Source organism: Euprymna scolopes, chromosome 23, assembly GCF_053919585.1.
Source record: "Euprymna scolopes isolate OS-2025 chromosome 23, ASM5391958v1, whole genome shotgun sequence".
NCBI classification, from domain to species: Eukaryota; Metazoa; Mollusca; class Cephalopoda; order Sepiida; family Sepiolidae; genus Euprymna; species Euprymna scolopes.
Window position 1 is genome coordinate 10,781,238 of NC_136504.1, and position 144,179 is coordinate 10,925,416.

The following is a 144,179-nucleotide window of genomic DNA, read 5'->3' on the forward strand; positions in this document are numbered from 1 at the left end:
ATGATTCTCTCTAATTTTCTCTTCATGTATTATTTAAGCACATCATTCTGTAATGTTGTTCGGTAACCGACACATGTTGTATGCAGGTTCAGTTGCAAAGGAGACCAAGACAAAGAATAGGAAATAACTCCAACTCGCTTCTTCTTTGTAGCAACATTTATTTCCTCATTGTTACAACCATGACATCATCCACATGATCTAAAACATTTTCCATGTCTCTTATTAGAACTTGAACGTTACCTTATCTCTCACATAATCGTTCTCTTTTTCTTATAGTCCTGTTTTGTTCCCACCATCACTTCGCATGCATTAACATACGTGCATCCATGCTATGTTACAATTACCAGGAAATGGCATACTAGAAAGCCTGTGCTCGGTTGTTGCACATTTTTCTGTTAGGATGACCGTGACATTCACTTCAGAATCTAAATTTTTCAACAAACTGTACTCCAGTCACAGACCAATACACCTTTATATAGTTTCCCACATTCACATGGGATCTCATACATACAGTTCTTAGTCATGACTTTTATCTGTATGGGGCTTAACGCACACAAGAGAGTTGAATCGCTTCTGAAAATTGTCCTGATATCATATGGATTACATATTCTTTGAAGTTTTTCCGATAAGATACACCTGAAGAAGGTCGAAGGTTACATTGGCTGAAATGCTGTGAAAATAACGTACAAGATGAGGACAGTAATCCAAAGAATCCAAATAATACAAAAATTTATCAAGTTCGACAAAACATACATGAATAATACAAGCATACATGTTTTATTTTAAATGATACAAGCATACATGTTTTTTTTAAATGATACAAGCATACATGTTTTATTTTAAATGATACAAGCATATATGTTTTATTTTAAATAATACAAGCATACATGTTTTATTTTAAATAATACAAACATACATGTTTTATTTTAAATAATACAAGCATACATGTTTTATTTTAAATGATACAAGCATACATGTTTTATTTTAAATGATACAAGCATACATGTTTTATTTTAAATGATACAAGCATACATGTTTTATTTTAAATGATACAAGCATACATGTCTTATTTTAAATGATACAAGCATACATGTTTTATTTTAAGTAATACATACATGTTTTATTTTAAATAATACAAGCATACATGTTTTATTTTAAATAATATAAGCATACATGTTTTATTTTAAATAATACAAGCATACATGTTTTATTTTAAATGATACAAACATGTTTTATTTTAAATAATACAAACATACATGTTTTATTTTAAATAATACAAACATGTTTTATTTTAAATAATATAAGCATACATGTTTTATTTTAAAAGATACAAGCATACATGTCTTATTTTAAATAATATAAGCATACATGTTTTATTTTAAATGATACAAGCATACATGTTTTATTTTAAAAGATACAAACATACATGTCTTATTTTAAATGATACAAGCATACATGTTTTATTTTAAAAGATACAAACATACATGTCTTATTTTAAATAATATAAGCATACATGTTTTATTTTAAATGATACAAGCATACATGTTTTATTTTAAATAATATAAGCATACATGTCTTATTTTAAATGATACTAGCATACATGTTTTATTTTAAATAATACAAGCATACATGTTTTATTTTAAATGATACAAGCATACATGTTTTTTTTAAATGATACAAGCATACATGTTTTATTTTAAATAATACAAGCATATATGTTTTATTTTAAATAATACAAGCATACATGTTTTATTTTAAATAATACAAACATACATGTCTTATTTTAAATAATATAAGCATACATGTTTTATTTTAAAAGATACAAGCATACATGTTTTATTTTAAATAATACAAGCATACATGTCTTATTTTAAATAATACAAGCATACATGTCTTATTTTAAATGATACAAGCATACATGTCTTATTTTAAATAATATAAGCATACATGTTTTATTTTAAATGATACAAGCATACATGTTTTATTTTAAATGATACAAGCATACATGTCTTATTTTAAATGATACAAGCATACATGTTTTATTTTAAGTAATACATACATGTTTTATTTTAAATAATACAAGCATACATGTTTTATTTTAAATAATATAAGCATGCATGTTTTATTTTAAATAATACAAGCATACATGTTTTATTTTAAATGATACAAACATACATGTTTTATTTTAAATAATACAAACATACATGTTTTATTTTAAATAATACAAATATACATGTTTTATTTTAAATAATATAAGCATACATGTTTTATTTTAAAAGATACAAGCATACATGTCTTATTTTAAATAATATAAGCATACATGTTTTATTTTAAATGATACAAGCATACATGTTTTATTTTAAAAGATACAAACATACATGTCTTATTTTAAATGATACAAGCATACATGTTTTATTTTAAAAGATACAAACATACATGTCTTATTTTAAATAATATAAGCATACATGTTTTATTTTAAATGATACAAGCATACATGTTTTATTTTAAATAATATAAGCATACATGTCTTATTTTAAATGATACTAGCATACATGTTTTATTTTAAATGATACAAGCATACATGTTTTATTTTAAATGATACAAGCATACATGTCTTATTTTAAATAATACAAACATGTGTTTTATTTTAAACAAGCAGTAGTGACCGGTGTTGCTCAGGTATTTAGGTAGTGTAATAAGGAACTCTCAGGGACGGGGGGGTCAAAACAACAGTAGGCAGAGGTGTAAAAAAAAAAAATGGTAATAAGCATTCAGGCTCGAACCTGTAACGCAAAGTAGAAAAAAAGGTTAAAAATTATGTGACGTCTTAGCCAATTTCTTCATCACCCGACTGGAAGTTCCGAATGTTGAAATTAAGCGTAGTCAATCTAACTAATATGATGACTTGCAAAAATGGCAAAAACCAACCCCTTTTGGTAGAAAACTGGCGAGTTGAGGGTGAAGGAATTAATATTTTTGGCCAATTTTTCAATATATTTCGTCTAGGACGTCAAGCTTCTAAACGATACCAATTTCGTCAGAATCCGTTGCGTCTGTCGAAAGTTTTAGCAGACATACATACATGCATACATTCACACAAATTGACGATTGAGATTTATATTATAGACTAGCGGTAGTACCCAGCGTTGCCTGGGTGTTTGTAGGTGTGCGTGGTGTCAAGTAAAAAAGAACCGAGGGGGGGGGGTCGAACTCGAAGCCCTGAGGCGAAGTTTGAAAATAAAATCGGCCAGCCAGAATGAGTTAGTGAAAGATGTTTGTAATTTATTTAAGAACCAAATTGGCAGGTGCGCGGCCGTCGCCGCAGGTTAGTTTGTTATAAGCAAAGTAAAAAAAGAAAACAACATTAACACTTAAACGGGGAAAAAAAACACAAAAAACTAACGTAAGGCAAACGAACGATGAAAACAGAAAAACGAACACATGAAAAATGGCTTAAATAAGCCTGTTTCGATATTAAAATTTAAAAAATCAGTGGGTACCCAGGTGTTTTTGAGTGTCACTAAGAATAAGCGAAGTAAAAAAAAAATCAGAAAAACGAACATTACGTGAAAAATAGCTTAAATAACACTGATTCAATATCTAAATTTAAAAAATCGAAAAAAAAAAAAATCTCACACCACGATTCAAACCCAAAACGTTTAGATAATGAACCAAGGCCTTAACCAACTGAGCTAAAGCGACGTACATTAAGTTTGTTCAGTTTTTCAACTATTTAAAGTAAATCAGGTCACGACGTCATCTGACACATGCGTAGAATCGGTCGTCGTCACGAGAGGACCGTTTTTGTTGACCTCACCCCACTGTCGAAAATTGCCGATTTTGGGGTGAAAAAGTTAACGCTTTTGGCCAATTTTACGATATTTTTCGAGCAAAGGATGGAGCTTCGATGTGATACCGAGTTTGTGAATTTTTGTCGTGTCTGTCGGAAGTTTTTAGCAGACATCCAAACATACACACAAACATACATACATACATACATACATACATTTTCGCTTTTATATATATAGATAATACAAGCATACATGTTTTATTTTCACGTTTTTATTGCTTTTTAATCATTGTATCTTTTTTTCTTTTTCAGGCACAGATTTTATCAACGGTAGAATGACACCAAACCAATCTCTGTGGTCTTAAATTTTCTGAAAATCTTTCAAGTCTCAATTCTGTGACTGATCCCCAATCATCTTCATATCTGAAGACTCCATGGGAAATTTTATCTAAAAAAAAAAAAAAAAATTAAAAAAACACAATATAAAAAATAAACATTTCTAAAATGTCTAAACGCGAAGGAAAGAAAAATGCAAAGAATTTTTGTCATCTATATATAAAATTCCTCATTTGTCAAATATTTGAGTGGTTATGATTAAGTGTGCTTCCTCTTGCATGGAAGAGGGGGGGGGCGTTGATAAAACATAGAAGAGTTAAAAAAAACTTGCATGTAACATTTTTCTTCCTCATGCGTTACTTTTTTTTAACACACCCCTCCCTCCTCCTCTCTACACCATATCCATCCATATATTTCTCTCCCTACCTCTCTCTCTCTCTGAATATATATATATGTATGTATATAATGAATATATTGTTGTGGTTTCTTAATCCAATAAAACGCCAGTGTTTATAAAATAGTGCTCAGTAGCAAGTAGAGCTGCAGATTATTGCATAACTACATGATATCCCTCCATATATCTTTCTCCCTCACCTCTTCCTCTGGTATATTTAAGCAGCATTTTTTCATTCAAGCAGACATTAAATATAACGTAGATACTTTGCTTTGTGATCCTCCATTTTTTTTTTTTTTCGATTTTCTGTATAATCTTTTTTATATCAAAATCGAAAATATTACTGAAAGTTCCATAGTTATCATGAGCACTTTCGATCTGACTGCGAATCATCTTCAAATGGAATTCATGGAGTTGATGAGGTGTAAAAGAAGAGGAGCAAAAATGGAAAATAGAAAAGTGTAAAGTAAAAGACACAATAAATTGCATCGAGTGATGGGAGGTTAACAGTATATTGAAAGTCTATTAAAAATCCAAGTTTAAAAATCAACGATTTTATATATATATATATATATATATATATATATATATTATTATTATTATTTTTAAAATCAAGGATTATATATATTATTATTATTTTTAAAATCAAGGATTATATATATTATTATTATTTTTAAAATCAACGATTATATATATTATTATTATTTTTAAAATCAACGATTATATACATATATATATATTATTATTATTTTTAAAATCAACGAGTATATATATATATAATATTATTATTTTTAAAATCAACGAGTATATATATATAATATTATTATTTTTAAAATCAACGAGTATATATATATATATATTATTATTATTATTTTTAAAATCAACGAGTATATATATATATATATATATATACATATATATATATATATATATATATATAATCGTTAGTTATTATTCCAAAGCCAAAAGATGTATTTAATCTGCACTCATAGTATTTTATTCATATGTTTATGTATAAATTTCTTCTGTCAAAAGCTGATTTTGTGAACCATGCGGTCACACAATGCTAGACCAAACCTACAAATTTATGAGGAGGTGCTGCCACCCAGACCACCCAAGTCTTGTAATATCTGTGATCTATAAATCAGCAAACGGCCTGATATGACATTCAAAGGTGCATAGAACTTGAATGTCTACTAAATAATATCCTCGAGTGTCTAAGGTTTCTCTGTACAGGGTTTGTCAGAATAATCTGGCATGAGGATACTTCCTCTACAAGTAAACCCTGACTAAATTTTTAAAATAACATAGTGTTTGCAGCACAAATAAAATCTCTTCAGTATGGCCAACGATTTACAACGAATGGTGCACTTTCTCCGAATGAGGTTACCTCACCTCAAGTAACAGCACAAAGCTGTACACTCCACCAGACCAGATGAATTCTCGTCCTGAAATCCAGTGAGACCAAAAAACTACAAAAGACAGGTATACTTTATATATTTAAATGGTCAGTTGGGAAGAGGAAAATTATGTTCTCAACTTCTTTACAAACTCATTGTTTGAGAGGTAAAGGAGAACTTTTAATGGAACATTCGAATATCTACGGCTTTCATGTAGAGATTAAGTACCACCAAATACTGGCAAGTTCTCCTCCCACATCTGTGAATGATTATGCGAGAGTGAAGCTGGCTTGAACAGTTTGCTATGTGTACATGTTTGCTCAACATCAGCCTGGAGAGATAAAAGCTTCTATCAAAAAGTGACAATCATTTTATATATATATATATATATATATATATATATATATATATTTTATATATATATATATATATATATATAGATGACTTGTTTTTAATATTCCGAATTTTACTAGGTTTGTATAATTTAGTAAATTTTTATACACCAATGAATTTTAAGCCAAAGAGAGATGACTTAAATTGTAAGCTACTAAATTATCATATTTCATAATTGAGCATTCATATACTGTATTAACAAAAACGAAGACTTCAAAAAAAGAAATGATAGCAACAAAAAGTGTATTTCATTGTTACAATTTTTTCAATCTTTGAATTTGCCTAATTATTCTTGAAACAATTGTAACAATGAAATACACTTTTTGTTGCTATCATTTCTTTTTTTGAAGTCTTCGTTTTTGTTAATACATATATATATATATATATATATATATATATATACCTTTAACCTGGTATGTATATATAATAATTGTCACTTATATATATATATAATGATTATATTGCTGTGTTATTCTAGAGGTTGAATGAAAATCCAGTATTTATAAAACAGTATAAAACAGTGCTCAATAATAAGTAAAGCCGTATTATTGTATAACTTTCTTTATTTATACAAATATTATTGGCTACAGATGTGCATAAATATTTCAGCTGTGATTTATTTCAAAATCCAGCATCGTCGGGTCACTAGTTTCAACTGGTTTCAAATACGAATGTTCAAAAGAAATAACAGCTGAAACATGTATGCACATGTGCAGCCAATAATGCTTGTACAAATAAAGAAAATTATACTAATATATATAGTTCTACTTATGTATTTACTGTTGAAGTAAATACTGAAAACCGATACATAAACTTATAAAAATTTATGCAGTTATATGAAATAATATATATCCCTCAACCAGCAGTAATTATCACTTCCTGTACTGATGATTGTGAAAGCATGAAACACTAGTGTCTGTAGATATAAGCATAATTTAATTATAATTATTAATATTTACACACACACACACACATATATATATATATATATATATATATATATATATATATATATATATATATCCGTGTGTGTCCCTCTAATTCATCTACAAACTTTTGTAACTGCTTCAATATAATAGAACAAAAGAAAGAATGGAAGAAAGAAAATGTAATAAGCAGCTAACCTTGTTTCGGTATTGTTTTTCGAACATTTATCAGGAAGAATAAGAGCCAGTATTTTTACTTTTTCCTTCTCCATCCCCAAGTACTCATTCATCCCCTAGTGATCCAAAGTGAATAAATATTAGTGTTTTATTCCCATAACCATTTTGGGGTCATACTGAATCGAATTATCTAACGCTTGTTAATGTATTTTTAGTAATTTCTGAGTTTTGCCCCCCCACACACACACACACATACACAATGACTTTTCTTTATTTCATAGGTCAATTTAAGAATGTTATTAGCTCTTTCATATTTTTCTTTTAAATTTATAGCAAAGAAAATTTTTTAAAAATCCAATTTTAAATAAATTAGATTAAAATAAAACATTTCTAGTTATTGCAGACCCTGTCACACTTCTACTTTCTTCATATTCGACAACAGTTACTGTAAATGATGCTTAGTCATATTCCTTCATTATCGTCACAACCTTCCTATCCTCCAAAATTACAGATGATCCCTTCACTCTTCAATAGGAATTGGAGATACAAAAATGTATGCACGCGTTATTATCAGTGTATTTTTATAAAAGACTTATTTTGTTTTCTTGTTTTTTTTTTTACCTGAAATTCCAAGCATAATAAAACACACCATTTTTTGTTTATCAAAATACACTGATTTTCAACTCAACATAAACACCTTTTCCATTGTAGAAAGAAATATTCCTTCCCACAAAAAGACGCATTATTTATGTTCTTTTTGGTAACAGGATATTAATTTTAAATCTGCATAAACACGTTCTATTTACTCCTGAATTAAAACCATAAAGTCTAAAAAAAGAAAATATTTTGTTTCGAAAATACACCAATATTATTTAGTAAAGTAGACATTATTTGTTTCTTGTCCAGAATTCTGTTTATTTTAAAAATTAAAAATAAAGCAAAATCTGTATAATGCTCATATCTTTGTTGAAATGAAAATTTCATATTCCCAAAAGCACATAACTTGATCAAGTAGTTACATTTGTTTTCAAGATGGTCGCACTTTGGTTACTAATAAACTTTGAATTTCTTATTTAAAATAAAACTACTTGATCAATTTACGTGGTTTTTGGAATATGATATTTCCAGTTTGCCACAGGTATGTACATTAATACAGACTTTTTCTTTATTTTTGTTTTTTAATATAGGGGACTTATATTTCCCTGAAAATTAAACAAGAAAACAAGCCATTTCTTTTTTTTATCAAAATACACGAACGTATTGCTTGTGCAAATATGTGCAACAATTTTCAAAGTTTCAAATATAAACTTTTTGTTTCTACATAAGTTTCGATCTGAATTACTTATGAAAAAAAAGTAATTACAGCAAAAAAAAAATTCTCTCTGAAAATTTGAAAAAGAATGTGTTCTTTAGTTTGAGTTTTTAATGTGTTAAGAAAAGTAGAAAGTGGGCATTGAGTTCACATTTGGCAACCTTGTAATTATCGCTTCCCTTATTTTGCCCTTTAGTCCTCAAATTCCATGAGCGATGTTTCTGACAAAGAGGGGAAAATTGCTGTTTTCTGGGTCAGAATCTATCAAACAATTATCATTGGCTGTTTTTTAATGGAAATCGTATTTCGACGAAATAAAGAGATAAAAAAGGGAAAAACCGAGTTATATGTTTCTCAACGTTTCGTCTTTATTGTGAGACTTCCTCTGGATGAATGAAATTAAGAAAACAAAACACCAGTACAAATATTTTCAAATATTTTTTTGACGTAATGAAATGTATGACCTTATTCTATTCCAGAAACGAAAAAAAAAAAAAATGCCGTTGGAAAAAAAGAGTCTTACTCTCTTTCACAATGCTTGCTCTCTTTTGATTGAGCACTATCACCTTTTTTGAATTTCCAACGACATTTTTCGTTTCTGAAATGGAACAAGGTCATACATTTTATTACATCAAAAATATATTTTCCAATATTTGTACTAGTGCTTTTGTTTTCTTAATTTCATTCATCCAGAGGAAGTGTCGAAATGAAACACATTACTTGGTGTGTTCCTTTTGGCGTGTTCCTTTTATATATATATATATTATTTTTATGTAAATACGGTCATATCTTGCTACGATGTGCAGACCGTTTCAATCATATTGGATATTATTAGGCAAGAAAAATTAAGGTACAAAAACTGAAAAGGTTTAACACCTTTTCAAATTTTGAAAAGGGAAAGTTTGCCATGTGTGGTGATGGGCGAAATTTAAGTTCTAGAACTTAAATTTCGCCCATCGCCACACATGATATCCAATATGATTGAAACAGTCTGCACATCGTAGCAAGATATGGCTGTATTTATATAAAAATAAAAACAAATATAACTTGCTCTCTTTTGATTGAGCACTATCAACGACCCTTGTTGAAATTAAATTATTTTCAATTTTTGGATACCTTTCCACTGAAAAACTATATATATATATATATATATTGATATCTTAAACACATTTGTACACAAAATATATATATATATATATATATATATATATATATATATATATATATATATATATATATATATATATATATATATATGCCTTAGATCAAGGGACTTCATGCTTTGTCTGGCATGATTTCCATAAAAAATAAATAAAATATAATTGTATTTAAAAATTCATTTAATAGTAATAAAGAATGAATAAATATGATTTGCTATTATTAGTGAAATTTGCTGCTGATGACAAGAATGGCTTTCATTTCTAATTTACAATTGTTGCTGAAAAGAAAAATGGCTTCCCTGTAAAATATACAAAAAAGAGAGAGGAAGTGGGTATAAAATATTTTAAAAACTTTTTAGAATGATTTTGTGTCATTTACTTAAATTATTTCTGAACATCATAAGTAAAAATTGCTGGAACTAAATAATAAAAAAAATAATTAAATGGAATTAAAATTTATTTATTCTTAACAATATGCACCAACAAAAGAAAATTATTAATCAGAATCAAATATCGAGAATGTGACCGTTTTAATTTATATATAGAAAGAGAGAGAGAGAAAGATGGGGACGAGAAATAAAACAATGAAAATGATTTTAGTGATTTTTGTATCATTTACTTAAATTATTTAAACCCTACATGTTAGGTAAAAAAACAAAAAAAAAATCAGTGAAAAGGATGAGGGAGAGTCAGTCTCCATCAGGGTGGTCCCTTTAAGTGCAAAATACTTCAAAGCAACTATAAAATATACTGCTGTGGTTAAAACTGCTTGATAACTGAAGTTATGGGAATTAAGTTTTAATTTTTTTCTAGTTTATGTTAAACATAACATAAACAAAAGAAAATTATTAATCAGAATCAAATATCGAGAATGTGACTTTTAATTTCTAATTGAAATCAGAAAACCAAAAAAATTAGAATGAGGATTATAAGAATTGTGCCATTTGTACAAAATTCAACATTACTATATTCAATAGCCTAAAAATTGTTGACACACACAAACAGAAGTTTTTCATAATAGATATAGATGTACAAACTCAAAGCCTGGCAAAAAAAACAACAAAAAAAACTAAATTTAGTGATTTTATTTTTTGTACACTTCTTGTGCAGAATTCTCCCTACATAAAATAAAAATAAAGAAAAATCTGTATGATGTACGTACATATCTGTGACGAAATGAAAATATCATGTTCCAAAAATCATAAATTAATCAAGTAGTTTTATTTTTAAATAAGAAAATCCAAATGTGAAAATTTTCCAGAAACAAGGAAGATAACTCAAATAATTCATACTAGATTTTTGCTGTAATGCCTACGAATTCCCGTTAATCACTTAAAAATAATTTTCTTGTTAAAACTAAAACTATTTGATTAAGTTATATAATTTTTGGAATATAATATTTTCGTTTCGTCACGGGTGCATACAAACACATTTTTCTTTATTTTGGAGGAGATGTTTTTGTATTTGTTTGCTTTCAATTTTTGGTTGATTAGTGTTTATTTGATAAGAAAGGATTCTGTTGTCATTTTGATTGGAGATCATTCAACATTCATTTTACAGTTTGAAAATTTTAATGTCACTTATTCGCCATATATCGATCTTGTAGTATTTAAGCACATTTTTTCCTCTCACGCAAAAAGCTTCTTTAAAGCTGTGAAGCTGCTAAACTTTTTTTTTTCTTACAAATTCAAATCCATATCTTAAATATTAATTATATATTTTTTTTTAAATACATCAAAATTTTAGCACCAATATTAAAAAAAAAAAAAAAAGTATTCACATTATATCATTGACCAGTAAATTAAAAATTACTCTTTTAAGGAGGGATGGGGCAGTTGAAGCATGCCACTTTCAAGAGGCCAGTTGAAACATTACTTTTTAAGGAAGCCACTTCAAATATGACATTCTTAAGGGTCCAATGCAAGCATTACAGTTGAGATTTTTTTTTCAACTAATTCCTATTTTATTTTTCATTTTATTATTATTATTGTGTTTATGTCGTGTACAATTTATCCCAAATCAAATATAGCACAAAAGCTAAAATATATTCAATTGCACCTGATCCAAATCTTAGTCCACTTATGACACCAGTTAAACAATCTACACAAGAGTTATTTCCCTTGCATTCGTGAGTTAATGCTCATAATTTCTCGGGCTGGTCCCAACCGTTCGATAATCTGTTAACTGTGTCATTATATTTTCATCCATATCCTTCTGTGGTGTAATTATTATTATTATTATTATTATTATTATTATTATTATTATTATTATTATTATTATTATTAATATTATTATTTGGGGGGTTGGGTGGGGATCATTTAATATATAATTCTTTAAGACTTTGGCTTACCATTTTATGCGATTGTATCATGTTCTGGATTTATAAAAGCACAAAGAATTTACTGTACATAACAGCACAACTTATCCTTTATGCATTGAAATGGATTGGATGTTATACCATATTTGGTGTTTATTTAGAATAAAACCTATTTTCAAAACAAAAATACAGAAAAATCTTTAAAAATTTTTTTAAAAATATGGTGTACGTGCCCGCCATGGAATGAAGGCATCATATTCCAAAAATCACATAAATGGATCAAGTAATTTTTTTTTTTTTTAATCAAGAAAATCAAATTTTACGACAAAGCGAGACATTGTTTTGATCTACCATGTTTAATAAATGAGGGAGGCACAACTCAATTGGAACCATCAAGATCAAAATCAGCCTTTTAATAGCTATGGTTCCTTATTATGATTGCTAAAAATCATACAAAAATGATTTCCTATATATAAAAATACTAATTTACATGATTTTTGGAATATCGCATTTTCGTTTCATAGTGGGTTTGTATTAAAATTGCTAAAAATCATAAAGAAATGATTTTCTATATATAAAAATATTAATTTATGAGATTTTTGGAATATGACATTTTCGTTCTGTGGCAGGTTTATACATAATAAAGATTTCTCTGCAATTTATTTTCTTGAAATTGGTTTAATTTCAAATAAGCACCCGATATTTTCAGTGGACTAAGAAACTTAAGAATGGGGAAATAACAAAAAAGCGGATGGAAATGTTGATAAGTAATTATGAAGGATATTTTATATTTTAAAAACATTAAAAAAAAATATTTACTTGTTCAAATGTTATTGTTAAAAAAAACTTTAACAAAATGTGTTGTATAAGTTTGTCTTATGTGGAATTGACATTTATAAAAATGACAAAAGAAGAAAAAAAATAAGCCCCAAAAAATCGCAATCACATCTGTTTTGGTTTTTTTGTCTTTAAATGAAAATACACTTGAACATGCATTGACTGTAAGATAAACATACATAGTATAAGGACCATGCTATCGCCAGAAAATGCTGGAAGTTGCTGAAACGTTGCGCGCCTTAATTCTAATACAAAAAAATCATAAAGAAAACATTTGCTTTCATTTTATTATTTTTAAAAAAATCTAAATATTTATCTTAATTTTAACAAAAAGAAAAAAAATTTTAAATTTGTTATTTGAAAAATAATTATTTATTCATGAAACTTACTTTGCAATGAATGTTTTTTTTTCTTGATTTGAATTTTAATTTTCTAAAAGTTTCATAAAATTTGTCCAATAATTATTCAGGAATATACTTTAATTTTTTAATTAATTTTTCATTGAATTAACTTCGTACTGAGAAATAATATATTTTTCATTGAAAAATTTGACCAGCATTTGCAAAAAAAAAAAAAGTCACAAAACTTTCATTTGGCACTTTACAACATTTTCTGTAAATCGCCCGGATGATGGTAGTACGGTCCTTATTCTGCATAAATACCGATAAAAAAAAAAAATTGAAAAAAGTCACAGTACTCTAATTCAATAAATGACTGATTTAAATGTTTGTTTGCTTTGAGTAAATTTTGTTTAAAAGCTATATTTGACATTAAATAAAGCCATGACATGTAAATTGTTATTATCTGTGTACGCATCATTTATTGATCATAAATGATTTGAAGATATTTAAATAAAATGTCACTCCATGCCAAATAAATTGACTTTTTTTTTCTGTGGCTTATTTTTGTGTTTTTTTTCTGTGTCATTTTTCCGTTCAGCTAAAGCCACGCCGAAGCAGCACCTGATGCCTAGCAGTAGTTTTCTAAATCTGCAGAATTTGAAAAAGAATTAGTTTTTGTTGGTTGTCCAGCATTCTCTCAAAAGAAAACAAAAATAAAGAAAAATCTGTACGATTACATAAAATCATGTAAATTGATCAAATGTTTTTTTTTTTTTTTTTTTTTTTTTTTAGAAATTCAAATTTTATGGCTGAATGATGAGTGACAATCTCTCGATGCCAACTTGATAACAGTCTGAAAGAATAAGTGAAATAACTCCAAATAATTAAAACTTGCAAGATTTTGGAAAGCCATTTTTAACATGGGGAGGAGGGCATTGGAAAAACTCATATATACTTAAAAATTATTTAAAACTACTTGATCAATTTGTGTGATTTTTGGAATATTATATTTTTTTCAGTCACGCATTTGTATATCAAAGATTTGTTTTAATTTAATTACTTTTTTTTTTCATATGGGAGGGTGGATTTCTGGACAAACGCATATATTTTATGTTTTGATTTTCAATATTTGTTGCGAAGTAATTACGTCCATCTTTAAATATGCAATATATGAACAATTGCAAACAGATTCATGAAAATAAAAAATGCATTACAGATTTCTTACAGTTTGGTATTTTTTGTACTATTACACTTGTCTCCTTTGATGATTTGACTGAAGTTTTTTTTTTTTTTTTTTGGAGGGGGCTCTTGAATTGGAAGCCATGTTTAATTTCAGAAGAGTTTCCAATGGGCTGCTGTACAAGTCCTGGAGATGAAGATTTTTCAGTGGGTAGCTATTCTGTACAAGTCCTCGACTTTATAATTTTGCAGTCAAAAAGCAAAAGATCTTTCTCGTGTTGGGCATTATCTGCTGGAATGCTAAAGATCCAATATTTTATGGAGCAATTCTAGTTTCTGATTGGTTGTTAGCAGAATGTGGCTCCATTTAATTCATCAGTTCCTATCGCCATTGCTTACAAATAGAACCTTCCGATTTTTGGTGATCATACCTATCTCACTATATAAAAGATATTGCAATAGAGGGTCAGTGAAATTAACTAATTGTACCTTCATATCTATTGAAATTACTTGAAAAAAAAAGGGTTGTTCTTTGTTATAGAGCGAAAATCGAAATATTGAATTTCAAGTAAAACCAATGGTATCTACTTACTTGTCATGTCGCAAAAATGAACATATCCAAAAATTATGAAAAACGATATGGTAGAAAATTAATTATTAATGAAAACAATCTTCAAAGACAATTAGTGAAAATTGAGTTTTGCTAAATTGCCCTAAGATTTTATTTTCAGAAAAGTATTACCTCCCTTGTTCCGATTGGATCAGTCCAATTTATTTTTTAGCAAAGCTAATTTTTTTTTTGAAAACTGTTTTCATTAACAATTCACTTTCTACCTTATTGTCTTTGTAATTTGTGGATATTTTCATTATTGCGACATAACAATTAAGTAGATACAATTGTTTTACTCGAAATTCAATATTTCGATTTTCAAATTTCGCTCCAATTGTAACAGAGCACTATGGACAGGTATGAGAAAATCAGCAGCAGCTGAAGGATAGCTGGCTAGCGAAAATATTAACAGCAGCAGCCGTTAAAATACATGTATAAAAAGGGGAAAGTGTGTGTGTGTGTGTCGCAAAAACTTCCGACAGACACGTCGGAATATGACAAAATTGGTATCGTTTTAAAGGTCAATTTCTTGGACGACAAATATAAAAAAATTGGACAAAAAAATTAATTCTTTCACTGTCAACTGGACCGTTTTTTTACAAGGAGACGTCACTTTTTCGTCAACATTTCTGCAAGTCATTCAAACCCTGCGTCAACGACATTGCATAAAACACGTTATTTCGACCGCCCGTGACGTCATAATCGCAGTGGGCGTATCAATAAGACCATTTGCTTTTTTTCACCTGCTTTTACTCCTGAGCGTTACGGGTTTGAACCTGCCGACTACTTCTAATTTTTTTTGCTTTTTGCTCAACTAGCACTCTTCAGCACACCTCCAAACACCCAGGCTAAAACGAAGCAAGTAAAGAATAGACCCTGTAGCAGAAAATGACGACTGCTGCACATTTCAAGTGACACCGGTGGTTCAACCTTGACATCGGCGTTGGTTGGTTGTAAACACGTCAAATAGCAGACAAGGTCGAATGTTTGCGAGCAAGACTTTTTAAAATATATTTATAAAACTTTTTAAGATTTAAAAGAAAAAATATATATTTACAAAACATTTTTTGAATATTAAATATTTACAAAATTTTTAAGGATTAAAAAAAACAAAACTTTTTTCTATTTACGCAAAACTTTTTAATGTAAGTATTAGGTTGGTGCAAAAATAATATTTTTTGATGTTCAACTAACTATTTATATATATATATACATATATATATATATATATATATATATATATATATATATATAAGCAATTATTTTTGCATCAACCTACTTACGAAACGAACATATTTAAATGAAATATAGTTAAATGGGTGGCTTTCTGAGAGCGTTTTTTTTTTTTTTTTAATGAAACTAATAATAATTATAATTATAATAGAAATAAATAAATAAAAAGAATGAGCAATATTAATTACGAAACATTAAAAACCGATATTATAACTGAGAATTTCGGATGCTGATCTTTCCTGTCTGTACATAATTTTAAAACCGTTTAAATAATATTATTTAAACCAAACTTTTTAATGGCAGAAATAAATATAAAATAACTAACTTGCTCAGATTTTTGCGAATGTTCCGCGGGTTTTTGCAACCAAGATTGATTTTTATGTACAGTGTGTTTTTTTTTTCTTTCTGTGTGCGTTCTTAATACAATTCAAGGTAAATAGTTATTTTAACTGTAACACAATGCCGACCATTCTAGTTTGCTGGAATTATGGAGGCCACTGAAAATGAATCTGCATTTGAACCCGTCCCAAATTCACAGTTTGCATGGTATTAAACCCTGGATCCTAAGACTATTTTGCACCATTTCATTGCCTTCGTTAATGGTTTGAATGCTGACAAACAACCAACGCTAATGTCAAGGTCGAACCACCGGTGTCACTTGAAATGTGCGTCGGTCATCGTCTTCTGCTACAGAGTCTCTATTCTTTACTTGGTCCAATAAAACATATAAAGGAAAGCCCGAACAGTTGTATACATTTCTTTTTCTTTTCTCCACTGAAGAAGAGATAATACTTTCGAAAATTAGGATATCAACACCTACCATCTTGTATGACACATTTAGTTGGCAAATAAACGTAATATAATTGAAAATTATTGAAAATTTCTCCTTATATTGTCATTATTCTTTTATATGCTAACTCTTGTTCACAGTATTTCCTATGAACCGCATTGATATAGCCTTCAAAAAACAACTCCTTTCATACTATGCACAATGCTTCAAAACAGTGCTCAATAATAAGTAAAGCAGTATTATTGAATAACTTCCTTTATTTATACAAATATTATTGGCTACAGATGTGCATACATATTTCAGCTGTGATTTATTTCAAAATCCAGCATCGTCAGGTCACTAGTTTCAACTGGTTTCAAATACGAATGTTCAAAAGAAATAACAGCTGAAACATGTATGCACATGTGCAGCCAATAATGCTTGTACAAATAAAGAAAATTATACTATATATAAAATAGCGTCCATTCGCAGCTGAACATTTTGCTAACTGCATTTCATTTCCTCTGATGATATGAGCCATTGTTGAAAATCCATGGATTAAGGAAATTAAAATAACCCCTTCTATATATTCCTTTGTCAAGCAATAAATTCTTAAATCGAATATATGTCTCTATATGTTGTTTTTTCAGAATTTAAAATTTAACCACGAAACTTATATATATATATATATATATATATATAAAATAAAAAATAGATTTCACTACACCTCTTCCATATCCTTCTCTCCCTGACAGACAACTTAGTTAAACTAACTAAATTAATAAATAAAATTAAACGAATAAATAAAAACCAAAATAAAATAAAATAAATTATCTAAAGCAACTGAAAAAACCCCTCTTAAACAACAAAAAATTAACCGATGAAGATCATCGATTGAAAGCACTCGAGGAAAAATGGCTGACACAAAATCACTCTGTTACATATTGAAACGAAAAGAACTGCTTGTCACATCGAGAAAATTAGCAGAAAAATCAAGAAAAAAATCTGTTATATTTAACCAAGCATGCATGGCAACGTGTTTGTGTGTGTGTGTGTGTGTGTGTGTGTGTGTGTATGTGTGTGTTCAAAATACAATCATGACAATGAAAACAAAGTAACAATTCGAAAAGTAGAAGAAAAAAATGACTTGGGTGCCATCAGCTAGAATCGAAACCAAAACATTTAGCATTCCATACAAAAGCACTTTAAGTCGACTTGTGCCTGCCAAGTTCCATTTTTTCTTTTTTTCAATTTTGCAGCTATTTTTACAGTCTTTTATATGTATATCAAACAACAGTCCACAAAAATGCAATCATTTGACACAGCTTGCCGTGACTTTGCATCTCTTGAGGAGGTGTACTTTGAAAAAATGGAAACAGACAGACACACACATAATAAGATTTATATATTAGATATCTATGTAACACGAATTCAAATTTTTTTTTTTAATAGAAATAAAACTGAATCATTATAAAAACAGACCACAAAGAGCTCAATATCTTTTCAAGAATATTTTATTACGATACTTAAGATGACCTATCTTGGTTCTTTACTGAAACTACAGTAAAGGTTTTAAGATAAGCCACATTCATCGTTTATTACTTAAAAAAGATAACAATTATTATGTCACGATGGTAAGAATAATTCAATTGAATGAAAGTGATATTCGTCTCCCGTCTATTGCAACGACTCATAAATTATCAGTTATCAGTTACAAAATCATTTTTAGATGTGATGGGCAAAAACAAAGCAAGGCAAATATATTTTTTATCTTGCAAGAAAGTGTTTGATTAGAATCTCTAAAACATTCTTAGAATTGATTTATTCGTGACAATTCTTCTTTTTTACATCAGAGTTACCTTCTCCTAAATGCATGTCTTAACGAAGACTGGGGGTGCATTGTTCCCAGTGAATTAATGCGCCTCCAGATACCAACCTGGAAATTTGTACAACTCAGCACGGCACATACAAAGCCAAGCCTTCCCAAATGGTCACCCATCTGGTACTGGCCAGGCTCGACGTTGCTTAACTTCAGTGATCTGGCGCGAACCGGTGTGTCAACGTGATTGTGCCATATATATATACAGAAAGCGATGAGAAAAGGCAAAAGCAAGCTCAAAAACAAATATAAATATTGCTATTTATATAGTAATCCTATATACATCTAATTGATTTTTTCCTCAAAATATTTCTGAAAGAACTCTTCGCATGAATTGTTTCCCTATTTATCTTCTGATATTTTAAAAATTTTATGACTAAAACTCATAAAGTTTTTGGTTTCATCTGATGCAGTAACCAGCAAATGCATAGAAATGCTAATATCTAGCATTCATATCTCATTATTTTGATAACAGTTTCCCTCTGATGAGAAGAATTAGCATTGTTTGAAACTCTGCGGATTAAGGATTACGTAACACACAAGTTTCGGAGTATTCTGCCGAATAATAAAAACTAATTGCTATCACAAATCATAACGTACATTCCTCTCAAAGAAAAAACATTTTTTGGACTTTGAAGAAAAAAACCCATTCATTTGAGATGTTGACGTCAACTTCTCTTCTGCTAGCAGCAGTGGCTGTACTGGATTACTTGGTCCTTTGGTTGCAATAAATTTATGGCAAAATCCCCTGCAAGGGAGTCATCATTTTAAGTAATTACCAGCTTACAGGGTTAAATATCGGGATTTTGCTTTGAGGTGTCTATAATGGAGAAAATGACAAGAGACATGTTACACGAAAAGAACAAAACATGCCAAATAAAGAGGGTTTTTTTAAAAAAATTTTTATTACATTTTCACCCCAAACAAGGCATATTGCCACTTTGATGTTACTATCAGGGACCTAAGTTGCAGGGGTACTATGTAGGCAATTTAGCAGCAAGATGTTTGTTTGCATTACACTTGAACTTCTGCATGTCAGTACAGTTGGGGAAGCAGGAAACCGGAAAAGAATTCCAAAGTCCTGCAGTTCTGGGGAAGAAACTATTAGAGTAAAAGGCTTTCTTACATCTAGGGATCTCAACTGTGTAGGGGTGGGACTTCGCTGCTTGTCGGGTTTGTCAGGGGTATTTACATCGAGGGGGTACAAAGGTTTGTAGTTTGTCAGAGCATCCACCAGTAAAATACTTGTAAAACTGGAAGAGGGATGCAACATTACGTCGGTGGGACAGAGGCTGAAGTTTAGATGACACTTCGGGATCTATTAGGTTGGCTACTCTCTTTTGGACTCTGTCCAGGAGCGAGAGACTAGTAGCAGATGCACCAGCCCAAATGTGACAGCAGTACTTCATACATGGGCGAATGGTGGCTTTGTAGAGGTACAGGATACTTTCAGGCGTAAGTAAGTTTCTAGCGCGATAGAGGGAGCCCACCTTCTTTGCAGCAGCCTTAGCAATGATCTCAATGTATCTATTCCAACTCATGTTTCCTGTGAACGTTAAGCCAAGAAGCTTGAACGAAGTGCTCTCAGATAAAGTATCACAAGCCATAGCTATTGGTGGTTGGTAAGGTTTCACACAAGAGATATTTTATATGTTTGTTTTTTTTGTTTTTTTTATTACATTTTCACCCCAAAGGCACATTGCCACTTTGGTGTAGGGGTCTACTATCAGGGGTAACAATTACTGAGGTACTATGTAGGGACTTGGGCAGCAAGATGTTGGTTCACGTTGCACTTGAACTTCTGCATGTCAGTACAGTTGGGGAAGCAGTGACCTGGAATGGAATTCCAAAGTCTAGCGGTTCTGGGGAAGAAACTACCGGAGTAGAAAGATCTTTTACATCTAGGGATCTCTGCAGTGTGGGGGTGGGATTTTGCAGCTTGTCGGGTCTGTCGAGGGTGTTCACGTCGTGGGGCACAAGTGCTTGCAGTTCATCAGAGCATTCACCATTAAAATACTTGTAGAACAGGCAGAAGGATGCAACGTTTCGTCGATGGGACAGAGGCTGAAGCTTAGATGCCAGTTTAGGGCCTATCAGATTTGCGACTCTCTTTTGAACCTTGTCTAGGAGCGAGAGACTAGTAGCCGATGCACCAGCCCAAATATGACAGCAATACTCCATACATGGGCGAATGGTTGCCTTATAGAGGTACAGGATACTTTCGGGTGTTAGTAGTTTTCTAGCACGGTAGAAAGAGCCCACCTTCCTTGCAGCGGCCCAGGCAATGCCCTCGATGTAATTGTTCCAACTCATGTTTTCTGTGAACGTTAGGCCAAGGAGCTTGAAAGACGTACTCTCAGATAAAGAGTCGTTGGCCATTGCTATAGGTGGTAGAGAAGGAATAGAATGTTTGTGAGTTCTTGTCGAGCACAGCTAGATTCTTTAGTTGAGATATAGAAGAGTTCTGATGTTGACAGTTTTAATGCCATGCATTGCACGGGTCTGAAATATTGTATTAAAACTTCTTCACTCAATTATATGGATGATATTTTCTTGATTAAAAGTTATTAAAGTGAGTGTTCATTGATTTTTATATTATTAGAAAGAAATTGAAAGAATGTTTAAATGTTGTGTGTATATGTGTGTGTGTGTGTGTGTGTGTTTGTTAAATTGTGATGGATTTTAGTCATTTTTTAGTACCAACAGTCTCCCAATGAGGCATTGGTGTATGCGTGCTGTCAGTTCTAGATTCAAGTATGGAAGACAGAGAAAAGAGAGAGAAATGTTTGAATTGAACCTTTTTTATTTACTTCGTCACGTGCTTAACTCAATTGAGAAATGACGTATGATTGGACAAGCCAAGAGGTAAGCTGCATGTCTGCACCAATCAGCTTTGAGCTTGTAAATGAAAGATATTTAACTATTAACCCGCGAAACGTCTTTGCTACAAATTCTTCGGTTATTTTCTACATGCGTTGTTTGCTTTAACGTCTTCCACTGAACTGACTTGCCTTTTCTGCTCTCTCTCTTTGCACCATGTGTCGTCACATCCAGTTCCAACCACAAAAGATTGAGGTGAAATATGACCCAATGACCCAGTCAGCATATCCAAAGAACTAGATGATTAGTACCAAACATACTCTTTATTTGCTAATATTCCCGTTTTCTTATACAGATTTATGTTTTTAGCTAATAATCTAGCAGAAAGGTTGCTGTCAAAATGAGTTTTTTTCCAAATTAATGTTTGTTTCAACAACGTCTCACCTGGTACACTCTTGAGGTGCAATGCAAGATCACTCATATATAATCATACAAAATGGTGATGTGGACGACATGTTATTTTTTTTTTTATTCCTTTTCAACCTAAACAAGCCATGGTCAACCTGATAGAAGATTGTTGAGATGGTTGAAAGCAACATTATAATTTACCAGTTTCCCAACATCACATTATGCAAACATTTAATATAGGAATATACCGAAATTATCTTCCTCTACTAACACACAAACTCTTATTCTTTTAACCTGACCCATAAGGCTCCCATACACACCCACTATCATTCTCATTTCATTTCTCTTCATGCAATGCATGTCCTCAACCCTCACTGGCCAGGTTTCACTTTCAAAAAGTATATCTGGATGTTGAAGCTGTTGACGTTATGAAGAAGTTCTTGGGTTAGTAGATGTAGATCAGTTGAGGTAATAGGTTCAGTTTACGGTGGAAAGCCAAAGAAAATATAAGAGAAATTGTGATAAAATGAACTTGAAAGAAAGAGGGATAAGCTAAATGGTTGACTGTAGTCAAGGGTGATTCCAAGCGTTCTTTTTCATTGGCTGTTACACCAAGATGTAGGGGAGGGCGTCACTCTTGTCACGATTACTCCACTTACCCTTGATCCTCTCCTCATAATGCTTACATTTTAGCAAGGAGGCATCAAGCATCATTTTTTAAATCTTCTTAAAGACCTGGCCAGAGATTGATTTCTTTGGAAGTCAATATCTTAAAGCTGTGCCAACATGTAAAATGGATGTTAAACAGAATATAATGATGTTGATGATGATGATGATGATGATAATGATGTTGATGATGATGATGATAATAATAATAATGATGATGCTGATGCACTTCAATAACTTTGCCGTCCAACTATACATCCTCCTCATCCATCTCCATGACCCTACACACTTCTTGTACAGGGTGGCTCACTTAAAAGTAGCCCAGAAAAATGTTGTAGAGAGGGGCAACATTCTTTTATTGTTTAAATTATCTTTAGTGTTATAAAAGATGCTGAAAGTGCTCCCTGTTGACATCTATGCATTTCTGGCACATTAAGCATTTTCAAATACTGTCTGTAGATCCTCTCTAGTGATTCTCCTCATAGCATTGGTAATGTTCTCCTTTAGTTAGTCTAGATTGTGAGGATTATTTGCATAAACTTTTTGTTTTAAAGTCCTCCAGAGATAAAAATCACATGATGACAAGTCCGGGGAACATAGTGGCCATAACCCTTTGCTTATTGTTCTCTCTTCCGTAAACATGTCATCAACTCGTGTCAGTGATCTGTGAGACGTGTGGCATGTAGCGCCATCTTGTCGGAAAAAGAATTGCATTTTGTCTTGTGTGTCAGTTGGTCGTAAAGAGAAAGATTAAATAGACCGGGCTACTTTTAAGTGGGCCACGTTGTACCTAAACTGATTATCATCTCTCGACCTGTAATTCTACTGTATTTCGATTACTTCATGTTGTCAGTAGTGCCAGGAGCAAAACTGGCATCATTCTGAGAACATAAAATGACAAAACAATAAAGTAATGTTCATATGTTTGAATACATTTTTTTTGAAAATTAATTTTTTTTTTTTTTTTTTTTTTTTACATAGGCGTCACCACTTATCAAGGCCGATAGACCACTCAAGGATAAGGGTTAAAGAGTGTAGAGTAGTCAAAAGGACAATATAGTAATCGATAGTAATGGAAGTTTGGTAAATTTGTTAACTTAAGTGGAACGGCTCATCAGAAACTTGTTCACGTTGGACTTGAAGATAACCATATTATAGACAGCTGGAAAGCAGGAAAATGGAAGACAATTCCACAGGCGTGCAGTTCTAAGAAAGAAGCTTTGATCATGGAATCTACGTTTAGGTTTAGGCATAGATAAAGAGTGGGGAGAATTATTGATAGTGTTTTCAGCTAGTCGAGTGTTTCTTATGAAAGTTTGGCGAGGGGGGACTATAGATTGAAGCTCAGTCGAACATTTTCCATGAAAATAACGATAAAGCAGAGACAAACTCGCAACATCTCTTCTGTGAGATAGAGGTTGCAGGGAAGAGAAAAGGACATTTCCTACAAGGCTACGAAGTCTATTTTGAACTCTATCAAGGCAGGCAAGTCTTTTCTAGCAGCTCCTGTCCATATGTGGTAACAGTATTCCATCCTTGGACGTGTCTGACTCTTATATAGATAGAGAATTGCATCAGCAGTGAGATATTTACTGGATCGATAGAAGGATCCAACCATTTTTCCAGCGGCCTTGGCAACAGATTTGATTTACTTTATAATAATTCATCTTTTAGACACAATTGATTTGACAATATTTAGCAGTCCAATTGTATTTTTTTTACAAGTTTAATCACCACTTATCAAGGCCTCAGGGCCAATCGAAGATAAGGATTAATGAATGCACGGTAGTCACCAGAACAGCATAATTATCGTTAGTGGTGGAAATTAGGTATAATTTTGTGGGGTTTTTAGCATACTCTGGCAAAGGAACAAGGAAAAAACTCAAGGAGATTGAAAAAAAAACAAAACAAAAAACAATTTTTAATTCAACATGATTTAATAGTTTTGAACTTTAACATGTGTTAGATTACAACACACAAATATTTTATACAGTGCTGGATTAATTATGTTGCAAATGTTGTGGTCGGCAGATACATGATGCCTTCAGGTGCAAAAAGTTTCATTATATGACGATTTAGAAGAATGTTTTGGTCAACATTTGATTCGCTTCTCAACATTATTCAAAGTTTACATTTCTAATAAATTCTATAATGAATGCCTTTTAATTATAATTATTTTGTCTGTTAACAGAAACTTCAGTTTAAAGCCAATTTTTCCAAATATACAAATCTCTTTATATATTGACTTATGGTAACCAATATTAAGCAGCAAGAAAGATCTTATATATATATTATTCCTTAATTGGAATTCATTTTTGAGATGAGCATTATATATTAATTTTTATTTCGGACTATTATTCTCATCTTTATTAGTTGTTGTTTTTGATGTTTTATTGGTTTTGTTTATTCACGTTTCGGCCAACTATTCCTCTGGCCTTTGTCAGGTAGTAACCGCAACAGATAGGAACTTCGAATCTCCTAACTGCATTCTCAGCAATCACTGCCATCCGTAGTTGTTGTCGTCTCACCAAATTTTGGCCAATTAACCTCTGGCACGCTTTGGGTGGGATTGAAACCCAAAGGGGCCCGTGGCGCAGTTGATAGAGACGTTGAATCTCTACAGTTCCAGATGAACATTGTCTGAAGATAACGGTTTCAATCCCAACCAAAGCATTAATTGGCCAAAATGTGGTGAGACGACAACAACTACGGATGGCAGTGATGGCTGAGAATGCAGTTAGGAGATTCGAAGTTCATATCCGTCGCGGTTACCACCTGATGAAGGCCAGAGGAATAGTTGGCCGAAACGTTATGAATAAACAAAACCAATAAAAGATCAAAAACAACAACTAATAAAGATGAGAATAATAGTCCGAAATAAAAATAAATAATAAGAAAGATCTTTTATAAAGTTGAAAAAGATTAAAAAAAGAAAAAGTGGGACAAGAAAAACTAAATTAACGGAGCATTTGAATGTGAACTGTTTGACATGAGATTTAGATCTCTGGTATCATAAACAAGTTCTAGAAATTGTCACAAGTTTTATATAGCATTTCTATTGCAGGTCCTTATGACGTGAAAATGCAAATATATGTACAGTTTTAATAAATGTTAATTTTGTTTAATTCTTTTTCATAGTTTTAAGACTAAAGTTGTTTTTTCTAAGAACATTGCTCTGAAATTTGAGATAAGCTTTATTATGATCTAATCTATATGAGAGAGAGAGAGATAAAAAAGGAACAAATCAAATCACACATCCATCAACGTTTTGTCTTTATTGTAAGACTTTTTCTGGATGAAAATAAAGACGAAACATTGATGAACGTGCAACTTGGTTTGTTCTATTTTTATCTCTCTATCTCATTGGAATACTATTTCCATTATCCTCATCATATATATACACAAATACAGTTCACCCTAAGTAACTATATACATAGACTACATGATGAAAGTTTTAGATTATTACAACAGTAAGATAAACAGTCTACATTTTTGGCAGGATAGGTACCAACTCATTATGCTGCGTTTATATGAAACTGACTGAATGACAACCTTTCTGGTTGATGGATTAGCAGGTATAGATTGCTTGAATGGTTGTCCTATTTGTCAGATTTGCTAACGTGCTGTTGGAGCTGTGCACCAAAGTATGCAGCTTTACCAAACATATTTTATGTCGCAAAAAGCTTTGTTAGTTTTAATGTTGCAGCTGAATATTTCTTCTATGTTACAGTTTTTGCGTTGAAATAAAATTATATACCTACTCATGGCAAACTTTCTAAAGAAGCAGTAACAATAAGAATAATTTACACCAAGTAAAAAAAAAAAAAAAAAAAAAAAAAAAAAAAAAAAGATGCATTGAAAATGATCAAACTTCATCACAATTTCTGTTATTCTTCCATAAATCACTAGCCACAAAAGCTTCTTTGCATTGACGTGAACTTGAGGTCTGGCCAAAAAGTAAAAATAAAAAAGTACAAAAAAGAATGTCCAGAGCTGGTGAAAGGCTAGGGGTGGGGAAGGCATAATGCAGAAGTGTTTTATGATTTAGTTGGAAAGGAACATAGAAGAGAGTTGAAAGGTTGGAAGGAGGCAGCAGGAATGACAATTTCTTGTGCTCGTTACGGCTGACTGTCATCTCTGAATCGTTTTCAACTGATCTTGTATATCATCTAACGTTACGGTGCTGAAAAAGAAAAAACAAAAACGTCTTGAAGGATAATACAACAGTTCAAAAAAGATCAAAATGGAAACAATGAAAAGAATATTTTCTAAAACTTTATTAAAGTTTTCAAATATATTGTCAACTAGCGGAGGAGGAGGGGTGCTCGGCTTTGCCTGGTCATAAAATATGCTTAAATATGATATTTTAATTTGTCAAGATTTCGTATATATTATTATAGAATCGTGATTTCAAAAGTAAAAAAAGTATTTGGGTGCCATCAGCTAGAATCGAAACCAAAAGCAAAAATGTAGCATTCAAAGCTGATGATTTTACCACTGTACTAACGTGACACGCATATGAACTGATTAAAAATTAAAATTGAAGATAAACTAAGATGAATGGACAAAATTTATAATGATTTTTCCAATTTTTACCCGTTTTTGGACCCTTAAAAACTATTTTAACCGGCTTAAGACCCATAAAAAAAATCCAATCACTTGAGGCCTCTAGCGCTACTCTGCAACTTTTAGCTTTGGAAGAGATAGAGTTTGAAAATATGGAGACAAACAGACGGATGTATAGTCTTTTATATATTAGATAATACAGTGTTAGTAGCGAATGTGGTGGTCCTCACACCTTCAAGGGTCTCATATTCAAGAAAGAAAAAGTAAATATGGTTTCATTATATTCTGCATCATCAGGCCACCCTGCATTCTACCTGTTCTGATATGAGAAGGGGAGGAGGTATCACAGAATACGGGAGGGGGGGATCTAATTGAAACCTTAAACAAGGTAATAGACCAACAAAAAAAAAAAAACATAATTTGTTGTAAAGCTTTATGAACTAATTCTTTCCAAACAATACTTGGCATAATCATAGTGATACACCAGTTCTCATTAAATCAAGTTAAGCACGGTTATGCATGATCAATATAAAATGGGTGACAATTTTGAATACCAGGCGCTGTATGTGTGAACATGACAACACCTACTTTTCAAAAAAAAAAAAAAAAAAAAAAAAAAACTTTGTCAAAATCATATCCTCTGAACAGGATATACATGTGACTGGGGATCACGTGTGAAATTTTTTCCCTAGAAATTTCTTCCTTTAGAAAAAGCTAGTTTACAACCTGTCCAGAATGAATACGACACAAGGCAGGCAAGCAGTACTTGATAAAATCGAGACTTGCTTTAATAGTGATAATTATTTACATTCAAAAGATGAAATGAAAACCATCCTTACCTTCTTTCTATAGCAGCAAATCTAAAAAAATAAAAAAAGAAAATAAATTCATCACCATTTAATATTTAAATCATTTAATATCTAGGACTCATAGCGGAGTCACCAGATATAGGATATGTGGGATGTGATTCGGCATTCACCAATTCGCAGTCAGAATCCGTCGATGTTAGAGATTATGGTTGCAGGTGCAGGAACATCTATAAGTCGAAGTGGCAGAGTATCACTGGAACCATTAGATTTAATGTGATCTCCGATTTACAGAAGGGTCCTACCAAGTCACATTCACATCCACATAAATTTAAAAGGCATGAATAACTTTGGAAAAATAACAAAACACGAATAAGAACACTAGATCACTGTACTGGGATAAAATAACAGCATTTATTAATTTATTTCAGAAAAAGTAATTCAAATCATTTCAACGTCAAGGTTTTTGCAACAAATGTTCATTAGACACATTGATGGCTATAATGTGCGATCATATCATCAGAGTGTCAATCATATTCCGAATTCACAAAGGTCACCAGTTTTAGGATATGTGCAGAGGTTGCGTGATGAATTCACAAAAAACGAACCACAACGTCATGTTTAATGAATATGTAATTCAAATCCAGGAACAACATTAATGTTTTTATACATGGAGTATTCATTGAAAAGGATTCGCTATATAGTGCCTCGGTGAAAAGGCATAAAGGTTCAGAGATTATACATTTTTATGTTGAGATGAAACACGTGGTCATTTTTGGAGGGAAAATGAAATAGTAATTAATACGTACATGTATGCGTCTTGCGTGTGTGTGTTCAATATGTATGCAAACAGCAGTTCGAAATAACTTGTTGAAAAGAATTAATTCTCATTTGATATGGTACTTTCCATGAGAATTTAGGTGTATCACGCACGCAAAGTGATTTTACGTTGCACCACGACAGAGTACGGTAGCGTGTTACTAATTGGGGAAAATACATCCTTAACTGGTTTGATTTACATGTGCAAAAGCTCATATATGCCTGTTCTAGTAAGTTTTGGACTATTTGTTGTATTACTGCACGTGAGGCGTAATGTAATCCTTTTATCGTATGTATGCAGATAGGCAATTCACGACGTTGTAATCTTACACGTATTTCACACGCGTGCATGTTGAAAACGGTGATTGCATTTAGAATGTCTCTTCCGCAGATTTGGTTCGGCCATATAAGGCAGTTGTTACAAATACACATTTATTACTAATGGAGATCTGATATCTGAAGCCGAAACTATACTATTACGTCTATTAATTGTATTGTTAATGTCTATGACAATTATAAATACCAGTACAAAAAAGTCTGGAAACTTATTTAAGGCACTTTTTTTCTTTTTTTTGCTTCGTGAATGAAAATCGTACAGCTGTAAGGAATTTAAGCTCAATTTGCCCATGGAAAAACTGATTATATTCAAGATTGCAGCAATACATGCACTACTGTTATCTTGATTTTTTTGACACATTGACTTTCAAATGTCAAGCAATTTCAAATTGACTTTCAAATGTCAAGCAATTTCAAATTGACTTTCAAATGTCAAGCAATTTCAAATTGACTTTTAAATGTCAAGCAATTTCAAATCCTATATTCAGAAAAATAGTAAAATAAAACTGAAACTTACTGGAACTCTAACTGAGATTTTATTGTCTCCATCTTCTTTAATGTCTAAAAGAAAAAGAAAAAGAAAAAACAAAATTAAAACCTAATAAATTTACACATTGCAACAGAACTATATTTCCCAGCAGACTACAACATGGTCATCTTAAAATTTAATATTTAAATACTTATCGTAAACCTTTCTCATAAATAATCAAATTGTGTTTATTCCATGCATCATTTTCACTCTTTTTATAATTTCCTGATCATTCAATATCTATCAATCTCATTAACACTTATCCTCGAGTAACTTTTGACCTTGATAAGTGACGATTCATTAGGAAAAAGAATTTAAAAAAAAAGATCAAAAAGAAAAGAAAAAATATGACATTTTATGCATCGTACAGGAACCAGTGCAGCATTGTTAGAAAGTGCGATCTCTCAGACAAAAATATTAAAAAATTGGAAAAAAATTGTTGATTATTTCATGTAGAAATATTGTTTTGTTTAGAAGAGGGGATCAGATAAAAACTTTGCTTTGAAATGTGCAGATTTCGTATTGTGCTTTTGTTTTAAATAGCTAAATTTGTGACGATTTTAACTATAAATAATTTTCTACTCAATGAATTTTCATGATTTTTTAATATATTACCATTTTCGACCTGAGAATTGAATAAGTAAGTTTTTGCTTAAAACAACATTTTTAAAAAAATCGATCTGTTGACTATCTTAACAAGCACCAAATGTTCAATTTGTTATTTTATTAATAAACTCCAATTTACTCAGGAGTCTTATTTCTGTTTTTGTTTCACTGTTTTTTATGCATTTTGTTTTTTCTTACAAAACTAATAAATGTCATTTTAAATAGGATTTTGAAATTTAAATTTGTTATAGCATCATTTGGTCATTAAATTATTAATTGGACCAATTATTATTAAACTATGTCTACTTTTTAATCTCTATTTATGAAGTTATCATATGTAAAATACCTTCTCAAACTTTCAATTTGTTTTATACATGAGGATTTAATTTATTTTTATTTCGGACTATTATTCTCATCTTTATTACTTGTTGTTTTTTTTTTTTTCTTTTATTGGTTTTGTTTTATTCACAACGTTTCGGCCAACTATTCCTCTGGCCTTCGTCAGGTGGTAACCGCGACAGATAGGAACTTCGAATCTTCTAACTGCATTCTCAATAATCACTGCCATCCGTAGTGATGGCTGAAAATGCAGTTAGGAGATTCGAAGTTCCTATCCGTCGCGGTTACCACCTGATGAAAGCCAGAGGAATAGTTGGCCGAAACGTTGTGAATAAAACAAAACCAATAAAAGATCAAGAACAACAACTAATAAAGATGAGAATAATAGTCCGAAATAAAAATAAATTAATATATATAATGCTCATCTCAAAAATGAATTCCAATTAAGGAATAATATATATATATATATATATATATATATATATATATATATATATATATATATATATATACATACATACATGAGGATTTGTTGAATTTTAAGACCAGAAATGACTTTCTATTCAACTGCTTTCAAATTTTATTTTCAAATTTTAAAACTAATCCAATCTTTACATTTTTTTTTACTATTAACAAATTGCTGACTTGCTTTAACAAAAAAAAAAAAAAAGAAAATCATTCTAATGGATTTAATTCTGTAATTATTTTGTTTACATAGGATTTTTAAATTTTCGTTTATTAAATTCTATGGCATCTTTGATTTCTAATCAATTAATCTTTTATATAAAGGGCAGATATATATGTGGGTAATAGTCAGCTAACATACTTCCTGACTTCCAGTGTGCCTGCTACCGGAGCGGTGACAAAGCAAATAAATCATAAGAAAAAGACATTGAAAAGTATACAATAAAAATTAACAAAATTATAATAAAAATAACAATCTTTATTTGGACTTTTTATAATAGAACATTACATTGTACTAAACATGTTTGAAGTTTCGTCTAATAGGTCTTTCATTACTGTTTTGGTGATGCATACTTAAACTAAATAGTTCATTACTTAAAAAAGATTTTTAAATGTTAAGTCATAAAAGTCTACTATATTAAAAGCACTGTTGATATGAAATTCAAAATTTAATAGTTTAAAAACCAAACAAGTGGAAATTTAAAAAACATAAACAAACATTATTTTATCAGATGTTGGTGAGAGTAATGTCCGATTTAGTAAATTTTTTTTATTTAAACATGTTTTTAATAATTCTTTTAAACAAGTGTTTTCAATAATTAAAAAAAAAAACAAAAAAAAAAACTAATTTCAATAATTTTTAATTAAAATAAGATTAAAAAAACTTTTCAATGATTATTAAATGAAAAAAAGAATAGACAAAAACGTAATAAAAAAAAGTACATGCACAGGGGAGATATAGGCGCGAGAGAAAATAGCAAAGGAACTAATTTGCTTTGTCACTGGTTCCAGTAGCAGACATACCAGCAGTTAGGAAGTATGTTAGCTGACTATAACCATGTATGTCTGCATATCCAGCTGAAAGTCCAAAACTACTAAACAAACACCCACAAAATTGTCATAATTTTGCCTAGTGTTTCCCTGAATGAATAACATCTAAAAGAAGAAAAAAAATCCTTATTCTTTGGGTTGTCGGATTTCGTCTATTGGGGAGGTGGGAGTGGGTACCAGTTGTTCAGCCATTTCCAATGTTATCTATATCTATCTATCTATCTCTCTCTCTCTCTATATATATATATATATATAAAAAAGTGAGAAGACACTTCTCAACCTATATACGCAATGAATTTTTGATCTACAGGCTTGAAATTTGGTATATAACGTATTCAGACATGTGGAAAACTTTTTAATCGGTTTTCATCCGGAAAAAAAGGGCTGCTAAGGGATCAAAATTAAAAAATTGGTACGTGGGGCAAGGGTTATCATATTTTTATCTGTTTGTCAACTGTGTTACAAATGTGCATGTGCGAATCATTCACATGACAGATTACTTATGTTAAGAATAAGTAGGCTTGAAAAAACATTTTAAAGATCGTATCTAGCTGTCCTAATCGTTATTTTACTTAACTCACTGTCTTTAGGTTTTGATCTCAGCTTGAGTATTTTTTTTTACTTAGTGAAATGTTTAGAAAAAAAAACATAATACTTGCATACACATGTCTCAGTTTCTTTCAGTTTTATTTTTTTTTTACTTCATTTTTTTTTTACTTAGTGAACTGTTTAGAAAAAAAAACATAATACTTGCATGCACATGTCTCAGTTTCTTTCAGTTTTATTTTTTTTTTACTTCATTTTTTTTTTACTTAGTGAACTGTTTAGAAAAAAAAACATAATACTTGCATGCACATGTCTCAGTTTCTTTCAGTTTTATTTTTTTTTACTTCATTTTTTTTTTACTTAGTGAACTGTTTAGAAAAAAAAACATAATACTTGCATGCACATGTCTCAGTTTCTTTCAGTTTTATTTTTTTTTTTACTTCATTTTTTTTTTACTTAGTGAACTGTTTAGAAAAAAAAACATAATACTTGCATGCACATGTCTCAGTTTCTTTCAGTTTTATTTTTTTTTACTTCATTTTTTTTTTACTTAGTGAACTGTTTAGAAAAAAAAACATAATACTTGCATGCACATGTCTCAGTTTCTTTCAGTTTTATTTTTTTTTTACTTCATTTTTTTTTTACTTAGTGAACTGTTTAGAAAAAAAAACATAATACTTGCATGCACATGTCTCAGTTTCTTTCAGTTTTATTTTTTTTTACTTCATTTTTTTTTTACTTAGTGAACTGTTTAGAAAAAAAAACATAATACTTGCATGCACATGTCTCAGTTTCTTTCAGTTTTATTTTTTTTTTTACTTCATTTTTTTTTTACTTAGTGAACTGTTTAGAAAAAAAAACATAATACTTGCATGCACATGTCTCAGTTTCTTTCAGTTTTTTTTTTTTTACTTCATTTTTTTTTTACTTAGTGAACTGTTTAGAAAAAAAAACATAATACTTGCATGCACATGTCTCAGTTTCTTTCAGTTTTTTTTTTTTACTTCATTTTTTTTTTTACTTAGTGAACTGTTTAGAAAAAAAAACATAATACTTGCATGCACAGGTCTCAGTTTCTTTCAGTTTTTTTTTTTTTTACTTAGTGAAATGTTTAGAAAAAAAAACATAATACTTGCATGCACAGGTCTCAGTTTCTTTCAGTTTTATTTTTTTTTACTTCATTTTTTTTAAAAATGAATTTAACGTTACATTTAATACGTACGATATTTCTGTTTATAATAAATAAGACTCTGCATTAATTAAAATATAATATTTAGGTGTATTTTACAAACGGGTAATGCCATGTAGCCTGCTAGTTTATTCTATAAAGGAAAAGTGAATGACAGTATTACTTTTTTTTTACAATACATTACAACAAAACAAAGGAATGGGCTGGGTAGAGGTAAAAAGGAGCTAGATGAAAAGGATGCGGAAAAGCAGGGAAGGAGGAAAAAGAGAAAGATAGAAAGACGGCTTGTAAGAAGTAAAAAAAGTTTTTTTCATAAAAAGATGTTACACACATTTTTTAGTTTGTTCTTTTTTGTTTTTTTATGCTCCCGGGTAATATGTACTTGGTGTAACACTTAACATAAATAAAAACACACCAGACTGAATTAATATGGTAACAAACCAAGCAATGGTTAGGATTGCACCAAAATGGTCAATCCCCAAACTACCTTTACCTCAATACTCCAGAAAAACAGCTACGCCCTCTGGCTATAAAGGGACATAATTAGTCCTATTAGAAATAGTGGTGTAAGGGAAGTAACTCTGCCCAATATATTATACCGGAAACGCTGGGTAGATCTGTTAGTAGTAAATAAAACATAATTCAATGTGTAATTATCAAAATTATGTTGATACGAGAAATACACACACATGTCGTCTTATAAGGTGATTAATAAGAATATGATGTTGGAAAATAAAGTGAAACTAGTCACGAATTGAATATTCCTAGAAAAGCTATACGCATACATTTCTTACTACTGTTGCTAATTTTACTCCAGCAGACAATTTAAGCAACAACATTGTTGATATTTATCCCCATTCCACAGCAGAACGATGTGACACAAGGGCCAGAAAATATGGTTTGAGGAACCAATGCTCTAGAGAAAGAGCATTCTAGCTAGCTTGCAAAAAAAAAAAAAAAAAAAAAAAAAAAAAAAAATTCCTGGGCAGGCCTGTCGGCATTCCCTGGTAGAGGTGCCTCAGATAATTAGTAAAATACTAATCCTTTCTCAAGGGGAAAAAAACTAAAGAAGGGTGTTGGAGTTTGCGTGAAAAACTATGCAAATACTTATGTATTCTTTTGTTTTTATTTGATGGTGATATTGACTTGTGATTCGGTTGTATTTACAACAAATTTTATCTTTAAAACATTTATGGCAAACAACAATTTTTTTATGTGTGAGAAAGAAATGTTGAATTGTGTTATCTTAAGATGTTAGTAAAAATGTCGAGTCACATGACATATACAGCAATAATAGATTAGTATAGTATTTGCACACTTTGCAATAATTACTGTTTATAAGCTGATTTTAGGGATCAATTAGGGTTTAAAGACCTCAGCAGATGAGGGAAACAAATGCCTACCAGACAATAATATAACTATGAAAATGTAAAATTATTATCCTGCATTTGTTTATTACAAACTTTTGTCCAAATAGTTTTAGTACAAACTTTTGTCCAAATAGTTTTAGTACAAACTTTTGTCCAAATAGTTTTAGTACAAACTTTTGTCCAAATAGTTTTTATAAACTTTTGTCCAAATAGTTTTTATAAACTTTTGTCCAAATAGTTTTTATAAACTTTTGTTAAAAAGTTTTCTTTAAATATTATTATAAAGCTTTGCACATAAAAATGCATTCTATGTTAAGAAATAAATTTTACTGGTGAAAAAATGAACAACTTAGTTTTTATTATTTGTTTCCAGAATGCTTTGTGCAAAGGTCAAGGTCAAACCTGTATTGCTCAAAAGCTGTTCTTCTTGTTTCTCCCATCTGCAAGGGGGTCCTTAAACCCTAATTGATCTGATTTTACTGTGCTGTTCAAGCAGCGAAGGAGTTGATATGTGATTTTCATGTCAGACATTTGAACTGACAAACGATTTCTTTTGTTAGGGAAACTGAAAACAAAATGTAAGTTTTGGTAAATGGAAGAGGTGCAGATCAGGAACGACAACTCAGTAGACAGTCACTCCAAGTTAAGGTTTGCTCAATCTTACAACAGTTCAAAAAGTCACTTCATAACATGTCACTTTCAAGGTGGGTAATTTCGAGGATGACTTTCATTGGTTGATCTCATATGATGTTGGACAAAATCATACCAGATCAATCAACGAAAGCAATGAAGTTATATATATATATATATATATATATATATATATATATATATATATATATATGAGCAAATAGTTAATGTTAAAAACACTTTGAAAAAGAGTTAAAAACATATTTAATCTGAAAAGGAAACACTTAATAAGTGGATAGTCCTTAATCCGCAGAGTTTTGAAGAAATACTTTCCTTCTCATCAGAGGGTAGGAATTAGCAAAATGCAGGATCGGATTTTGCATACAAAAGTATTTGATGAAACTGCAAGTAAGTCAAAGATCTTACTTGATAACAAAAAGTGAAGCAGAGGGAATATGGTGAAGAAAAAGGTGATTTCACGTAAATGGATAGTTTTTTTTTATTTTATTATATATATATATATATATATATATATATATATGATAAACTATATAAGAATGACTAGAATTATTCTGGTCTTCATTTTAGAAAATTAAATAGTCATTTCCAAAACATGAAAGATTAGCAGGGAGACTCGATGTTGCCCAGAATTGAATGATGATCAATGAATGTTTCATGCTCTCATTTTTATTGCAACTGAAATCGGTGAAATCGACCATTTTTCAATCAAATCTATTGATTGCCTTCACTAGTTGGGGACCCATCACAGTTCACCAGAAGGAAGCTTCACAAACCTCCCTGCAGCACTTAGTTCACAATACATTGTAGTCTACATGCTCTGTAGAGAACTTGATTTTATAAAATTATTTTTATATATAATGGTTTGAATTAAAGTTTAAAATGCAAGAGTCAAGTATCATAGTTCAATTATGGTCTAATTAGAAAGATTCATTTTGGGCATCCCTGTCATATCAAAGAACCTATTGTTGATTTTATATACCTGCCTTTTCTGCTTGTGTGGTGATAATGGCTTGAATTTAAGTTTAAAATGAAAAAAGTTAAGTACCATGGTTCAATTATGTTTTAAACAGAAACATCCATTTTGAATGCACCCCTGTTATATTAAAGAACCTACTGCTGATTTTATATGCCGGGCCTTTCTCCTTATATATTCTGAAATGCACGTGTGATATATATTATTTAATTGGAATTCATTATTGAGATGATCATTATTTATATTAATTTATTTATTGCGGACTATCATTAGTAATACACACGGACGAAAAAACGCTTTGGATAATCACAGATTTCAAGGTAGTTCTACTAAAATAGCCATATTTTTTAAACCAAAGCACTTCAAGTCTTCAAATTACTACTGTTTTGTTCGGAAATGAATATACTTTCAAATGAATTAATAAATATGAATGTACATTATATATTTTAAGAGTTTTGAGCAAATAAAGTGATAAAAATGTGAACGTCATAAAATGGCGTTTTCGGTAAGGTTTTGTAATGACCCCTTCTGTTTTCTAAAGGTCCATACCGTGATTGTATGAAGAATTTCGTCATGAAATTTGGGAATCAATAAGAAGAGGTGTTAATCTTAATACTGTCAAGTGTCTGAAATATTTTTGACCATTTCTTTTTTTGTCGTGTTAAAAATAAGACTTTAATATGCCGAGTATCGAACATTTTGAAAAATAAATTCTTCGGACACCCAGTAGTAAGTAAATCAATCTTTTTACTATCTTTATCAATTAAAAGTATTATTTTATGTTGAGTAGGACCGCGGTAATTGATAATTTAAAAGGACCTACCCGAAAAAAAAAATTGTTTCTATTTCTCGAATTTGGTAAAATGAAGTTAATATTACTAGAAGCAGCAGCAGCAGCTACAGCCTGTAGAATCAGCCATAGCACAATGTATAAACAAACACGCGTTCTTTAATTTTTATTCAAGAACGAATTATGAAAAACAAAATGAAACATAATGAAAATAATTAAGAAAAACAAAATGAAAACATAATGAAATATGAATATAAATGTTCTTATGTTTAATTAGAGCTATTTTGTTATCAGAATAACATTAGTTAAGAACTATTCGGTTTTCAGAATGTATAATAACAACAATCCCAACCAATTCGGCATTATGAATCTGTTGCAATTTCTCACATTTTTCGTCAAATTTAAAAACATGGTTAAAAAAAACAAAATAAACTTTTGTAGATATATAGCTTGCATGCACTTTTATTCTTTAAATTAGTTTTGAACAGCGAATTAAAACTATGTTTTACTGCGAACAGCCACAAATATTTTTTTTTCAAAATCAAAATAAGTATCAAAATCTCGTTTATACATAGATTCGAAAAAGTTGTCAAAAAACAAATATATAACAAATAAATGTTATCAAAGGCAAGATAAGTTACTTTTCTACCTAACTGGATAATTTTCTAGTGTTTTTATTTAATGTAACATGTTTATTCAGCTCGAAAAACGTACAGTGTTTTCCGATGTATTGGAAAATTAAAAATAGCGCCCGGCCCGACTCTCTTTGACACAGTAAGTTTGAGAAAAGGAGTTAAAAATTTAAAAAAAAAAAAAAACTATACAAAATACTGTTAAAAACTCACCGAATATATGTCAGCCTAGCGAGTTTCTAGCAGTATTTTGTTTACTTTTTTATTTTTAACTCTTTTCCCCAAACTTACCGTTTCAAGAGAGTCGGGCGGCGGGCGCCATTTAAAATTTTCCAAAACATCGGTAAACACTTTTCAAGCTGAATAAACATGTTACATTAAATAAAAACACTAAAAAATTATCCAGTTAGGTAGAAAAGTAACTTGCTTTTGATAACATTTATTTGTTATATATTTGTTTTTTTTTTTTGACAACTTTTTCGAATCTATGTGTATAGTAATACAAACCCTCAAAATCTATATCAATATTCTTGAAATTTTAAAAGCAGTTAGAAAACACATCAAACTACAATTAGGAAGCTTTTTATTTCGTTAATTTTTTTTTTCTACTTATTAAGCGAAAGATATTTTTACAACCTGCTCCAGCGTAGTATAAACGGCCTATGGAATTAACACCTTCAACCTCGAAAATAGAAATCAACAAATTTATGGAATTTTCTTTGAAATTTCGCAACGCAGTTTCTTATTAAATTAAAACTAAATATATAATATAAAGCCAATAATTATGAACCGCTAACAGTAAATATGAGTGATGAATGCTCTCTTTGAAAAAAAGCTCTCTTAACTTCACCTCTAATCCAAATTATGTGTGGCAAGTCTCCTCCTAAAACACTCTTTAACCCTAACAATAACACTAAGTTCGAGTGGCAAGCCCCCTCCCTCTCCAACAAAATACCTCTGTAAGCCACATACAAGCATCTAAAACAAACAAACAAAAAATAGATCCTTCCTTAAAGAAATTACACATAAAAATAAATTGGTTAACTGTCCTAAAATGCTAGAATGGCCAGGAAATGGTGAATTATTTTACATTAAATTTTTGTGAAACTAACCGCTCCCCCCTCTAATATTGTTTTTGTTAGCTTTGTCTCTGTCAAGTTTTCAGTATGTTCACACATAATTTTCCTTAGCCCTACAATTAATTCAAAGTCCGAATGGCAAACCTCCACATATTCTCATTGCATAGAAACCCTCTTAAAACTACGCATAATCATCTTAAAAAAAAAAAAAAGCATGCATATTTTCCCATAGAAAAAAAAACAGTTAACTGCCCTAAAATGCTAGAATGATCTGTAATAGGAAATTATTTTACATTAAATTCTAAAATAATTTGTTTATCTTTCATTAAAGTTTTTCATGGCATGTTATACATAATTTCCTAAAAAGGTAGAATCACATTTTGGAGGGGTGTTCAGAAGGAGTTGAGTGGGGTTAAACAGAAGGTGTTAATCTACAATAATACCAAAGAAATATTGCAATATATTCATTTTTAAATGGTCTTATGTTTAGATTTAAGTTTTTTGTACATAAAGCACATTACAATTCAACTTTGAGTTCTCCAACTTCTTTTCTGTTTATGGATACATAGCATTTTTAAGGAATTGCTGCATATTTATGCACATTTACTGCAGATTATTTGGAAACCATAAACTTTGGGAGATTTTCAGTTGCATATTCTGATTCCTTGTACAAAAATACACTTATACAGTAAATTTCATTTTTTAGTCTTGTGTTTTAACAAAGATATGAAATTTTTACTGAAAAAGTAGTGTAAAAAATGTGACGAAACGCATATGGTCTTAAAGAGGGGAAAATATCCAAACATGTGAGGCACAAAAATAGCCATAACTTCCTTAATTTTAATCAGATTTTAAAAATTTAAAAAGATTCTTTCTTAGCTCATCAAGCTCTTTCTATGCATACCAATATTGAAATATTTCAAGCTATTTCAATTTTTTCATGTGTATTGCTACTATCATTCTCATCGTTTCTTAGTTGTTGTTTCACGACATTTCGGCCAACTATTCCTCTGGCTTTCGTCAGGTGCACATATGATGTTCGGCTGCATAAGGTTTAACTGCGGTAAAAATCGCCTGTTTCTTTTTTCATTGGATTTTTTGATTATCGATACTTATAGGCATTCTAATACAAAACCTATTTAAGAACACTGCAAGATACATAAAGTATATTTGAGGGAAATTTAATAAAGATAGACCTAGCCGTTACAGAGTCTATAGGGAATAAACACACACACAGTTAGTTTTATATGATAGATAGATAGATAGATAGATAGATAGATAAAGATTTATATCAATCCTTTTCTTGTTTTACTTACATCAAGGGAATTGTTGATGGTATTTTCTTGAAAGGCAAAATTCTTAGCAGCTTGAGCCAAAAGCTGAAAAAAAAACAGAAAAAAAAAACAATTTGAACATTATATTTGATTGCTAATTTCATTTTGAAGGTTTATTTTATGGGTTTATAATATACTAGACTACCAGTGACCTGTATGTTATATTAGCTATGGAATTAATGTATGCGCGTGACACTTGTGACGTAAAGAAAACAGTTTTTTTGTGACAGAAGAGAAACATTTCTATGAAAGTATATTAAAATGTAAAAAGAATACAGATAGATTTCTATGAGTCGTTCTGTTCATAATTGTTTATTTTTGAAAAAAAATAAAAAACAAAAAAACTTACAGCCATTGAATTATAAGTGGTTTGCCATACTTATAGGTAAATGTGCACTGAACAGATACCATAATACTTAAAGTTAAATTTAAAGTTTGATATATCTTTTTTAAATGAAATTGTTAGTTGAAAGTACAGAATAGTTAAAAACACTCTCCCCATGTTAAGAATGGCTTTTTAAATAGAAAATGAAATGTAACTTTTTTTCATTTATTTTAAAAAAAACATTCATGACCCATTGGGTCAAATATTTAATTTATATGTTAATAATAAGGTCAATAAAACTAATTAAGACAATGCGGAAATGAATGACGTAAAAAAAAAAAAAGAAAAAAGTATTAAAAATTGTTTATTTGGATAATTTAAACACGGAAAAAAAACAATTCAAACGCTGAAAACATACACAGTAAAACAATATGTTTTATTATCACGTTGTTTATTTATTTATGTTGTTATAGGTTTATGTTTATGTATGCATGCGCAGCAGGCAGTCAGTCATAAACAGGATGTTGGGTTATAACACCCGTTACAAGGTCATTTGAGTTTTATAATTATAAGATTTTGTGAAATATTCTTTTATATTCATAGTTTAGCCTGCTAATACTCTGAAAGTCATCTGACAGAATGGTCAATGGACCTTGTAAAAGCCATGCTCCGATGAATAGAAGTGGACAGAACAATGTGCCAAAAAGAAGCAAAGATCTTGTCCTAAATTCTGTACTCGTGTGTTAGAATACACTCTAATGTTAGCCATGAATACATCCAGAGGATAGAACTCATAATTCTTGTGAAACTGCCATCATTCATTAAGGAGTGCCAACAGGAAAATACAGGCATTTTGGGAAGCTGAATTAAAGAATAAGCTTGTTTTTAACTTAGCTCAGTGGAGAGGCAAATAAATAATGACGACTATCTGCCCTCTATCAACTAAAAATTAAACCAAAATATTTTTTTAGAATTTAAGTTATTTATGATGAATTTGAAGATAATAGTACAAGATGCCTTAAATAAGTTTCCAGACTTTTTTCTACCGGCATTTAAAATTGTTGTCGACTCTTGAAAATTCAGTATGTTATTGCTATACGTCTTATGAGATGACTGACCAATTTTTATGACTTGAGGTTAGAATGAACAGCTATAGCAGGAATTGGAATACATCCTACTAAAGCCTGATTGTCACAGCTGGTGAATTTCAAAAATGAAATCTGAACATGAGAACATTTTAGAAAAATGATATTAAATAAAATTGTGTTTTGAACTTGGAAAAAAAGAAGCCACAGAAATGTATGGAATGCTTCAGACTGATTTTGGACCATCTTGCATCAGTTTTTGAATGGCATAAGAGATTCAAGAAAGCAGGGAGTCTGTGAAAGATGATGAGAGGTGTGGGAAGAGTAAGAAAGTCAGAACACCAGAATTAATTGGGCAAATAAAGACCATCATGAAACAATTGCAGAGTTTGATGTCAATGTAGGAACTGCACACACAATTATTTGCAAGGAACTGAAGATGCAGAAGATTTGAGCAAAGTTTGTCCCAAGGGTGCTCAGAAAAGATCACAAACCCTACACCCACCCTATAGTCTAGACCTTGTTCGCTGTGACTTTTGCTTATTCCCTAAGCTGAAGGAAAACTGCAGAGGTTGTCATTATAAGACAATCGAGGAGATGAAAGAGGCTGTGACAAGGGTCATTGACATGCTCACACCAGAAGACTTCTTTGAAGCCTTCCAGAAGTTGTTGGAATGGTACAACAAGTGCATTGCAGTCGAAGGAGATTACTTCGAAAAGGACTAGAGTTTCATGGGTGTACTATCAATGAAAGTGCTCATATATAAACAGTCTATGAAGTTATTGAAGGTGCCTTGCATAAAAAAAAAAACAAAAACATCAATTTTAATGCAAAATGGAAACAGGTTTGGTACTGTCCTAATAAGCAGCATGCAGGGGGCGGGTCGGACAGCCAAATTGGGAGGCATCCAATCATATTCAAACTATTCCCCTTTCTCATAATATTTCTCAGTACTAAAACTTATACTTAAATAATTGTGGTATACAATCAAGACTTCTGCATGTCATTAATCTTATTATTTATACTGAAATGTATTTTGACACAGTTTAATTATTATCATCAACTTAAAAATATATTTTTTTTAAAAGTCAAATTTTGAAGCGATGAAAAACACTACTGAATGCAAGACAAGGTAAATGGAATAACTGACAATATGAGGCCTGTCTAAAAAGTATCCAACCTTTATTTTTCTCCCATGCGAAATACAGACGATAGTGTGGCGGTACTCTACACAGTGAAAGAAGACACCGTCATGAGCATGCATGAATTCTGTCACTTCCCTTTCAGCGCATCAGTTGCTAAATGAGGTGCTACACAATGTTTGCTTGTCAGATTACCGATTCTCTCAAGATGTGTTAAGGAAAAGTAACGCATCAAATTTTGTAAAAAACAATTCGTAAGATTCAGTGGGTGTTTTGAGAAGATGCGATGGATGTAACACAAATTAAGGAGTGGTTAAATCGATTAAAAAAATGATCGCACATCAGTGAAGAGTGACCAACATTCTAGCAGGCCCCAAACTGTTCGGAGTGCAGCTGTTGTTGAGAGGGTGCGAAATTTGGTGCTGACAGTGTGGAGATTGCCCAAAAGGTTAGAGTGAGTAAAAATTCCACACATGCAATTTTGTGTGATGATTTACACAGAGTGATTGCGAAATTTGGGCTTAAGTTGTCATCGCCGGAACAAAAGGACCTCCATTTTAAAGTTGCACAGAAACTTTACCGAAATATTACAATGCATTACGGGCGAATGAACTTCCTTCTGACTATACTGATGCAAGTAAGAACCCAATGCAAGTACAAAATATAAAAAAAACATTGTATTAATAAAAAATGAATTTGCATAGATTATTCCACTGTTATATATCTTAATTCACTTTAGTTTCTATCTATCTGTGACACAACCTTTATATATATATATATATATATATATATATATATATATATATATATATATATATAAAAAGAAAGGTTGTGTAACAGATACAAACTAAAGCGAATATATATATATATATATATATATATATAAAATTGTAAAACTTGGAATTATCTCTTTTATAAATTATATACTTTTCTTTCGACTTGCTTTGTCTGCATTTTGCATAGACGGTTAAACTTGTTTTAACTTTTATTTTTAATATTTACTGTTATTTTTTAAAATTTATTCAGAAAAAAAGAAAGAAAGTATTTTTTTCATCTCGATCTCGTATGTAATACAACATTGGGTAAATGTTAACATCGACGCTCGAAACAAAACAATAAAAATGTATATCAATAAGAAACATGGTTTTATGTTTTTTTTAATATTAAATGATGAACCATTTTGAGTTAAAGTCTAGTTAGCATTACACATATAATCTAGAGAAAAGCATGTTTGAAATGTGTAAATGCTAAGAATAATCGTTATTTTAACAAAATGGAGTCTTGCTAGAACTGAAAGCCGTGTATTATGCTTTTTTTTTTTTTGCTCAAGATGAATCTTTCTTCCTCCTATTACTATGTAATACCACAACGATATTCTTTTAAACTCCAAAACGTTTTTAATGTCATTATATATCTATAAAAGTGAACGTGTCTGTGTGTGTGTGTCTGTGTACATTTCCCTACGCAATAACTCTGTCAATTTTTAGTCTATAGACTCGAAATTTGATATACAAGGTACTGAGATTTGGGAAAATCGATGTGATCGGGTTTCGGCCAGAAATTCGGCTATTAAGGGGGTCAAAGTTTAACGATTTGACCTTTGAGAACTCTACTAAACTCCTCCGACAATTTTGGGTCTAAACACTTGACATTTTAGATATAGGTTCCTTGGACATGGATCTAACTTAACTTGATTTGAGCCCAAAACAATAAATATTAAGGGGTCAAAGTTAAAAAAAAATTACCGTTTTTTTTTTTTTGCTCAGCATACACCCCCAAACACCTGGGCAACGCCGGGCACCCATTGCTAGTAATATATATATATATATATATATATATATATATATATATATATATTATTACACTAATTTGGTGCTTGCTCAGACCCCCCCCCCCCAAAAAAAAAAAAAAAATAAATAAAAATGAAGAAAAATCTGTATTGTGTCTGTGGCGGAAAGAAAATATTGTGTACCAAAAATCAGGTAAATTGATCAAGTAGTTTTAATTTTTAAATAAAAAAATTAAATCTTATGGCTAAATGACGAGCGACCATCTCAATGCTTTCTTTTTTTTTTTAAGCAGCAGACCCGACTGGAGCTGTAAACAGTTGGATATTAAAAAAAAACAACTTCTTAAAGGTAAATATTCGGTTGGTCCCCCACCCCCACTCCCCCAGTGCACTTTCACCGCCGAAACTTATTTAAAACTGTAAATAAAAAGCAACTGTATATCAGAACATTACCAAAGAGTTTTATAACAAATACCACGATTGTTAACACAAAAAAAAAAAAACAGAAAAACGAAAATAAAACTATTCTAACAATAAAATTATAAAAAGGAACAAAAACCGAAAATGCTAAAAGTAAGAAAAGATGTTTTTTTCCTTCTGACATTTGTTTTTTTTTTTTTTTACTTTTATTAGCTTAAAATGTCTCAGTCGATAACACTAGAAGGTTTTGGTGCCTTTCAACACTTTTTGCAACATTTTAAATCCATAAAAAAAAAAAAAAAAAAAAAAAAAAAAAAATAGGCAAAAAGGAATGTAAGACACACGAAAAAATCATTTATTTTATTTTTTATTGAATAATGTAATTTTATACAATTTTATTGTACGTTGTTGCTATTTTAGTTTTTCTCTATTTTATTCGGCCGCATCTTTAGGAATTATAGTTTTTAACAGACAAATTAAATGGTACTTCTGCAGTTTATGGACTGTGCCCTCCCCCCCATTTTTTAATTATTTAGATAGGATTATCAATTAAAATTCAATTTGTATCTTGTTTATTAAATATCTGCTGACAGCACAGATTAGTTAACAAACACCCCTCCTCATGTTAAGAATGAGTTTCTAAATAATAACGATACTATTTCAGTACGAACCGTAAACATCAAATAAATAAACGGCAAAATGATTCATGTGTTTAATGCGACATTATTATTAAATGTTCGTAGTTATGGAGAAATCGTGTTTTATCGTGAAAAAGAAAATAGCGATGCCATGCCGTACATCTTTTGAAGGCATGGCGAATGATTATTTTAAAAGACGATATAATTTTCTAACCTCGCTCGAGTGTGACCCACGTACGATTTGCCTGGACAAGGAACCCAGATCGTTCATATTTCCCGAAATCTTCTCGTTTAATCTGGACTTCGTCTCCTGGTTCCAGTTAGCAGACGCCATAACTACCAACCGTCGTCGCCAACCCGTAAGCGACACTTTGATTTTAGTTAAAATAAATCGTTACAAACGCATTAAAATATTTTACAGTCTTATCTTAATTTTTTATCATAAATATTTAAATTAGGTGAACTCAATATTTATAAATAATTGTTAAAGTCTTAATTTTGAAAAGTATTTTATAGATGTGAACTATTTACGACAGGTTTAGGTTTCATTAACGTTAAAGATGGAGTCATGTAAACTTCCGCTTTATAGAAAATATCAAATTATTATGAAATTTCCTTTTTTTTATATAAAAAACAAAGGGTCTTGTTTGATTTAACGTATTTGGACATTATAAGAATTGTTATTCCTACTGTAAGTGTTTATTTTTTATTTGTAATATATGGAGATTAAACTTTGTTTTTTTTTCTGTAGTTTTTAAAAATGTCAACAAACAAAAACACGTAATAATAAACATTATTTAAAATAATTCGATCAGTAATTACATGGATTATAAAAGTACCAAGAACTTTGGAAAGGTATTTATAAATAAAAGCATTGGAGAGAATTTATGGTGTTTATTTAGAATTAAACTTATTTTCAAAACAAAAATGTAGAAAAATGTTTTTATGTACCGACCTATGTCCCATCACAGAACGAAGATGTCATATTCCAAAAGTTACGTAAATTGATCAAGTAATTTAATTTTGGCACTTCTACACTATTAGGACGGAATTTTGTAGTAGATGGAGTTTTTAGATAAAAAATACAGTGGTTTCTGATTTTTTTTTTTTGATCAGTTCTAATAAATTACAATGGTAGCTTCCAAATTATGCAGTCGAAGTTACCTGAATATGACTGAATTATTAAAAAAAACAAACAAAAAAACTTTAATCGTGTTAGCAGATGAAAAATTGCGACCATCTTGTTTAAATCGAAACGAGAAATTACCCCCCTTTTGAACTCTCCTGGGTCTTGCGAACGTTTTCATCAGATTCTATTTTTATTTTCTTTAATAAATAATTTTCTACCTTATCAATTTTCGTAATTTTTGGATATAATCATCTTTAAAATACGAAGAATACATTGATACTATTGTTTTCATGTGAAATTTTGTATTACGATTTCCGAATAGTGTAGAAGTGCTGAAGTGCTGTCCATGGGAAATAAACAGTGGTAGCCGATTTGTCATCCATCCCCACTGAAAAATGGTCAACGAGTTCTTGTTTGTTTTATTTTAAGGTACTAGTGCAGAAAGTGATCCGGACGTAAATAATAACGTTATTATTTAAAAAGTCATTCTTAATATGGGGAGGGGAGGGTGTTTTGTACCTATTCTATACTTCAACTTTATAATTGAATAAAAAAACATATCATAAAACTTTAATTAAACTTGGAAATACGATTTTAAAAAATAGCGCGGATCACTCTCTGCACTAGCACCTATTTTAATATTGTCTTTAAGGGTTTGTATTACTGTACACATAGATTCGAAAAAGTTGTCAAAAAAACAAATATATAACAAATAAATGTTATCAAAGGCAAGATAAGTTACTTTTCTACCTAACTGGATATATTTTTTTGTGTTTTTATTCAATGTAACATGTTTATTCAGCTCGAAAAGCATACAGTGTTTACCGATGTATGTATTGGGAAATTCAAAATGGCGCCCGACACTCTCTTTAACACGGTAAGTTCAGGAAAAGATGTTATAAATAATAAACTAGACAAAATACTGTTAGAAATTCGCTCATTATATTTTACCGTGACATAAGTTGACATATAGTCGGTGTTTTTTTTAATAGTATTTTGTCTAGTTTATTATTTATAACACCTTCTCCCAAACTTACCATGTTAAAGAGAGTGTCGGGCGCCATTTTGAATTTTCCAATACATCGGTAAACGCTGCATGTTTTTCGAGCTGAATAAACATGTTACATTGAATAAAAACAAAAAAATGTATCCAATTTGGTAGAAAAGTAACTTATCTTGCCTTTGATAATATTTATTTGTTATATATTTGTTTTTTGACAACTTTTTCGAATCTATGTGTACAGTAATACAAACCCGTCTTTAAATATAAGTTAGACTATCCGTGAACTGTTCTTGAAATATTTTGCAGAACAACAGAGATAATTCAAACTTTACGAGATTTTAGAAACCCATTCTTAACATGGGGAGGAGGCCATCGGAAAAACTGAATTTTTTTTATAAAAATGATCGATTTACGTGATTTTTAGTGTACAATATTTTCTTTTCGCTACATATACGTGCATCAATGCAATGCATCATACAGAGTTTGTTTTTTGGGGGTCTTAAAGACTAGCACCCATTAATTGAAGCCCAATTACTTTCCGTTCGACAATTTAATGGTTTAACTATTACTTTTGAATAAGAAAGTTTCATGAAACTGTACGAGCCCTTTCTAGTCTCGCACAAAACACGCGTTCACATCTCAAGCCATTTTTCTTGTCATACACATACACGCACACAAACATACGCACACACATACACACACGTAAATATATTCACGTTCATGTACATACACCCACATTCACGTGTATACACACACACACTAACGTACACACATGTACGCACACATACGCGCACACGTACGCACACATGGGCAACGTCACTTTCCCTTTAAAGGAAATCCACACATGCGCAAAAGACCACCGGAAACAACTATAAAAGCAAGAGCAATAAGCTGCTTCCCTCTTTTCGACTTAACTCCCGAGCTGAGCAGTCGATGGACCATTCGCTCCCTTTTGGGGCGCGCGTACCCGCGCACCTCACGTTACTTGCTACTATGCGTGGGGCAAGAGCCAACAGATAGTATGTACACCTTACACGCTTTCTATCTCCATGAACTGGATTGACTCTTCACTTTCTCTCTCTCACTCTCTCTACAACAATAGACTTTCCTTCTCACCAGTTAACAGCGAGAGACGCACGCCAAACTAAACACGTGCTGTACCCTTTTCTTTTATCTGTTTCTTCACGAAATAAATTCCTGTTCATTTAATTTAATAAACGCGTTGTTCGTTTCTTTCTCAAAACAATTCATTTTTCCTATTTTATATGACTGGGGGATATATATAATATCTCCACCACACCACAACAAATTGGTGACTCGACGTAAGCTGAACACGCATTTCCTTCTATACCACAAGTCCACTACAAACCAAACATACGTCAGCCTTTAATCTATTCCTGATATCAGGTTAACAAGAAAGTTCTTGCGGTTTTTAACTTTTAAATTCAGATGAACATATCTCGGCTTAAACAAAAATTTATTGATCAAAATAACCAATATCACACTCAACATACTTTCTGCAAGAACTTTCTTGTCAACCTAAAAGATTAATAATATGAAGAGGAATGGAACTGTGAAGCGCTTGCGGCCAAACTTTTGTTCTTAGCATTATTTTGGATTCCATCAGTCTGAAAGTTAGGAAGTGACATTCGAAAATTAGTGCATCCAGGCAGGATACTTTAGTGAAGATATACATAATGATATAAAGTCCTGCTAAATACACCTTTTTGGGGATGATCCGGCTAAAATCAATTCTGAGAAGATATGTAATCTAAAATTTTAAAACTCTATAAAATATAGATGACTCAGCAGGTTTTCCAAATTAAAACACAAATACATTGACACGGTTAGAAATTCATTGCTTCATGATATAATTCAATCGCCTTTATTGTCTTTCTTCAAGAACATCTGCTCATTTTAAGGAAAGAATCAGCCGAAATTATCTTCAACCCTGGCTCATGAGAAACAAAGGTAAACAACAACAGCCGCCACCCATGGATATCAAACAACTACTCTTTGCAGTCACTCCAATAATCATTTTTAAGAGACAGTTCTTTCACAGATATTTATTTGAGAGTTAAGGGCAAAATATATTCATTTATTGATATAATATATATCTATATATATATATTAATGGACTCTTCCGTTGATTTTGATGTATGAGGTTCCACCACAAAAACTAAGTTGCTTGGAAATCCACACAGATGATTTGTTTATAATGGTGAAGGCTTTGTGTAGAACCAAGCACACTTTTTGGTTAACTGCTAACTTTTGTCGGTGCAGATGGCTTCCACAAGACAGAGTACACAGTAGACCGCAGGTTTTTACATCAGAGTTTCCTTCTCCTAGATGCATGTCTTAACGAAGACTGGGGGTTCATCTCTCCGAGTGAATTAATGCACCTCCAGATACCAACCTGGAAATTTCTACGACACAGAGTGGTACATACAGCGCCTAACCTTCCCAAATAGTCACCCATCTGGTACTGGCCAGGCTCAACATTGCTTAACTTTGGTGATCTGGCGAAAACTGGTGTGTCAACATGATTGTACGTAATATATATATATATATATATATATATATATATATATATATATATATATATATATAATGGTTGTATTGATTAGTTTCCAATGAAACGCGCGTGATTATTAAAGAGTGCTCAATGCAGGACAGAGCAGATATATCGTCTGCTTATTACCCCCCAAAAAAGAATCAATATTTCTTTTTTTAGTCTGATGAAGTGTTATCCTTGAATTGGGATTCCACTGAAATATGTATGCACATGTAACCAATAATGTGTGTATAATAAACAGACATATATATATATATATAATTTGGGAGTCATCACTTATCAAGGGCTGAAAGCAACTCGAAGATAAGGGTTAATGAATGTAAGGTGGTATTGTAGTAATCGTTAATGGTGTAAATTGGGTAGAATTTGATTATTTGTGAAGACGGCTCAACAAGAACTTGTTATTATCTTACTGTAAAAATGTCAGTTATATATTATTTCAAAACAAATTTCACTTTCAAAAGTGATGGAGTTATTTATCTCTCTCGCATGCCGGGAAGATGTGACACAAAGGCCAGAAAGTGGGATTTGAAAAGTCAACACCTTAAAGAAAGAGCACTCTGGTCTGCAAAAAAAAAAAAAAATTGCCTAAGCAGTTCCTGTCTGTATTCTCCGGTAGAGGCGCCTTAAGTGATTAGCAATAAACTACCTTTCTCCAAGGGAGAAAGCAAGGCTTGGGAGGGTGGACCTCCTAGAACTGCACAGGAACAGAGCCATACCTCAGCCAACAGGGAGCAAATCATCTCAACAATAGACTTTGGTGCCGAGGAAAAAACACAAGCTGATGACAGTATCAGAAATTCCTTTGGAATAACCTTTGCAAATGATTTTGTATTATCGCAACAGCCACTTACCATTGTCTTCTGGCTGAAAATAACTATTAGTCTTCACTAGAATTTGAGTGACAACAGGCCTCTCTAAGGTCTTAATCCTGTTTGCACTTATCCAGTAGAGATCTAGTTAATGTTTTCTCTCCTGGGTCTTTTCGTCCTTATTGACCCTTCATGACTACTTGGTTGGTGTGGTGCCAATCTATACCGACATCAACACTTTTTCAAGGGTCTGGAGTTAATTTGTAATTTTGCGGTTTCAGTTTCCTTGGTTCTATGTGGCAATCCTCTTTGTGGCTCATGTGGGTTAGTTTCGACATTGAAGGGTTTTCCTAAAAATTACTGTCATTCTTTTTTAAATGTTGATTATTTTTTATTTCAGGTTGTGACTAGCAATAATATTGCCAAGATGGAATCGAATGTGACTGATTTGAATATGGAACTGTGTGAAGAGATGTCGAAGCATGTGGAAAAACTAACGACGTCAGGAAATGAAACACTTGATGAAGACATTATGAAAAAGTTTAAAAAGATTTGCAAGTAAGCAGATATTAAAAAATTTTTTTATTATTTTTTTTTTTTTACACGGATCTGTTCCGTTTATTTATTTAGATCTATTAGGGCACCAGAAATAAGCAAAGTTGAAAAACACACATTTAGGTCTACACAGGTTCCTTCTAGTTGGCCTGCATACAAACCAAAGCTGAGTTGTTTTATTTTTTCATCACAATGCCAATAAAATATATATATATATTTTATATATATATATGACTATTTCACTTAATCACATAAATTAATGTACTAAGATATAATTTTATGCATAAATTTTCAGTATTTACTTCAAAAGTGATCAATAATAGGTAGAACTAGGTAGTAAGTTATGAAAATTTATAAGGCAATTAAGCTACACAGAATAATCTGCGTTTCATCCTTGTGAGAAAGCCTGAAGAATTCTAACGAGGATGAAATGCAGAATATTCCGTGTAGCTTAATTGCCATGTATATTTTCATAACTTACTATATATATATATATATATATATATATATATATATATATATATATATATATATATATATATATATATATATATATATATTTAATTGAAGAACATGACAATTTAAAATATAGACTTTTAAATAAGGATTAGTATATATTATAAGGAAATAAAATATATTTCCACAGATATATATATATATATATATGTATATGCAAATTATAACTTAAAAATGATCTTTTTTTGCAGACAATCAGACAGTTATGTTCTCCATGCGTACCATCTTCTGCTGATCCAGTTGTGCCAACAGCATGCAGAAATACGCCGATCGGCTTTCCAAATAATCGACCAACTTTTTCAACGATCTCATTGCTTCCGTAACAAATTAGTGTCTGAATTTCAAACGTTCTTAGAATTAACAGTTGGTAAGTTGGAACGTCTTTTCTTTCTATATATGAATCAGACTATAAACCGTTTTATTTTTAATTCTTTATTTTAAACCAACCATTAACCAACTGTGACCTTGCAGGTCATTCTGTATGACATGTTGAATTTCATAAGGAAAAATATAATTTATTTAACTTTAGTTTATTTCATCGATTTGTTTTTTTTTTTGCTACACTGATCGATGTTACGTAAAATGTTTCCCTTATTCTTCCTTTTTATCTATAACAGAAAAAAACTATGTTTAAGATCGTCAAGCCCAAATATCAGCTGACATGATATTATAAACAAACACAGATGGAATTTGATGAGCGGCCAACTAATATATATATATATATATATATATATATATATATATATATATATATAAGGAAATGATAAATTTATAGAAGGCTATACAATGCAGAGGTGTAATGGATCAACACAAACTGAAGCAAATTAAGACTATAATGGTGGAATAATATAAGCTATCCTTTGCCCAGGCGTAAAATATGCTTAAATATGATATTTTAATATTATTATAGAGTCGTGATTTTTCAAAAAGGGAAAACAAGTGAACACATATTTAAGGAAATGGCAGAAACACTAGAGAAAGACCTCCAATCTGTAGTGGAATGGGGATAAAAATGGATGATCACATTCAATGCTTCCAAAACTAAGCTTGTTTCCTTCAATAATTACAAGAAACCTTCTCTACCACAAAATAGCAATGGCCAATGACTCTTTATCTGAAAGTACATCTTTTAAACTCCTCGGCGTAATGTTCACAGGAAACATGAGTTGGAACAATTACATTGGGAGCATTGCCAGGACCGCTGCAAAGACGGTAGGTTCTCTCTTCTGTGCTAGAAAGCTATCCTGTATCTAAGTATCCTGTACCTCTATAAGGCCACCATTTGTCCATGTATGGAGTATGTTGTCATATTTGGGTTGGTGCATCTGCTACTAGTCTCTCCCTCCTAGAAAAGGTGAAAAAGAGAGTTACCAACCTGATAGGTCCTGAACTGTCATCTAAGCTTCAGCCTCTGTCCCATCGACGAAATATAGCATCCCTATGCCTGTTCTACAAGTACTTTAACGGTGAATGCTCCGACGAACTGCAAGCACTTGTACCCCCTCGACGTAAAAAAGTATATATATTTATTTATTTAATATAAAAAAGTATATATATATATATATTTATTTAATATAAAAAGTATATATATATATATTTATTTAATATAAAAAGTATATATATATATTTATTTAATATAAAAGTATATATATATTTATTTATTTAATATAAAAAGTATATGTATATATTTATTTAATATAAAAAAGTATATATATATTTTTTAATATAAAAAAGTATATATATTTATTTAATATAAAGTATATATATTTATTTAATATAAAGTATATATATATATATATATTTATTTGATATAAAGTTTATATATATATTTATTTATATAAAAAAGTATATATATTTAAATAAAAAAGTATATATATGTATATATATATATGTGTGTGTATATATATATATATATATATATATATATATATATATATATATATTTAAAAAAGTATATATATTTATTTAAATAAAAAAATATATATATATATTTCATACCTTACATTTTGATTAAAATCTGCATGGTTAGATTTGAAATTTCAAAGTGAAGGGATGAAATTTTATTTTAATGTCTTTCCATTTTCATCAGCAAATATGGTGTATTGCCACTGGGACATTAGGATCTACTGTTGTTGGGCCAAGTTTATAGGTAGCATCTTACGTAGGAGATTATGTACTAATATGCTTGTTCATATTACATTTAAATTTCCGAATGTTGATACAATCAGAGAAGCAGGGAACATAGAGGGAATTCCAAACGCTAGCAGTCCAAGGAAAGAATCTATTGAAGTAGAAAGTTTTCCAGCATCTACAGTGGGATTTTATTAGCATTAATAGCCTATCCATATCTTTCTTATTTGTGAGCCAGTTTTTAAAACAATTATAGTGATTGATTTTTACAAGAAAAAATAACATTTATTAAACTTTAGCTCGTTAAAATAAATAGAAAAGAGGCTTGCCTTTTTTCTGTTGTTCTTTGCCTTCTGGCCAAGATCAAAGTGTAGTATCTGTTCTGCAGATGCTGCACTTAAGATGATTTGTACCAGTCAGTGGAGGGGAAACCAGAGTGCCCCCTTTCTGCCTAGCTTTTAGGGGAGCTGGTTTTTACCCCACATTATAAAATGGCCTTGTGCCTAATTTGCTTTGGTGGGAAGGCAAATAAATACATTAAAATTTAGTTTGTTATGTCTTTTTGTTTTGGGGTATGGTGGTTAATTAAAAGCCTATAACTTTTTTTCCTTGGACATCAGCAAAATATAATACCTAATTTGATCAAACTATCCATGTCATTCTTATTTGTGAATCAGTTTTTAAAACAATTGCATGGATGGAAAGAGAATAAAAATGGCATTCCAATGATGTTAATTTCATCTATTTTTATATGTTAAATATTTTTAAATGACAAATAAAAAATGAAAAAAAGAAAATGCTCATAATTGATGGACTAGAAAGGAAAATTTTTTTTTTCATTTTTATAATAGCTGCCTGCCCAGTGTTGTCTGGTTGTACAATACACTTACACATGATATTTTGAATTATGCAGATTGTGTATGTATTATGATAGAATCAATCCTCTATTGATTATTATATATTACGAGGAATAATTTACCCGGTGGACTAATTCGTAAAAAAAAAAAAATAATAATAATGATAATGTTGTTCATCAAATTCCATCTGTGTTTGTTTACTATATCACGTCAGCTGATATTTGGGCTTGACGATCTTAAAAATAGTCTTTCTTCTGTTATAAATAAAAAATAATTTTTACGGGGGAATATTTTATGTAACACCGGCTGGTGTAACATAAAATATTCCCCTGTAAAAATTATTTTTTATCTATAACAGAAGAAAGTCTATTTTTAAGATCGGATTTTTTTTTTATTGCCAATACTTATCGGATGAATTTCTGTACAAAACATATCTAAGAACACTGCCAGACATATAAATTAGCCTTGTGTGAAATTGTCAAAAGATAGGCTCAACCTATGAGGAAGGACCCCCCCCCTCCACACACACACAGTGAATTTTTTTTTTTTTATTACATTTTCACCCCAAACAAGGCAAATTGCCACTTTGGTATAGGGGGCTACTATCAAGGCCAACATCTACTGGGGTACTATGTAGGGATTTGGGCAGCAAGATGTCGGTTCACGTTACACTTTTATATAATAGTAATTTCATACCTTACATTCCAATTAAAAGCCACAGATTTGATTGGATATTTTTAAGATTTCATATCACATGACACTTGAACTGATCATTTGGGTTTAATTTACCGAGATGACAAGTTCTCATGTCATGTGATGTAGGATTTTAGTTACCACTAGAACCAAAAATATGACCAATCAGAAGTAACTAAAAATATTTCCAAATTGATAAGGTATATAGATGCACATCTAAAGTTTCAAATAGATGATAGTTTTAGAATTATTTTTCTGTATAAAATGTAAACGTTTGATCAACTTTAATGGAGCAGTTGTTAAAACAATAATGTTTTGTTGAATGCAACAAATTGCTTTAAATAATAATAATAATAATCAATCAACAATACATTTTCTGGATGCCTCAAAGGATATTGTCAGTGATGCATTGCTCCCATCACCAATTTTGGGTACTTTATCATTATATCTGCTCAGATCACTCCTTGAACCTGTTAAAAATAATTTTTACTGTTTTTAACAGTTAAAAATAATTATCATTGTGCTTCACAGTTAAAAATGATTATTATTGTTCTTAACAATTATAAATACTAATTATTGTTTTTAACACTTCAAGCTAATTATTGTTCTTAATCGTTAAATAATTCTATGAATTCTAATTGTAGAAATTGATCCAGAACAGCCATTACCTCCTCCAAAATCTGTCGCTCGCAAACTCAAGGCAGATGTTTTGAAAGCCATTCAACAGTGGAACGAAAAATTTGGAGCTGGTTATAAAAAACTGACGCTTGGTTACACCTTTTTAAAGAACTGTAAAATGGTAACATTTCCTTTCTTCATTCTAATCATAATTTTTTTTTTTATTGATATCCATATTGTCACGTTTAAACTTGAATCAACGTTGAACGGTTCATATTGTAGCAATATATTTTTCTGAATGCTTTTTTTCTAGGCAGCTGAAGTTGTTGTATGTCTGAGTTTGAATTCACATTTGAGAATAATTTTCTTTTTTCTTAGTCATCCATTATTATTCATTAAGGTTTGCAATTTCATTTTTTTTTTTTTACATGGAGGTCACCACTTATCAAGGCCCAGAAGCCACTCGGGGATAAGGGTTATTGCGTGTACAGTAATCAATGGGATAGTATTGTAGTAATCGTTAGTATTGGAGACTTGATAAAGTGTCTTACTTAAGGGGGCGATTCATCAGGAATTTGTTTATGTTGGATTTGAAAGCATCCAAGTTGTAGTCAAGTGGGAAACAGGCAGATGGAACAGAGTTCCACAGGCGTGCCGCGTGCAGTTCTAAGAAAGAAGCTTTGTTCATGGAATCAACGTCTTGATTTAGGCACAGATAAAGAGTGGGAAAAATTACTGACAGTGGTTTCAGCTAAACGGGTGTTTTTCGTGAAAGATTGGCGAAGGGGGACCAGAGATTGGAACTCGGACGAGCACTTGCCTTCTTGTACTCATGCTAGCTATTATCAAAGAAGAGTTGAGCAGACTCCTCTTGTAACATAGTGCATATGAGCGCGTGGGAAAATATCAGCAGCAGCAGCAGCAGCAAAAGATGGCTGCTTTGCAAAAAGATTAGCAGCAGCAGCCAAAAAATGCACATATGTAAATTAAGAAGTGCACGAGTTGGCGTCAGAAGAAAAAGGAAAAAAAAATAGAGAAAAATGCACCATGTGGTTGGGAGAAGGCATTTGCGTGTCGAAGAAAATGAATGTGTAAAGTTGAAGATGAGAATGGGCCGGCTGTGGCCGGCATGTGGTCAGAGGAAAGAAGAAAAGTGTCCACCATATGGACGATGGCGAGAGACTTTTAAGTGAAAATGTCAAGATGGGAAAGTAACGGTAATAAAAGCCTTTTTAAAAAAGAAAAGATGCCGAACCGGATGTATTTATTTATATTTTATTTGTTCGTCCATTTGCGATGGTGCCACATTGCACTCTGATCCCGACATCATAAGGCAACAAATAAACTCTTTTCACATATATGGAAGCAGATTGTATAAATTGTATAAAAAATGAGCTCCTTGACATTTGTAGAAGCATAATTATAATTTGATGCATTTTTAGCAATCCAGAAACTCTTGCTTCCCTTATTTCATCCCTCAGTCCTCATCCTCAATGAATGAGCAACGTTTCTGACAAAGGGGGGAGAAATGCTGTATACTCAATCAGCAGTTTTGTGTGAGCAGTAGATAGAGATGGCTAAACTCTCTTTTTATTTTATTCTATTCTTGTTGCCATAGCACTGATAAAGGTGGTGAAGGTAAACGTTTCCTTGAACTGATGTTATCCGTCTAATAGTCAGGAACCCGAACCAAACTTTGGATTAATTCCCAAGGAAGCCATCCTATCAGCAGTTTCAAAATACTGTAGCTGCTGCATTGCGATTTATTGAATGGAGTCTGGACTGTGCAGTGGTGGAGCCTCTTGATGCCATATTAGTGCTACAACTTTTTCTTTTTATTGATCTATAAAAGTTTCCTGTCTTCACTTACTTCTTTGTCCTTATTCTCTCTCTCTCATGCTTTCTCTCTATCTTGCTCTCAACAACACTGCTGATCTTCTCTACAAACTCCGTAACCTAACTATGAATAATTTCAACAAACAAAACAAGAAAAAACCCAGAATCGCAACTTCCAACGTAAACCCCCACTTGTTGGGTTCTTGTTGAGTCGCCCCCATTACATAATCAAATTCTACCCAATTTTCACCACTACTGATCAACTACTGTTGTCTCCGTGACCATTTCACTCATCATTAACTGTTTATTCTCGAGTGGCCTTCAAGCCTTGATAAATAGTGACACCCTTGTAAAAAAATTCATATTTTTTCTAAATAAAATCACAAATGAATGCCATAATTCAACATCGAAGTTCACAAATCTGAGATCCAGTGATTTACCTAAAGTCCGCTTTCATTTTGATCAGCCATGTTTATATAATGTTTATCATGTCATTGTGTTTTAGCCAATGTTAAGGTGAATCTGGTGCCATAGATTGAACACTCACCAGCTGATGCAGATGTCTCGACGGCAGATTACTGCCAACAAGTGTTTCTATTTACTTGCCTCCCCATAAGGGCAAAGTTAGACACAAGGTCGGTTTTTAATGTCGGAAAAATCCAGCTCTGCAAAAGGGACACTCTGGATAGGAACAAAAATCTCAGTCACGAAGGGTTTCTCCTTCATTGATTGAGAACATAATAGAATGAGTGTAGCATCAGAACAGATACTACACTTTGTTCCTAGCCAGTTTTTGTCAGTTTGATGACGATATTGATACGTTATTATCATGGTTTGTGTAAATAAATACAGAGACATTATTAAAACTTTTATTTTCAGTGTTTTTGATCGATTCTATTGCAATTCTGCATTGCACATTTAATCATCTGGTTATATTTTTACCTGCTGTTTTACCGGTGTAAAACAATAAGACATTATCAATGTTTTTTAGAGATTTGTCCATCAGATGAAGAGAGCAAATAATGAATCCTTATTTTTTTTTTTACTTGAAAGTCTGTGCTTATCAAGGCCATAAGGCCACTCAAGGGTAATGGTTAATAAGTGATAGGCAGTTGGTGAGACAACATGATCAGTAATGGTGGAACTTGGGTTGGGTTTAGTTATTTAAGAGGACGGGTCAACAAGAACTTATTTACATTGGACTTGAAAATGACTATATTATAGTCAGCTGGGAAGCAGCCCCACAGTATCTTGTTCTACAGACGGACAGTTCTAAGAAAGGAACTTTGATCAAGGAATTTTAGTTTAGTGTTATGCACAGCTATAGAGTAAGAGAACTTATTGACAGGTGTTGTAACTAAATGAATATTTGTTACATTTTACATGGGAGAGACTATAGATTGGAGCTCAGTCGAGGACCTACAAATGAGCAAATATACACCTACAAACCTTGCATTTACTTATTAATACGACTTTGAGCAGGTTATGGAAATTTTTTTATGTTTTTCTATCAAATAAAGGAAAGTAAGTCCATGATAAATAAATACAGAATTCATTTTTCCGAAATATTATTTTCTGTTCCAAAGGGAAGTAAGTTTGTAATGGACTAATATAAAGTTATTGCCCTTGTTTTCTTTTTTTTTTCTTTTTTTTTCAAATGGTTGCACATATACACAAATAATTTTGATCAGAAAAATTATTTCATGGAAGGAATTCACTCAAATTAGATTTTATTATTCTCAACTATATGAATAATAAAAGATGGTGGCCAGTCAAAATCAAACATGATTATAAGTGTATAATAGCTGCAGCTAAAATTTGGTGTATTGTGATGACCAAAAAGTGCACTGACTTGCAAAAATTAGGATTTTGTGATTTTGAAAATTCTATAATGGTTTGTTAAATCGAAAATTAACCCAGTATTATGTCACTTGCAAGGCAATGGATGAGGCTAAACTGTTTTCCAAATTAAGCAGTACTAGATGGGAGAATGATAAAATAAATAATTTTTAAATGTATGTTTTCTTTCTTAAATCGTTCAATATAATAGAGAAAAAAGGAAATCTGAATTTGTTCTCATCTGGAATGTCATTTTTACGACGTTTTGGGTGATGTAACCTCTGACTTTTTTCAGGCGTATCATGTCAAACTTGGAATGTTTCTGTAGATTTTATTGTTTTCAAAAATATAGACAATAAGGAGGGTGGCTAGTCAAAATCAAATATTGATTTGTCAGAATGAAATCTATCTATAATGAAGATCAACAAATTTACCAACTTTACTTTATTATATAGATGTATATTTATATGGATATGTTTGTTGTAGGTTGATTTCAATGATATTCATGCACGTAGTGTTGTGGAACGCATGAGGGAGAAAGAAAAGGAACGGAAAAAAGAACTCCATCTTCAACGGAAACGGGAAAAGATTATTAAAGAAATTGAAGGTAATTTTATTAAAACCATCTTTTGAAAATCATTATGCAAATTTAGCTTCATATTTACTCTTTTATGGAAGGGAATGTGACAGATCCAATGGCTACTGTTGTGGTCTGTACAATCATCTATGCTGAGTTCAAGTCCAGTTGAATTTTATGGTCATTGGAAGGTTATGAACCTACTATTACCTCCTTCTCCACTCTCCCGCTATGAATAACGTAGCAACTTGTGTTCAATTGTATACAATGAAATTTTTACAATGTCTATTTGTATTAAAATCAAATAATTCAGAAAAGGTTGAATTTCCATAACACAAACAAATAAACCAAATTAACATTTGCTCTGTTAAAAGCTGTTTCTTTGTATATATAATTAAGAGGGAATCCAACTCTATTTTCATGAGAGGCGGGGGGGGGCACAGATTAGGATGTTATTTATAGAGTGATAGTCTCGGATAAAAGGGAGATAATCCTGTCAAACTTGATTAAAGTTTTCCTCCCCTTTGTCATTGGTTTGATGATCTGGCCAGTTAATTTAAAAAAATTTTTTTTAAAGTTTGATGTAATTTTTGAGTGTTTTTAGAAGCAGATGGTATATCTTTCAGGTCTTTGATGCATGAAAAAAAATGGCTTGATACACTAATATTTTATTAGTGTATCAAGCCATTTTTTTTTTCCATGTTTCAAACCTCGCATAATCTAGTGATTAGATTATCTACATCTTTAATCTTCGATATAGTTAAAATAAAATTTTGATTTGGGATAATGTGATTTAAAACGTTCATCTCTCATAATTTAGCGATTAGATTATCTGCATCTTTAATCTTAACTAAATGAGACGTTTTGAAATTCATTTGTTTTGTTTAGTTTAGCTGCAGTTTTTCTTTCATCAGATTTCAACTTTCTTTTGAATTGCAGAATTGCAACCACAAATTGACAATTGTTTGTTAGAAGCAGAGAACTGTTTCCAGTTATTGCTTCCAACGCCTGATGCCTTCTTCATCCCAGACGTGAATGATGATGACCCTCAACCCGAGAAGATGAATCAAGATGAAGATAACGATAATGGTGAGATTAGAAATAGAAATGGTGCTTTATATCAATTGTTCAATTAAAAAATTTTTTTTTTATTTTACAAATAATTTTTCCATTTTGTTAAAACAACCATGATGCATCTAAAAGGAGGTTCATTATCTATAATATAAATCTCACCTGTCTGTTTAAATGTATGTATGTATGTATGTATGTATGTATGTATGTATGTATGTGTGTGTATATTTGTGTGTGTGTATATGTGTATTGGGGTAGAGAGGGCTCCCGTAAGCCGTGGTGAAGGCAACCTTTCTAGGAGAAGCAAATCTCTGATTTAAAAAACCATAAAGCGGAAGACCCGTACCCGCATTAATCTGGTCTGCAGTTTAATTTGTTGCTGGCTATCTTGCTCTTGCTTGTTGCTGGATCTCAACATTTTGAACCGAGAGAGAGACTTAGCTGTCGTACAAAACTAAGACTCTGTAACATCATATTTGTATAGATACTCCCTCAGACATTTGGGCTCATGGATTTTAAATGTCTGAGGGAGTGGCACTCGTCTGACAAGACGTTGCAATCATCATCATCATCATCATGTATGTATGTCTCGCAAAAACCTTCGACAGAGGTGATGGTTTTCACAAGATTGGTATCATTTTGAAGCTTGACCCTCAGATGACAAATATCGGAAAATTGGCTAAAAACATTAATTCCTTCACCCTCAACTGAGCACTTTTCTACTAGGAGGGGTCGCTTTTTTCGACGATATTTTCAAAAGTCATTGCCTCTTTTCGATTGTCTATATACAAGATGGTGAAATGTTAAGCTGTAATAATGGATAAGAAAATAAAGGGTTACCAGCTTTGAAACGTGTGGACTATTTTGCATGTTAAGAATTCGATTTTAAATGGTAAAAAAAGAACTTGTGTTTGCATTGAGACTTTTTATTGATGGCATTTATTTGCATATTAGCAGGGGGCACACAGACTTGCCGTGTTGTAAAATATGATAAAATATATTTTAATTTATGCAGATTTTGTATTTATTATTATATAGCCAATTTTCTATTGAATATTATATTGTACCCAATAGATAATAGTGATTTCAAAAATTAAAAAAAAAATACTTGGGTGTCATCAGCAAGAATCAAAACCAAAACATTCAGCGCTCCAGTTGCGTTCTTTACCAATGTTGCTATCGAGAGATAGGTAAGAAAGATTTTATATTAAACAACTTGAAGAAATGTATTGAATTTGAACACACACAGATAGAAATAGTAATCTGTCGGCAAGTTGAAACTTGCAGACATATTTCTGTACGCATTATTCATTCATCCAAACAAAGATTTTACTTGTTATAAACCATCCTTGGCGTATGATTAATATTTCTTAATTATTAAAATTCTTAATTTCAGTGTTATGTGACCAGTAGTTTAATAGTTTATCGGTTAAATATTTACACACAGACAAAGATGCATAGATTTACTGTTTTATTTATATAGATTAGGAGAACAAATACCTTAAGAAGGACAGATTGAAGAAGACAGGTGGTTCCTATTTGCTTTGCCTCCCCATGAGGGCAGAGTTAGACACCAGGCTCGTTTTTTAATGCGGAGAAAAGGAACAAAAATTAAAAATTGTCTCAGTCGTGAAAGATTTCTCATCCACTAACTGAGAACAAAAAGTGTAGCATCAGAACAGGTACTATACTTTGATCTTGTATATATAGTTTCTTAACGTGTAAAATATTACAATTTATGTCTTACAATCAAAAGTAAAAATTTACAAATCAACAAACTTGGGCATAAAGCCATGTAAGGAATTTGGGGATGTGGATGAGTGCAGGGTCTTTCTATTGTCTATGAAACTTTGGATATTACTCTTGACTGGCATCATTTACCACAATACCACATTCACTCTGAGGAGTTAAACCTACTTAATAAAATACCGAATCGTTTTATGTACAAAAAGTATGTACAAGTATGTGTGTGTATGACAATTTTTTTTTTTTACTACACTAAATGCCAAAAAGCTTTCTACTCTAATAGTTTCTTCCCTCGAACAGCTAGACTTTGGAATTCCCTTCCTGTTACCTGTTTCCCTGACTGTACTGATATGCAGAAGTTTAAATGTAATATAAATCAACATCTTGTTAATCTTTCTCAGGCATGCTCCCAAATAGTAGCCCCTTATGTTCAAGTGGTGATATGCCTTGTTAGAAGTGAACCTGAGTAAAATTGGAACATTGAGGGCATTGCCAAAGCTGCTGCAAAGAAGTGGACTCTCTTTACTGTGCTAGAAAGTTACTTACACCTGAGAGTATCCTGTACCTCTACAAGGCTACCATTCGCCCATGTATAGAGTATTGTTGCCACATTTGGGCTGGTGCATCTGCTACTAGTCTCATTCTTAGACAGGGTTCGAAAGAGATTCGCCAACCATATAGGTTCCACACTGTCAGCTAGACTTCAACTGCTGTCTCATCGATGAAATATTGCATACCTCTGCCTGTTTTACAAGTATTTTAATGCTAGGTGCTCCAATGAACAACAAGCCCTTGTACCCCCCTTGACGTAAATACTTCCGACAAACCCGACAAGCAGCAAAATCCCACCCCTACACAGTAAAGATCCCCAGATGCCAGAGAGCCTTCTATCTACCAGTTTCTTCCCTAAGACTGCTAGACTTTGGAATTCCCTTCCGGGTTCCTGCTTCCCTGACTGTACTGACATGCAGAAGTTCAAGTGTAATATAAACAGATATCTTGCTGCACAACTCCCTATATTATTATTATTATTACTATTATTATTATTAATATTATTATTATTATGTCCCAGAAAGTAGCCCCTACATCAAAGTGATACTATGCCTTGTTTGGGGTGAAAATGCAATTGAAAAACAATCAAAGGACCTCTTGCTAATCATGGCATTCAGATCTTTCTTCAGAGCCCCATGGCTTCTATATTTGTTTATACAAGTACGTCATATCAGTTAAGTAGACAATTATTAACTTGATACTATTTTAAATGAATGAACTTGTCTGCAAAAACAGAGAGTCCTCTTTTTAAATGATAAACTGTTCAGGACACAATTATACACAATAGAAATTATTATTATTTGTACTCCCTAGGAGTTCTCACACAGGCCATCATCGGGGATTTCTCACTGACCGGTAGTGTTCTCTGGAGTCTGGGTAACAATAGATCTCCCCCAGCTTTCCAGTTTTTTATACATCTTTGAACAATTTTTGCAAATGATTTTGCATTATCATAACAGCCGCTTACCATTGACTTCTCGCTGGCAGTGCCCATTATTCTTCACTAGAATTTGGATGGCCATAAACCTCCCTAAGATTCCAGTACTCTTTGCACTCATTCAGTGAAAGTATGGTTAGTGTTTTCCCTTCTCGATTATTCCATCCTCTTGGACCCTTCATGACTATTTTGCATGGTGCCACCTGAGATTGATGTTTTATTATTATTATTTTATTTTTTTTGTGTACTTGTTTGTATTTTAATTAAAATTTTTTTATATTCCTGCCAATATTTTTTTTTTATTTCTATAGAATTAGATAAAACGAAAGATTCAAACGGCTCTGATTCTGAAGACACCAATTCTGAAGATGTAACAGAAGGTTCTTCTTCGTCAGCAAATTTAGTGAAGGAGCATGGTCTTGGTTCTGCCACTTACAACCTGACCATTGAAGTGAACGATGAAGTGAACATTACGGAAACTGAAGATAATCATGACTTGCTAAATAATCTAAAAGACAATTACTGCCTGATATGTCGGAACTATTTACCCACAGTCACCCGATGGTTACAAGTAAGCAATCGATCTATGAACGACACCAGATTCATCTTTTCATTTGATACATGAATATTTGTATTTTCGCCTTTTACGAATCGCAATGTTTTCAATCGCTCTCTGTTAAACATGTTATCATAAAATAGATCTTATGTACAGGATGGAACGATAAAATTGTCGCCCTAGAAGAGATGACATGATTCCATTTCCATTTGATGAAAACTGGTTTTCTTTTTTTGTTGCAGATCATCTTCTAGTTGGCCACTTGTGTACAAATCCCAAGAGCGATAGAAGCAGTCTATCATGTCTTAAAGTGATACAATGCTCAACGAGTGAGATCGGAGATGCATCGCTGTACAACTCACACTCTCTACCAATCCAAGTTATGGCAACAGGACCATTGCCAGCATCCTCAAAATGAAAATCCATGCGGTTCAACATTTGAAGGCAAAACTCGTTTCTGGCCATGGTTATGGTCTTTGGTGTGGTTTCAAATGAGGGCCACATCACGCCACCTCACATCCTTGAAGTCAACTTGAAAGTCAACACCAAAGTGTACTTGGATGTGGTAAAGAGTGTGGTGATCCCCTGGTGCAATCAGGTGATTGCTGGCAAACCCTGGATGTGGCAGCAGGACTCTGCATTGGCCAACGTCCAAAGAAACCTAGGCTTGGCTTTAGAAGGAGTGCTTAGACTTTGTACTTTTCTCACTGACTTCCTTTCTCCCTTGGTCTGAATGCACTGGACTAGTCCATTTGATCATACATCAAGAACATCACCAACATGACCTCTCACAACACCAAAGCCAATCTGATTGCCGCCATCTGCTGAGTTTTTGCTGAGCTCCTGCCGGCACTTGTGGAAAAGGCATGCTCCCAGTCCCGGACCTATATCGAGGCGGTGATTGAAGCTGAAGTGGCTACATTAATAGATATCAGCTCTACTACATGAATAGATTTTTTTGATAAAAGTTTTAAAATAAAGTTGTAGTGTTGTTTTTATTTGGGCGACAATTTTACTATTCCACCGTGTATTATGGTCAAAAAAAGTAAAGAAAAAATCATTCTAGCTAAAATTCCAATGTTACGATAATCTAAACACATATAAATAGAATACGTAACTACTTAGTTATTGTTCTACATTGCTTGTTACACTTAGAATTCTTTACTTAGAATGTAGAAACCTGTATGAAATTTAATCTGAACTTTGTATTTTATCCACGGAGGTAGATTATTCTCATTCCATCAGCCATGACCGGGTAAAAGTGCTAATTTTTGTTATTAGTTATTATTACAGTATAGCAGAATTTCTTCTTCTGTGTGCTTAGCATCAAATGGAATTTTATCAACAAAAAACTTCCCATGGAACACATTGCCACAAGATTTCTCAGCTATAACACGGTCATCTTCAAATTCAATGTCAATAAGCACGTCATAAACTGTCCTCATACATCATCAAACTTGATTCATCCCATTAATCTTTTTCAATCCTGATCGACTCGGTTATAATTGACTAGTTGTACGCCTTCAAAATTTATTATGAATCTTGCATTTTCTGAGTTAGTTATATGTTGTTTTTCATTCTATATGATATGGTTAGTCGTATGTTTTTTGTTCATTCTATATGATATGTTTTTTGTTCATTCTATATGATATGGTTAGTTGTATGTTGGTTTTCATTTTATATGATATGTTTTTTTTCATTCGATATATATATTTTTTTCATTCGATATATATTTTTTTCATTCTATATAAAATGACTAGTTGTATATTTTTAGTTCATTTTATATTGTATGGTTAATGTTATATTTATTTATCTTCCATATATATTCCTAGTGATAAAAATGTGTTATAAAAAAGTGTGATATGTTAGTATATGAAATTAGTGGATAATTATGAAAACAAACTATTTAAATTAAGGACACACATATTGATATTTTGGTTGTAAAATTCAACCTTAATTTTTTTCTACCAAGATTAAGATCAGATTTAATAACTGAAATGTTGGTGGCTTTAGAGATGTGCCTGTGTCATAATTTTAACTATTTTGTTTCCATGCTGATCCTCTAATTCCATATACTAAACATTCAATTCTTTCAGGTTTCAAATGTCCTCACAGTATATGAAATGAACAAAACTCATTACACTATGTATTACATTTCGATATTAAATAATTCCCAAGATGATTGATATACCATAAAACAGAAGAAATAAATCTAATAGATTTCTGCTTTGATGTTAAATGTCTCTATTTACTTGCCTACCCATGAGGGCAGAGTTAGACACAAGGTCAGTTTTTAATGGAAAAATCCAATTCACCCCCACCCCGAAAAGGTGCACTCTAGATTGGAACATATATTGAATGTTGCCTCATATGGTGGCTCTCTTTTCAAATCTTCATGTATTCTATTTAGGGTCTGTCCCATTCCGGTGCTGATGAGCTCCTTGTGAAACGGATAATAGATCTTAAGGGCAAGCTAACAGGGACTAAAACCAAATTTGGTAAAATGAAGTTCCTGCGAGATGCTGTTAAAAATGATCCTGCTTCCGGTGAGTTTCTTTATGTTCCTCATCTTATTCAAAGAGATGTTTGATTGTTTGATATTGTAAATGATTGACAGTCAGTGAGTGTTCTAGATATGATATTAAACTACATCTAGTGGTGAGATCCCAATTTGGGATCTCTGGAGAGTATGGATTCATATCAACTGCTTTTGCTGTTGTGTTGTAAGATTTTCAATTACAAATAAATTCTTTATACATATATTTTGATTCTTCAGACTAATATTCTCATCTTGAGTGTTATTTTCACAATGTTTCGGTCAATGTAACCTTCGACCTTCTTCAAATGTATCTTGTTGAACTCGGGAATTTTTTTCAAATGAAATTTGGACGGAATTTCAAACAGAACCTTTCATTTACTTCACAAAGGTAGCATGTTCTCGTTCCGTCAACCATGACTGGATAGAGGTACTAAAAATGTTGTGTAAATAAAACTCAATAATAGTTAATTAATCAAAGATGTCCTTTTTTGAACACCTCCTGCTAGTTTTTAGAATTTTCTCCCTGCTCTCCTTGGCTGTGCGAATATGCAGAGATTTAAATATAATGTGAACAAACATCTCCTTGCTTAACTCCCTACTTAAGGTGTCTCTATAGGTATGGTACCTAAATGTTGTGAAAATGACACTCAAGATGAGAACAGTAGTCTGAAGAATCCAAATAATAAGGAATAATCAATCCTCATCTCAAAAATTCAGAAACGTTTACATAAACTGTTAAAGTTGTGCTTCTGTGTTATTTTTGTATATTTTTTGAGCGGCTAATAGGATTTTTTCTCAATGTTTAGGCTGGTTTAATCTAATAATTATTGTTTTCATTTGTCACACAATGACATTACATTTGTATGGATTGCTTGCTCAAAGCCTGAATTTTTATCATACTCTGTTGAAATTGACTTATGGGCCAATATCACAGAAGACTGCAAATTCTCTAATTTCTAACAAACTTTGAACAATCATAATTCGGTGGGTAATTGTGCTGCTGGAATAAATTTGGTAATTCGATTGTTAACGTTTTGCAAAAATCTATGTGTTAAAAAAGGTTTTGATTTGGAATAACTACTCTTGGCGATTGTCATTAATTTTTATTCATATTATTTCTTAGATGATGATGATGATGATGATGACTTTGAGGATGTCGAAGAAAAGGAAGGCTATGAACCTGAAATCGCGGAACATCTGAGAAAAGAATATGGTGAGTTTAATTTTATTTCATATAATTCTAATCGCTAAAGTACCTGGTTTACACCAGCGTTCTTGAATCTTCCTCCACTCTATAGGAAGTCATTCTTTTTTAATTTGTAACAAAAATGATGAAAAATTATTCTTTTCATGGAACAAGGATTACTTATTCCAAAAATCATGTAAATTGATCAAGTAGGTTTTTTTTTAATCAAAAAAATCAAATTTTACGATTTTCAACAATTAAAAAGTTTTAAAAAATATTTTGAATACAAACAAAATCTCTATAGTCAAATTATCGCCTTTGAATTTTGGTAAAATTTTAAACAAAATGATTGCTCTCAGCCTCCTCTTTACTTCCTCATAAAATTTGATTTTCTTAATTAAAAGCAAAAACAAACTGTATGATTAATTTACAGGGTAGCATGATAAAATTATTGCCCTAGAAAAGACAATATTATTCCATTTCCGTTTGATGAAAACTGATTTTATTTTTTTATCTACTAATTGGCCAGTTTGTACAAATCCTAAGAGTGATAGGGGCTTTCTATCATGTCTAAAAGTGACCAGTGACCAGATCGGAGATGTGCCGCTGTACAACTCATGCTCTCTACTGATCCAAGTTATGACAACAGGACCATTGCTAGCACCCTCAAATTCAAATCTGGACGGTTCAACGCTTGAGAGCACAGCTCAATGCATTGGACGATCCGCAGTTATGGTCTTTGGTGTGGTTTTAAGTGAGGGCCACATCATCCCACCTTACATCTTCAGAGTCAGCTTGAAAGTCAACACCAAAGTGTACCTGGATGTGCAGAAGAATGCGGTGATCTCCTGGTGCAATCAAGTGGTTGCTGGCAGACCTTGGGTGTGGCAGCAGGACTTGGTGCTGGCCCACAAGTCCAAAGAGACCCAGGCTTGGCTTCAGAAGGAGTACTACAATTTCATACTCTTCTCTCACTTGCTCCCCTCATCCCCGGCCTGAAATGACTGGATTACTTTGTTTAGTCATACGTCGGGAACATCACCAACATGGCCTTCCACAACACCAAAGTCAGTCTCGTTTCGGAGTCCATACGGACTGAACTCACATGCGTATGAACACAAAGTACATATATAAGTAGAGATTGATACTTTTTGTTTTCATTAAAAGTTAATATATTAAAATTAAAAAAATGTAAATGCAAAAAAATGTATATAATAAATAAATGTAACATAGCCCGGACAGCTATATGCAAATACCGAGCCTTGAGTGAAATGACGTCACAGTAAGGAAAAAGAAAACTATAAATAAGAGAGCACGTTCGAGAAGACGATCACGTTAAGAGACATAGATGACATTCGAGAGCACCTTTGAGAAGACGTCATAGCTAAAACAAGAAGTCACACATGACGGGAAAATAAGGAAAAAAAAATGAGTTGATGTTCTTTTCTTTTCTTTGTTTACTTTGTGACTAAGGCTACGTGTTGGGTAACGTCACTCTAAATGTTGAATGTTTCAATTAAAGAAAAAAGGAAAATGATTTTTAGATCGCCAAGTACACTGCATCGAAACGCACATAACAAAAATCTGTCCTGTCCCCTTTTCGACGTTATCACAAACAAGCTTTCTTCAACTGACACCAAATTGCAAAGTACACTGTACCGATGTCGAGCCAACAAAAAAGAATCGTCTTCAATTTAAGAAATGCTGTTTTTTGTATATTGTCACACCCGACCGTGTCTCAATTTGTATAAGACACGTTTTTGTCTCATGTTGATCAGGTTTCGAGTTTAAGACTTTTTCTCTTTCTCTTCTTAAGTGAATGACACCCGCGCTAATCATGCACACTACAATTTTCTGTACACTTCCCCCTGATCTCATGATCACAAACAGGGCAGAAAGGTAGTATCTGTCTTTGTTGGGTACTCCTTAGCAGAAGTGGAGCTTCTTTAGGAACATTTGATTCCACTTTTGCCTCATGCAAATCATCTGACTCTGTTTCATCATCACTGTATTTTAACCTCTCTGACCGCAACTAGCACACACATTACACGGCTATACACAGCTAGCCTATACTACATGGCTATACACAGCTAATCCACACTACATGGCTAGACACAACTAGTCCATGCTACTTGGCTAGATGTAGCTAGCCTACACTACTCGACTAGATGCAACGGGCCCACAGTACACCAACAAATGCAACAGGCCCACAATACACTGCCAGATGCAACTGGCCCATGATACACCGCCAGACTAAACTGGCCCATGATACAATGTTAATTAAGAAAACAAAAGTTTGGTTAGAATTGTAACTTAACCATTTGTATAACTTAACAGTGCATGCCTAAAAAGTCAGACTAAGTTAGTGATTCAATTTTTTCTCAATGACAACAAATTTCAGAGTCCGGCACTCAAATTCTCATTCAAAATTCTTCTATAGAATGACGAATTTTCAAAGTTCGACTTGCATGTGCACATAAAAAGTTCTCCATAGCCCATCAAATTATCACAAAGTCTGAGCTATGAATGCGTATTTACTTTCTCCATAGCATAGCGAACTTTTGCAAAGTCTGGCTTTTGAATACGTATTTAAAATTATCCATAGCATGACAAATTTTCACGTTGACTTTCGAATGAGCATTTCAGATTCAACCAAATCATATTTTACTTTATTTCATTTTATAATGACAATTAAAAAAAAAAATCCAATGAATCTTACTGGGAATGCCACTTTAAAAAAGAAGAAAAAAAAAAGACAGAAAAAGTCTGACTCACTTCAGTTGCATCAACCTTCATCCATATTACATAGACAGCCAATGCATCCTTCCCCAGATACAATGGTAGCATTTGAATGACATTGTGAATTCCAACTTGTTCAGTTCACTAGACTCTGCTAGCCTCTCAAAAACACTGCTAGGCACTGCTAGCCTCTCAAAAACACCGCTAGGCACTGCTAGCCTCTCAAAAACACTGCTAGGTACTGCTAGCCCCTCAAAAACACCGCTAGGCACTGCTAGCCCCTCAAAAACACCACTAGGCACTGCTAACCTCTCAAAAACACCGCTAGGCACTGCTAACCTCTCAAAAACAGAAAAAAAGAAGAATGATTTAAAATTACCAAGTTCACTGCGTCAAAACACACATAACAAAAATCTGTTCTGTTTCCTTTTCAACGCTATCACAAACAAGCTTTCTTCAATTGACACTAAATTGTAAAGTACACTGTACCGACATCAAGCCGAATATGAATAGTCCCCAATTGAAAAAATGCTTTTTATATTGTCAAACCCGACCGCATTTCAATTTACATAAGACATGTTTTTGTGTCAGTCAGGTTTCGAATTTAATATTTTTTCTCTTTTCATAAGCGAATGACACCAGTGCTAATCATGCCCAATTATACAATTTTCCGCAAATTTACATAAATAGGAAGTTATGGATGTTTAAAATTCAACCTTGGTATTTAATGGTGATGAAATCTCAAAGCAAAAGTATTAAAAAGTTAAAATGAATAACTCAAAACTAAACTGAAAATGTCTACATGTGTAACATCGTGCATAGTAGCGTGTGGGAAAATATCAGCAGCAGCGAAGAATGGATGGCTTGCAAAGAGATTTACAGCAGCAGCAGCTAAAAAAGGTGCATATGAAAATTAGGAAGTGTGCGTTGGAAGAAAAAGGAAAAAGAGAAAAAATGCATCATGTGGTCGAAAGAAGAAAAGTGTGGCATCAAAGAAAATTGAAGTTGAAGATGAGAATGGGCTGGCTGTTGCCGGCATGTGGTCGGAGAAATGAGAGACTTTTAAAGTGATGTCGAAATGGGAGAGTGACAGTAATAATTGCTTTTGTTAAAAAGGAAAAATGGCGTCCCAGATTTTTATTTATTAATTTCCAACATTACATATATACTAGGAAAAAAAAAATGTTTTACATGATTGTTTTTTTATTGAGCAGGTCTTGATCCAATCGCCAGCAAAGCCAATTCATCTTCCAGTGTGAAAAAAAATAATGAAGCTGCGTTGAAGCCGCTGGTGAAAAAGTATGTTACTAGCGATTTGCTGAAGAAACCATTAAAAATAACACCTCAGCATTGGAGCATCAATGCAGATATTCATCCAGAAGATGTGGCCGACCCAACATCCATGGCAGCAACAATGGCCAAATGGAAAAAAGAAGTGGAAGATCAGAAGAAAATGGAAGAGAAACCATCATCGTCGTACAGTCAACAAGACTGTGAACCCAGGTCAGTTGATAGTTACATGCACACCATCAAATTTTAGGTAACCCTGATTAAAAACTTGCAGTTTGTTCATATTTTTATCTCTATCTCTACTAAGTCACTTTGTGTGTCTGTGTGTGAGTTCCTTATTGGTTCCAAAATGGCTGAGCCTGCAAAATTTACACAAAGCTAATTCATATGTTTGGCAGCGTTTTTAGATGTGTTTTGTACAGAAATTCATCCGATAAGTATCAAAAATTGAAAAAAATCTGATCTTAAAAATAACTTTTCTCTCTTTTTATAGATAGGGTGAAAAAAAAAAAAAAGTGAAAAAAAATTATTCAGGTACCATCAGCTAGAATCAAAACTGAAACAGTAGCATTCAACGCAGGTAACTTTACAACTGTACCAACGTGACACGCATATGAACCGATTAAAAATTAAAAATAAACTAAGATGAATGTACAAAATGTATAACGATTTTTTTTAAATTTGCACATTTTTTGACCCTTCAAAACAATTTTAACCGGCTAAAGACTCATAAAAGATCGGCCCACAAATAAAAACAATCATTTGTAGGCCCCTAGCTCTGCTCTGCAACTTTTAGTTTCAGAGGAGATAGAGTTTGAAAATATGGAGGCAGACAGACATATAGTCTTTTATATATTAGATTTCATTCTAATAATCTTTAAACAGAAAAAGTAGATTTAATATCAATGTCAGAATGAAAAAAAAATGGTCAATCCATTTATTTTCTAATCTATAATTCTCAAACTGAAACAATTTATTGAATACAAGTTACTAATTTATGCATAGCCTTTACTGATAGTATGAGTACATATTTGAACTTGGTATAAATTATTCCATAGTCTGCAACAACATCTATTAGGCGAATCACAAACCATCAACACACCATCCTAAATATATCTCAATTAACATAATGTCTAAAAAAATATTTGATTTTTGAATAATGGTTGATTGAATTAATTGTACTGATCCATAACCTAACCCAAGGTCACATTGCCATCTTTGGCGGTTTATGGTTAGCAGTTGGAAAAGTTGCCAGAAAAAGACAATGTGAATATTGCCAGATGATAAATTGAAAACGCTGAAAATGAAACTTTCATACAAAAAGATAAGACTTACCAAAAGTTTAATTTCATAAAAAAATTTTTTATTTTTTTTTTTTTAGAAAAGTATATTGACATGAATACCTCCGACAAACCTGACAAGCAGCTAAATCCCACCCCTTCACAGTAGAGATCTCTAGGTGTAAGAAAGCCTTCTATGCCAATAGTTTCTTCCTCAGAACTGCTAGACTTTGGAACTCCCTTCCGGGTTCATGTTTTCCCAACTGTACTGACATGCAGAAGTTCAAGTGTAATATGAACAAACATCTTGTTGCTCAACTCCCTACATAATACCCCTGCAAATTATGTCCCCGATAGTAGCCCCCTATTTCAAAGTGACACTGTGCTTTGTTTGAGGTGAAAATTGAATAAAAAAAAAAAGATTTTTTCAACAAAAAATAATTTTTTTTTTAAAGATGAGAATATGAAAATAACTATGAACAAAAACCAAAAGCTTTTTTTATTTTCATGAAAATATCTAAAAAGTTTGTTTTTTTTACAAGAAAAATTTCAATAAAAATAAGTTGTCTTTTTTATTTTGTAATGAGGAAAACAATATTTTTTATATGGAAATGATTATGAATGAAAACATTTTTTTTTTCAAGGATAATATAACATAAGTGATTTTTTTCCGATTAATAAAAAAATCGCCTGCTGACAGATTAGCTAATCACATCAGCTTTTTCTGGCAGTTTACTGTAAACTGCTGGAAGATGCTGATGCAACATTGGGTCAGTTTCTGGATCATTACCGAATTAATAAAATACTATCGAACGTTGGTGAATGTATGCATTCTACCAAGTGCCATTGTTATTAAATTAACTTATTTATTTCTCTGTTTCTATTTAATTCAAATTGAAATGATCTTATCACTTTTATTTATGCTTCTGTCTGTTCTGCAGTACATCGTCTGGCATTGCTCATCCCAGCACATCTCAGCTACGCAACCAGTCAAGTGGATCTGTGAAACGAGATATCATTGTGGGGGACAAGAAGAAAGAAGAATTGCTCAAGAAGGCACCATTTGTACCGTTCGGACCTGATTTGGCTTCATGGGAGGATCCATCCAAACTAGAAGCTCCAATGATTATCAAGTAAGAAAAATATTATATATATATATATATATATATATATATATAACTACTTCATTTATTCACATAAATTTAATATACGAAAGTATAGATTTATGCGTAAACTTTAAGTATTTACTTCAAAAGTGCTCAATACATAGGTAGAGCTAGTTAGTAATTTATAAAATATATATGGCGATTAAGCTACACTGAATATTCTGCGTTTCATCCAACTATAGGATACGTCAGGCTTACGCATAAGCCTGACGAATCCTATAGTTGGATGAAACGCAGAATATTCAGTGTAGCTTAATCGCCATATATATTTTATAAATTACTATATATATATATATAATTAGAATTATCTTTTTTATACATATCTATATATTTTTGTTCTGACCAATAAACGCATACTCCTGAAGTCCTGTGAACAGGTGTTTGTTGCTAGTGTTCAAGGAGTCATACTTCATACCATCGAAACTTAGGCTGTCATTGTTGATGGTATGAACGGGCTTGTAAGAAACAACAATGCCACGGTCAGATGGATAGTCTCTTCAAAACTTATGGACAAAAGGCACATAACCAATCTGAGAGAAAATGTTGGCATCTTCTCTTTTATTGTGAAGCGTGGAAGATTGAGATGGTTTTGGCAAGTGAAGAGAATGGATGACAACCTTTGGGAACACGGAGTGTTGTTCTTTGATGTCAGAGGCAAATACTGCGGCCGGCCAAGGAAGTGATGGCTGGACAACATCAATGTTGACCTAAACATCACAGAGAATCTGGTCAATGATTGTAATGCTTGTAGAGCAACCATCAACATTAATGGTAACATGACAAGAACATCTCCAATCCGAGCAGCTGAGAGCAGAATGCATCAAACCATGCAGTAGTAGTAGTAATAGTATATGTTTTTAGTTTCCTTAAACTAGATACTTTAACAAATATATGAATAGTACCATTTATTTCAAAGTGATTATGAAATTTTCCTTATTTCCCTACAACATTTAATTTTTTAATATAAAATTCACATCTCTAACAACTTTCTTATTTGACATTTTTTTGATTTCTGGCCTTGTTTTCATTTTTTCTTCTATTTTCCCTTTTCTTCTTCCTTAATCTCCTCCATTCTTCTCCCCTTTACTTCATTTGATTGAGGTGTGAGTTGGAGAATAGTGATGGAGGTGTGGAAGCAGTGGCTAGCATGAACAGGATCATAGCAGAGTGTACAATAAAAAGGTTCTGTAAGATTTAAGCAAGGCAATGCAGACTTTCACAGAAGAGATGCGTGTTAGAGTTACGACTTTGAAGAAAGCGTTGAACAAGGATTTTCATGCAAGTATTGCAATAAAAGAAAAATATGCCATGTGTACACGCTTTATGCATGAATGTGAATGACATTTTATTGCAGTATGAGTGCGACTAATGGCTGACTGTGTATGGCATAGGAATAATAAGCTCATTGTAAAAAGACAAAGAATATTATTTGTTCCAGGGGAAGAAGGAATTATGTTTAAACAATAAAAGTGAAAAATCCAAATAGTTCCACTAAATAATGGCTCCAACTCAACAGCTGATTACATTTGAATATATCTATATATATTTGAATATATCTATTACATTTGAATATATCTATATACATTTGAATATATCTACATACATCATTGTACAAGCATGAAGACTAATACTTCAAAAAAAGCATTTGATTGGTTGAAAATTATTGCAACAATAAATTCTGGTCTATATTATATGTTATATTATATTTGCCCAAATTGGTCACCCATATTTTATTTGAAAAAAAAACAGATTTTTTTTATATAAGAATTAATAATTTTTGTCTTTTTTAGATATGATTCTTTGCATCGATTTTGGGCGCCAAGTGAAGCCCAATGCACTGTTAGTGAGGTAAGACATTTTTTATTCATTTTTTATTATAGAAAGACAATGTAGAACAAACAATATTGTCAAGTTTATTAGAAATTTGGGCAAATGCATGTAATGCATGGGAGGTCCCCTTTGCATCGTGGTTCTTGGCACGGATAATAAAGTCACCAAATAAAGATTATATTAATTTTCGGATTAATATTCATAGGATAACTCATAGGAGATAAGGGAAAAATTAAATATTTATTAAAATTATTGATTTTCTTCATATAAAGTCCATATAATAATGTGCTTTTTATTATGTAATAAGTCAACAGTTCCTTTTATTTAATTATTATCTTATTACGTTGGATTTTAAGTTGTTTCATTTTTTGGTCCCTCAACAAAGGAGGGATTGGACCTAGTAATTCAATCCCATTCATCCGTTTGTTTGCTGGCACTTTTTTCAATAACCACACCTTGGACTTCTTAATAATTTTGCACAAACATTAGTCATGGTGAAAGTAAATTCTTCATTCATGAAGGGGGATCCTGTATGCTCGGCTTGTTTTATACTTATGAACCATCAGTTAATGAGATTGTCAGACGATGATCTGTGAAAAGATTGAAAATGATGAATGGAATCGATCAGATTTGATTACTTAACAAAATCGTTTGACAAGTATTTGTCGAACTTGATTTTAGTCTACAAGGCCCCCATTCGACCATGTATGGAATATTATTGTCACATTTGGGCTGATACACCTGCTACTCGTGTCTCGCTCCTAGACAGAGTTCAAAAGAGAGTCACCAACCTGATAGGTTCTGAACTGTCATCCAAACTTCAACCACTGTCCCATCGACAAAATGTTGCATCTCTCTGCCTGTTTTACAAGTATCTTAATAGTAGATGCAAGCCCTTTTACCCCCTCAACGTAAATACCCCTGACAAACTCGACAAGCAGCCAACTTCCACCCCTACACAGTAGAGATCACTTAGATGTAAGAAAGCCTTCTACTCTAATAGTTTCTTCCCCAGAACTGCTAGACTTTGGAATTCACTTCCAGCCTCTTGTTTTCCCAACTGTACTGATATACAGAAGTTCAAGTGTAATCTGAATAGACATCTTGCTGCTCAACTCCCTACATAGTATCCCTGCAACTTATGTCTCTGATAGTAGCTCCTTAAAGTGGCACAGTGCCTTGTTTGAGGTGAAAATGAAAAAAAAAAAAAAAAAAAGCAGTCTCATGATGATGTGTTTCAAAGATACAAAAATCTTGGAAACAAACTCTGTTCAATAAAATTCCATTGGTTTTAGATATGCAGAGAAAGAAACTAAAATTCTTGAACTGTCTGAACTTTTATTCAAGTCTTCTAATATTTTAATGAAAACATTTAACCCAGAAATAAAAACAAGTTAAAATTTTTTATAAACTTCCAGTTGAAAATTTATACTCTTGCACAAACGCAATTGAATTATGGGATTATTTTTTATTTTATGAAAATGTTTATTTGTTTTTTGTAAGTGTCTTACTTGCTTTAGTTTACTCTGCGTGTTGACCATGTTTCCAACTCAGATTTTGTATAGCATTATTCATCCATTTTTGATTTTGTTGCTGTTGTTAATGTGATTTGACATTTCAAAGATTCTATTACTTTATTAGCAAAAATTAAAAAAAAGTCAATTGGTTATAAAAGAAATTCATGTTTATAGAAGGCAGAACAATGCAGACAATGGATAAATTCAAACTGAAACAACTTAAGATATAATGGTGGAACCAGCTATGCAATTTCACTTTTATTGATCCAATTCATGTATATATGTATAATTATACATATATATGTATAATTATACATATATATATATATATATATATATATATATGTATAATTATACATATATATATATATATATATATATATATGTATAATTATACATATATATATATATATATATATGTATAATTATACATATATATATATATATATATATATATATATATATGTATAATTATACATATATATATATATATATATATATATGTATAATTATACATATATATATATATATATATATATATATATGTATAATTATACATATATATATATATATATATAGATATATATATATATACATACATATATATATATATGCATACATGTATTTTATACAATATTTTACATGTAATATGCTCTTGCATCAGGTGGCATATCTGTGATGCTATATTTCGGGACGTCTTCCTTTGTCAGGCATGAGCTCAACTTTCAAACGTGCATGGTGGATCTTATTATAGACCGAGCTATTTCGCAGAAATTGGAAATTAATTTATTTGTTTCAGATGTGTAACTCATATTATCAGTTGTGGTTTGTAATTCAATATTAATATTTAACCAATTATTATTTAAATTTTGACCTCCTATTTGTTAATGACTTCTCCATTTAACAAACAGCCTATGTTATTTTGTGGTGTTTATTTTATTACGATGGTGCTATGAAAAAAGTATCATTTTTAAATAGATAAAAAATTAGACTATTAAAAAAAATGACACATGTTTTTTCTTGGCAATGTGATTGTAAATGTAAAGGTTGTTTTTTATTGTTAATTAATCTTTCAAACACATGCTCATATATATATATATATATATATATATATATATATATATATATATATATATATATATACATACACACATATAGAAAAAGAAAAAACAAGAATTAAAAACAAAAAAATGGAAATGTCAATTTTTTTTTTAAATCTTTTTTTTTAGCAAGATCTGGCTCTTCTGAAGAACCGGTCATTCACATTTGCTGGTGAATTTCAGCCAGTTAAATGGAAATGTCGAGCGCCAATGCCAAATGGAACACTTTGCACACGTATGGATCGAATAAAGGTCAGATGCTCTTATTTTCTTTTTGTTGTTTGTCACTTTCATGATCTTATCAAATGCATCCATAACATCTGTAGGTGTGAAATTATTCAAAACATTGCAAAACTTTTGATCCCTCCCTTAGGATACAGAGAATATTTTTAAATGGCTTTGTTTTAATTGAATCTTTTATTTATGGCATTTTTTTTGTTTTTAGTGTCCGTTCCATGGCAAAATCATTGGTCGTAATAATATGGGTCAACCAACAGACAAGGAAGACGCACAAAGACTTGAAAAAGAGGAGGCAGCCAAAAATGGTGAATATTTGGAATTTTTATGTGAAATTTTTTTTCAATACAAAAATCTAGATTCCTCTTTGTGATTACAAGCACCCTATTTTTTTTTTTAAAGTTGGCCAATTATGGGGACGGATACTACAATAACAATAAATTCTTCAAACATCGGTCAATTTCAATAACAAATAAGCAAGTATCATGAACCATATGGCACAACAGATAAAGGTGTTGATTAACAATCAATTCTAAGTGACAGTCTTCTGGAGGTTGAAGGTTCAATTCTCACTACAGGCAATAATAATATAATAATAACATAATAATTAACACTTTTCTAACTGATTGTGACTGATGGAATGAGAATAATCTACACCTTTGGATAAAATAATAAGTTTAATTAGAAATTCTTGAGTTCGACCTAAAGATCCCAGAGCTAAAAATATGCACCTAAGAAAGGTTGAAGATTAAAGTGACAAAAATGTTGAAAAACGACATCCATGGTGAGAAAAAATATCCAAAAAATCTTTTTTCAATTGTTTTAGCGGATTATAATTGAGTGAACATTAATCTACCAGATTAGCAAAAAAAAAAAAATGAAAAAAGTCTATAAAAGTGAATGTGTCTGCATGTCTGTCTGTGTACATTTCCCTATGCAATAACTCTGTCAGTTTTTAGTCTACAGACTCGAAATTTGATATACAGGGTACTGAGATTTGGGAAAATCTATGTGATTGGTTTTCGGCCAGAAATTTGTCTGTTAAGGGGTCAAAGTTCAATGATTTGACCTTTGAGAACTCTACCAAACTCCTCTGACAATTTTGGGTCTAAACACTTGAAATTTTAGATATAGGTTCCTTAGCCGTGGATCTAACTTAATAACTTGATTTGAGCCCAAAACAATAAATGTTAAGGGGGTCATAATAGGGGTCAAAGTTAAAAAAAATTGACTTTTTTTTTTTTTTGCTCAACATATACCTCCAAACACCCGGGCAACGCCGGGCTGAAATGCTAGTATCTAAATATTTGTGGGGGGGGGGGTGCTCAGTTTCTAATGCAACGTTCTAGTAAATAGATCATCCATTTAAGGACAACTCAACAATTTTAGGTCAAATTTTGAAAATTTAGCTTTTTTAAGCAGTTTAGCCCTTCTTGTAAAGATTATTTTAAAAAGCGAAATACAAGAAAAAGGCTAAATTCACAAAATTTGGCCTAAAAACATTAAGTAGTACTAAAATGGGTGATCGATTTAGTAGAATGTTGCATTAGAAACTGAGCACCCTTACAAATATTTAAATATTAACTTTTTTTTCATTTCATTTTTGATAATTTGGTAGACTAGTGTCCATTTGATAATAATCCGCTGAAAAAATAAAAAAAAAGACAAAAATAAAAAAAATAGAAGGGCGGGGGGACAAGATTTTTTATTTTTTTAAAAATGTTATTTCTTACATAAGATTACATTTTTGTTTCTGTATGAAACTATGGCAGCACCAAATGTTCACTATTTTTAACATTTGCCTGTATGAAGCATTGGAAATATAGTTGATGCAACACTGAAATGCCAAAATAATGAGTGATTTGTGCTGCTGTAGTTTCATATACAAGCAGACAAAATGACGATGTAATATTATGTAATAAGTTAATTAATAAATCAATTAATAAGTTATGTAATAAGTAAAATGAAACAAAAACATCACAAACTTTATTTTATTATCAAAAAGCATGGAATATTATTGTTATTAGGGTACAGGGAAATGTGTGTGCAGGACAGGAGACTTGATTAGTTTGGTCACATTAAAAAGTGGAAGAGGGTGCTTGAGTTAATAGATTTAGAACACTTGAGCTAGCAGGGTCAGTTTACAGGGGGGATGTCTAAGAAAACATGGAAAAAATGTGAAAAGGATGGATTTGAGAGAAAGTGGAATAAAAAAGATATTTTTTTACTCAATATAAGTTTTGTATGAATTTGAATTTGTAAGTTTAAGAAAGCAGTAAAACAGAATTAGTTTTTAAAAATAAATATTTATTTAAAATCTGATTAGATCAATTGAAAAAACTCAGCATTGGATATCATATGGATATCATATGGATATCATATGGATATCATATGGACTTTACTTTTCTAGTGACATCATGCTATGAGAAAGGAAAAAGAAAAAGCACAAACTTTTTTTTATTGTTGGAAAAGTGACGGGCAATGTGAAAAAATATCAGATATAGGTGCACATGCACAATGCCAGAGATCGACCAATTGCTGAGCGATGACGTCAACCTACATTCCGATTGAGAGTTGGGGGCCAAGGAAAATGACCTCAAAACGAAAACAATGGGACACCATACATTTTAACCTGGATTGGAATTGTGTCAGTGACCAAAACAAAATGTAAATAAAAGAAGGTTAATTACAAAGATCACGAGAGACAGAAAGAGTCGACAACAATGAAACAATGAAAACATTTCTGCACTCCTCAATCCCGACCACTTTGTCACTTACTGCTGTCATCTGTCAATTTGTAAATAAAGCTAAGTTTGTTTATGTTTGTTTATGTTTGTATATGAATGTAATAAGACTGGAGTTACTATTCATATTTTATTGAAATTTAAGTAACGTTACTTGATTTTTCAAATTCTTTTTTTTAACAATTACAAAAAGTTTTCTCTACCAATAAAAACTATGAATAATAACACTCTACCTGAGAAATCTTCTTTCAAACTCCTTGGCTTAACATTCTGTAGTAAAAAAAAAAAAAAAAAAAAAAAATCGTGCAAACCTTTTACCACTGGCAACGCCCGCTTCAGAGAGTGAAAGAAGAAGAAGAAGAGAATGGCCACTGCATCTATTTATAGACTAGAGATCATGGGAAGAGTATGCAAATAACTTTGGACGGTTTTGTCCTATAAAAAGCCTGTATTTGGGAGAGAGGGTGTCTTTTTTGTTTGGCAGAAGCAATTGCTGTCAGAAGTGCATTGGACTGCAGGATTGAAGAGTGAAGATTGAGTTGTGGGGTCATTGTATTTAACCACAAGCTATTTCGGCTAAGAACAGATCATGGAATCTGGGATGTTGAGATTGGGAAAAGATGTGATACCACCTTTTAGTGGAGAAGGTGATGTAGTCGGATGGATAAAGAAAGTAAAACTGGTGGCTAAGCTTCAACATGTGCCAGACCTTGCCAGTTTTATTCCACTTTTTTTGCAGGGAGATGCACTCGCTCTCTATCTTGAGATGAATAATGCAGAACAAGAAGATGCAGAACTGATAGAGATGAGACTCGTGACCGCCTTCACTGAGGGGCCTTTTGAGGCATACGAAAAACTGCAACGATTCAAGTGGACAGGAGAATTGGTGGATGTTTATGCTAATAAAATCAAAAGATTGGCTAGACTGGCAGGATATCTGGGAAGAGGGCTGGAACATACAGCCAAACTGGCATTCATAACTGGATTCCCAGACGATGTATCTGTGGCATTACAGCAGCTACCGAACATAGAGAGAATGGATGTCAGCAAACTGATACCGACTGCACGGAAAGTGGAGACAGTTGGTAGGAGGGACCGCAATAGTGGACCTTAAGTCTGCCTACCTGCAACTACATGGGGCAAAGGAACTATGGCAGTACCAGCTGGTCTGTTATAAAGGAAAAACCTATTGCCTAACACGATTAGGATTCGGACTTAATGTCGCACCAAAGATTATGGCAGCCATTTTAAAAACAGTATTAAAGAAAGGAAGTAGGACGAAAGAGGCCACTGATTCATACATTGATGATATAATGGTAGACGTAACGAAAATATCGACACAGGAAGTTGTGGAACATTTGAAGGGGTTTGGGTTAGCAGCAAAATCTCCGGAATCCCTGGACGGAGGAGCGGCACTGGGCATTAAGCTTATGAAAAATAAGATGGGTGCACTAATGTTCAGGAGAGGCAACGAGATCCCAGAGATGGGAGGAGAAATTAGTAGGCGGGAGCTATTTTCGATCTGTGGTAAATTATTGGGGCACTATCCAATTGCTGGATGGCTGCGATTAGCATGCAGTTATGTGAAAAGAAGAGCAAATGGAATGGATTGGGAAGAAAAAGTTGATTGCAAAACCATGAAAGTGATGCAGGAGGTCCTAGCTGAGGTGAAAAAAGAAGACCCTGTTAATGGCGCTTGGCACATACCTGAAGTGAGCACAGGAGTCGTGTGGTGTGATGCAAGCAATGTTGCAACTGGCGTGGTTGTCGAGATTGGCGGTGTGGTGGCGAAAGATGCAAATTGGCTGAGGAAAAGTGATGACTTTAATCACATTAACATAGCTGAATTAGATGCTGTTCTAAAGGGTGTCAATTTAGCTATCAAATGGAGACTGACAAATATTGAAATAAGAACTGATTCAGCCACTGTACTCAGTTGGGTGAACTCTACTGTGGAGGAGAGTGGCAGAATACGAACAAAGCGTGCCGGAGAAGTGATAATAAAGCGGAGATTAGGGATGCTTAGAGAGTTGATGTCTGAATTGAAATTGCAAATAAAAGCAGTGTTTGTGCCTTCTGAAAGAAACAAGGCAGATGCGCTAACACGGATAAAAAAACAGTGGTTAATTGAGAAAGAGGAGGCGCCGATATGCTGTCTTGGAATTGGAGAAATTAAAGAGTTGCATGACATGCATCACATGGGAGTGGAGAGAACATTATATTTGGTGAGGCAAGTGGATCCGAATGTAAAACGGGAAGAAATTCAGATGATAGTAAAGAACTGTGTTCGGTGTCAATCGATCGATCCTGCCCCAAATATACATAATCCTGGGGAAATTGGAGTTTTAACGAACTGGACGAGACTAGCTATTGACATAGCACACTACCGAGGGGGAGCGTACTTATCGATAATTGATTGTGGGCAAAGTAGACTGGCGATATGGAAGGAACTGCGAGTGGAAGCCGCATCTGCAGTTGCAACTGAATTAGAAAAGGTGATGCTTGAACGAGGTCTAGTAAGGGAGGTGATAATGGACAATGGCACTGTTTTTCGCTCAGAAATCTTTCAGACAATGCTAAAAAAATGGAAGATTAAAAGTTATTACAGGGCAGCCTACAGACCTGGAGGAAATGGCATTGTGGAGCGACATAATCGGACCGTGAAAGCAATAGCTGAGAGAGGAAGAATATCGCCTGAAGAGGCCACATTTTGGTACAACATGTCCCCTAAGGTCGGGCAAAGAGATGACACAGTACCACATAGAGCAATCTTTAATTACGAATGGAGGCATCCTAGAGACATGTCACCGGAAATTAATGATCAAGGACCAGCCAGAATCCAAATAGGAGAAGAAGTTTGGGTGAAACCGCCTAATGCCCGATGCACAACGCAGTGGGGAAGAGGGGTGATAACAGGAGTGCAATCCCCAAACAACTTAAGTGTCAATGGAATGCCACGACATGTTTTAGATTTAAGGCGTGTGGTCCATTTAGGTGATGAGGATGGTGGTACTGAGCCAGGGAGTGATGAAGATGAACCGGTGCCGATGCAGAGACCGCAAAGAGAACGCAATGCGCCGATCTGGACACGGGATTATGAGATGTGAATGATTTTTAATGATCATGGGGGCGTGTAGTAAAAAAAAAGGAAAAAATCGTGCAAACCTTTTACCACTTGCAACGCCCGCTTCAGAGAGTGAAAGAAGAAGAAGAGATGGCCACTGCGTCTATTTATAGACTAGAGATCATGGGAAGAGTATGCAAATAACTTTGGACGGTTTTGTCCTATAAAAAGCCTGTATTTGGGAGAGAGGGTGTCTTTTTTGTTTGGCAGAAGCAATTGCTGTCAGAAGTGCATTGGACTGCAGGATTGAAGAGTGAAGATTGAGTTGTGGGGTCATTGTATTTAACCACACATTCACAGGCAACATGAACTGGAACAAATACATTGAAGACATTGCAAAATCTTATGCATCTCTTTTGGTCATTTTACTTAAAAAGATTTTCTACTTATCACAAATGCATAAAATAAATGGAAATGTATGAATTGCATAAAACCTGTTTTAAAAAATTTTTTTTTAACATATTTTTAGAATTCATTTTTTTAATATATATTTTGAACACACTTTTGGAACATATTTTTGTAACATATTTTGAACACATTTTTGGAATTCATTTTTTTAAACATATATTTTGAACATATTTTTGGAACATATTTTTTTAACATATATTTTTAACACAATTTTTGGAACATATTTTTTTAGCATATATTTTGAACACATTTTTGGAATGCATTTTTTTAACATATATTTTTAACACATTTTTGGAATTCATTTTTTTAACATATATTTTTAACACATTTTTGAAACATTTTTTCAATGCATATTTTGAACACACTTTTGGAACAAGGAGATAAATTTCAATCATTTTTTTTTCTCTTGTTGTTCTGGTGTTACTGACCTGATTGCAAACCACTTATCATTTCAGGCTGGCAAGACAAGGAACTGCAGAAAGACATTGAAGCTGCCCTTGGTGTTGACCTTGGCTCAGACAGGGACCTGTGTGTTGAAAAGAGCAAAAAAGGAAAAGGAAAGAGGAAAAAGAAAAAAGAAGTGACCCTGACTGACATAAAAGCTCCCAAAAATGCAGTTCATGATCGGCTACATAAAAAATTGTTCAATGCGTAAGTTGATTAATGAAACTTGTTGCTTAAAACTTCTGTGCACCATTTATATCATCTGTATTTTGAGTATGTGTGTATGTATCTGAGGTGGTGCTCTGTTTCTCTCTCTCTCTCTCTCTCTCTCTCTCTCTATATATATATATATATATATATATATATATATATATATATAAGAATGAAATGCATGGTATATCATAAAATGTCATCGAAACAGGATGTACGAAAAAAGACAAAAGCAAAAACAAATCAAACACAAGGAAAAATCGTTTTTGATTATTTTTTGTCTTTCTTCACACACACACACACACACACACACACACACACACACACACACACACACACACACACACATATAATTTTCATAATGTGAGAAATGATATAATTATGTCCACAGTCAAACAATGTCGCAACTCACATGAACCATGAAAGCCAACAAACCAAGACTCAAGTTTTTCCCTTATTTGATATGTTCAGCTAATGTGTTTAAGTGACGCAAAACTTGAGCCTTGGACTTCTGGTTATTTGGCTTTCATAGCTCATATGAGCTGCAACATTGTTTGACTGTAGAATTTTATATATATATATATATATATATTTGTAGTCATCGACATACAGTCCTGTTTCGTTGTATCACAACTCATCAGTGCCGCTTGACTAGCATCTCTCCCAAGCCAAGGATTGAACCTAGAACTGTCGTGTTGACAGTCCGCGGTTCTCCCACTCGACCATGGAATTGACGCCCATAAATAACTCGTTTATATATATATATATATATATATATATATATATATATATATATATATATATATATATAATGGTTAAATACAGACCAAAAAGCATAATGAGTTTAAAAAATAAAAAATGAAAATAAAGGTTAGCTAACCAGGTTTCGTTCCTCACTTATCAAAGCTAAATCAAGGAAAATATGATTTAAAACAAACAAAAAAAGGTCATGAATATAGCAGGGGTAGGAAAAAAAAACAAAAAGAAATTGAAAGATGGAAGGTTCTACTTATAGACACTTGTAGTAGGAACTGACCAATCCAATGGAGACACGTTTTGCTAGCAACCAATCAGAAACCAGAATTGCTCCATAAAAATATTGAATCTTTTAACACTTTTGCTCTTTGCTTGCAAAATTTTAAAGTCTGAGACTTATACAGAACAGCTACGCACCAAAAACTCTTCACCTCTAGGACTCTGTACAAAATAGCTACCCATCAGAAACTCTTCTGAAATTAAACATGGCTTCCAATTCAAGAGTTGTAATGTCTATAAATTCTCATTAATTGTTTAAAAATTATTTTCTTTAAAAAATTAAAACTACTCGACCAGTTTATGTAATTTTTGGAATATGATATCTTTTGTTTCATCATGAAAAGGCTCATCATACAGATTTTTCTTAATTTTTGTTTTTTAATATAAGGGCAATTCTGGACATGAACCAAATTTTCGAATCAAATTCTAGTTATTGTTGTTTATGTGATGTACATAATCAAAGAACCTGTTCAACTTCTTGAACGATTTTCTTTTTTTTTTTTTTTTTCAGATCTACAATGAAAAGAGTGAATTCTGTTTTAGATGCGATGGATGCCAAGAAAAGCAAGGACAAGTTTGGCAATCAGTTTAACTATGCTCACTTAAATTAAGTATCAAATTGTGTTCCGACAAAAACTAAAAATTCTGCATCATTTGCAAAAGATAATTTTACATGATGCATTATTAACTTATGAAATACATTATCAACTTATGAAATACATTATCGACTTATGAAATGCATTATTGACTTATGATATACATTATCGACTTATGATATACATTATCGACTTATGAAATGCATTATCAACTTATGAAATACATTATCGACTTATGAAATACATTATCAACTTATGAAATACATTATCAACTTATGAAATACATTATCGACTTATGAAATGCATTATCAACTTATGAAATACATTATCAACTTATGAAATACATTATCGACTTATGAAATGCATTATCAACTTATGAAATGCATTATCAACTTATGAAATACATTATTAACTTATGAAATGTATTATCGACTTATGAAATGCATTATCAACTTATGAAATGCATTATCAACTTATGAAATGCATTATCAACTTATGAAATACATTATTAACTTATGAAATGCATTATCAACTTATGAAATGCATTATAAACTTATGAAATACATTATCAACTTATGAAATACATTATTAACTTATGAAATGTATTATCGACTTATGAAATGCATTATAAACTTATGAAATGTATTATCAACTTATGAAATACATTATCAACTTATGAAATACATTATTAACTTATGAAATGTATTATCGACTTATGAAATGCATTATCAACTTATGAAATGCATTATCAACTTATGAAATGCATTATCAACTTATGAAATACATTATCAACTTATGAAATACATTATCGACTTATGAAATGCATTATTAACTTATGAAATACATTATCGACTTATGAAATACATTATCAACTTATGAAATACATTATCGACTTATGAAATACATTATCAACTTATGAAATGTATTATCAACTTATGAAATACATTATCGACTTATGAAATGCATTATCAACTTATGAAATACATTATCAACTTATGAAATGCATTATCAACTTATGAAATACATTATCAACTTATGAAATACATTATTAACTTATGAAATGTATTATCGACTTTTGAAATGCATTATCAACTTATGAAATGCATTATCAACTTATGAAATACATTATCAACTTATGAAATACATTATCGACTTATGAAATGCATTATCAACTTATGAAATACATTATCGACTTATGAAATACATTATCAACTTATGAAATACATTATCGACTTATGAAATACATTATCAACTTATGAAATGTATTATCAACTTATGAAATACATTATCGACTTATGAAATGCATTATCAACTTATGAAATACATTATCAACTTATGAAATGCATTATCAACTTATGAAATACATTATCAACTTATGAAATACATTATCAACTTATGAAATACATTATCAACTTATGAAATGTATTATCGACTTATGAAATACATTATCAACTTATGAAATACATTATCAACTTATGAAATACATTATCAACTTATGAAATGTATTATCGACTTATGAAATACATTATCAACTTATGAAATGCATTATCAACTTATGAAATACATTATCAACTTATGAAATACATTATCGACTTATGAAATGTATTATCGACTTATGAAATACATTATCGACTTATGAAATACATTATCACCTTATGAAATGTATTATCGACTTATGAAATACATTATCAACTTATGAAATGCATTATCAACTTATGAAATACATTATCGACTTATGAAATACATTATTAACTTATGAAATGTATTATCGACTTATGAAATACATTATCGACTTATGAAATACATTATCACCTTATGAAATGTATTATCAACTTATGAAATACATTATCAACTTATGAAATGCATTAGCATCTTATGAAATACATTATCGACTTATGAAATACATTATTAACTTATGAAATGTATTATCGACTTATGAAATACATTATCGACTTATGAAATACATTATCAACTTATGAAATGCATTATCGACTTATGAAATACATTATCAACTTATGAAATACATTATCAACTTATGAAATGTATTATCAACTTTTGAAATACATTATCAACTTATGAAATGTATTATCAACTTTTGAAATACATTATCAACTTATGAAATGTATTATCAACTTTTGAAATACATTATCAACTTATGAAATGTATTATCAACTTTTGAAATACATTATCAACTTATGAAATGCATTATCAACTTATGAAATGCATTATCAACTTATGAAATACATTATCAACTTATGAAATACATTATCGACTTATGAAATGCATTATCAACTTATGAAATACATTATCGACTTATGAAATACATTATCAACTTATGAAATACATTATCGACTTATGAAATACATTATCAACTTATGAAATGTATTATCGACTTATGAAATACATTATCGACTTATGAAATGCATTATCAACTTATGAAATACATTATCAACTTATGAAATGCATTATCAACTTATGAAATACATTATCAACTTATGAAATACATTATTAACTTATGAAATGTATTATCGACTTATGAAATGCATTATCAACTTATGAAATGCATTATCAACTTATGAAATACATTATCAACTTATGAAATACATTATCGACTTATGAAATGCATTATCAACTTATGAAATACATTATCGACTTATGAAATACATTATCAACTTATGAAATACATTATCGACTTATGAAATACATTATCAACTTATGAAATGTATTATCAACTTATGAAATACATTATCGACTTATGAAATGCATTATCAACTTATGAAATACATTATCAACTTATGAAATACATTATCAACTTATGAAATACATTATCAACTTATGAAATACATTATCAACTTATGAAATGTATTATCGACTTATGAAATACATTATCAACTTATGAAATACATTATCAACTTATGAAATACATTATCAACTTATGAAATGTATTATCGACTTATGAAATACATTATCAACTTATGAAATGCATTATCAACTTATGAAATACATTATCAACTTATGAAATACATTATCGACTTATGAAATGTATTATCGACTTATGAAATACATTATCGACTTATGAAATACATTATCACCTTATGAAATGTATTATCGACTTATGAAATACATTATCAACTTATGAAATGCATTATCAACTTATGAAATACATTATCGACTTATGAAATACATTATTAACTTATGAAATGTATTATCGACTTATGAAATACATTATCGACTTATGAAATACATTATCACCTTATGAAATGTATTATCAACTTATGAAATACATTATCAACTTATGAAATGCATTATCATCTTATGAAATACATTATCGACTTATGAAATACATTATTAACTTATGAAATGTATTATCGACTTATGAAATACATTATCGACTTATGAAATACATTATCAACTTATGAAATACATTATCAACTTATGAAATACATTATCAACTTATGAAATACATTATCAACTTATGAAATGTATTATCAACTTTTGAAATACATTATCAACTTATGAAATGTATTATCAACTTTTGAAATACATTATCAACTTATGAAATGTATTATCAACTTTTGAAATACATTATCAACTTATGAAATGTATTATCAACTTTTGAAATACATTATTGACTTATGAAATACATTATCAACTTATGAAATGCATTATCAACTTATGAAATACAGAAAAATTTGATCTCTTGTAATATTTTCACAAGCAAAATCGATAAAAAAAAATATCGCTATTGCAATAAGGAAGTGCCTGTATTACATATTACGTGTCATGTTGAAATTAGCAAAAATTACAAAAATTCTGAAAAAATGATGCTAGAACTATTTTTACCCCCTGGATATTAGCGCTCCTCCATTTCCAATTTGTAAAAATCATAAATTTCAATTACCTCCCCTGTATTTAAAAAAAAGTCTTCAACATTAATCAATCTGCTAAAACTATAATTAAAAAATTATTTTTATACATTCACATGTCATGTTGAAATTAGCAAAAATTATAAAAATTACAAAAATCATGAAGTAAAAGATCTGTTGGAATTTTTACAAAAATCATGGATGTTACCAGTCCACTATTTGGAATCATAAATTGCAATTACCTCCCTTGGATTTAAAAATATCTCCGACAATTAACCAATGCGATAAAGTTAAAAAATTCGAAAAAGTTTATTTTTCTTTAGTAATTATTTTTATACTTTATTATTTTTTGTCATTTTTGGAATTTTTACTAATGTTGACATGACACATAAGTATGTAATAGTTTTTTTGTTTTTTTTACTTCAAACACATTTATTTGAAATCTCATTAAACTGGACAAGCACCCTAAACTGATTTGGTTGCAAAAGAACATTCGAAAAATTGTGAAAAAAAATCAAAAGAGAAGAAATCACATAAAACAGTAATAAATGATAATATATACGCATTAAATTGGGATACAAAAACTGTCGTTTGGAAAAAAACTAATTGTATTTATGGCCGAAGTAAAAAAACCAACATATCATGAAAATGAATCCTCTAATACATTGGTACTTATGGCTTAACCAGCTTGTTAAAATCTTGTAAGGAGGAAGGACCCGGATGTACTCATATACATTACATCACGATGTTTGCACAAAACTATTCTAGGCTTAATAAAGGCAAGAAATTCATTGTCTCAAAAGATTAAGGGAAGTAATTTTTTTTGTTACAACTTACTGCTCTTTGTTAGTAGTTACCTCCCTTGAACAGGTACTCTCTAGTCTATAGATCTAGAGATAACTATTTAGCAATCTGTTTGCCCCAAATTATTCTAAGCTGATTAAAGCTATATCGAATCAGGGCAGTCTACCTTGCCACATATTTAAAAACCACGCTCTTCGGTGGCCACCAAAATCATAGTCTTCCGGGCAGTAGTCCTATCCACCCTTTTATAAACTTGCAGAACATGGATCCTATATAGAAGCAAGGTAAAAATGCTAGATTGCTTCTAGCAACTGAAGACAAATCTTCAATATCTTTTGAAAAAGTTACACCACCAACACAGATGTGCTGGACAGAGGCTCAGTGAGCAACACCAACACCACCATCATCCACCACAGTCTATGCTGGGCAGCCACATCCACAGGATGGATTCTCCAGACTTCCCAAGAAAATCCTTTATGGTGAGCTGATCATTAGGACCAGACCATGAGGATTACCTAAAATGCACTACAAGGACCAATTAAAGCACATTTTTAAACTTACCAGCATCAGCTCCTCCTCATGGGAAAAAATTGCTAGGAACCGAACAATGTAGAGGATATTAATATGTGATGGCACGATGGACTTCTAGGAAAAGAGGAGGGAGAATGAAGAGGCAAGGCAGCAAAAGAGAAGAGAGTGCTGTGAACGACTTTGTTCTCCTCCTACTCTCCCTTGTGAACACTGTCTGCGGTTATTCCACTACTGATCAATCATGTCAAATGTACACATCAACCGCAAAGACAAGATTCATGACAGAACCTGACACAAGTAGGAGCCGTCACCACTGCCAAAAGCTATATCACTTTTCAATTCAGTATATTGGCAAAAGATTAGCATCGAACAAGAACCATGTAAAAGCGAACTATGAAAGAGGGGAGTGAGTTATATACAGGGTGATCATGCATAATCATGTTGACACATCGGTTCGCATGAGATCGCGAAAGTTAAGTAATGTCGAGCTTGGTTAATACTAAATGGGTGATTGTTTGGGGATACCAGGTGCTGTATGTGCTCTCCGCTTATCTCAGCATTGTTTCCAGTCATTCTGAACTTTTTCTTGCCACTGGATTCAAGCAGTGCCGATTCAGGAGATGGGTTGCTTGAGCTTGCACAACTCTAGCTTCACAATTACACGCGTCGAGGGTATTGATTGTCGTTCAAAGTTGGACAAAAGTGATAAGATCATACCAAATATCATGCTTCATAATGCATCCGGCATCATCTGCGAATTGTTTTAACGTCTATTATATGTTCACGACTTCTGGCAGCTTGTTTCATTTAAAATCATCTCAAATACATCTCGGCATTACCAGGAATCCCTCTCTGCAGAGCTAGTGTGTATTTGGAATTAAAGAACATGATTTTTGGTTCTCCATGCTCTTTTCTCCAAAATTATTTGACATTTTTGAAACATTAAAATAAAAAAAAACGACAAAAGAAAGTTTGAGACAAACTATTGATTTAAAAAAAAAAAATAGTAAATGTACGAGACGGAGAAAGAGTCGATGGCGTTAGGATACGAGGTTACACATAAAAACTGAAAAATATTAACTTCTCAGATTTTTTAAAGAAGTAAACATTTGTAAAGTGCTACATTTCTGATGGCTCATCATTTATTAAGCCAGGAGTCGACCAAGGAAAAATCTATTCAGCTCTGTAGAAAACTGTTAAACTTATTTAGATTTGAACTTTTTTTGTATTTATTTATAATGATATTTATTTATAAAAATAAATTATTTATTTAAAAAAAAAAATCCTGCATTGTTTTATCTGTTTTTTTGTTTTAATTTTTTTTACCAGATTTTTAAATATCTCATTACACTGATGCTTCTACTGTAGTAATTTGTACATGCATGCCAGCACACCTCACTATGACTATTAAATATTAAAATAACAGTTTCTCCTTCAAGATTGGAAGAAATCAGTGATCTTCAGCTATACCAGGGTTCGTACAGACTTGAAAAGTCATTGAATTTTTACTTTTGGCTTAAAAAGGCCTTATTTCTATTATAACCTTGAAAAATCCTTGAAAATATGGAAAATGTCTTGAAAATTATATTCTGTCCAGTAAAAATATGTATTGAAATATTACAAATAAAATTGAATTATTTTTTAAGTATTAATAAAAATAACACTGAAATATTTTTTTAAATATTGAAAATAAAATTGAAATACCATCATACCTCGATTGTCGAATATTTCGGTGATCGAACAACTCGGTGTTCAAACCAAAAGTTGGAGATTTTTTTGCCTTGGTAGTTGAATGAAATTTTGGAGTTTGAACCGCCACCTTTGCTTCGAATGTAAACAAGCAGCAGTGTTCCTCAAAGAAACGTATTTCATACTGGTCAGGATACTTGTGAAGTGTAGTGTAACTAACCAACCCCATTCCAACGACGTCGCCACGCGCAAGTCTGAACTTTGTGATGAGAGTTATATTTAGAACAGCATCATCACAACCTCTTTGACAGTCTAGATGGCGTCTGAGTTATTTTGAGCACATCAGTGTGGCACCAGAATCACACAATTAGATTGGTCAACCCCTTTTTTGCATGGAACGACAAAGAACCTTGGGGTGTCCAAAAATAAAAAAGAAAGGTCAGCAGACTTCAATATGATGAACAAAGTGGGCGTATATTCAGATGACAGTAATTAATTGCGTGAAAAAAAAACTTTGCTTCTAAAGTCTTTACATGAAGCTAAATTGATTATTTGAACAACAAAGAAGAAATGGACATTCTTTTACCATTAAATTTATAAAATCCTCCAAACTTACAGATAAAAAGGGACTTTTAAACTTTGGAACCAATTAATTCTATTTCAGTTAATTTAAAGCAGAAATATCGTTTCGGTTGTCAAACATTTCGGTGTTCAAACAAACATCTGGAAGGAATTATGGTCGAGTACCGAGATACTAATTTTCTGAAATTGGATACATGAGTTACGTCCCTTGGGTAGTTTTGTTATAAAAATTCAAATCTCGGTCTATTTTTGTTCTCATTTATAATTTAATTTCTTTTTTGGTTGGGGGCACAAGTGGGGGAAGAGTAATGGTGCCCACCATAAATGAAATTACCTCCTTCCCCCTCTAAAAAAATACTTTCCTTGTGTGGTCAGGCCTTTCCAATGCCCCCCCCCCCAAAAAAAAAGCTGTAAAGAAAGTTAATATTTGAGATGAAATAAAAAAGCATTTAGAACTACTTAAAAAAAAAAGCACAAAAAATGATTCAGGTAGGTTGCAGAGTAACTTTTATTGGCTATGGTAACATTTATTTGTTGTATATTTGATTTTTTTACCACTTTTTTGAATTGCTATAGATTATAAAGCAAACTGTTTTGAAAACTAGAATTTTGTCTGGAGAAGACCTTGAAAAACTTTGAAAAGTCTTAAAAAGGTCCTTGAAAATCTGTATGAACTCTGTATACTGTAAGATCTCAAAAATGAAAAAAATCCAACAACAATTGTTTGTATTAACTCTGAGGAAGGCTCATGAAGCTGAAAATTTGTTAAAAAAAAAAATTAATTTATTTGAAAAATCCTGCATTGTGTTATTTGGTTTCTTCATGGATTTTCAAATGTATAAATTTTTTTTTTTTTATTTATTATTGAGCATTTATTCTTGGACACAATTTTATCATCGTTTTTGTTACTCACCAGGAGTTTTCACACAAGCCATCATCAAAGGTTTCTCCCTACTAACAACTCGTGGTGTTCCTTGAAGTCTAGGTAGCAACAAGTCTCCCCAGATTTCCAGTACCGCCCTCCTTGTCTATAGATTCATTGATCTTGTATAATATCACAGTCAGCACATCAGCTGTAGATCTTGCAGGAGGAAATCCATATTGCTTGTCACTAAGAAGATTGTTTTCACAGGTGGTTACTTTGAGTTTTATCAGTTATAGGGATGGGGGAATTCTGCTGGTAAGTGACCCTGATTACAAAATCTGGAATTTGCTGCAGAGTTCTTTGTGAAAATTTTGACTTTATCAAATGCTGAGGCGAATCACTTCTCATCCATTAATGATGGTTGGGATAGATATCTTACATCTGTTCAGGACCTTTTGATTATTCCCGAAAACTCATGAGTGCCAAACCTCTGATCAGTCACTCTATGGATTAGGTATAGGACTCTAACATTTTCTATATCACTTTTGCAGTAGTTTTTAGGGTTTAAAAGAGGCTTTGGTTTTGAAGAAAATATTTCTGTTGAAAGCAGTTGAAATAGTGGTTTTTGTGAGCAGTAGTGATAGCACATTCAGGATTATACCAAGGCTGGTTGTTCAGTGTCTATTGAAATATTTCAGAGGATCTCTCAATCTCTCAATACCAAAAGTAAACCATTCAGATATATCAGTTGTGATGCAGGATCCATTCTTTCTGAAAATGGATTGAAGGGGGATTTTAGAAAGATTATAAGCTGTCACAATCAGTTCTTGAATATTGATAAACTCTCTGATACAAATGGACATTAGATAATTTGCTGGCATTGATGCTATGTGCTTTGGACTTTTGCCGATCAACAACTTTTATAGACCTATTGCAGAGCAAGGATTTGAGGGTTGAAAGGTGATTTCAAAATATTCCATAGCTGAATAAAGTCTACAAGTATGAATAACACGTAAAAACTACAAAGAGATAATCTATTATTCGTAAGCTATAAAAATGTTTACGACAAATAATGTTTTTTCTTTTGTTATTTTACCTTTCTTCTCCATAAACAAGACATATCGCCACTAAAAAATAGGGAGATACTATGACAATGGTCAGATTTATAGGAGGGGACAACCTGAGTGCCCACAATACGTTTGTTCACATCTATCCCCTGGATCACATAATTAACTTTCGCATAACTAAATGAAATTATAATTTTTCTAATAAAAATATTTTGTGCTAGTACAGAACTATCCTCACCATCATAAAAAAAAGAAAGAAAAATCTGTATGATTTATGTACTCATGATTAGATAAAAAATATTGTACATCAAAAATCATGCAAAATTGATCAAATAATTTTGTTTTATGAAGAAAATAATTTTTAAGCGATTAATGGGAATTTTGTAGGTATTACAACGATGCCCACAGCTGATTTTAAGCTCTGTTTCTGAAGAATGTTTTAAGGAAAGGCTAACCAATGATGAATTTTTTGAGTTCTTTGAATTATTTCGAATGATCTCCTTTCTCTTTCAAACTATTTTGAAAATGATGTTGAGAAATCGTCGATAGCCATAAAATTTGATTTTTTTTTTAATATAAAATAAAAGTCCCTCAATTTACGTGGTTTTTGGTATGTAATATTTTATTTCCATCATGGGTATGTACATTATAAGATATTTTCTTTTTTTCTTTTTTTTTTTCACCAAAATGTACCTGTACAAGCATGTTTTTATTTATTTAAAAAAAATTTTTTAAATTGCAAAACAATAATTTTAACTTAAAAAATGTCATTCACGGTTTATGGCTTGAGTTATTCCAATGGTAATCAAATTCAATAGTGTGTCATTCTGCCATTGTAGCATTGTTTGGCATCAGTTGTAAACAAATACACGTATTTGACCTCCTGGAGTTTTCTGATTCATCTTGGAAGGGGGGGGGGGGACATTAACACATTCAGAGCTTCTGTTTATTGTTTCCAGGCAACTTTATATATCAGAAGAGGTGCCTGTTAAAAATCAAGTCGACAGATCGACTTTTTTAAATAAGCAAAACCAGCAATACCTACTCAATTGTAATGTCGAAAATAGTAATATATCCCAAAATTACGACAATTCATTGAGTAGAAAAATCGATTTTATCTTTTTTAAAACAACAGTAAACAAGTAAAAATATTTACAAAAATATTACGGTGGTGGGGGGGGTGTAGTCTCTTTTAAAAACATCTCCTTCAAGAACGGGCATAAAATGTGTTTTTAATCGATATTTATTCAATAATGGCCCAGTTTGCCTACCAAGCAAAAATGGACGCGTTTTCCGTGGACGAATCTTCCTAAATCATTGAATCATCATATAGGTTCGGTTTTTTAAAACAATATTTGACTAAATACAGAGATAAATAAATTTAAAGATACTATCTATCTAAACATTAAAACTATCCGTTGCATCTATTCAATAAGAAATCAAATCATATTTGGAAATTAAGCAAGAAAAGTTTCGATAATCATTAATAGTTCGAATTTTTCCTTATATTTCGTAACTTTTGGAGATATTATTATTTTTGATATGACAATTAAGTACTGCTTGCTTAAAACTAGATTTAAAAAAAAATCGATTTGTCGACTTTATCTTAAGCACCTCAGAAGAATTCACTGTTGAGTCAAAAGATTTGTTTCAGTAGAAATTGAAAAAGAAAAAAAAAAAAAAAAAAAACTAGAGATTTATTCCTGATATTCATAAACGACCTCCCTGATAAATTATCTCTGAAATAAGTATATTTACTTATGATAAAACATTTTATTATAGACATGAGGGAAGAACGCAGGATGTGCACATGTCCAAGGCAATGACATAATTTTTAGAAAACGAAATCCGCTCTGCAGTGAAATAAAACTAAATGAATGTTAACATTTAATGCTACTCAGACAAAGCTTCTTTCCTTTAACAATTATAAGAAGCTTTCTCAACCACCAATAGCCATGACTAATAACACCCTAGCTGAAAGCTCATCCTTCAAACTGTTCAGCTTAGCATTCACAAGCAGCATGAACTGGAACAAATACATTGAGGACATTGTCAAGGCTGCTGCAAAGAAGGTGGGTTCCCTCTATCAAGCTAGAAAATTACTCGCAACTAAGAGTATCCTCTACAAAGCCACTGTTCACACATGCATGGAGCATTGGTACCACATTTGGTCTGGTGGATCTACCACTGGTCCCTCCTTCTTAGACAGGATCCAAAGAAAGTGTCTTCAATCTAATAGGTATTGCACTATCAACCAAGCTCCGACCTCTCATCAAAGACTATAAATGCAAGTAACGTTACTTATAATCTCTCACTGGACTCTTATTATCATTTATTTTGTATCTGCTGTAAATAAATTTACTTTGCTTTTTATTGTATCTCGGCATACATTGTGTCTTAATTACTTGGCATAGGAGACCAAACAACAAATCTTCATCTCCTACCAAACCAGACCTATTCTTCCTAAGCGAAACTGGCATTGGACTAACTATTTCCCTAGATGAGTTCGTAATTAAAGTATATTCTAATTTAACATCCAAATCTGACTCCAAAGATCGCCATGGGCATAGAATATGTGCGTACCTGTAGCTAAGGTTTAGAGGTTAGTTGGAGAAAATGTGCTAGAAATTCAGATGTCAGTGCTATGACAGAGAATACATCACTTGTTTGGGGAAGAAAACAGAATTTTTAGGCAGTCAGAAGCGAGAGAGATCACACGCATTTTAAAAAAGAAAGAGAGGGGATCTAAGTGAATATTGTTCTAAGATTCTGCTTGCATGTCAAAAGTAAGAAAACTAAATAAGAAATACAGGGCGGTCGCTAGAAAAGCGGGAAATTTGTCAAACAACGATTTATTTTTACAAAGAATAATTTTTACAAAGTTTTTCAAAGACAAAAGTTATATTATACTCCTAGATACTAAAAATGTCGTCTGTACACTTCACTGCAGTGTCTTAACCTAGAAATCCAAGCTCAACAACAAAAGAACGAATAAAAAAATAGCAATCATGCATTTTATTCATGATCTAAGCTGATCTTCAAATTTTCCGCTTTTCTAGTGACCATCCTGTAATTTGCATGCCCCCCCCCCCTATCCCCAAGAAAAAATGCTCTGTATAAAACCTTGAAAACCCAGCAAGTCTCCATTATGTGCTCATATAAATGGCAATGTGCGAACTGGTTGTTGAAATGTTTAAAATGTTACATTTGTAGCTAAGTATGTAAAGTGCCACCACCATCTTTGTTGTCGACCATTGAACATGATCTAGACGTCCAATATCTTTTTGGAGAAAAGGACTTAAAAGCAAAAAGTTAAAAAATATAATAAGACGAATCATCAAACAACATCAACTTTTGATAAAAGTTCAAATTTATAGATGTTCAAAAATAAAGTGCAATTTTATTTTAATACAGGGAGGTAACAGTGGCCAAGTGGTTAATAAAATGGCCAAGTGGTTAATAACATGGCCTACTCCAAGTTCAAATCCAATTCCCCCACAAAAAAAATCACTTTTGCTTTGCATGATGACAACCTTCATGTGGTGCCTCCTGTAAGTACTTAATGTCTTTCTAGAAAAAAATTCTAACTTAAAAAATATCGGGGAAACCAATGCAAACAATAGAATTATTTGAATTCATACGATATGATGATTTCAACACAATAAATAAAATTTAAGATTAACAATTAATTTTTTCAAATGTTTGGGGGCGGGGGGAAGGAACAACTGAAAATTGATAAGATGTAGTCAATGATTTCCTTTTTATTTAAGTCGTAAACCAGTTCTTGAAATATAACTATAATTGAAAATAGTTCAAGTGAGATTGAGTGCTTTCTTCCCACAAGTTTATTTCTTTGTTGCACTCATTTATTTATTTCGTATTATCAATTTTGACCTATTTTCCTTGCAACGCTTTATAATTATAGGTTTCCTGTGTTAAAAGTAAAGCTGCATACTAAGGCTACGTTGGTCCGAACTTAATCAGCAGACATATATGACACGTCACATGCTCAGAATTCCGGAAAATATGATTCTAACCGTGATTATTTTGGATAAAGACAGTCATAAAAGCAAGTCGAAGAGAGAAGATAGATTTTGCACTAAATTAACATTAAAAAACTACTTTTCCCCCCACACTCCATTCTCACTAAATTGAACAATTCAGCTTTCGAAAAAAACTTTCTTTTCATCTAAAAATGTCGGTCTTAAACAATAATACCTTAAGGATTAAAAAATGTTCTGAATTTTTGTATTACTTATTTTGATTAGACTATTATTCTTATCTGGAGCGTTATTTGTACAATGTTTCAGTCGGTATAGCCTTTGACCATCTTCAGCCGTGTTGGTTGCAACCTTGGAAAAGAAAGGATAAGGCTAGAAGAACACTGTGAAGTCGTGACACGGAGGTAGGTCGAAAAGTCGGTAATAGTTGATCACATATGGAAAGAAAAAGGAACACACTACCCTTTATGGAGCAAGATTAAAATAATTGATAGAGATGCAAGACGGAGGGTTAGACGACTAAGAAGCAGCACATATTAAAAAAGAAAAATTACTAAGCAAGCGGACCATAGATATCAACAGTATATGGGAACCTCTAATTATAAAGAAAAACAAAAATTGTACAACCACTCCTTAAAATTTCAACAGTAAAGGGAGATAATCCCCTGTCAAACTTTATTAAAGTTACCTTCCTTTGTCAACCAAATTTTTTCACACATATAAAACCATGGCGAAAAAAAACAAAAACAACTCCAAGAATATGAAACTATCTATGGGGCCAGTAACTTTTCTCCTTTCTTTTCCCAGATGGCGACCAACATGCCTGACGAAGGTTGGCGGCTACATCCACCGAAACGTTGCACAAATAAAACTCAAGTCCAATCAAAACAAGTGATATGAACAACATAAAAGTTAACAACATTCTGTATACGTCCATTACTTCATTATTATTTCAGAAGAGATCAGCAACCATGTTTTTTTTTATTTTTATTTATTTATTATTTTTACTAATGAGTTATAAAGACCAAAAACCATTCGAGGATATGGGTTAATGAAATGGTTGGATTGTCAGTTGAATAATGAAGAATAATACGGGAGGATTTAAAACGTAGAATAAAATAAGTTTTACTTCTGCATTTCAGTTCATGACTTAATGAATTGTGGACAGGTCAAACAAAATGGTGCAAGTTTAGAATTCAACCAAATTACAAAACAAAAATTATTAAAAAAATCTGTATGATGTATGCGTTAATCATCGAACGAAAATGTTACGTTCCAAAAATCACGTAAATTGATCAAGTATTATTTTCAACTAAGAAAATCCAATTTATGACAAAAAAAATCAAATATTATGACAAAATGTTTTGGTTCGTTGTGATTAATATTGGTTGGTGCAAAAATAATGCCAACTACAAAAGATCATAACTCCTTTCATAATAAACTTTATTAATCGAAATAAGAAACGATTGGAATCGACACATTTTTGCTAACGAGAAAAAAGTTTATTCATCTCATTAGCGTAGAAATCTGATGTTCTGGATTCAATGAAGTCATTGAAGGTCGATTCGGCATCATCTCAGCTTTTGAAGCATTTTTTTGTGCAGGAAGTTGTTGAGATACTTGAAAAAGTGATAATTGGTGGGCAAGAGGTCTGGTGAATTTGGTGGATGAGACAGAGTCTCGTAGCCCAATTCGTTCAGCTTTTACAAGATCAGTTAAGTAACAAGCAAGCAAGCGTTGTCATGGAGGGAAATTAGTCCCTTCACATTGACCAATCTCGGGCACATAGGTTGGAGCTTCTGATGCATTTCATCAGTTTGTTGGCAGTACTTCTCCACCGTAATCGTTTTGCGCGGATTCAAAAAGCTGTGATGGATGATACCAGCCGCAGACCACCAAACAGTCACCATAACCTTTTTTTTTAGTGCAATTTCGGCTTTGAGAAATGTTGTGGAGCTTCTCCAGCATCCAATCACTGAATGTTGCAGAGGATCCACTTCTCATCACATGTCATAACCTGCTCGAGAAATTAGTCATTTTTGTTGTGCAGAAGGAGCGTAGAAGACACTTCAAAACAACGATTTTTTGATTATCGTTCAATTCATGTGACACCGAGTTATCCAACATTTTTTACTTTCGTATTTGCTTTAAATGGCGAAGGACTGTTGAGCAGTCAACCTCGAGTTCTACAGCGACTTCTCATGTGGTTTTGTGAGGATCAGCTTCAATTAAGGCTTTCAAATGTTCATTAATGATCGCAGTCGGCCAGCCGCTACTGTCTTCATCCTCAAGGCTTTCATCATCTTTGCGTAATTTCTTGAACCACCATTGTGTCACATGTTTGTTAGTGATTCCTGGGCCAAACGCATTATTGATATTGTGAGCTGTCTCAGCAGCTTTTCAGCCTAGTTTGAACTGGAACAAGAAAATCGTGTAGATTTAAATTTTGTCGATGCTGTTGAAAAGCCTGCAAAAAAAAAAAATGAATGAAGAGATTGAGAACGGTAACGAATAACATGGTTCGATAGAGCGACAAACGCGCTTCAAAATGATATATATAACATGGCTTATATATATCAATGAATTAATTCAGAAACCATATATAAAAGTAACATATGTGAGAAAACGATATTGCTTTTGCACCAACCTAATAACTAAAAGTAAAGACAACTGAATTCAAACTCTCAAGATCAAAAACAGCTTTGTAATGGCTACAATTTCCTATTAAAATTGTTAAAAATCGTAAAAAAATGATATTTGATCATTTTTATTCCGTGATGGGTTTGTTCATCATGAATATTTTTTCTCTATTTTGATTTTATTCTGGATAAGAACCAATAAAATTTCTTTCACTCTTATCATTTATGCTAATAATGTGCTTAAATGATGTGAAACAAAGCAGAACACTTAAAAACAAAATATTTTTACAAAATCTTACAGGTCGGGGTGGAGGAATAGTGAGGGGGGGAGTGAGTTAAAGGTTTGGGCAATTTGTATCATTTGATTAGTGGCACTTTGATTAAATATGAGGAATTAAAAAAAATTTTTTTTGGTTACTAGCGATGTTAGGGTGGAGGAAGGTCAACATTTTTACCACTCTATGGTTCCAGGTTATCTGCCATGATGATGATGATCATGATCATCATCATCATCACCATCATCATCATAGTCCTAACGTCTAACCTTTTTCACTGTGATAGGACTGTGGCAAACGATAGTAAGAGTTATTCCATTGTGAACTTCAATTTCTGGCAGGGTCACTCAAGGTGGATATATATATATATATATATATATATATATATATATATATATATATATATATATTAACGAGGGAAATTTTGCCCGCATTGGTCATTACATGAAGAGAGAGTCTGAGCCAGATAATTTTCTCATCTTTTTAGTGCTGCCTGGATTGGATGTATATTGAATAGTTCTGTTAAAACAATTGTCTTCCTATGATGTAGTATGATTTCGTGTTCAGCTTCACTCATGTGTGTATATGACAAACCCAAATGCTTTGTTTTGGATAACCCTAGTAATTGAGAGATAGAAATCTACAATTTGAAATTGGGTGAAATTGCATTGTTTTATTTCTGACATAATTTTAAACTAGTTAGGCAACAGCAGATTAAGTGTTTATAGAGTATAGTATTATAAACTATTTTCTGATTTATTGCTTTAAGAATACTTTTGTTTTTTCCTATTTCGCTTTTGGATAGGATTATTAATCTAAATTAGTTTATGAACTTTAAGTGTGACGAATGCTTTTTTTTTTTTTTATCTATTTGGTCCATCCTATAATCTATCTTATGATTGGCTGCTATCTCTCCGGCATCAATATTTCAATTATTTGAATGCAGTTAATTGTCGTGGTTGGCGGACCAACCTGGGATGTTCTACAAAAACGGTCTCCAAAGCTGCATCAAACGATGCTTTCAGGTCTGCCAGCAACCACTGTAAAAGAGTAATAAAAAATGCAAGAGAGCTATATGCCCAGTCTGTTAAATCCAAAGTAGCTGATCAGCGGCTTGGATCCCACCAGTTTTGGCAAATAACAAATAGGATCCTGAACAGAAGTGTGCGTTCTATCCCAACCATTATTAATGGACCAGAGGTCATCTCGTCAGCGTCAGACAAGGCCAAACTATTTGCAAAGAACTTTGCAGCTAATTCTACCCTATGCGACGAAGGCCATCAACTCCCCATATTTCCTCCTATAACACAGAACAAGCTAGGTAGCATACAAATATCCGTGCATGAGGTCGCCAAGCTAATAAAAACCTAGATTCCAGTAAAGCAACTGGCCCTGATGGCATCCCAATTATAGTGTTAAAAAGCTTCAACCAGAACTTGCTCCCATACTTACGAAACTATTCAAGCGCTGCCTTAAGGAGAAGTGCTTTCCGACCCCCTGAAAGACCTCATCAGTTTGCCCTGTATTTAAGAATTCAGGTGATAAGTCATCTCTCTCTCAGTACAGACCAATAAGTCTCTTGTGTGTTATGAGTAAGTTGCTGGAATCCATATTAAATAGAGAAATAGTCAACCACCTCAGCAGGAATAACCTTCTTAGTGACACACAATATGGTTTCCACTCTGCAAGATCTACCGCAGATGTGCTGACGGTTATATCCCACAGGATTAGTGAATCTCTTGACAAAGGCTTCCTTTTTAGGGCAATTGCTCTTGACATATCAAAGGTCTTCGACAAGGTATGGCATAAGGGTCTACTTCACAAGATTTCCAGCTACGGTATAACTGGAAATGTTTTCTCAATCATTAAATCATTTCTCTCCGATATGTTCATAAGAGTAGTGGTAGATGGACAAAAATCGGAGGCCTGCAATATAAATACTGGAGTCCCTCAGGGGTCCATCCTGGGCCCAACTCTCTTCCTGATCTACATCAATGACCTCCCTAAACACATACTTAAATCATTCGTTGACATCTATGCTGATGACACGACCATCTACGGCAACACATCAAAGGCTGTAAATGACAAAGTTCTCTCAGATTCTCTCTCCTCCGATTTTGAGCGCGTGGTTCAGTGGGGGGAAGATGTGGCTGGTTACCTTTAATGCATCCAAAACCAAACTCCTATCCTTACATCATCAACGCTCTGATCCCCAGCTGGTATCAATTGTGATAGATGGCTCTCGTCTGGGTGAGGCCCTGTGTTTTGACAAGCTTCTGGGTTTGACCTTTACTCCTGATCTGAAAGGGAACACGTACATCAAGTCTGTTGCCAAGGTCGCTGGAAAGATGGTGGGATCCTTCTACCACTCACTACTGATGCAATTCTCTATCTATATAAAAGCCAAGTACATCCAAGGATGGAATACTGTTGCCATATCTGGGCAGGAGCTGCCAAAAACAGCCTATCATGCCTTGACAGAGTACAAAATAGACTTCGTGGTTTAGTGGGGGATGCCCTTTTCTCTACCCTGCAACCTCTCTCCCACAGAAGAGACGTTGCGAGCCTATCCTTGTTTTATCGTTATTTTCATGGCAGGTGTTCGTCTGAACTCCAATCTCTGGTCCCCCCTCGCCAATCTTTCACGAGAAACACCCGTCTAGCTGAATCCACTGTGAAAAATTTCCCCCACTCTATATCTGTGCCTAAATCAAAACGCGGATTCCATGAACAAAGCTTCTTTCTTAGAACTGCACGCCTGTGGAACTCTGTTCCGTCTGCCTGCTTCCCTCCGGACTACAACTTGGATGTCTTCAAGTCCAATGTTAACAAATTCCTAATGAACCGCCCCCCCCCCCTAATTAAACACTTCATCAAATCTCCACACTAACGTAATGTACTTGCAATAACCCTTATCACTGAGTGGCTTCCGGGCCTTGATAAGTGGTGATCACTGTGTAAAAAAAAAAAAAATATAAAGGAACAAACTGAGTTATGTGTTCATCAATGTTTCGTCTTTATTTTGAGGAAGTCTCAAAATAAAGACGAAACGTTGATGAACACATGACTCGGTTTGTTCCTTTTTATTTCTCTATTTTGTCGGAATACTATTCCCATTATTTTCATCATACACACACACACATACACACACACATATATATATATATATATATATATATATATATATATGCATCGCAACATGCAAGCATATATTTTTATGTATTATGAGTATGTAAGATACCTAATAGGAGAATTTCGTGCTAGTTGAATGCAGGTTTCTTTGCCAACATGCTGGGATTTTAATTCGGACATTCGAGCGGACCATGCAGAAGAAGAAGAAGAAGAAGAAGAAGAAGAAGAAGAAGAAGAAGAAGAAGAAGAAGAAAGGAAGGACGGAAGGAAGGAAGAGATAGTTTCAAATAAATATCGGGGATTGTTTAATTAGGTAAACAACTGTAAGTGGCACCAAACAGTGTGATATAAATGCGGGAGTGCCTCAGGGCTCTATCCTTGGACCTCTATTGTTCCTAATATTTATTAATGACCTCCCTGGCAAAATTGCCTCAGAGATGGGTATATATGCTGATGATACCACACTCTATAACAGCCATGACAGGAAAACGGATTAACACATAACTAAAGAAATGGCAAAAACACTAGAGGATGACCTCCAATCTGTAGTGGAATGGGGACATAAATGGATGGTCACATTCAATGCTGCCAAGACTAAACTGGTTTCCTTCAATAATTACAAGAAACCTTCTCTGCCAGCAATAGCAATGGCCAGTGACTCCCTGTCTGAGAGTACATCTTTAAAACTGCTTGGCCTAACGTTCACAGGAAACATGAGTTGGAACAATTATATTGAAAACATTGCTATGGCCGCTGCGAAGAAGGTAGGCTCTCTCTACCATGCTAGAAAACTACTGACACCTGAAAGTATCCTGTACCTCTATAAGGCCACCATTCGCCCATGTATGGAGTATTGCTGTCACATTTGAGCTGGTGCATCTGCTGCTAGTCTCTCGCTCCTAGACAAGGTTCAAAAGAGAGTCGCCAATCTGATAGGCCCTGAACTGGCATCTAAGCTTCAAACTCTGTCCCATTGACGAAACGTTGCATCCCTCTGCCTGTTCTACAAGTATTTTAATGGTGAATGCTCTGATGAACTGCAGACACTTGTGCCCCCACGACGTAGACACCCTTGACAAACCCAACAGGCAGCTAAATCCCACCCCTACACTGTAGAGATCCCTAGATGTAAAGGATCTTTCTACTGCAGTAGTTTCTTCCCCAGAACCGCTAGACTCTGGAATTCCATTCCAGGTCCCTGCTTCCCCAACTGTACTGACATGCAGAAGTTCAAGTGTAACCTGAACCGATATCTTGCTGCCCAAATCCCAACATAGTGCCCCAGTAGTTGCTGCCCCTGATAGTAGCCCCCTACACCTGAGTGGCAATGTGCCTTGTTTGGGATGAAAATGTAATAAAAAAAAAAATGTGAATGGATCCCATCATCACGTGGTCGATTACAGAAATCTGCTGAAAAAAAGAAAAAAAAGAAAAATAATGCACAAATTAATTTATTATATACAAAAAGTTCCATTTGGCGTTAGCCGGTAATAACGAGAACCATGATTACTCCTCCAACCCATAGTACCATTTTTTGTTTGTAATTTGTTAAATAAATATATATATATTTATAAAAGTGAGAATATGTGTGTGTGTGTGTGTGTGTGTGTGTGTGTGTGTGTGTGTGTGTGTGTGTGTGTGTGTGAGGACACTTCTCAACCAATATACTCAACGAAATTCTTATCCACAGACTTGAATTCAGACATGTGAAAAACTTTTTAATCCCTTTTCATCCAGAAAAAAGGGCTGCTAAGAGATTAAATTTGAAAAATTAATATGTAGGAGTCATCAGATTTTTATGTCTGTCAACTGTTTCATGACTGCGTATGTGCGAATTTTCACATGACAGCGTCCTTATGTTAAAAAATAAGTAGGTTTAAAAGCAATTTTTAAAGATTGTGTCAAGCTGGCCTAATGGTTATCGTACTTAACTCACTGTTTTTCGGTTTTGTTTTTTGTTTTTTTTTACTTATAAAAAGTTTAGAAAAACATAACACTCACATGCACACGTTTCAGTTTTTTTCTGTTTTTTTTTAAATTTTATTTTTTAGGAATTTAACGTTACAGTATTTCTGTTTATAATAAATAAGAAATCTGGATTAATTAAAATATAATAGTTATGTATATTTTATGACCGGGCAACACCGGGGGGGGGACTGCTAGCTTGTTAAATAAAGTAAGATTGGTTTTCATTGACGTCCAACATAAACCAACAGCCTATCATGTTATAGTGATCTCTGTCATATAGGAGGAACATAGCTTTTAGATAGGCTTCGAAATATCATGGTATCTTACTTATCCTACACCCCCAAATGATGTATCATCCTTATTGAATAAATCTATATTAGTAGATATTTTATATTGTCGTTTTCTTAGTTTATTGATACTCTCTCCCCCCCCCTCTCTCTCTCTCTCTCTCTCTCTCTCTCTATAAAGTATTGAAATGAAAATTTCGATATTTTTTGTAACAGAGAACGGAGGTCCGCTTGAAATATAAAAAAATAACAATAAAAAATATAAAATACAAAAAGTAACATCGTTTTTCATGCTTCAAAAAACCCTCATAACATTTAAATCAATATCCTAGAAGCATACGTGAACTTTTAACATTATATATATATATATATAATGATATGTGGGGTATAGGGGGCTCTGGGTAGAGGTAGTACCTTTGAATCTCTGGCTGCTGCACCCAATAGGGTGGACAGAGATCACTGGTCCTCACTCATCTCCTAAATCTCTCACTTGCTAGCTCAAAGAGCTATACCATGGGTACTGGTCTCAGCAGGCCTGCAAACCTTGTGAGGGGACGGTGTTGGTGCAGCATCGCTAAGCAATGTGTCCACTAGATTGAATTAACAGTTAGAGTCAAGGACCAAGAAATAGCTGGTATGGTACCCAGCTGCACAGAAAGCTTACCAGGATGGATTAGACCCTTTAGTGTTGGCTCACAACTGATCTAGGAGATGGAACACTTACAGACCATGTTAATCCGATGGAGAGAGTGTGCTTTGTTCAGCACAAGCAATGACCACTTAAAACAAATCAAAGTGCCGGTTGTTCAGTGAACCATTTTCACCCATTTAAGCCTAAGGTTTGGTACATCGATATGTGCTTGTTTTCTTTTGCTTTTTTTAAAAAAAACTAATAATAAATCAATAAATCCTCTGCGATGATGAGATTGTCACGGGAAGAGGTGAAGGATGTCACTGGTAGTTCCTAGCATAAACATTGCAAATAGGTGGTGAAAGGTAGATGGCCGTTTTTCACAACACCCACAAGTAATTGTGTGATTCGTGTCCTCCTTTCATAACAAAGAAGCCCTTTATAGGATGGCACTGCTTTCCTCTCCATGGGTAGGGGTCTATAAAAGGTGACCTAAAAATTGTTTACTTGCTCATGTCCCTGTCATCAGGTGCAGATGTCTGGGCATCCAATATTTGCACCCAAATCAAGAATAGAAACAAAACACATGGAACGAATATGTTCATTGCGACTCCAGGATAACAAAAAGAACCCTGAATGAAAAACCGCTACCAAAGCACGTGTGTTAAGGCATCATAGAATTTCTGTTGCAGCTTTTTCTGAAACTAGGTTTGCTGATACAGGACAGCTAGAGGAAGTTGAAGGTGGACACACTTTTCATTGGATTGGAAAACCAAGTTCTGAGAAACGTAAATCTGGCGTTGGTTTTGCCATCAGGAATGATATTGCCAAAAATCTTGAGTCCTTGCCCATTGGTATAAATGACAGACTTATGTCCTTGCGCATTGCAGTAGGAAAGGACAAATATGCCACATTTTTGAGTTGCTATGCACCTACACTTAATTCATCTGATGAGCTAAAAAAGAGGTTTTACTTCTCTTTACACAAACAGATTAACAAGGTCTGTATGCAGGATAAGCTGCTTGTCTTGGGTGACTTCAATGCTCGTGTGGGTAGTGATACACAATTTTGGAGAAATGTCATTGGTTCACATGGAATTGGTAAAATCAACTCAAATGGTATTCTCTTATTGTCTCTTTGCAGTGAATTCGATCTTTTGCTCACTAATACAGTGTTTCAGCTGCTTAATTGCAAGAAAGCCAGTTGGAAGCATCCCCGGTCTAATCCTTAGCATCTCATTATGTCATTGTACGTCTTTCTGATAGACAAGATATAAATCTTACACACTCTTACAGCATCGGGGAATGTTGGTCAGACCATAAATTGATCTGCTCCAGAGTCAGGATGAAAATCAAGCGCCCTGTTCGAAACCAACCTAATTCTTCCATCAAGAGAACTGATGTAGGCAAGTTGAAGATTAAGGAGATAATGCACTCATTTCAAAAGGCTGCTGATGAAAAGCTGGCCTCCGTTGTATGTGGCAATGACATTGAGGCATCTTGGAGAGAGCATAAAACTGCCAGAGAGTCATTAGAATATGTTCGAAGGAAAAACCAAGATTGGTTTGATGAAAATAATCCAACTATGGATTACTGACAAAAATTCTTCAGTGAAACACAAGGCTTTCAGAATGGCCAAAAAGGTTGGCACAATTTCGCTCTGGAAAATGAAACAAAACTGGTGGGAGCAGAAAGCTGAGGCCTTAAAAGATATGGCGGATAGGTGTGATTTTAAATCATTCTACCAAAACCTCATGGGGTTATTTGGTCCCATTTTAAGGGGGGAATCTCCAATATTTGGCATTCTCCTCACTGATAAGAAAGAAATTACTAAGCGCTGGGCTGAAAACTTTTCAAATGTTTTAAACAAAGAATCGACAGTGGATCGAGGAGTGATTCATGATATTCCTCAAAGGCCAACCATCGAGGCGCTTACTGATACTCCATCCATGTCGGAGATTGAATGGGCTGTAAAACAACTTTCAAATGGTAAGCCTCCAGGTGATGACAGCATACCTGCAGAAGTATACAAATGTGGAAGCCAACTATTAATCAGGAAACTAAGTGCCCTGTTTTCATTAATATGGGAACTTAGTACCATGCCACAGCAGTTCAAAGACGCATCAATTATTCACCTGTTTAAGCACAAAGGAAATAAGTGTGAGTGTGATAACCATAGAGGAATTTCTCTTTTGTCTGTTGCTGGTAAGATTCTAGGTCATGTAATCCTCAACAGACTCAATGGTTCAATGTGTAAAACTTTGCTCCCAGAAACCCAGTGTGATTTTAGGGCAGGAAGAGGTACTGTGGACATGATCTTCAGCCTTCAGCAACTACAGGAGAAAGCGAGGGAGCAGAATAAGGACTTGTTTGTTACATTTGTTGACCTCACAAAGACATTTGATACCGTCTCTAGGGATGCCCTGTGGACTGTTTTGAGGAGGCTTGGTATTCCGGACAAGATGTTGAATGTGATTGTCTCCTTTCACTGAGGAATGGTGGTAACAGTACAATCTGGCTATGAACAAAGTGAACCATTTGAAGTGTCAAATGGCACTAAGCAAGGATGTGTCCTTGCTCCGATCCTATTTGCTCTTTTCTTTTCGGTGATGCTTGAGACAACTTTCAGGAACACCTCAGGAGGCATAGGTGTTGAGTATCGATCAAGTGGAGGATTATTTAACCAGCAACGGTTCAAGACCAAAACCAAGACTTCTGTGCAGACTGTTCTTGACCTCCTTTATGCTGATGACTGTGCTCTTGTCACCCATAGTCTTGATGACATGCAGAACATCCTCAACAGCTTTTCTGGTGCATGTAAGGCCTTCGGTCTTACAATTAGCATAAAAAAGACTGAAATTATTCACCAGCCAAAACCAAACGCTATGTCCTCTTCTTTTACATACCTCGGCTCTATTGTGTCTGATGATGCTAAATTTGAAAAGAACATCCAATGTAGAATTGATAAAGCCAGTGAGGCATTTGGTAGGTTGCAACACAAACTCTGTTGTTCTGCCAACTCTTCTGTGGCGAAACGTGGACCTTGTACATCAGCTTGACACCTTCCATATGAGATGCATTTTATCTGCAATGTTGGATGGCAGGATCGTGTTCCGAATAGTGAATTACTGGAGAGATGTGAAATCACTGGTATTGAATCATTTTTGATCAGGATACAAATGCGGTGGTCGGGTCATCTTGTAAGAATGGATGACTCAAGAGATTCTAAGCAACTTTTTTATGGGCAACTGACAAATTCTTGCTGTCCAATAGGGCGTCCCCTGCTTCATTACAAAGATAAACTAAAAGATAACCTGAAACATTGTGGAATTTCTCTGAGTTCCTGGGAGAATGCAGCAGGAGATCGCAGAGAATAGAGGAAGATGTGTTTCCTGGGAACCAAAGAATTTGAACATAACCGCCTTTGACATAGGGACGCCCTTCGTGCAAATATGAAGGCAAAACACAAGACAAATCCACCTAAAAATGAATATGTATGCCATTGTGATTTCAGAGCATGCAGCAAAGCAGGGTTATCTGTTCATTCGAGAAGGCATCTTTGACCGACGAGCATATGAAAGTTCACCATCTGCGGAGGAGTGTGTCGGACGTCTACAGGATTGGAAGGATGCATGTGGTGTCACAGAGCTTGGGAGCTGCTGAAGATTGCATACTGAACTCTCATTCATCGTCTTCGATGAGAGAATCCACCATATATATATATATATATATATATATATATATATATATATATATATATATATATATATATATATATATATACTAGCAAAAGTACCCGTTGTTGACTGTGTTCAAAAACAGCCTACAGAAAATGGACTCTGATATATGAAAGTATGATAGGTTATGAAAAGGAAGGGTTGTAAAGAGATAGCTTCGAAATTGGGAGTATCAAAATCAAAGCAAAATATGATGAAAGTAATAATAAAATAGATAAACCCCATAATTTATTATAACATACCTGTTCATACTGAAACACTTATCACAATATTTTGTGGAGCTATATTAAAAAACCTTGTTAAACTTTGTGGCATATTTCCATTCTATGCGGTCAGGTGCGAACGAACACCCCATTATTTTATTATACCATATTTCTTCAAACTGAAACATAATTATCACAGATAAATATGAAAAGTCTTTATTAAAGTTTGTGCCTATTTCCATTCTATGGAGGCCAGGCGCGAACACAGACCCCACAATTTTATTATGCCATCCCTATTTAAGTTAAAACATACTTATCAAAGTATTCTGATGTACATCTATATAAAAAAACCCTTGTAAACGTTTTTTTTTCTTTTTTAATTTCCATACTTTGGGAGGGCAGGCGCGAATGTAGACCCCACAATTTTTATGAACCACCGTTCTGCCAGATCAAACATACCCATTCCTGATCCTCGATACATCTTCTATCATTATATGCAATCAGTTTTTTAAAATAGTCAACCATATAGGAGCTCCCTCGTGACCACACACACACACACACACACACACACACACACACACACACACACACACACACACGTTTAGCTTTATATTATAGATATATATATACTGGTCATCTCGATTGCTTTCCTATTTATAAATCCAATGAAACTTGCTTGATTATTAAAGAGTGCTCACTGTAGGGCAGAATTGGTATATCGTCTGTTTATTATACAAACATTTTTGGTTACATATGTGCATACATGTTTCAGTGGAATCCCAATTCAGGATAACATGTCATCAGACCAGAAAAAAATGATATTGAAACGTCAAGATTACATTGGTTTTTAAAAGATATTTGGGTGTGATCTTGGGAAAATTGAGGTGTGAATTTGAGCAGTTTTTTTTTTTTAGGTGTTGTGAAGGGATGGGGGAATGCTATTTCCCTGTGTTAAGCTGTCATTAGTAGCGAAGTGTTAGGTGATTCTTTTAGTTTGGCGGTTATTTATTGCTCTTGATTTAAAATGTCCCATATCTTACGTTGTTGTCATGGTTGTAAATCTTTATTGGTGATGACTTTAATTTTCTTTTGACAAATGTTATTTTTATTCATTAATTTATTTTTTAATCTCTTGTTTTTTACTTGTTCATTTGTTTTTATTGTTCTAGTTTCATGAATTCATTGAACTTTTGAATAGTCAAGTCGCTGCCTGATGATATCTGTTGTTTGATTGAAACAAGTGGCTATTTGTAGCAGCGGGATGTGAGCATGTTTATATAACAATAAACAAGTATATATATATATATATATATATATATATATATATATATATATATATATATATATATATATATATATATAGTTGTTATTTGTTTCTGTTTTTGCGATACGTTTTGAATGAATTCAATTATTTACGAAAGTACATTTGTACCTAAATGCGAGTTGGGAATAATTTTCCTTTTAACCAACTTGGTACCCCCACATGGGGAGCGGTATATATATTGTTTTTAAAATATAATTACCCATAGTTATATTTTAAAAACAATATATATATATATATATATATATATATATATATATATATATATATAGTAAAATAAATACAATCTTGCAGAATATATAATAGCGCTTAATAAAGCAAAGCAGATGACTGCCTGTGAAGTGTTGTCAATCAGGTTGAGAGAGAAATTCGCCCATAATCGAGCGTTATTAGCAAGTTGTGACGATCCGCAAAGTCACCAACACCATTGGAGTCCTCGTTAGCACCGACCTGTTGGGACAAGTTCGCTGGCCATCTGGCTCCTTCAAAAGAAACGTTTAGCTTCCCTCTCCCTTAACCCCTTGTCAAGCGTCATAGAAACGATTAAGAAGTTTATTGGAGAAGGTATAATTCTTACGAAGAGGGGGGGGGGGTAGGTATGAGGTGGGGCACACCAGGAGAAATGGAAATAGAAGGATATTCTTGCCAGAATGAGGGGAACGGTACAGTGTTGAGAGAGTCCTAAACTAAAGAGAAAACTTAAATAAAATATGGTTTGAAATAGATAGATAGATAGATATAGACGGGGCATGAGGGAGGAAGACGATAGACACGGATGTGTATAAATTGGTGATTTTTTAAACTAACACATTTCAGGTGAAAACATTATTACGTGCTTATCTTACGAATCATGCCGAAATTAGTACAAATTCCAAAAAATGATCCAGTAGAAAAATAATTACAAATACATGTTAAAATATTTTTGATTCATAATGAGGGTGGATATTTAATTGCCGCCCACCATAGCAATATGTCACACAGGGTCGGAAAGTTTGATGCAGGCAAGCTTCCCTAAAGGAGGGGCACTCTTGCTCGACAAAAATTGCCTAAGCATCCCTGTCGGCATTCCTCGGTCGGGGCACTTCAAGCGACAAGCAATAAACTTGTTTCACTCAAAAGCCGGTTCCCAGCCCCGCACCTGTCTGGTTGAGAACAGATCCTTGACGAGTACTTTCTTCCCAGCCTCTAAGCCGCCGTAGCCACAAAGCAACTCATCCCCATTATTAATAATGAAGTTATTACCCCAATGATTTTGGACGATCTTATTTATAACTATGTGTTAGGACAATCAACCAATGAGAAGCCTCCGATCTCATTATCAAAATATCGAATTTTGGATACAAGTCAGTCTCCATCTTGAAACGACTGAACCGGACTACACTGATTCTTCACCGCCATCTTTGTTATTAAGAATTACTCAACACTCGAGATCGTGACTGCATTGATTCTTCACCGATTTGACTTACTACCGCTAACTTTGTTCAACATAATGGCTCAACACTTAACAGGTTATGCGCCCGACCATCGACTTTGCTTTGACGGATCGGAATCTAAATTCGAATTGTGGCAGGTGAAATTTCTGAGGTATTTAAGGATACAAAACTACACAAAGTTATTCAATCTTCACCAAAAAATCCTAATGACTCCGAATTTATAGCTGTTTTTGCAGAACTGATTTAATGCTCAGACAATAGAAGTCTGTCTCTGATTATAAGAGATGCCTTGGATGATGGACGTAAAGCGTTGAACATATTAAGAGAACATTATTTATCAAAAGGGAAACCAAAAAATATATTTCTATATACAGAACTAACGTCTCTAAAACGTAACAAAGATGAGACTATTACTAACTATGTTATAAGGACAGAAACAACAGCAAATGCATTAAAACACTCAAGTGAAATAATAAGCGATTGTCTGTTAATCTCAATGACGCTCAAGGAGGCTTAAAACCGATTTAAAACAATGTACAATTATTATAATGCAAAAGGACAAGCCCATAACTCTCAGTGAATCTAAAGTGGCATTGTGTAGTTACGAAGAGACGAATCGGATGCTCATGGACAATAATAACTCTAACAATACTGAAGTTCAAAAATGCTTCTCGAAAACCGTCACAACCACATATTACACATCTCACTGCAATATTTTTCAGAAAAGTAATTTTCCCAAGTAAAAGAATAAAATTATCTGCTATAATTGTGGACGACCCAATCAGAAAAGTTTCCAATGTCGATATAAAAGCTCAAAAGTTGACTATCAAAAAGTTGAGAACTTTGAGGAAGAACATACATTTCTATTCACATATAACTTTGGCAACACGACTAACTGTAAAAATCTTCTTGTAGACTGTAGTGCTACAGCACACGTTATCACCAAGGAATCTAATTTTATTAATTTTGATTCGAACTTTAATCCACAGTCATTTTGTCGAACTGGCCGACGATAATCAAATAAACGATATAGTCTTGAAAAGAAGCGATGTTAAAATATCCCTAAAAAATAATAAAGGTGAAATCTGTAACTGTATTCTTAAAAGTGCTCTTTTTATACCTACATTTAAGCAAGACATATTTTCCGTGCAGGCCGCCATTAAACAAGGCGCGAATATAATGTTTAGCCGTAACAAGTCAAAATTGATATACTGAATTTATATTATTTTACTTGACATGTATTTGACATTAAAGCAAATGGCCAACTATACTATTTAAAAAGTATGGTTCCCTCAAAAACCGCCTGTCACGACTTGGAAACCTGGCATAAAATACTGCTGATATTAAAATGTTACCAAATGTATTCGAAGGCATGAAAATAATACCTTCAGATGATCTCCCAAGACGATGCTGTACACAGGGAAAAATGGCGAAATATATAAGCAAAACACCAGACAAAAACGCCACGAAATTTCTCCCACTTGTGCACTGTGACTTGGCAGGCCCGATAAGCCCAATGGGAAGAAAAAACTTCAGGTATGCAGTAAATTTTGTTGAGGATTATTCAGGTTTAATTATGGTTTATTAAAAAAAAACAAAAAACAAAAACAAAAAAAACAAAAACAAATGTGACACTTTTCTCGCCACTAAGAAATATTTAGCTGACATCGCCCTCCCCCCCGTACGGCTCAGTAAAATGTATTCGTTGGGACAATGGAATTCACTAGTAAAGACTTTGAACTCCTATTAATTAACCACCATATTAAACACGAGAAATCAGGGTCTTATTCCTCAGTTCAAAATGCCACTGCTGAAAGAGCATGGCGGACCTTTTTCGAGATGGCAAAATGTCTACTTATCGCATCGAAATTAGCCCAAAATTTATGGACATACGCATTAATCGTGGCATCATATATCAGAAATAGATCGTTCAATAAAAGATTAGGCAAAACCCTGTGTTTTGCGATGTAAAACCCAAATTCAACCGAATGCATATATTTGGTTCAAATTGCTTCACATTTATAGAAAATACCCGTAAACTAGATATTAAAAGCGAAAAGGGTATTTTCATAGGTTATAATAAAAGCAGCCCGGCTTACTTAATCTATTTTCCAGACCAAAACTCCATAAAATGTTAGACGTTTAGAATTTAATGACGCATTTAATTAAAAAAATGAAGAACCAGTCGACGAAAAACGTGAGGAAATATTACCTAGTATTATTGTCGATCACAACAAAAATATTAATAACGACGAAAATTGCAGTAAATCTACTGACGTAAATATCAACCCGACGCGTCGATACCCGATAAGACATCGAAAAAGGCCCGACTTCTTAAAAATTGAAAAGAAGACTACGCAATAGATTAGTGTCACTCGTTGAAAAGCGCACCAGAAAGTTATATTAAGGCGATTAATTCAGAAAATCCTAAAGAATGGGGAAAAAAGCTATGCAATCCGAATTGGAAGGTTTATCTGAAAATAATACATATGAAATGATACCGAAACCAGAGGATAAGAATATAATTTCTTCTCGCTGGATTTTTACCAAAAAAAAAAAAAAAAAAAAAAAAAAATCACGGCCTCTGGCAGTGAAACTTTTAAAGCAAGATTTGTTGCAAAAGGTTTTTCACAAATTTCTGGGGTCGATTATTTTGCCACATTCTCACCAACGACAGAATTTTATTACAACTTGTCGCCCAATACAATTTAAAAATAAATCAAATGGATGTAAACAATGCTTATTCAAATGATCCAAATGACTGTGAGATATATATTTACTCCGCCAAGGAATTTAACATGAAAAATAAAAATTCCGTATGGAAATAAGTCACTGTACGGTGTAAAACAAAGCGCTCACAATTGGAATCTAATACTCCATAACTATTTAGTGGAACAAAAATTCAGTCAGTATCCCATAGACACGTGCATGAATACCAAAAATATAGGTAATAAATTATTGATTTTGTTTTTTTGGGTTGACGATATATTACTCTTCTCAAATTGTGACAACACTTTAAAAGATATTAAAAATAAATTAAATAAAAAAAATTTAAAATGGCCGATTTTGGACAGTTGTCATGGTTCCTTGGGCTAAAGTTTACTTGTGAAAATGAAACTATAACAATGAACCAATCACGGTACATTGACAAAATCCTGCTGAAGTTTGGAATGGAAGATTCTAGACCACGTACAACTGTAATTGAGATTGTGTGGTTAAATACAATGACCCCACAACTCAATCTTCACTCTTCAATCCTGCAGTCCAATGCACTTCTGACAGCAATTGCTTCTGCCAAACAAAAAAGACACCCTCTCTCCCAAATACAGGCTTTTTATAGGACAAAACCGTCCAAAGTTATTTGCATACTCTTCCCATGATCTCTAGTCTATAAATAGACGCAGTGGCCATTCTCTTCTTCTTTCACTCTCTGAAGCGGGCGTTGCCAGTGGTAAAAGGTTTGCACGATTTTTTTTTTTTTTTTACTACACGCCCCCATGATCATTAAAGATCATTCACATCTCATAATCCCGTGTCCAGATCGGCGCATTGCGTTCTCTTTGCGGTCTCTGCATCGGCACCGGTTCATCTTCATCACTCCCTGGCTCAGTACCACCATCCTCATCACCTAAATGGACCACACGCCTTAAATCTAAAACATGTCGTGGCATTCCATTGACACTTAAGTTGTTTGGAGATTGCACTCCTGTTATCACTCCTCTTCCCCACTGCGTTGTGCATAGGGCATTAGGCGGTTTCACCCAAACTTCTTCTCCTATTTGGATTCTGGCTGGTCCTTGATCATTAATTTCCGGTGACATGTCTCTAGGATGTCTCGATTCGCAATTAAAGATTGCTCTATGTGGCACTGTGTCATCTCTTTGCCCGACCTTAGGGGACATGTTGTACCAAAATGTGGCCTCTTCAGGCGATATTCTTCATCTCTCAGCTATTGCTTTCACGGTCCGATGATGTCGCTCCACAATGCCATTTCCTCCAGGTCTGTAGGCTGCCCTGTAATAACTTTTAATCTTCCATTTTTTTAGCATCGTCTGAAAGATTTCTGAGCGAAAAACAGTGCCGTTGTCCATTATCACCTCCCTTACTAGACCTCGTTCAAGCATCACCTTTTCTAATTCAGTTGCAACTGCAGATGCGGCTTCCACTCGCAGTTCCTTCCATATCGTACTTGGCCCACAATCAATTATTGATAAGTACGCTCCCCCTCGGTAGTGTGCTATGTCAATAGCTAGTCTTGTCCAGTTCGTTAAAACTCCAATTTCCCCAGGATTATGTATATTTGGGGCAGGATCGATCGATTGAAACCGAACACAGTTCTTTACTATCATCTGAATTTCTTCCCGTTTTACATTCGGATCCACTTGCCTCACCAAATATAATGTTCTCTCCACTCCCATGTGATGTATGTCATGCAACTCTTTAATTTCTCCAATTCCAAGACAGCATATCGGCGCCTCCTCTTTCTCAATCAACCACTGTTTTTTTATCCGTGTTAGCGCATCTGCCTTGTTTCTTTCAGAAGGCACAAACACTGCTTTTATCTGCAGTTTCAATTCAGACATCAACTCTCTAAGCATCCCTAATCTCCGCTTTATTATCACTTCTCCAGCACCCTTTGTTCGTATTCTGCCACTCTCCTCCACAGTAGAGTTCACCCAACTGAGTACAGTGGCTGAATCAGTTCTTATTTCAATATTTGTCAGTCTCCATTTGATAGCTAAATTGACACCCTTTAGAACAGCATCTAATTCAGCTATGTTAATGTGATTAAAGTCATCACTTTTCCTCAGCCAAGTTGCATCTTCCGCCACCACACCGCCAATCTCGACAACTACGCCAGTTGCAACATTGCTTGCATCACACCACACGACTCCTGTGCTCACTTCAGGTATGTGCCAAGCGCCATTAACAGGGTCTTCTTTTTTCACCTCAGCTAGAACCTCCTGCATCACTTTCATGGTTCTGCAATCAACTTTTTCTTCCCAATCCACTCCATTTGCTCTTCTTTTCACATAACTGCATGCTAATCGCAGCCATCCAGAAATTGGATAGTGCCCCAATAATTTACCACAGATCGAAAATAGCTCCCGCCTACTAATTTCTCCTCCCATCTCTGGGATCTCGTTGCCTCTCCTGAACATTAGTGCACCCATCTTATTTTTCATAAGCTTAAGGCCCAGTGCCGCTCCTCCGTCCAGAGATTCCGGAGATTTTGCTGCTAACCCAAACCCCTTCAAATGTTCCACAACTTCCTGTGTCGATATTTTCGTTACGTCTACCATTATATCATCAATGTATGAATCAGTGGCCTCTTTCGTCCTACTTCCTTTCTTTAATACTGTTTTTAAAATGGCTGCCATAATCTTTGGTGCGACATTAAGTCCGAATCCTAATCGTGTTAGGTAATAGGTTTTTCCTTTATAACAGACCAGCTGGTACTACCATAGTTCCTTTGCCACATGTAGTTGCAGGTAGGCAGACTTAAGGTCCACTATTGCGGTCCCTCCTACCAACTGTCTCCACTTTCTTATCTTTTCATCACATACATCTATTATGTCGCTTCCTGTATGACACGCCACAAAACGGTTCAACTCACGAAAGTCGAACACTGGCCTAACTTTCCCTTTTGTGGCCTGAAATACTGCCATCAATGGCAACACGCCTTTTCTTTCTCCTTTCCATGGTAACAGAATACCATCCGATATCCATCTTTCCACCTCTTTCTCGAATTCTAATTTCTTATCGCCTTCCAGAGAGTTTTTATAATATTGGACTTTGTTCTGCAATACTGGAGGCTCTCCCTTCCATGTCCATCTTACTGTCCATTTATCTCCATCCAAGTTTGCTTCAAAGTCTTTATCCTCGATTTTGCAAACATTCAGCTGATGGGCAGCCACGGCACATTGTATATCTCCAAACTTCACTTTGGCTTTCTTTATAGTTACACCTCCCAGCTCATTAATCACGTCCATTCCAATTATGACGTCAATCCCATCAACGATGTGATTCATCAAGATTGCCCTCACCTTTACGTGCATTCCACAGACTTTTATCTCCACTTGTCTGGCTCCTTTACATTCTATATTCCTCCCATCAACTGCTTTCACTGTACCGCTCCTTCCATATCCCTTCAAAAGTTTGGAATTGATTAAAGTAGTGGTGCACCCAGTATCGACAAGTGCAGTCATTACAGAATCATTCACCTCTACTTCTATTATAGGAAGAGGCCAGTATCGCGCCTTCATTTCATTGCTAGGGTAGCTTGCGGCGCACAAGCTCCCCCTTGCCCGTTTCCCTGAATCTGAGGACAATATCTCGCAATGTGGTCAAATTTTCCACAATTGTAGCATGTTACCCTGGTCCTAGGGATCTCTGTGCAATCTTTTTTTAGGTGCGGTCCTTGACATCTAAAGCACTGAAGGCTTGATTCTTTTTTTCCCTTATTAGTCTCATTAGTTTGCGCACTTGCGGCCAATGTCCGAGTTTCTACGACTCTTTTGCTGACTAAAAGCCGTGCAGTCGGTATCAGTTTGCTGACATCCATTCTCTCTATGTTCGGTAGCTGCTGTAATGCCACAGATACATCGTCTGGGAATCCAGTTATGAATGCCAGTTTGGCTGTATGTTCCAGCCCTCTTCCCAGATATCCCGCCAGTCCAGCCAATCTTTTGATTTTATTAGCATAAACATCCACCGATTCTCCTGTCCACTTGAATCATTGCAGTTTTTCGTATGCCTCAAAAGGCCCCTCAGTGAAGGCGGTCACGAGTCTCATCTCTATCAGTTCTGCATCTTCTTGTTCTGCATTATTCATCTCAAGATAGAGAGCGAGTGCATCTCCCTGCAAAAAAAGTGGAATAAAACTGGCAAGGTCTGGCACATGTTGAAGCTTAGCCACCAGTTTTACTTTCTTTATCCATCCGACTACATCACCTTCTCCACTAAAAGGTGGTATCACATCTTTTCCCAATCTCAACATCACAGATTCCATGATCTGTTCTTGGCCGAAATAGCTTGTGGTTAAATACAATGACTCCACAACTCAATCTTCACTCTTCAATCCTGCAGTCCAATGCACTTCTGACAGCAATTGCTTCTGCCAAACAAAAAAGACACCCTCTCTCCCAAATACAGGCTTTTTATAGGACAAAACCGTCCAAAGTTATTTGCATACTCTTCCCATGATCTCTAGTCTATAAATAGACGCAGTGGCCATTCTCTTCTTCTTTCACTCTCTGAAGCGAGCGTTGCCAGTGGTAAAAGGTTTGCACGATTTTTTTTTTTTTTTTTTTTTACTACAGATTGATATAAATAGAAATACAGAAACTGAAACTAAATTAATAGACGATCGATTATGCAGAGAAATTATTGGAATTCTAATATATTTGATGACCGCCACGTGCCTGATATATGTTACACTGTAACAAAGCTATCTCAAAACTTATCAAAACCGACAATTAAGGACTTAACTCGTCAAAACAATCTAAAAGGAAACAAGGAACACTCTTAAATATTTAAAATGTCGACATATCCCCTAAATTTAGAAGGATTTTCAGATTCAGATTGGGGTAACACTGCGGATCGAAAAAGTCTAACGAGATACTGTTTTAGATTGTCAAAGACTGGACCTATGATCTCCTGGAAAACTAAAAAAACAACAAATTGTTGCCCTTTCTATATGTGAGGCAGAGTTTACTGCATTTACGCACTCAGCACAGGAGGCAATTTTTCTAAACATCCTTCCAAAGTCTATTTTAAAACCAGATCTAAGTAAAAACCAATAGTAATTCATTGTGACAACCAGAGTAGTATCTTATTAGCAAATAATTATATGATTCATCAAAGGTCGAAGCATATTGATATCAAATATTATTTCATAAGAAATGAAGTCAGTAAAAATCTATTACTTTTAATTAGATAGAATCTGAAAATAATTATTGAAATTATTGCGGAGTCACTGGTGTGGTGCCCTGTGATTGGATGAAAAACAACGAATCACAGGCTGCCATTCTAGTTTCCTCCCCGACCCCTATTTGCGCGGCCCCTTCAAATTTTCGTCCTTTTTGCGGTTGGGACTTGCCTGCGACTACATCGATTTCGCCAGCTCTCCGCCATCAGAAACACGGGACGCGCGAGGAGTTCAAAGCCATAATAGCAGCACACACCAAGGCTGTACCTTTCTCTTCTTCTCTTTGATATCAACTAAGAACACAGGAAAGTTTTAACTGATAAACGGACATATATGTAAGATAATTTTCCCGCAAACCCAACTGGGTACTGGTCGCGATTAGAGTTCCCTGCCGAACACCCTAAAAAAACGCTGACTTCTCCCCACGCATGAGCAAAGGACATGTTTTAGTTGCCATATTAACTAAACGATCATGAATTTTTATCGACTTTGTTTTACTATTTATGAATATTGAAATAAAAGACATTACTACACATTTATTAATAATATCTCACTTTTAATCACTTTTATCGACTTTTTTTTTTACTGTTTTACTGTTTATGTGTCACTTTTATCGACTTTTTTCTTTTTTAATAGCATTTTCTTAAAATGAATATTAAAATAATTTCCCACTTGTACAAACATTTTTACATGCGCATATAAACAACTATTTTTTTAAAATTTTTAACTTTTTTCATTTAATGAATAAAATAAATCATTTATCATTGCTATGTGTTTTTAGTTTTGTGTGTTGAATGAAACTTTTTTTTTCATTACAACAATGATGAAACAAATATTCCGGCTTGCGGTAAGGAAGGGTTACGCATGCCCGGAAGGAATTGGTTCCTGTTCATTTACTTCGATTACAACACAAGACAACTTTATTTTCCAAAATGTTTACAGAGCTAACCGAATGGACCAAGGATTTTGAATCCGCATATCAGTTCCTTAAGGAAAGGAAGATAGTTGCTTCAAAAATGAACTGCATTGTATGTCAGCGAGAGATGACAGTCATCAAATACCGGGGAAGGAGAAGATTCCGTTGCAAAACGCACAAAACCCAAACAGCAAGCCTAACCAACGGGTCATATCTGAAACGGTCAAAATTGACTTTCTCAGATTTTATCAGAGTGGTATACTCATAGGCATAACTATTGTTGTAATGAAAAAAAAAAGTTTCATTCAACACACAAAACTAAAAACACATAGAAATGAAAAAAGTTGGGAAATTATTTTAATATTCATTTTAAGAAAATGCTATTAAAAAAGAAAAGAAAAAGTCGATAAAAGTGACACATAAACAGTAAAACAGAAAAAAAAGTCGATAAAAGTGATTAAAAGTGAGATATTATTAATAAATGTGTAGTAATGTCTTTTATTTTAATGTTCATAAACAGTAAAACAAAGTCGATAAAAATTCATGATCGTTTAGTTAATATGGCAACTAAAACATGTCCTTTGCTCATGCGTGGGGAAAAGTCAGTGTTTTTTAGGGTGTTCAGCAGGGAACTCTAATCGCGACCAGTACCCCCAACTGTTTGCAATACCTTTCTTTTCCTTTTATAAATACCGTTTTTATAACATTTAACTCTGTGCTTGTCTTTCCTTTCTTTTTGACGTCGTCACATTACTTTGTTACCTCAAACGTTTGGGAAATCCCAACATAATATAGCCGACATTTTTACTAAACCTGTAACAAAGATAAGATTAAAACATTTTATCGATGCATTTTTTGGAATTTAATCACGAATAAAACTATTTTCAGAAACGCAAAATGAGAAGTCGAAACCATAAAAATAAATAAATAAAATTAAAAAATAGCTCGTAAATTTTCACGGGTATGACACTTTCTTGTCTTCCTAACCAAATTAACAAACTAAAAATATCTAGCAGAATGTTTCGACTTTTGTAAAAAAAAGAAAAAAAAAAAGATTGTATGTCCAGCACCCCATCACTCACTCACCCTAACTGAAACTTTTAAATTAAATAAAATGAAATGACAGCTCAAGCAAAAGTTACGTTTAAACCAGGACCAAACTCAAAGAAAACCAACTTGCCTCCTCCTTTGAGGCTTGCATTTACGGATATCCGCAGGCTTAGAACTAACTTAGATGATGTTGAGTCATTTCTCCTTGTAAACACCCCGGATATCTTAGCATTAAGTGAAACTAACTTTCACTCCTCCATTCCCTCTAACCACTTTAACATGCCTGGTTATTTCCCAGTCTACCGTAAGGACTCGGGCAGACATATGCATGGACTTGGATTCTATATTCGAAACACCCTCCCCCTGACTAGAGAAATAAAACTAGAATCAGACGACCAGGCCTTCAGACTAAATATGCTACACAATATTAGCTACTTGTATTTTCTCTACCGCTCTCCCTCAAACCAAGACTGTGCCCTAATAAACAAAGTCTCAGACAGCATAGATATAGCACTCTCCCTCGATACTAGCGCACAAGTACATGTATTTGGTGACTTCAATGTCCACCACAGTAACTGGCTAGGATTCTCCAATTACACAGACGTAGCTGGTAGCACAACACATAGCTTCTCTATATCCCATTCCCTATCCCAGATGGTTACATTTCCGACACATTTCCCAGACCAGCAAGATCAACATGCCTCACTTCTAGATCTCTTTCTGACAACGGTTCCGATGATTGTACAACAAATGCCCACAGCCCACTCGGGAACGCTGACCACGCTGTGATAATGGTAGAAATCACCCTAAATTCTCGCCCTAAAACTGAAGACCCACTACTCAAAACAACGAGGTATTACAAAAAGGCTGATTGGGAAGCCATCAGGGAGCTCATCAGAGATGCCCCATGGCAAAATATCTTTACTCTTCCAGCGGAACAGTGTGCAAATGAGACCACTGAATGGTTCAAAACTGCTATTGAATCACATGTTCCCGCACGGAAATTCTAAAGCAAGCCCCACTCTCCCCAATGGTTTACTTCTGCTTGTGCAGCTGTCATTTGTCAAAGGCAGCATGCGTTCCGCAGATTCAACCGACATAAGTCTATCTCAAATAAACAGAAGTATATAGAAGCTAGAAATAATTGTAAGAAAGTGATAGAGACAGCTAAGACAGATTACTCTGAAACCACTAGAAAACACATTGAAGCACAGAAATTAAGAACCCAATATTTTTGGAAAATCTACAACAGCGTAGTAAATAATGGGCAGTCAACTATTCCTCCGCTATCAAACAATCATAAGGTTGCTTGCACGGCAACTGACAAGGCTAATCTGCTTGCCAGTCGGTTTGCCTCAAACTCTACACTGGACCCAGTACACCACTCCCTCCCTGATTTTCCTTTGTGAACAGACGCCACACTAGACGATTTGAAAATCACCCCTTCTCAGGTACATGCTATTATAAAAAACCTAGACACCTCAAAACATGTGGACCAGATCTCATCCTGGCTGTGCTATTAAAAAAATGCTCTGTCGAGGTTGCTCCAGTTCTCTCCAAACTTTACAATAAATGCCTTAACGAATCTTGCTTTCCCGACTGCTGGAAAACCGCCTCTGTGGTACCAGTCTTCAAGAATTCTGGTGAAAGAACTGATCCACAAAATTATCGCCCCATTAGCCTCCTCACGCTTTTCGCCGAATATTTGAGTCCTTAGTTAATCAAGCCCTAGTCCAGCACCTAACAGCTGCTAAACTCCTGACTGACAAACAATATGGATTCAGGCAAGCCCGTTCAACAGCGGATATCTTAACTGTAGTTTCTAAATGTATATACCATTCATTGGACAAAACAGGGGAGGGTAGAGCAGTAGCCCTTAAAGGCTTTTGACAGGGTATGGCACGATGGTCTTCTAAGGAAAATTAGATCATATGAAATCATTGGAAGAATTCATAATGTAATTAAATCCTTCTTAAGTAAGAGAAAAATCCAAGTTGTCCTCGACGGTCGTACATCTGAACAATATGACATAAATGCGGGAGTACCTCAGGGGTCTATCCTTGGACCTCTATTATTCCTGATATTCATAAATGACCTCCCTGATAAAATTGTATCGGAGATGGATATATTTGCCGATGACAGCACTCTCTATAACAGATATGAGGGGAAAAAAAATGAACACATATCCAAGGAAATGGCAGAAACACTAGAGGATGACCTCCAATCTGTAGTGGAATGGGGACAAAAATGGATGGTCACATTCAATGCTGCTAAGACAAAGCTTGTTTCCTTCAATAACTACAAGAAACCTTCTCTACCACCAATAGCAATGGCCAAGAACACATTGCCTGAAAGTACTTCTTTTAAACTCCTCGGCCTAACGTTTACAGGGAATATGAACTGGAATAGATACATTGAGAGCATTGCCAAGGCTGCTGCAAGGAAGGTTGGCTCCCGCTACCGTGCTAGAAAACTACTTACGCCTGAAAGTATCCAGTACCTCTATAAGGCCACCATTCGCCCATGTATGGAGTACTGTTGTCACATCTGGGCTGGTGCATCTGCTGCTTGTCTCTCGCTCCTGGGCAGGGTTCAAAAGAGAGTCGCCAACCTGATAGGTCCTGAACTGTCATCTAGGCTTCAGCCTCTGTCCCATCGACGAGATGTTGCATCCCTCTGCCTGTTCTACAAATACTTTAATGGTGAATGCTCTGACGAACTGCAAACACTTGTACCTCCTCGACGTAACTACCCCCGACAAACCCGATAAGCTACTAAGTCTCATCCCTTTACAGTAGAGATCCCTAGGTGCAAGAAAGCCTTTTACTCCAATAGTTTCTTCCCCAGAACTGCAGGTCTTTGGAACTCCCTTCCGGGATTCTGCTTTCCCAACTGCAATGATATGCAGAAGTTCAAGTGTAATGTTAACAAACATATTTCTACTCATCTCCTTTCATAATGCCCCTGCAAAATAAGTCACTGATAGTAGCCCCCTGCTTCAAAGTGGCACTGTGCCTTATTTGGGGAGAAAATTGAATTAAAAAAAAATGTATATTTGAAAAATGTGTAGATCTGTATGTATTTCAATGTATATATTTGAAAAGTATGTATATCTCTATTTTTATATGTATCAACAAAGAGAAGCTAAAAAGACTTAAACAATGTGATTTAAAATGGCTTCTTTTTTACACACATTATACCAATATATTGATATATTTTTTTGACCAATGAGAATAAAGATGAGTTCCAAAATCGATAAAACAAAAAAAAGAAGAAAATTCTTTTTTTATTTTTACACTATCAAACCAAATTGAGTCCGAAAGGACTTTTTCATTATATCAAAAAGGGGGGGGGTGTATTAAAATGTTTTTGGTTAATAATGAGGGAATGAGATCGTGGCTGCATTAATTCTTTGCTGCTTTGATTTACTACCGCCATCTTTGTTCAACATCATGTCGCAACACTTAACAGTAAAAACAGCATTTATTGAATTACATCATCAACGTTCTGATCCCCATCTGGCATCAATTAAAATTAATGGCTCTCGTCTTGGGGAGGCCTCAAGTTTTGACAGGCTTCTGGGCTTGACCTTTACTCCTGATCTTAAATGGAATACGTACATCAAATCTGTTGCCAAGGCCGCTGGAAAAATGATCGGATCCTTCTATCGATCCAGTAGATATCTCACTGCTGATGCAATTCTCTATCTATATAAGAGCCAGGTACATCCAAGGATGGAATACTGTTGCCACATATGGGCAGGAGCTGCTAGAAATGACTTGTCCTGCCTTGATAGGGTTCAAAATAGACTTCGTGGCCTGGTGGGAGATGTCCTTTTCTCTTTGCTGCAACCTCTATCTCACAGAAGAGATGTTGCGAGTTTGTCTCTGCTTTATCGTTATTTTCATGGAAAGTGTTCAACTGAGCTTCAATCTATGGTCCCCCCTCGCCAAACTTTCACAAGAAACACTAGACTAGCTGAAAACATTATCAATAATTTTCCCCACTCTTTATCTGTACCTAAACTTAAACATAGATTCCATGATCAAAGCTTCTTTCTTAGAACTGCACGCCTGCGGAATTGTCTTCCGTTTTCCTGCTTTCCAGCTGTCTATAATATGGTTGTCTTCAAGTCCAACGTGAACAAGTTTCTGATGAGCCGTTCCACTTAAGTTAACAAATTTACCGAACTTCCATTACTATCGATTACTATATTATCCTTTTGACTACTCTACACTCTTTAACCCTTATCCTTGAGTGGCCTATCGGCCTTGATAAAAAAAATTATCGAGTTTTATTGTAAGTTTTAATGTGAAAGAGCTGTGCGATTCTGTATAACAAACCGATTTATTTCCCTTTACTTAAGTTGATCTTAATTAAGGGTCCTTCATTTTTAAACAGAACATAGTGGTGGATGGTTTTTTGTTAAAAATACATCCAGTACATTTTCTATCAAATCATTTTTCAAAATCTTTGGAATTTATACTAATTTCGGCATGACACGTAAGTACGTAATAATGTTTTCACCTAAAAGGCGTTGGTTTCAAAGATCACCAATATACACAAGCAACGATACGGAAAATAATATACATACTGAAATTGGAAAATATTAGTACGTTCGGGCAATTTTACAAGATGAGTTACTCTTCTACCTACCTGGATAATTATTTTGTGTCGTTTAACTTATTTTAAAGCATTTTCTTTACCTCAAAATAAAAGTAGTGTCAAATCTGTTGAGCGAGAACGAATGAAAAATGCCGGTATCATTACAGTCATGTGGAACATCGATAATCGCGCAAAAATCCAAAATTAAACAAACTACTAGTAGAACTTATATTTTTGCAATATTGGTGACATTTTATCGGATGTGTTTTAAAAACACATCCGATAAAATGTCACCAATGTTGCAAAAATATTTTGTTTAATTTCCGATTTTTGAGCAATTATCGAGAGTCGATATGGATGTAATGAGATCAACATTTTTTTCTCTAACTCAGTAGGTATAGTACTACCTTTTTTCGAAGTAAATAAACGCTTTAAAATAAGCACACACAAATAAAACACACACACACACACACACACACACACACACACACACACACACACACACACACACACACACAAAAAGAAACTTATTCAGATAGGTAGAAGAGAAAATGATCTTGGTTTTGGTAACATTTATTTGTTGCGTATTTATTTTTCTTTAACCCTTTTTTTGTTGTGTTGGCGATTATAAGATATGTCAGTAAGTCACTAACTATAAAGCACTAGCGTGGTGGAGGGCGCCCGGCGTCGCCCGGTCATAAAATACGCTTAAATATGATATTTTAATTTGTCCAGATTTCGTATATATTATTATTGAATCTTAAATTCCAAAAGTAAAAAGAAAGTATTTGGGTGCTATCAGCTAGAATTGAAGCCTAAATTGTAACATTCAAAGCTGGTGACGTTACCACTGTACCAACGTGACACGGATATGAACTGATTAAAAATTAAAAATAAACTAAGATGAATGTACAAAATTTTTAACGATTTTTCAATTTTGACCCATTTTTGACTATTAAAAACTATTTTAATTGGCTAAAGACCCATAAAAGAACGGTTCGTAAAAAATACCAATCGTTTGAGGCCCCCAGCGCCGCTCTGTGACTTTTAGTTTCGGAAGAGACAGATAGACAGGCAGGCAGACAGACAGACATACATATATCCTTTTATATGTTAAATTTGTAATTTTACACCTGTCTAGGATATAAAAGAAAACAAAACTAGGATGGCAATAAATAGAACACTTACTAAAAACCTACTTGACAGAATTGTATCAAGTGCTGTATGAAGCACCCTTGAGAAGAGAATGTCATAAGGGAGGAAGGCATTAAAAAGAGACTACTACTACTACTACTACTACTACTACTACTACTACTACTACGACGACGACTACTGCTGCTAATTCTAAAACACAATAAACATTTATAGACTTCAAAACTATCCATAAATCGTTTGGATATGATATAAACAATGACTGCGATTGTTAATGTGCCAAAGACCAACGCTTGGTAAAAATGGTAAAAAAAAAAAAAATTATTGCATTCATCTCCCTCCTGTAATGTGACACAAGGGGCAGAAAGTGGAGTTGAAGAGCCAGCGCTCCGAAGAACTCTGGCCTGCAAAATTCTGGAGAAAATTCGATTTGGTTTTGGTCAGTAATAATAGCTGCGAAAGGGTGAAAATTGAAAAAAAAAAAATTGGAACTAGACAGGCATAAGTCTACTTAAAATGCTCTTCTACACATGCATATATACATTTATATGTTAGTCGGTTAAATTTTAGCGTTTTCTTATCCATTTGATGATAGCTCAAACGGTAATGAATAAGACTGGAGAGCTATATGTTTTGTTTCTGATTCTAGCTGATGGCACCAAGTCATCTTTTTATTAAATCATTACTATATATTGGGTACAATATCATAATCAATAGAAAATTGACTTTATAATAATAAATACGAAATCTGCATAGATTAAAACATCATATTTAAGCGTGTTTTTCGACTGAGCTACACTGGAAGGCCTTCTAATATATATATATATATATATATATATATATATATATATATATATATATATATATTCAGGCTTGAGATATTCAAAAGTAGGAACTAATGAATACAACGAGGTTGTTAGGATAGTGCTCGATAACAAGAGCAAAATATTTTTTATTTATTCAAAAGTAAACAGTTACATTTGGTCGCTACAAACAGCCATCTGTTTCAGTCAATGAGACTTCGTCAGGCGACCCTGAGCCATTTAACGCTATAGGAAAAAAAAAACAACAAACATTTTTTTTTTGTTTTCTATAGCGTCGAATGGTTAAGGGTCGCCTGACGAAGTCTCATTGACTGAAACAGATGGCTGTTTGTAGCGATCAAATGTAACTGCTTACCTTCAAATGAATAATATATATATATATATATATATATATATATATATATATATATATATAAGGTGACAAGAAAGTTCTTGCAGAATGTTTAATTTTTATTTCAAACTAACTGGGGTACCCGGCGTTGCCCGGTTGTTTGGAGGTGTGTGTGTGTGTAAGTGGGTGAGGGGGGTAAAGTAAAGAATAAGCAAAGTAATAACCCTGTTAAAATATAAAAATAATAAAAAAAAGCGATGTTAAAGTTCTTTAAAAAATCGGCAAAACAAAAACAAAACAAAACAAAAAAACAGCAGAAAACCAAAAAGCATAAATCAGGTAAAAAGTGATGGACATGTTCGGAAAAACAAAAACAAAAAACACAGTGAAAAAAAAAAATGGCATAAATAACTCTTCAATTCGGTTAACTTCATGGTGCGTTTCACCCAGTCCATTCCAATTTTTTTAAGCAACTACAAAACGAAATAAAGCGAAAAAAAAAAGGCATAAATAACCCTTCGATTCGGTTAACTCCATGGTACGTTTCACCCAGTAGAATTAAAATTCCATTCCAGCTTTTTTTTAAGCAACTATGAAGTAAAGAAAACCCAAACTGGTGTTCCTTTGTAACTGTCTCTTGTGGACGATCCCGCAACGGTGTTAAGTGGTGGTGGGGGAAGGAGGAATTTATTAGAGAGAAAAGATTTTACCACTTCCATTGATCTTAACTGATTTTTGAAGTGAACTCTCAACAGATAGAATATAGGAATCTACGATTATCGAGGAAGTGGATAGGTAATAGGCCTATAACACACCGCAGATATTGTGCTGCAGTTTGTGCGTATTGCATTTGCATGAAATGTCTTGATTTTTAATCCTATTAAGGTCAAAATCAGAGGGGGGAAAATGAGTTCATTTTATATATATAGGGATTATGTATTTTCAAATAAGTTTTCGTTATAATAGCTTTAATTTATATATTATTTTAAAGAGCGTTTTTCGCTCTATCAAATCATTTAAGTTACAATCGGTTTAAAATAATTATGTTTTCTTTTCAGAACGTTGAATATAAGATGGACAGAAAAGCAAATTCGCAGAATTTTCTTATTTCAATTCAAACTAGGAGGAAAAGCTGTTGAAACAGCTCACAATATCAACAAAGGATTTGGCCCAGAAACTACTACTGAATGCACAGCACAATGGTGGTTTAAGAAATTTCGTGATGGCGATAAGAATCTTGAAAATGATAAGAGTAGTGGTCGACCATTGGTTGATGACCACGATAAATTAAGAGCCTTAGTCGAAGCCAATTCACGCACAACTGTTCAAGAACTTGTTTCTGAATTAAATGCAACATATACAATGATATCCATCCACTTGGGAGAGATTGGAAAAACAAAAAAACTTGATAAATGGGTGAATTGAACGACAATCAAAAGAAACACTGTTATGAAATGTCATCTTTCCTTCTTTTACGCAACAAGAACGACCCGTTTCTCTACTGGGTTATGACTTATGATGGAAAGTAGGTTCTTTACGACAATCGGCAATGCTCAGCTCAGTGGCTAGATGCTGACGAAGCATCACGACACTTCCCGAAGCCAGAGTTGCACCAAAAGAAGGCCATGTTGCTTGTTTGGTAATATGCAAACGGTCTCATTCATTACAGTTTTTTGAATGCAAGCGAAACCATTACGGTGCACAAGTACTGTCAACAAATGGATAAAATGCATCAGAAACTTCGACAACAACACCCAGCATTAGTCAACAGAAAAGGCCCAATTCTCCTCCACGACAATGACTGACTCTGCAGAAGTTGAACAAATTGGACTACGAAACTCTGCCTCATCCGCCATAATCTCCAGACCTCTCACCTACTACCACCTTTTCAAGCATCTCAACAACTTTCTGCATAAAAAATGCTTATAAAAATGAAGCGAAATGAAAAACGACTTCAGTGATTTCATCACCACCAGAACACAAGATTTTTAACACTTGTTTTGTGTTGGCAAAAGTGTACTGATTCTGATGGTGCTTATTTCGATGAGAAAATTTTTGTTTCAGCCGAGATATGTTCATCTGAATTTAAAAGTTAAAAACTCGCAAGAACTTTCTTGCCAACTTATATATATATATATATATATATATATATATATATATATATATATATATATATATATATATATATATATGTATATATATATATATATATATATATATATGGAAAAATGGGAAAGAAAATCTGTGGCCTCTTTAGAAAATTCTCAACGTTTCGTCCCCATTTTTGGGGGACTTCCTCAGGAGATTAATAAGAATGATCGAGAAAAATAAAGTATACCAAGGATACCTCAGTCATCCTTATCAATCTCCTGAGGAAGCCCCCCGAAAATGGCGACGAAACGTTGAGAATTTTTTAATAAGGCTACAGTTTTTTTTCTCCCTTTTTTCCACTTTTTTCCATAATCTTATAATAGCATACCTGTTTTTATTTTCATATATATATATATCAGAGGAAACATAATTTAATTTAAATACAAAAAAAAAAAAAACAAGAAACGGGCAGGTGAAATTATTAAAATATCCTTAAGGCCTTATCGTCTGACCCTCTAAGAGGAAACGTCAGAATGATAAATTAAAAACTAAGAAACGAATGAGGGAAGAAGGGAATATTTTAATAATTTCACCTGCCCGTTTCTTGTTTTTTTTTTTTGGTATTTAAATTAAATTATGTTTCCTCTGAAATTTCTCCTTCCATTTTGCTGTACCAAAAATTTACTTATATATATATATATATATATATATATATATATATATATATATATATATATATATATATATATATATATATATAATTTTAGTAATTCAATAAATTTTAAATTTAGGACGTGCAATGTTAAAATTTCAAATCAAAAATTTTTATTATTATATGTAAGATAAAGAATACATTTGAAATATTATAACTCCTTATCCTATAGGATTTCGATGTCTACCATCTCTTCAGAGGAGAAAATATTAGCAAATAAATATAATGGTTTACACCTTATTTGCTAAAACCAGTAAGACATGGAAAATCACAATTAAAAGTTTTTTAAGCATTTAAATATCATAGAGTAAGGGAAGTTAATGAAAAGGATATTGAATTTTACATCCAATGCACATGGTAAAATCCGAAGTGAAGGTCTTTGGTAGCAGTGAGGTAATGGGATCCAATCTGCATTTTGAGTAATCCATGGCACAAGGTAACAGTCCGAAGTTGGCATTTTTTCCTGGTTTCTTCTTTGTTTATATAATGAGTCTGGTAAATAAATTATTATATAGGTCCGGTGAATCTGATTATTAATAAACATATAATTTTCTTTTATACATTTATAATATTTTATATAATTATAGTATATGAGTTTTTTAATTTATATATATATATATATATATATATATATATATATATATATATATATATATACATATACATATACATATACATATATATATATATATATATATATATGTATATGTATATGTATATATATATATATATATATATATATATATATATATATATACATATACATATACATATACATATATATATATATATATATATATATATATATATATATATGTTTGCTCAGTTGGTAGAGTGAATCTGGTTATTAATAATCATATATGTATTTTTAATATATTTATAATATATTTATATAATTATAATATATGAGTTTCAAATTCTATTCCAAAATAACTTCAATTTATGAATAAAATAAATTCTATTTGTGAATAAAATAAAATAAAAAATAAAAACGGTTTCTGTAGACAGACAAGCAAATGAAATGACATGAGAAATGAAATATGAAATAGATAAATACATACATACATATATATATATATATATATATATATATATATATACATATATATATATATATATATATATATATATATGTATATACATAACTACACCGATGAAGACTGAAGGATCGGTCGAAAATTATGTACCTGTAAAAAAAGTTTTTTAATTTTTTTTCATAATATTATTTTGTATTCCTGCACGTCACCAATTGAAAACGAATAAAGAAAAGTTATAAGCTTTTATACTTTTCGTATTCTTTTTTATACATTTTCATATATATATATATATATATATATATATATATATATATATATATATATATATATATATATATATATATATATATAGTAAGTTATAAAATATATATGGACTTAAAAACGACCATGTTATAGTCAGGTGGAAAGCAGCTCTACCTACGTATTGAGCACTTTTGAAGTAAATACTTAAAGTTTACGCATAAATTTATACTTTCGTGTATTAATTTTGTGTGAGTAAATGAAGTAGTTATATATATATATATATATATATATATATATATATATATATATATATATATATATATATATATATATATATATGTCACTGATTTTCCTTTCTAGTTTTTTTCTTCAGAAAAACTACCCACCATCATAGAAATGGGATGACAGGTATATTTCAGAAACCAATCCATCTTCTCTTTTGTGGTTTGTCTTTAAATTCTGTTTTTTATATATTTTATTCAGGCTGAAAAATCACTTCAACTAATCTTATGTTCAGCTACGTTGTTGGCATGTTTATTTTACAACCCTGATTATTAATTCTATTGTATATTTAAAGATGCTTGTTGACGGTTTTGTTCACCCTTTTAAGGCATTCACAGCAAACACCCGACCAGCTACAACCATTATCAGCAATTTTCCTTACTTTCTATCTGCACCTAAAAATAAGCAAAAATTCCATGAACAGAGTTTTTTTTCCCCCAGAACTGCTCGCCTGTAGAGCACAATACCGCAAGGCTGCTTTCCACCTGACTATAACATGGTCGTTTTTAAGTCCAATGTAAGCATATTCTTGATGAACCGTCCTCTAAAATATATTATCTCTTATCCAATTGTTACATCACCAATCATCACTGTGTTGTCTCACCTGGCACTCATTAACCTGCCTCCTTGAGTGGTCTCTTGGTCTTGTTAAGTGGTAAATCTCTTGTATATATAAGAAACATATTGACAAGAAATGTATCAAACATTTTCGTATGAGGCCCCGTCTATCAGTAGATCAATCTGTCACGCTTAAGTTTGATTAAACATTTTAGAAAACTGTTCATGTATTTAGTTAGCACTTGCTAACTGGTGACCCTTCTATTTTCTTAATGTTTTGTTTATTTCCATTTTAACATGAATACCTATTAAATACTGTCCTCAAGTATCTAAGGTCTCTCTATACAAGAGTTTGTCAGACGAACCTAGCATAAGAATACGTTTCCCTACAAGTAAACCCTGACTAAATATTCAAAATCACAGTTTGTATTCACGGCCCAAATAAGATTTCCTCAGTATGGCTAACTTTTATGGTGTTAAATGGTAATAAAACGAAAAGAACACAGGACTTTTAGAAACAAACATGTATTCACATATATTACAGGCAAGGCGGGTTGAGAAATACATTCCTCAACTGTTGGGCGTTTGCACACAACCTCCTTGGCTGCCAGGCACCGGTACTCGATACCGGAAGTGACGTCACCAGAGGAAGTGACGTCATGAGATAGTCCATTAATCCCAGTTTTTTCGTCATCTACGGACCTCAACAGTAAAGGGGTTGGATTTTGCTGTTTGTCAGATTAGTTAGGAGTATGTACATCGAAGGAGTACACATGCTATGAGGTCATCAGAGCACATTCTATCAAAGTACTTGTAAAACATAGGAATGCAGCACTGCATAGGACAAAGATTCGAGCTTGGCTGATAACGGGACTTATTAGATTTGAAAACTTTTTCAGAACTCGTCTAAAAGGAAGCGACTAGTGGTAGATGCATCAGCACAGATGTAGCAACAATACTCCATGCGTGATTTGTGGCATTGTAAAGATATTGGATACTTTTTGGTATGAGTAATGTTCTAGTACGATAAAGGGATCCCACCTTCTTTGCAGTAGCCTTGACAATGTCCTGAATATGTTTGATCCAATTCATGTCACGTATTGTGAATGTTAAGTCAAGGATGGTCTATCAGGTAAGGCGTTATTTGTTATGGCAATTGTTGGTTGAGTAGGTTTTCTGTAGTTGTTAAAGGAAAGAAGCGTGGGTAGAAGAAATAAACTACTTCAAAACCCTTCTAACCTGGGCGGATTGTTGGATATTTTAGCAGTGTACTCTTACTCAAGAATATTATCAAAGATAAAAGGACTATGTATGAGATACCGCCAATAAGTTTCCATACATTTTTGTACAACACCTTGCAATAATTGTCGTCGACTTTTGAAAATTCAGTATGCTATACATCTTATGAGATGGCTGACCAATTTTTATGATTTCAGATTCAAATGAACAGCTACAACAGGAATTGGAATACACCCTTCTAAAGCCTGATTGTCGCAGCTGGTGAATATCAAAAATACAATCTGGACGTGAAAACCGTTCAGAAGAAGGTTATACAATAAAATCCTGTTTTAAACTTGAAAAAAAAAAAATGCCACAAAAACGTATGACTGCTTTTCAATCATCTTGCATGAATCGAGCATCAGTTTTTGAGTGGCATAAGAGATTCAAGGGAAGCAGGGAGTCTGTGAGGGATGATGAGAAGTGTGGGAGGAGTAAAGATGTCAGAACACCAGGGTTGATTGGCCAAATAAAGAATTTCATTGATAAGGATTGTCGTGTGTCTATAGAGACAATATGTGCATAGTTTGATGTCAGTGTGGGAACTGTACACACAATTAGTTGAGAGTAACTGAGGATGTGGAAGATTTGCATAAAGTTTGTCTCGAGGGTGCTCAGAGAAGATCAGAAAGAAAGACGTTATCAAGGGCATCAAGACAGTTCCTCACCCTCCCTATTGTCCAGACCTTGCTCCCTTTGACTTTTGGTTATTCCCTAAGCTTTATGAAAACCCTAGATGTTGTTGTTATGAGACAATTGAGAAGATGAAAGAGGCTGTGACAAGGGTCATTGACACGCTCACACAAGAAGACTCCCATGGAGCATTCCAGAAGTTGTTGGAACGGTACAACAAGTGCATTGTAGCCGGAGGAGATTACTTTGAAGGGGACTAGAGTTTCATGTGTGTGCTATCAATAAAAGTGTTCATACAAAAAAGTCTGGAAGTTTATTGAAGGCACCACGGATGACGTTTTTCTTTTTTTAAAATGTTGATACTACAAAAAAAAATAATTGTAACAGAGCGTGAATGAGCATATGATAGCCAACATATGCGAATAACGAGGAAGAAGGAAAGGAAAATGTTATATAAAAAAAGGAAAAGTGTGGACCCTTGAGGTTAGAGAGGGCAGAGATAGACGTGTTACACACATGGGCTGAGAAAGACCAAGGAAGGACATGTCCTAAACACAACTGGACAAAGAGAGTACAATGTGTTTGACATGGTAGACAAGGCGTTATTCTGGAAAGTACCTGTAAATAAATGTCTGTTGTTTCAACTGGAAAAGAAAGGTATCGCGTTTTTTCTTTGCCTTGGTTTCCTTGCAACTGTCTACATATAACATGTAGGTCCTGAGTGTAACAGAGTGTGTATGACAGCAGCAGCAACAGCTAATGTATGCAAATACTGAGCTGTGTTCGAGGTGACGTCAGGATGAGGAAGAAAGAAAGAAAAATATTATATTAAAAAAAAGAAAAACGTGGATCCTTGAGGTTAGAGATGACAGAGATAGACGTGTTACACATGTGGGCCGCAAGTTACAGGAAAAAACATGTCCTAAATATGGTTGGACAAATACAGAATACTACATGTTCGACACAGCAGAGTCTTGTTAAGCATATTGGAGTAAAAGAAGACGTTTGAACAAGAAACAAGGCATTATTCTGGAAGTACCTGTAAATAAATGTCTGTTGTTTCTACAAAAAAAAAAAGAGCAATTCGAATTCTTTCCTTGTCTTTGTTTCTTTGCGACTGTCTGCATACAACATGTGGGTTCCGAGTGTGGACATATAATGACTACATTACATGATAACATATTTTGAAAAATAACTAAATGTACAAAATAGATAGCGAGAGAAGGAAAAAAACCCAAAGTTAAAAAAATTTTAAGCAAATCTTTTAAACTCTTAAAAATATGAAATCATCTTTTCCTTTTGATATTTTAGAAAAAGCAATTTTCACCCACAAACATTGTACTGCACATGTGGACTGAAAATATAATATACCTTTACACAAATCACATGTATTAAACATATATTCCAAACATATCATCAAAACAAAATACTTGGACAGAAAGTACAATTAAAACACATTTATTTACAACAGACAATTATGAACAACAAGTGACGTACATTATGCAAAACAAAAAGTGAAGCATGTATGGTCCCCCATGGGTGCACAGTGAACGAGGCATAAAAAAATGACTAAGTCCATCATTTGACTTAGCCACCTCCCCACATTTAGCTCCAAAATTCCCCAAGGCCTTAC

General features: G+C 33.1%; 3 protein-coding genes and 1 long non-coding RNA gene across 6 annotated transcripts in view; 2 read left to right on the plus strand and 2 right to left on the minus strand.

Annotated features, from left to right (window-relative positions):
• Window positions 1-4,320, plus strand: part of LOC145245745 (proline-serine-threonine phosphatase-interacting protein 1-like) — a 204,257-nt gene extending 199,937 nt beyond the window's left edge. For both annotated transcript variants that reach the window (XM_080107344.1, XM_080107343.1), the window contains one exon: window positions 4,103-4,320. The gene's annotated coding sequence lies outside the window, so the exon portion shown is untranslated. The remainder of the gene's footprint in view (window positions 1-4,102) is intronic.
• A 20,545-nt stretch (window positions 4,321-24,865) lies between these two features.
• LOC145245748 (BLOC-1-related complex subunit 7-like) lies at window positions 24,866-46,800 on the minus strand. The gene is made up of 5 exons (XM_080107347.1): window positions 46,642-46,800; window positions 41,010-41,072; window positions 29,992-30,035; window positions 28,353-28,373; window positions 24,866-27,130 (listed from the first exon to the last, which is right to left on the minus strand). The coding sequence occupies exons 1-5, from the start codon at window positions 46,759-46,761 to the stop codon at window positions 27,079-27,081; spliced, it is 300 nt and encodes a 99-aa protein (XP_079963473.1). The 5' UTR covers window positions 46,762-46,800; the 3' UTR covers window positions 24,866-27,078.
• A 160-nt stretch (window positions 46,801-46,960) lies between these two features.
• LOC145245746 (UV-stimulated scaffold protein A-like) lies at window positions 46,961-89,921 on the plus strand. 2 transcript variants are annotated; one of them, XM_080107346.1, is made up of 16 exons: window positions 46,961-47,118; window positions 52,347-52,504; window positions 53,209-53,384; window positions 57,342-57,496; window positions 61,477-61,597; window positions 62,507-62,656; window positions 66,185-66,444; window positions 68,840-68,975; window positions 70,092-70,181; window positions 74,108-74,396; window positions 76,405-76,596; window positions 78,420-78,477; window positions 81,206-81,328; window positions 81,522-81,621; window positions 88,045-88,240; window positions 89,790-89,921. In XM_080107346.1, exons 2-16 carry the CDS (start codon window positions 52,374-52,376, stop codon window positions 89,887-89,889), a joined length of 2,277 nt encoding a protein of 758 aa, XP_079963472.1. In that variant the 5' UTR covers window positions 46,961-47,118; window positions 52,347-52,373; the 3' UTR covers window positions 89,890-89,921. The 2 variants fall into 2 exon arrangements, with proteins under 2 accessions (XP_079963472.1, XP_079963471.1); XM_080107345.1 differs by having other exon boundaries at window positions 46,975-47,118; window positions 62,507-62,677.
• Window positions 89,922-138,605: 48,684 nt separating this feature from the next.
• LOC145245682 (uncharacterized) lies at window positions 138,606-143,698 on the minus strand. Its single transcript, XR_013863002.1, has 2 exons — window positions 143,165-143,698; window positions 138,606-139,007 (listed from the first exon to the last, which is right to left on the minus strand). It is a non-coding gene; the product is annotated as an uncharacterized LOC145245682 (long non-coding RNA).
• Window positions 143,699-144,179: the final 481 nt, after the last annotated feature.

Coding starts and splice junctions, on each gene's coding strand:
- LOC145245748 (XM_080107347.1), bottom strand. CDS start 46,761: ATGGCGTCTGCTAACTGGAACCAGGAGACGAAGTCCAGATTAAACGAG. Junction 30,036..41,009: donor CCATCAACAATTCCCTTGAT/GTAAGTAAAACA, acceptor TTTTTCTTTTAG/ACATTAAAGAAGATGGAGAC. Junction 28,374..29,991: donor AAATCTCAGTTAGAGTTCCA/GTAAGTTTCAGT, acceptor TTATTTTTTTAG/ATTTGCTGCTATAGAAAGAA.
- LOC145245746 (XM_080107345.1), top strand. CDS start 52,374: ATGGAATCGAATGTGACTGATTTGAATATGGAACTGTGTGAAGAGATG. Junction 57,497..61,476: donor TTTTAAAGAACTGTAAAATG/GTAACATTTCCT, acceptor TGTTTGTTGTAG/GTTGATTTCAATGATATTCA. Junction 70,182..74,107: donor ACATCTGAGAAAAGAATATG/GTGAGTTTAATT, acceptor TTTATTGAGCAG/GTCTTGATCCAATCGCCAGC.